This window comes from Trachypithecus francoisi, unplaced genomic scaffold (assembly GCF_009764315.1).
Source record: "Trachypithecus francoisi isolate TF-2019V2 unplaced genomic scaffold, Tfra_2.0 Lachesis_group9, whole genome shotgun sequence".
Taxonomy (NCBI): domain Eukaryota; kingdom Metazoa; phylum Chordata; class Mammalia; order Primates; family Cercopithecidae; genus Trachypithecus; species Trachypithecus francoisi.
The window spans coordinates 59,278,458-59,422,636 of record NW_022681474.1 but is presented as its reverse complement, the minus strand read 5'-3'; the positions used below and the strand labels follow the sequence as shown (position 1 = coordinate 59,422,636).

The window sequence follows — 144,179 nt, the reverse complement described above, 5'->3', positions numbered from 1 at the left end:
ATTTTTGGGATGCTATCCAGGGCTTCACTGCCTACAGTGGGGGCCCTATTGGGTCCTGCAATGCCCATGGCTGTGACAGGTTGTCAGCAATATAGGTACTACACTGCTGGTGGGGGCGGGGGGGTGGTTTGAGGTTGCTATCAGGGTGTCACTGCCTGCCAGGGGTGGGGGGATGTTAGAGGCGCTGTCTGGGGGCTGCACTGCTGGAAGCAGGAGACAGAGGTGGCAGCAACAGCGGTGGTCTCTAAGGAAGAGGACGTTCTCCTCTTCCTGGACTGTGTATTCTAGAGGGTGACCTCTTCTGCTCGTTCTGGAGCACTATGGATGAACAGCATTTCTGCAGGAATCCTGAGTAGGGCAGGGCTCCCATACCCACCATGGTTCCCAGGCCCGCACTCACTTGTTGTGTTCCAGAAACCATCTGGGATCCCCTGACCCTGGCACAGAGTAGCAGGCCCCCCTAGGGGTTGGGGGAGAGACAGGGCCCTGTGGTTTCAGGCGTCAGGAACAGGAACCAGCACTTGGGTGTGGGGGTTGATGGGTCTGAGTTTCTGATACTCCTGTTCCCCAAGGTGTTAAGCCCCTGTGGGCCCAGGTGTTCCTGTCTAGCTGGACCTGGCCAGGACCCGGTTTCAATGAAGACAATCACACCCACCCCAGGCCCCAGTTCCTGGCCAACTTGGGCCAAAAGGAGAGGCTGGACTTCAGAGGGTGGGTGTGACTGCCTTGGTTGAAACCAGCCCCTGCCACCCAGTGGCCAGCATGACAAAGTGAAGCTCTAATGCTGCCACTCCCTACATCCTGTTCTAGGCTTTTCTGGCTTTGCCCACCCAGCTGCTCCATACCTGGCTAGAGGAGGAAGCACCAGATGCATGCTGGAGGCTGGAGCCTGCAGATGGTGTGGCTCTGTGGCTCACCTCACTGTGTTTGGTGGCCGTGATGGAGACTGCAACTCGACTGGAGCGGTAGGAGGGGGCCAGGGTGGCCAGGTGGTAGGAGCCTTGTAGGGTGGGCCGGTGCATTGAGGGTGACAGCAGCAGTTGTATTGGCATCAGCACTAGTGGTGGCAGCAACAGCAAGTCTGGGGCCTGGGAAGGGGGACTAGGAGCACTGTGGAGCCTGGCCCAGCCTGGAATGAGGAGGAAGTTGCAGGTGCTGTACTGTGGGCCTTGTGTGGCAGCGGTGAAGTTGCAGTCAGGCCAGGAAGAGTCCTCCCTCTTCTCCTGCAGAATCTGGAGTGTCCCTTCCTCCTGCTGGTGCCTGAGCCAGGTGAGAGTAGCAGCATTGTCTCATTCTTAACAAAATTCAGTGGGTGACTATTTGTGTATTTTCTACTTGTTTTGGTTGTTATAGTCCTGGATTTTTTCAAATTTCATTTACTGGGGAGGAGAAAATATCATAATAGGCCTTTGTTTTTTGAGACAGAGTCTCACTCTGTCACCCACGCTGGAGAGCAGTGGCATAATCTCAGCTCACTGCACTCTCTCCCTCCCAGGTTTAAGCTATTCTGCTATCTCAGCCTCCTGAGTAGCTGGGATTACAGGCACCTGCCACCACACCTCGCTAATTTTTGTATTTTTAGTAGAGATGTTGCTCCATGTTGGCCAGGCTGGTCTTGAACTTCTGACCTCAGGTTATCCACCCACCTCAGCCTCCCGAAATGCTGGATTACAAGCGTGAGCCACCACACCCAGCCACTTGAATAGACCTCCTAATTTCCTCACCTGTTTTTTCCTTTCTTCCAGTCTCTTTTTCCTTCTCATTATCGTCATCTTCTTGTTCCTCTTCATTTTCTTATGCTGCTGCTTCTGTTTCGTTTCTATTCTTGTTTCTCCTTCTCCTCTTGTTTTCTTTATCCCGATCCATGACCTTAACAAAACAACAAATCAAAATTGAGTTAAAAATCAACTACCTGTGTGCTGTATTTTTAAAATAATTGGCCCATTACTATGTTTTAGAGATGAGACAAAAATAGTAGCATAGTTATTTAGTTATTTGAATAGCTATGCTTTCATGATCCTGTTAATGTGTTGTAAGTAGTTATTCAAGGAAACAAAAACAGGAACCATCAAATCAAATATTGGTAGCAAACAGCCATTTCGTTTCTTTCACATAGTAGTCTGGAGATATCCAAGAGTCTTGGAAGTATTAAGTTCCAATTTTTGAAATCATTAAGTGAACCATAATCCCTTCATTTTATTTTTCTGCCACCATTTTCAAGAGTATTGTCATCTGCATAGCGAACCTGGTTCATCACCACATCTTTGCAACAGGAAAAGCAAGGGGAGGATCATGTGTATAATGTTTTAAGGCCAAGATTCACAACCAAAAACAAGGCTTTATTGCCTGCAAGAAGTATGGGATTATGTAAAAAGACCAAATCTACGTCTGATTGGGGTGCCTGAAAGTGAGGGGGAAAATGGAACCAAGTTGGAAAACACTCTTCAGGATATCATCCAGGAGAACTTCCCCAACCTAGTAGGGCAGGCCAACATTCAAATTCAGGAAATACAGAGAACGCCACAAAGATACTCCTCCAGAAGAGCAACTCCAAGACACATAATTGCCAGATTCACCAAAGTTGAAATGAAGGAAAAAATCTTAAGGGCAGCCAGAGAGAAAGGTCGGGTTACCCACAAAGGGAAGCCCATCAGAATAACAGCAGACCTCTCGGCAGAAACTCTACAAGCCAGAAGAGAGTGGGGGCCAATATTCAACGTTCTTAAAGAAAAGAATTTTCAACCCAGAATTTCATATCCAGCCAAACTAAGCTTCATCAGTGAAGGAGAAATAAAATCCTTTACAGATAAGCAAATGCTTAGAGATTTTGTCACCACCAGGCCTGCTTTACAAGAGACCCTGAAGGAAGCCCTAAACATGGAAAGGAACAAGCGGTACCAGCCATTGCAAAAACATGCCAAAATGTAAAGACCATCGAGGCTAGGAAGAAACTGCATCAACTAACGAGCAAAATAACCAGTTAATATCATAATGACAGGATCAAGTTCACACATAACAATATTAACCTTAAATGTCAATGGACTAAATGCTCCAATTAAAAGACACAGACTGGCAAACTGGATCAAGAGTCAAGACCCATCAGTCTGCTGTATTCAGGAGACCCATCTCACATGCAGAGACATACATAGGCTCAAAATAAAGGGATGGAGGAAGATCTACCAAGCAAATGGAGAACAAAAAAAAGCAGGGGTTGCAATCCTAGTCTCTGATAAAACAGACTTTAAACCATCAAAGATCAAAAGAGACAAAGAAGGCCATTACATCATGGTAAAGGGATCAATTCAACAGGAAGAGCTAACTCTCCTAAATATATATGCACCCAATACAGGAGCACCCAGATTCATAAAGCAAGTCCTTAGAGACCTACAAAGAGACTTAGACTCCCATACAATAATAATGGGAGACTTCAACACTCCACTGTCAACATTAGACAGATCAACGAGACAGAAAGTGAACAAGGATATCCAGGAATTGAACTCATCTCTGCACCAAGCGGACCTAATAGACATCTATAGAACTCTCCACCCCAAATCAACAGAATATACATTCTTCTCAGCACCACATCGCACTTATTCCAAAATTGACCACATAATTGGAAGTAAAGCACTCCTCAGCAAATGTACAAGAACAGAAATTATAACAAACTGTCTCTCAGACCACAGTGCAATCAAACTAGAACTCAGGACTAAGAAACTCAATCCAAACCGCTCAACTACATGGAAACTGAACAACCTGCTCCTGAATGACTACTGGGTACATAACGAAATGAAAGCAGAAATAAAGATGTTCTTTGAAACCAATGAGAACAAAGATACAACATACCAGAATCTCTGGGACACATTTAAAGCAGTGTGTAGAGGGAAATTTATAGCACTAAATGCCCACAAGAGAAAGCAGGAGAGATCTAAAATTGACACTCTAACATCACAATTAAAAGAACTAGAGAGGCAAGAGCAAACACATTCAAAAGCTAGCAGAAGGCAAGAAATAACTAAGATCAGAGCAGAACTGAAGGAGATAGAGTCACAAAAAACCCTCCAAAAAATCAATGAATCCAGGAGTTGGTTTTTTGAAAAGATCAACAAAATTGACAGACCGCTAGCTAGACTAATAAAGAAGAAAAGAGAGAGGAATCAAATAGACGCAATAAAAATGATAAAGGGGATATCACCACCGACCCCACAGAAATACAAACTGCCATCAGAGAATACTATAACACCTCTACGCAAATCAACTAGAAAATCTAGAAGAAATGGATAATTTCCTGGACACTTACACTCTCCCAAGACTAAACCAGGAAGAAGTTGAATCCCTGAATAGACCAATAGCAGGCTCTGAAATTGAGGCAACAATTAATAGCCTACCCACCAAAAAAAGTCCAGGACCAGATGGATTCACAGCTGAATTCTACCAGAGGTACAAGGTGGAGATGGTACCATTCCTTCTGAAACTATTTCAATCAATAGAAAAAGAGGGAATCCTCCCTAACTCTTTTTATGAGGCCAACATCATCCTGATACCAAAGCCTGGCAGAGACACAACAAAAAGAGAGAATTTTAGACCAATATCCTGATGAACATCGATGCAAAAATCCTCAATAAAATACTGGCAAACCGGATTCAGCAGCACATCAAAAAGCTTATCCACCATGATCAAGTGGGCTTCATCCCTGGGATGCAAGGCTGGTTCAACATTCGCAAATCAATAAACGTAATCCAGCATATAAACAGAACCAAAGACAAGAACCACATGATTATCTCAATAGATGCAGAAAAGGCTTTTGACAAAATTCAACAGCCCTTTATGCTAAAAACGCTCAATAAATTTGGTATTGATGGAACGTACCTCAAAATAATAAGAGCTATTTATGACAAACCCACAGCTAATATCATACTGAATGGGCAAAAACTGGAAAAATTCCCTTTGAAAACTGGCACAAGACAGGGATGCCCTCTCTCACCACTCCTATTCAACATAGTGTTGGAAGTTCTGGCTAGGGCAATCAGGCAAGAGAAAGAAATCAAGGGTATCCAGTTAGGAAAAGAAGAAGTCAAATTGTCCCTGTTTGCAGATGACATGATTGTATATTTAGAAAACCCCATTGTCTCAGCCCAAAATCTGCTTAAGCTGATAAGCAACTTCAGCAAAGTCTCAGGATACAATTAATGTGCAAAAATCACAAGCATTCTTATACACCAGTAACAGACAAGCAGAGAGCCAAATCAGGAATCAACTTCCATTCACAATTGCTTCAAAGAGAATCAAATACCTAGGAATCCAGCTTACAAGGGATGTAAAGGACCTCTTCAAGGAGAACTACAACCACTGCTCAGTGAAATCAAAGAGGACACAAACAAATGGAAGAACATACCATGCTCATGGATAGGAAGAATCAATATCGTGAAAATGGCCATACTGCCCAAGGTGATTTATAGATTCAATGCCATCCCCATCAAGCTACCAATGACTTTCTTCACAGAATTGGAAAAAACGGCTTTAAAGTTCACATGGAACCAAAAAAGAGCCCGCATTGCCAAGACAATCCTAAGTCAAAAGGACAAAGCTGGAGGCGTCACGCTACCTGACTTCAAACTATACTACAAGGCTACAGTAACCAAAACAGCATGGTACTGGTACCACAACAGAGATATAGACCAATGGAACAGAACAGAGTCCTCAGAAATAATACCACACATCTACAGCCATCTGATCTTTGACAAACCTGAGAGAAACAAGAAATGGGGAAAGGATTCCCTATTTAATAAATGGTGCTGGGAAAATTGGCTAGCCATAAGTAGAAAGCTGAAACTGGATCCTTTCCTTACCCCTTATACGAAAATTAATTCAAGATGGATTAGAGACTTAAATGTTAGACCTAATACCATAAAAACCCTAGAAGAAAATCTAGGTAGTACCATTCAGGACATAGGCATGGGCAAGGACTTCATGTCTAAAACACCAAAAGCAACGGCAGCAAAAGCAAAAATTGACACATGGGATCTAATTAAACTAAAGAGCTTTTGCACAGCCAAAGAAACTACCATCAGAGTGAACAGGCAACCTACAGAATGGGAAAAAATTTTTGCAACCTACTCATCTGACAAAGGGCTAATATCCAGAATCTACCAAGAACTCAAACAAATATACAAGAAAAAAGCAAACAACCCCATCAAAAAGTGGGGAAAGGATATGAACAGACATTTCTCAAAAGAAGACATCCATACAGCCAACAGACACATGAAAAAATGCTCATCATCACTGGCCATCAGAGAAATGCAAATCAAAACCACAATGAGATACCATCTCACACCAGTTAGAATGGCAATCATTAAGAAGTCAGGAAACAACAGGTGTTGAAGAGGATGTGGAGAAATAGGAACACTTTTACACTGTTGGTGGGATTGTAAACTAGTTCAACCATTATGGAAAACAGTATGGCGATTCCTCAAGGATCTAGAACTAGATGTACCATATGACCCAGCCATCCCACTACTGGGTATATACCCAAAGGATTATAAATTACTCTACTACAAAGACACATGCACACGTTTGTTTATTGCGGCACTATTCACAATAGCAAAGACTTGGAATCAACCCAAATGTCCATCTGTGACAGACTGGATTAAGAAAATGTGGCACATATACACCATGGAATACTATGCAGCCATCAAAAAGGATGAGTTTGCGTCCTTTGTAGGGACATGGATGCAGCTGGAAACCATCATTCTTAGCAAACTATCACAAGAAGAGAAAACCAAACACCGCATGTTCTCACTCATAGGTGGGAACTGAACAATGAGATCACTTGGACTCGGGAAGGGGAACATCACACACTGGGGCCTATCATGGGGAGGGGGGAGGAGGGAGGGATTGCATTGGGGAGTTATACATGATATAAACGTCATGCACATGTACCTAGAACTTAAAGTATAATAAAAAAAAAAAAAAAAAAAAAAAAAAAACAAGGCTTTATTAACTTTTGCCTTTAAGAGCCTGCAGTATTGAGCCCTCTTTTATTCCTAGTATTACTACCTTTGGTATGAACATTTTTTTAGTGATTACTCTAGAAGTTTATGCATTTTATTGACTAAAGAAACAAATAATCTGTATTGTATCACTTTTCAAGCCTACAGAAATGTATAAGGCCTATAATTTGGACACTTTTTAGTTATTTTTAAGGTTATGAGCATGAAAGATACTGTTGATATATGCAAGAATATGTATAAATACCACTAGATAGCTTATATTGAAGAAATAATATCTAAACTTTTGTCTAGAGTTGATTGGGTGCTGTTTCTTAGGTGTGTTTCTCAATACATTGTCTCAATATTTTAAAGGATATAGAAATTTGAATATTGTTTGACCTCATATAGTACTTTATTTATAGGTTGTTTAATATTTCTAAAGACTAATAACATCACAGCCCCCTTTAAGATTCAGCAATATTAATAAAATTTGAAGTATATAGAGTTATAATCCAACAATCCCAGAGGAAAATTGTTATATAGCTGTAGAGCAGGAAATGAAATCCAGGTTCCAAGCTCTAAGGGGGTCATGAGCTACCATACAAGTATATCAGTGATGGGCATAGAGTTGGCAGAATTACAGGATTTTTAAAAGAGGGAGCTATGGAGCCTAACTCTATGTGAATTTTAAACTGCATTGGTGCCTCAGTTTATCCATCTTTACAATGGAGATAGTACTAAGTTTTTCTTTTTCTTCTCAGTTGTTTGAATTATTTCCCTAGTCTGTCTTGTTGCCACTCTTGATGCCCACATGAGAGGACTTGAGGTAATTTCTAACAGCCTGGGACAGGTTAGGAGAAATCAAAGGTGTCACAAACCCCATTTTAGGAGAAACCTATTTTCCTCATGGAACCCCAAGAACTGTAAGCAGACAGGTCCCTCTCAAAATCTAAGACTCTTGTGTTACCTGGCCTTTTTGATTTGGGTGAGCATCAGAAATTAGTAGGGAAGAGAGATACAAAGAAAATTATGGATATGGACATGTGTTTATGGTAAGAAAAGTTATGAAGAAAATAAACTTTGTATGAGAGAGGATCTTGTGTGGCAAATTCTTTTCCTAAAGTAGAATGACTAGCAAAAAGGGGAATATAGGACAAGTCAGAAAGTGCAAGCATGTCATAGTTGGTCTTTGAAAGGTGTGATGGGAAAGAAAAACTTAAACAACTGCTAGATGTTCTCCTGTCTAGAAGTGTTGTGTGTGTGGTGTTTGTATAAAGGAGCACTAATTAATTGGTTTAAAAGGAAATGAAAGCTCTTAAATACTATGTAAAAGCAGTAGAAACTCTAATGCCTTTTATTTCACATGACTTTAGTAACCTTTGGGAAATGAAGACAATTTCAAAATCATTGGTAAAATAAAAAAGGCTTCAAAATTTAGAAGTTTGGTCTAAATTAAGTCAGGTTAAATTTGCTTAGTGCTTTAATGTCATAAACTGCTTTGACTTTGGAAGATTGTTCAATTTACCTGGTTTAGAGCCATTTGATTTCCAGGTAAGGCTTGGGGACAGGTGGAGTTAGCCATGTGTCCTGGCTATGCCAGAAAGAGTCAGACTTTATCCGCAGTCTGTCTTGTATCCTAGACTCTGCACCTGGTACGTAATTAAACCTGCTTACACGGAAAAGAAAAACTTGTGTTTTTTATTTTTAAAAGGCATGGGAATATGTTTTTTATAAAGCCAAATTTTGTCTGATTTAGAAAGTTTAAGAATTATTTTAGTTGAAAGAAAACAAAATTTAAGCAAGCTATAAAAGGTTTATGAAAGTTAACTTTGTAAAGAATTCTGTGTGTGAGCAAGTTGACTAAAACTAAAAGGACGGTGATATTAGATACAATAAATGCAGGTACCCTTCCACTTTATCTTCTATTTCTTCAGTTATAAATATTTACATCTAAAATTTCTAAAAACTCCTTCACTATCATATTAAAACATAACTGTGTTCTCCCTGCATTGCATGCTTTTTTCATAGTACCCTGAAATTTCATTAGTAGATTCAGATTCAGAAGATGGTGGAGAAGCACCTTATGAAAGTGTTCATAAGTACATTTACTTTAAAGTAAGGTAAGGGTTTTCTGTACATGGGTGGTCATCACAGCTTCATTTGCTGCAGCAAAACACTGGTAAAAACATCAATGTTTATCAATGAGGAATTGTTCAGATAAATGATGATTTGTGCCTTTCAAGGTTCGGCTATTAAAAAGCACTCTCTTTTCATCACTTGCCTTACATTTGGTTCTGGGCCTGGAGTCCTTCAGAGGTTACTCAGAACGGTGGACTCCTGTCTGCTGTGACTAATCCAGACAGTGGCTTCCTATTTCATCCTTTATTATTTTCCAAAACTTTGTGAAGATAATTTCTTGATGACCCATACTCTTGGTTTACTTTGCAGTTAACAATTTCATTCCCTCACTAGATTATCTGTTTGAAGCTGAGGGTTGTATGTATTCATACACTGGAGGAAGCAGAGGCAAGCAGCTACAACCAAATGAGTTATCTTGCACTAAATGTTCATTATAAGAATGTCAATACATTCATATATGATAAATCTATCAGTAATGTTTACTTGCATGATTCTTTGTTAAAACTTCACTCACTGGTGATACTGTGCTGGTTGGATCATACGTGCAATTCCTTTTTTTATTATTATTATACTTTAAGTTCTAGGGTACATGTGCACAGCATGTAGGTTTGTTACATATGTATACATGTGCCATGTTGGTGTGCTGCACCCATCAACCCGTCAGCACCCATCAACTCGCCATTTACATCAGGTATAACTCCCAATGCCATCCCTTCCCCCTCGCCCTTCCCACAATAGGCCTCGGTGTGTGATGTTCCCCTTCCCATATCCAAGTGATCTCATTGTTCAATTCCCACCTATGAGTGAGAACATGCGGTGTTTGGTTTTCTATTCTTGCAATGGTTTGCTGAGAATGATGGTTTCCAGCTGCATCCATGTCCCTACAAAGGACACGAACTCATACTTTTTTTAAATTTTTGTTACTATACTTTAAGTTCTAGGGTACATGTGCACAACATGCAGGTTTGTTATATATGTATACATGTGCCTTGTTGGTGTGCTGCACCCATCAACTCGTCAGCACCCATCATCTCGTCATTTACATCAGGTATAACTCCCAATGCCATCCCTCCCCTCTTTTGGTGTTTTAGACACGAAGTCCTTGCCCATGCGTATGTCCTGAATGGTATTACCTAGGTTTCCTTCTAGGGTTTTTATGGTTTTAGGTCTAACATTTCAGTCTCTAATCCATCTTGAATTAATTTTCGTATAAGGAGTAAGGAAAGGATCCAGTTTCAGCTTTCAACAGCCAATTTTCCCAGCACCATTTGTTAAATAGGGAATCATTTCCCCATTTCTTGTTTTTGTCAGGTTTGTCAAAGATCAGATGGCTGTAGATGTGTGGTATTATTTCTGAGGACTCTGTTCTGTTCCATTGGTCTATATCTCTGTTTTGGTACCAGTACCATGCTGTTTCAGTTACTGTAGCCTTGTGGTATAGTTTGAAGTCAGGTAGCGTGATGCCTCCAGCTTTGTTCTTTTGACTTAGGACTGTCATGGCAAAGCGGGCTCTTTTTTGGTTCCATATGAACTTTAAAGCAGTTTTTTCCAATTCTGTGAAGATACTCATTGGTAGCTTGATGGGGATGGCACTGAATCTATAAATAACCTTGGGCACTATGACCATTTTCACAATATTGATTCTTCCTACCCATGAGCATGGCATGTTCTTTCATTTGTTTGTGTCCTCTTTTATTTCACTGAGCAGTGGTTTGTAGTTCTCCTTGAAGAGGTCCTTTACATCCCTTGTAAGTTGGATTCCTAGGTATTTTATTCTCTTTGAAGCTATTGTGAATGGCACTTCATTCATGATTTGGCTCTCTGTTTGTCTGTTGCTGGTGTATAAGAATGCTTGTGATTTTTGCACATTGATTTTCTATCCTGAGACTTTTCTGAAGTTTCTTATCAGCTTAAGGAGATTTTGGGCTGAGACCATGGGGTTTTCTAAATATACAATCATGTCATCTGCAAACAGGGACAATTTGACTTCTTCTTTTCCTAACTGAATACCCTTGATTTCTTTCTCTTGCCTGATTGCCCTAGCTAGAACTTCCAACACTATGTTGAATAGGAGTGGTGAGAGAGGGCATCCCTGTCTTGTGCCAGTTTTCAAAGGGAATGCTTCCAGTTTTTGCCCATTGAGTATGATATTAGCTGTGGGTTTGTCATAAATAGCTCTTATTATTTTGAGATACATTCCATCAATACCGAATTTATTGAGAGTTTTTTTCATGAAGGTCTGTTGAATTTTGTCAAAGGCCTTTTCTGCATCTATTGAGACAATCATGTGGTTTGTGTCTTTGGTTCTGTTTATATGCTGGATTACATTTATTGATTTGCATATATTGAACCAGCCTTGCATCCCAGGAATGAAGCCCACTTGATCATGGTGGATAAGCTTTTTGATGTACTGCTGGATTTGGTTTGCCAGTATTTTATTGAGGATTTTTGCATTGATGTTCATCAGGGATATTGGTCTAAAGTTCTTTTTTGTTGTGTCTCTGCCAGGCTTTGTTATCAGGATAATGTTGGCCTCATAAAATGAGTTAGGGGGGATTCCTTCTTTTTCTCTTGATTGGAATAGTTTCAGAAGGAATGGTACCAGCTCCCCTTGTACCTCAGGTAGAATTCGGCTGTGAATTCCTCTGGTCCTGGACTGTTTTTGGTTGGTAGGCTATTAATTATTGCCTCAATTTCAGAGCTATTGGTCTATTCAGGCATTCAACTTCTTCCTGGTTTAGTCTTGGAAGAGTGTAAGTGTCCAGGAAATCATCCATTTCTCCTAGGTTTTCTAGTTTATTTGTGTAGAGGTGTTTATAGTATTCTCTGATGGTAGTTTGTATTTCTGTGGGGTCAGTGGTGATATCCCCTTTATCATTTTTTATTGTGTCTATTTGATTCTTCTCTCTTTTCTTCTTTATTAGTCTTGCTAGCGGTCTATCAATTTTGTTGATCTTTTCAGAAAACCAACTCCTGGATTCACTGAATTTTTGGAGGGTTTCTTGTATCTCTATCTCCTTCAGTTCTGCTCTGATCTTAGTTATTTCTTGCCTTCTGCTAGCTTTTGAATGTGTTTGCTCTTGCTTCTCTAGTTCTTTTAATTGTGATGTTAGAGTGTCAATTTTAGATCTGTCCTGCTTTCTCTTGTGGGCATTTAGTGCTATAAATTTCCCTCTACACACTGCTTTAAATGTGTCCCAGAGATTCTGGTATGTTGTATCTTTGTTCTCATTGGTTTCAAAGAACATCTTTATTTCTGCCTTCATTTCGTTATGTACCCAGTAGTCATTCATGAGCAGGTTGTTCAGTTTCCGTGTAGTTGAACGGTTTTGATTGAGTTTCTTAGTCCTGAGTTCTAGTTTGATTGCACTGTGGTCTGAGAGACAGTTTGTTATAATTTCTGTTCTTCTACATTTGCTGAGGAGTGCTTTACTTCCAACTATGTGGTCAATTTTGGAACAAGTACGATGTGGTGCTGAGAAGAATGTATATTCTGTTGATTTGGGGTGGAGAGTTCTGTAGATATCTATTAGGTCCACTTGGTGTAGAGTTGAGTTCAATTCCTGGATATCCTTGTTAACTTTCTGTCTCGTTGATCTGTCTAATGTTGACAGTGGGGTGTTGAAGTCTCCCTTTATTATTGTATGGGAGTCTAAGTCTCTTTGTAAGTCTCTAAGGACTTGCTTTATGAATCTGGGTGCTCCTGTTTTGGGTGCATATATATTAAGGATAGTTAGCTCTTCCTGTTGAATTGATCCCTTTATCATTATGTAATGGCCTTCTTTGTCTCTTTTGATCTTTGTTGGTTTAAAGTCTCTTTTATCAGAGACCAGGATTGCAACCCCTGCTTTTTTTGTTTTCCATTTGCTTGGTAGATCTTCCTCCCTCCCTTTATTTTGAGCCTATGTGTGTCTCTGCATCTGAGATGGGACCCCTGAATACAGCAAACTGATGGGTCATGACTCTTTATCCAATTTGCCAGTCTGCATCTTTTAATTGGACCATTTAGTCCATTTACATTTCAGGTTAATATTGTTATGTGTGAATATGATCCTGTCATTATGATATTAGCTGGTTATTGTGTTCGTTAGTTAATGCAGTTTCTTCCTAGCATCGATGGTCTTTACCTTTTCGCATGCTTTTGCAATGGCTGGTACCGGTTGTCCCTTTCCATGTTTAGTGCTTCCTTCAGGGTCTCTTGTAGGGCAGGCCTGGTGGTGACAAAATCTCTAAGCACTTGCTTATCTGTAAAGGATTTTATTTCTCCTTCACTTATGAAATTTAATTTGGCTGGATATGAAATTCTGAGTTGAAAATTCTTTTCTTTTATTTATTTATTTATTTATTTTATTATTATAATTTAAGTTCTAGGGTACATGTGCATAATGTGCAGGTTTGTTACATATGTATACTTGTGCCATGTTGGTGTGCTGCACCCATCAACTCATCAGAAAATTCTTTTCTTTAAGAATGTTGAATATTGGCCCCCACTCTCTTCTGGCTTGGAGAGTTTCTACCAAGAGATCTTCTGTTAGTCTGATGGGCTTCCCTTTGTGGGTGACCCGACCTTTCTCTCTGGTTGCCCTTAACATTTTTTCCTCCATTTCAACTTTGGTGAATCTCACAATTATGTGTCTTGGAGTTGCTCTTCTCAAGGAGTATCTTTGTGGCATCGTCTGTGTTTCCTGAATTTGAATGTGGGCCTACCTTCTAGGTTGGGGAAGTTTTCCTGGATGATATCCTGCAGAGTGTTTTCCAACTTGGTTCCATTTTCCCGTCACTTTCAGACACACCAGTCAGACGTAGATTTGGTCTTTTCACATAATCCCATATTTCTTGGAGGCTTTGTTCATTTCTTTTTCCTCTTTTTTCTCTAGACTTCTCTTCTTGCTTCATTTCATTCATTTGACCTTCAATCATTGATACTCTTTCTTCCAGTTGATTGAGTTGGTTACTGAAGCTTGTGCATTTGTCACGTAATTCTTGTGTCATGGTTTTTATCTCTGTCAGTTCGTTTATGGACTTCTTGGCATTGATTATTCTGGTTATCCATTCTTCCATTCTTTTTTCATGATTTTTAGTTTCCTTGCACTGGGTACGTAGTTCCTCCTTTTGCTCTGAGAAGTTTGATCGACCGAAGCCTTCTTCTCTCAACTCGTCAATATCATTCTCCATCCAGCTGTGATCCATTGCTGGCGATGAGCTGCATTCCTTTGGGGGGGTGATGCGCTCTGATTTTTTGAATTTCCAGTTTTTCTGCCCTGCTTTTTCCCCAACTTTGTGGATTTATCTGCCTTTGATCTTTGGTGATGGTGACATACTGATGGGGTTTTGGTGTGGGTGTCCCTTCTGTTTGTTAGTTTTCCTTGTAACAGTCAGGACCCTCAGCTGCAGGTCTGTTGGAGTTTGCTTGAGGTCCACTCCAGACCCTGTTTGCCTGGGTATCAGCAGCGGAGGCTGCAGAAGAAAGAATATTGCTGATCAGCGAGTGCTGCTGTCTGATTCTTGCTCTGGAAGCTTCGTCTCAGGGGTGTACCCCACCGTGTGAGGTGTGAGGTGTCAGTCTGCACCTAGTGGAGGATGTCTCCCAGTTAGGTTACTCAAGAGTCAGGAACCTACTTGAGCAGGCAGTTTGTCCGTTCTCAGATCTCAACCTCCATGCTGGGAGACCCACTGCTCTCTTCAAAGCTGTCAGACAGGGTCATTTACATCTGCAGAGGTTTCTGCTGCTTTTTGTTTAACTATGCCCTGTCCCCTGAGGTGGAGTCTACAGAGGCAGGCAGGCCTCCTTGAGCTGTGGTGGGCTCCACCCAGTTCGAGCTTCCTGGCAGCTTTGTTTACCTACTCAAGCCTCAGCAATGGCAGGCGCCCCTCCCCCAGCATCACTGCTGCCTTGCAACTAGATCTCAGAGTGCTGTGCTAGCAATTAGGGAGGCTCCGTGGGCGTTGGACCCTCCCAGCCAGGTGTGGGATATAATCTCCTGGTGTGCCATTTGCTAAGACCCTTGGTAAAGCACAGTATTAGGGTGGGAGTTACCCAATTTTCCAGGTGTTTTGTGTCTCAGTTTCCCTTGGCTAGGAAAAGGGATTCTCTTTCCCCTTGTGCTTCCCAGGTGAGGAGATGCCTCGCCCTGCTTCAGCTCTCACTGATGGGGCTGCACCAGCTGACCAGCACCGATTGTCTGGCACTCCCCAATGAGATGAACCTGGTACCTTAGTTGAAAATGCAGAAATCACCCATCTTCTATGTTGCTCGTGCTGGGAGCTGGAGGCTGGAGCTGTTCCTATTTGGCCATCTTGCTCAGGATCTACGTGTGATTCTTATGCATTGGAACTGCATTCAAACCACCAGTGCCTACCTACTCAATTTTTGTTGCCTTTTGATTAAAAACACTTGTGAATGTTTCCCCTGCATGCAAATATGGGAACTGCAGTTTCATTCTTAGTAGAAACTCTTTGGCTTTGAAATGCCATAATAAGATACACAACTATCAATGGGCAACAATTCACTGTTAGGAATTTACATTGGTAATTTTAATATCCTTTATTATCCAGACTTTGTGCATAGAAAATGAAATTATTTAATTTCTTTTCTAGAGGAATTATGCAATATTGCTATTATCAAACCTGACAGTGTGATTAGTAGAAAAGGTCTAGAAATTAAAAAGAAAAGTAGGTAATATTTTCCAACTATGGTTAAATTAATTGCAAAATAACAACCTCTTAATTGTCAATTTGGAGACAAAGTTATCATTTAGAGTGAAATAGAACATAATGCGTTGCTGGTACTAGTTACTGCTAAAGCCTTTGAGCACTTTATATGCTTACAAAGGCTTGGGCTATTCATGTGTCCTTCTGTAAATAATCCTACTCTACCAGCATCCCAGTGAATTTCAAAAATTATAATTCTTACCTTAAATTGTAACAAATGTTTTTCTTATTTAATTATATGTAAATCAATCTTGTTATAAACTCACATTAGCTTGCCTCATTCCCTGTATGTTTGTTACAAAATGTATGCACCTTTTCAATATATGATAGCTTAAGGATGCATTTAATAGTTTGTTTTAGAACCAAAATAAATCTTTTATTTTATATACAGTAAAATTACATTCAAATTCAGAGGTCAGAAAACTTCTCCTGTAAAGGGTGAAATAGTAACTATTTTCAGGTTTGCTCAGCATGTGGTCTCTGACAACTGAACTCTGAAGTCATACCAAGACAGCAGCAATAAACAATGTGTCAATGAATGAGTGGAACTATACTCCAATAAACTTCATTTACAACAAAGCAAGTGGTGGGCCAGATTTTGACTGGAGGCTGTAGTTTGCTGACTCCTGAAAAATTACTTTGTCTTGAAGCAACAAAGTTGAATTGAAGTTTGAAAGAATGTTGAAGTGGTACCATTCATCTGGAGTAATACTCAGCAGAGGTTCATCCTCTCACACCAGGGAAATCAGGGATGTGGACACACAGGAAGTGAGTTTGAGTGAAGGATTAATAGGCAAAAGAAAGAAAAGAGTATAGTTCTCTCTCCTCCAGAGAGACAGGGGCTTCCGGTTTCATGGTGAAATGCGCAGGGTTTTGTGGAAGAGCTCAAGGAGGCGGTGTCTGATTTACACACGGCCAGAGAGATTGGTTGGACCAGGTGTGATGTTCACAGAGCACGCAGAGAAGCTGGTCATCCCACCCCAATCTTGTATTATGCAGATGGGGTCTTCACCTGACTGGCACCATATTGTTCGTTCCTTACTGTACATGTGGTTGACAAAGAAAAGGGAAGATGGAGCCACTGTTTTGAACATGTATTGATCGTGCTGAACATGCCTGGCTCCCAGGAGGCCTTTTCCTATTGGCACAGCTGCTAGCATTCGCCTGTGCAAGCTTATCTATGTCTGCAGCTCGATTTTATAGGATGCTGTTTGTTAGAAAATAAATGATTTCAGGGCTGCTTTTTATTAAAAGGAAAATCTTACTGAGGACTTCCTTACCCTCACTATCTGCCTAATTTCTTTTGTCTTTTCTTTTCTTTTCTTTCTTTCTTTTTTTTTTTTTTTTTTTTTTGAGACGGAGTCTCGCTCTGTCGCCCAGGCTGGAGTGCAGTGGCTGGATCTCAGCTCACTGCAAGCTCCGCCTCCTGGTTTACGCCATTCTCCTGCCTCAGCCTCCCGAGCAGCTGGGACTACAGGCACCCGCCACCTCGCCCGGCTAGTTTTTTGTATTTTTTAGTAGAGACGGGGTTTCACCGTGTTAGCCAGGATGGTCTCGATCTCCTGACCTCGTGATCCGCCCGCCTCGGCCTCCCAAAGTGCTGGGATTACAGGCTTGAGCCACCGCGCCCGGCCTTTTTTTTTTTTTTTTGAGATGGAGTCTCACTCTGTCAACCATAATGGAGTGCAGTGGCATGATCTTGGCTCACTGCAACCTCCGCCTCCCAGGTTCAAGCAAGTCCCTGCCTCAGTCTCCTGAGTAGCTGGGACTATAGGCACATACCACCACGCCTGGCTAATTTTTTTTTTTTTTTTGTATTTTAGTAGAGATGGGGTTTCACCATGTTGCCCAGGTTGGTTGCGAACTTCTGAGCTCAGGCAATCCACCCACCTCGGCCTCCCAAAGTGTTGGGATTACAGGCGTGAGCCACTGCACCCAGCCAAGAGATGTTCTTCTGTTTGTGGATTTATTAGGGTTGACTCATTGTGGCCAACAAGGTTTATCAGGGATAGGGATCAGTGCTTCAGTGGCACTGGTAAAAAGAAGCTCATAAAATGGCTTTCAGGTTTAGCTAGTTCTCAGCTGGGCATGGTGGCTCACACCTGTAATTCCAGCACTTTGGGAAGCCAAGGCAGGTGGATCACTTGAGGTCAGGGGTTCAAGACCAACCTGGCCAACATGGCAAAACTCTGACTCTACTAAAAATACAAAAATTAGGCTGGGCGAGGCCGAGGCAGGTGGATCACAAGGTCAAGAGTTCAAGACCAGCCTGGCCAGCATGGTGAAACCCCATCCCTACTAAAAATACAAAAATTAGCCAGGCATGGTGGCTCGCATCTGTAGTCCCAGCTACTCAGGAGACTGAAGCAGGAGAATTGCTTGGACCCAGGAGGCAGAGGTTGCAGTGAGCTGAGATCACGCCACTGCACTCCAGCCTGGGCAACAGAGTGAGACTCCATCTCAAAAAAAAATTAAAAAATAGCCAGGCATGGTGGAACGTGCCTGTAATCCCAGGTACTTGGGAGGCAGAGGCAGGAGAATCACTTGAACCTGAGACATGGAGGTTGCAGTGAGCTGAAATCACACCACTGCACTCTGGCCTGTGTAACAGAGTGAGACTCAGTCTCAAAAACAATAAAAATTTAAAAATAAGGATTATCTTGTTCTCATGTCATTGTGACTGTGGCGAACCACACTGTCCCCAGCACAGTGATATTGTTTAATTATGTGACACAGTCTCTAAAACGAGGTGTTGTTAAAGAGACCTTGTAAAATTGTCTTGTATACAACTCCCCAAATATTAGGAATATAGTTCCATTGGACGCATGTGCAGTAAATATTTATTCGAAAATGGAAAAATCTAGCTAATTGGATATACACAAGTTATTAAAATAATTCAAACTTTAATTTCTTTTTGAGTATTGCATTTTCTTGTTTATTCTTTGGCAATTAAACACAATCTGAAGCTCAGTTGATTCTCATTATTTGGGATTTAAATCACCAGTGTTTCAGGTAAATCATATTAGGGCTAACTGGGACTCTGAGAAGGGCTCATTTTCTCTGTGGAAATCATTACTTAAGAGGTGCTTGGCTGCTTCGGCCAGCTCGGGCTACCATGACAGAATACCAAAGACTGAGTGACTTCAACAACTTGGATTTCTCACAGTTCTGGAGGCTGAGGTCCAAGGTCAAGGCACTGGCCGATTAGGTTCCTGATGAAGACCCTTTCCTGGTTTAGAGAGGGCACCTTCTCAGTGTGTCTTCACATGGCAGAGGGAGAGGGACAGAGGGGGTGGGAGGAGAGAGAGTGTCAGGGGGAGAGGGAGTGTGTCAGAGGGAGAGAGAGAAGAGAGAGAGATAGGGGTGTGTGAGGGAAGAGAGAGAGTGTTGGGGGAGAGTGAGGGGGAGGGAGAGAGAGGGACAGAGAAAATGGGAGAGTGGCAAGGGGAGAGAGTAAGAGAGAGAGTGAGGGAAGCAGGAGAGAGAGGGACAGAGAGAGGATGACTGAGGGCTCTACCCCCTTCCTCTTCCTTTTAGAGCACTGATCCCACCATGGGGCCCCAGCTTATGAGGTTAGCCTCATCTAACCCTCATTTTCTCCCCAAGGCCCCACCTCTAAATATCATCACATTGGGGTTCAGACTTTGACATGAATTTTGGGGGGATGCAAGCATTTAATCCACGTCAAAGGCAACACTGAAGGATCATATGACAGCTGAATTGGGTCTCCCAGGAAATCCTACTTTGAAACCCTAACCCCTGGAACCTCAGATTATGACTGTATTTGGAGATACGGTCTTTAAAAAGATAATTAGTGTAAAATGAGGTAATCTGGCTGGTCCCTAATCCATAGGACTGATGTGCTGATATGAAGAGGAGATTCGGACACAGACACACACGGATGATCCTGTGAGGATACAGGGAGAAGATGCCATCTGCAAGCCACGGGGATAGGCCTCAGAAGGAACCAGCCCTTCTCACACCATGATCTCAGACTTGCAGCCTCCAGGACTGTGAGAAAGACATTTCTGCGGTTTAAACTCCATGTCTGTGGTGCTTTGTGATGGCAGCCCTCACGTACAGCTATACCAGGCTGGAGAAGCATGGCTCAGCCTTGAAGAAGTAGCAGAGAGACCACAGAGGTGAAGGCAGATGTGGGGTGGGCATCAAGCCAGTTCCCTCAGCTTTTCTGTACCCCCTTAGGTCCTGCCGAACCTGGAGGCCTCTCTCAGCCTGATGGGAAATTGGCTGGGTTTAGTTCTAATAGAAACCGGAGCAACTTTCTCACAAACATGCAGGCAGCAAACAGAATATACAGTCACCTGCATCAATGTCATTGGGCAAAGTGAAGCACAAACTCCTGCATGCGGGCCTAGCCTGCCCAGTGCGGCTGCAGTGTCCCCACTGCAGCCAGGGCAGGTCAGGCCTGTGTGTGTATTTGGGCCGGGACTGGAGTGGGGATTAAGGTTGCAGTGGTCAGCAGGTGGGCAGGGAGGTGAGGGCAGTTTGCAGGGACCAGCAGGTAAGGCAGACAGAGAACTGCAGACAAAGAGAAGTAAATGGGGCTGCAAATCGCAGTGCACAGAGGCATCTGTGGGGCTTGTTTTTGGAAGGCTGAGGATAAATGAGTCATGCGTGTGGTCTCAACTATGCTTCAGGACACTCACTGAGTCAAAGATGCTCACTCTGACCCAGGTGGCTAGCTGCTTCTGGCTGCCTTAGAACCTTATAAGATCCCACTGGTGGCCGGGCGCGGTGGCTCAAGCCTGTAATCCCAGCACTTTGGGAGGCTGAGACAGGCGGATCACGAGGTCAGAAGATCGAGACCATCCTGGCTAACACGGTGAAACCCCGTCTCTACTAAAAAATACAAAAAAAAAAAAAAAAAAAAAACTAGCCGGGCAAGGTGGGCGCCTGTAGTCCCAGCTACTTGGGAGGCTGAGGCAGGAGAATGGCATGAACCCAGGGGGCGGAGCTTGCAGTGAGCCGAGATCGCGCCACTGCACTCCAGCTCGGGCGACAGAGCAAGACTCCGTCTCAAAAAAAAAAAAAAGAAAAAAAAAAGATCCCACTGGAAATTCTCTGGGCCTAGTGGCAAGTGGTCCCCAGTTGTCAGGACTCACAGCTGCAGGCTCATTCCCTAGGCTCAAGGCTACCATCCTGCTAATGAGGCACTGATTAATTGGAGTCTTGTCCCATCTGATCATAAACTGATGTTTTCAAGTCTAAAAACAAAATAAAAGCCAGGCATGGTGGCTCACGCTGTAATCCCAGCACTTTGGGAGGCCAAGGCGGATGAATCATGTGAGGTCAGGAGTTCAAGACCAGCTTGGCCAACATGGTGAAACCCTCATCTCTACTAAAAGTAGAAAAATTAGCCAAGCATGGTGACAGGCACCTCTAATCCCAGCTACTCAAGTGGCTGAGGCAGGAGAATCACTTGAACCCAAGAGGCGGAGGTTGCAGTGAGCCGAGATCGCACCACTGCACTCCAGCCTGAGCAACAAGAGCGAGAATCCATCTCTCTCTATATATAAATAAATAAATAAATAAATAAAAACAAGTACTTACTGTGTGCCGGGTGGCTTGCTTGGGGTTGAAAGCGTAGACATGAATAAGACATCCTTAATCAACCAGAAGAGCTGATTCTTTCGGAGGGAAGGGGTCCCAGGTAGCTGGTTGTGCAGGGGATCCTTGTAGCTTGCCAAGGCATAAAGCCCACTTTCCAGGAAGCCAAACGCACTGGGTAGTGCCCGGCCCCATCTGTCCATTGACCCTGTGCTTTACAGGGGGTCTGACTGAGGGAGGGCTCTTTTATTTGGCACTTAGCACTGCCTGTGAACTTGCCAGCTTCCTGCCTGTTTACCCTCACTGGATTGAATGTTCCTTAAAGTTTAAGGTAAAAGACTTTATGTTAAATAAGACAGAGGTCTTGTTCACTTCTTCTAGTGCATTGCGTGGAATAGCATATTTGTTAAAAAATGAAAGAGAGATTTCACGAACTTCATTAACTAAAAATCACACAACATACACATTTAAAAAGGAATTTTCCTCAAAGGCTTATGGGCTGCAAGGTGGCCATCCCAACAGGCTGGGAAGCGTAGCCCACCCCAGAGCCTTTGAGGCAGAACTGTGAGGGAGGGGAGTGTGGCACGGGGATCCATGCTGAATGGATTCAAGCATACGTATTCAACAAGTTACAGGAGGAACTACGAATATTCAGGAAGGGGGTCCTAGAACATGCATGATGGACAAACATACATGTTACATATAAACCAAGTTCACCTTGGGGTGGAAACCTAACATTTAAATGTATTATGGTTGGGCTATATACATCAAAAGGTCTTCTCAGGACAACCAAGCACTCAAGGGCACAGCCTCTGTAAAGCGGCTGGAGCCAGTCCACAGTTGGCGGTCTTTTTATCAAGAGAAAGTCACTCAGTCTCTTGTCTAATCAAAGCTGTAGTCATGGCAGGTGGAATGGGGTTCAGTTAGGCGGCGTCTGATGGTTGGTGAGCTGTAACTGCTACAACACTGTTTATCTCGAGGCCAGGACTTGTTTAGCTGCCAGAGAAATAGAAAAATCTTGTGAGAGTTAGAACACAGTTTACTCCATGCACATTCTAGGGTGCATGTCTTAACCCTTGCCTGGCACAGCATTAGGTCCTGTGTGTAATTTTGGTATCTTATTGCCACAGAGTCTCCTCCATCAGTCTTGTTGTCTTTGTTCTGACATTACTGCTGCTCAGTTGTGTCTAAACCACAAAAGGGTGAGGTATAATGAGGCCTGTCCCACCTTCCATCCCATCATGGCTGGGAAGTCAGTTTTAAGGTTTCTCTGGGGTACCCTCATCCAAGAGGGGATCTGTCCGGTCAGTTGAGGGGTGTAGAATTTTATTTTTTTAGTTTGCACCTCTCGGTGGTGAAATCTGCAGAGGGAGCACCTGTCAGGCACTGGGGCCGGGGGTCCTGGGTTGGACTTGCAGGAGTTCACAGTGATACTGAGTGAGGATGCACCGTTCTGGGATGGAATCCTGGCATTGTGAGCCGTGCCACATGGAATGTGTTTGCATCAAGAAGCGTCATTTAGGGATTTTCTTTCTACTATGAGCTGCAGTCCCTTCACTTCATCAGTGGGACTTTCCTTCCAAGAGCCTGGGGAGAGCAACTGCTACCTCGGAGCAAGGTGGGGGAGGGGGGACAGCAGCTGCAGACTCAGGGTCAAAAGGCAGGCGGCCCCCGTCAGGATTTGCGTGGCAGGCAAATACCTGGACCCCCCATGGCCACGCAGACAACACTGGAATCACTCGGGGTGAAGATCAGGTCCACAGGACACAGCTCAGTCTGAGTTCTCTACTCCATTTCCCCAGCACATCTTGGAAGTCAGAGTTGTGCCGGGACCCCAGGGACTGGGGGAGGCAAAGCCAGTGGGGGCAGGGAGGGCAGAGGCCATGAGGAAGACACAGCATCCCAGAAACATTCAAATAAACAACCAGAAAATCAGAGCAACACCGAGTGAGAAGAGGATCCAAGGGCAGGTGGGCTGTTGTGTATGCCAGCCTGATCTATGGCACGGTTTGCAACAAGGAGGCTCGCACCAGTGAGTGACCCTAGAGGATGTGCAGACCTCCCACACTTAACTAACGGACACAGGGCAGGTGTGGTTTTGAACCACAGGAAGACATTTTACATTTCATTTATTTGCTCATTCTTCCAATAATTATTTTCATGATAACCTTTTGTTCCTGGGAATTTTCCCTGCTTCTGTCAAGAATGATATGTTTGAAGATTTTTATGCTTCAGAATGTTTATTTATTTATTTCTGAGACAGGATCTCACTCTATTGCCCAGGCGGGCATGCAGTGGCATAATCTCGGTTCACTGCAGCCTCCACCTCCTGTGCTCAGTGCCTCAGCCTCCCAAGTAGCTGGGATTACAGGGGTGCACCACCACGCCAGGCTAATTTTTGTATTTTTAGAGACTGGGTTCCACTATGTTGGCCAGGCTGGTCTCAAACTAGACTCAAGTGATCCTCGCACCTCCGCCTCTCAAAGTGCTGGGATTATAGGTGTGAGCCACTGTGCCTGTCCTAGAATATGCTTTTTTTCTTTAATAATTTTTTTTTTGTTGTTTGTTTGTTTGTTTGACATGGAGTCTCACTCTGTCACCCAGGCTGGAGTTCAGTGGCGCAATCTCAACTCATTGTAACCTCGTCCCCGGGGTTCCAGTGATTCTCCTGCCTCAACGTCCAGAGTAGCAGGGATTACAGGCACCCATCACCATACTCTGCTAGTTTTGTATTTTTAGTAGAGGTGGAGTTTTACCATGTTGGCCAGGTTCGTCTCAAACTCCTGACTTCAGGTGATCCGCCCATGTTGTATTTCCAAAGTGCTGGGTTTACAGGCTTGAGCCACCATGCCCAGCCATATAAATTTTTAAAATATATTAATTCAAAAATATTTTTATTTTAGATTCAGGAGGTCCATGTGCAGATTTGTTTCAAGGGTGTATTTTGTGATGCTGGGGTTTGGGTTTCTATTGATCCTGTCCTCATACGCTGAGCACAGTACCTGATAGGAAGTCGTTCAAGCCTGGCCCCTCCATCCCTCCTCTCTTTTGGAGTCCCCAGTGTCTACTGTTGCCATATTTATGTCCTGTATACTCAATGTTTAGCTCCCACATATAAATGAGAACATGTGATATTTGGTTTTCCATTTCTGTGTTAATTCATTCCATAAACATTTACTGAGGACATGGAATGGGGGGGGCTATGCCATGTGCTGAGCTCTGAAAATGCAGACATAAATAAGTTAGTTTCTGCCCTGCAGTAGTTTTCATTCCAGCAGGAGAGTGAGAGGGAGTGGCTGTGTAAAAAGTGATAATCACTAAGAAGCTGTAACTGTTGCAGTATTAGCATATGTGTCAAGTGCTGTGAAGGCCCAGAGAAGGTTGTGATTAATGCAGAGAAAAGAGCTGAAAGCCGAATCTCCTGTAGAAAGCGCATGTGCTTATGAACTTCCTGGTTGTAGCAATGGCTGATATTCACACAGGCATGGCAGTACCTACGTGCTGTTTCATAGAAAGCCACATCTACACTGTCCTGCATAAAAAGTCAGGAGTGGCCTTTTATTGGACAGCAGCAGAGCAAGCTTCTCAAGTACCCTGAATATATCCCTCATGTAATTCGTATTTAACGTAGTACAAAAGCTCTCAACCCATATATGAATAAAGTGTCTGATATATAAGCACAGATGAACCTACACATTGCTTTTGAAAATATTTGCCATGAAGTCTACAATGCAATAATGCTCTGCTCTTCAAAAGATTCCAACTGAATAGCCCATGTGACAACCTTGATCCTTGCAAATAATTACGTGACATCCAAATGGATCCAGAAGGAGGCAAGAGTCCTGGCGTGGCACATTGCAAAGCATGACTGAAGACACACAGTGGCCAACCTCTCAGTGTCCCAAAGACTCTGTCTGTTTTTCAGGAGTTTTTTTCCCTTGAATTCCTGTCACCTAGGTAGATGCCATTTCTCAGGATGGCTATGAAAAAGCTTGCAAAGTACAAAGATACACGCGCTAAATATCTGCTAGATTCCTTCCTTTCTAAAAATTGTTCATTGTTCTGTGTCCCAAGTTAGGTCCGATAATGACAATGTTTCTTTTTCATAATAATAATAGAGTATCTGGAAACCTCTGAACACAGTAAAAACCCTGAAAAGATACAACTGCAGGATTGATAACAGGAGTCAGGCATGATTAGCAGAGCAGTCATCAAAGAAGATAAACAGAGGAAAGAACGCTGTCCTCATAGGGCAGGCCAGTCCGACTTACAGAACCTCCAGAAAGGCAGGGATTATCTGTCTTATTGTCTCTCTGCTAATAAAAGGGTTTTTGTGTTGTTGTTCTTTTGGACAATAAGAAGACTATTTAGAATCCAAATGCAGCAAATTATAAAATAATATCCTCAGGAGATGCTGAGATAATATATTTACCGAGTTTTATTAAAAACATATCACTAAGTGAGACTGTAGTCTTAAAAACACACAAAGGCCTAATCTCTATCAGGATGCAGGCATGTAAACTATTCTAGAATAGTATTTATAATCATGCTTTCTTAGGTTGGGAGAACTGTTTTCAAAACTCCTGCTAGTTAATGACCTAATTTTCCCCCAGAAGCTTTTTGGCTCTCAGACTGAGACTATCTTAACGTTATACGCAGAGGCCTGAAAACCCTATGACCATGGACATTTGGCTGCAGAAAGCCAAAACCAAAGGAGGCATAGATTTGTTCCCTGGGACACAAACATGTTCCAAAGTCAAATCGATGTTGTGAACAATATAACATGTATGACAGCAACCACAGTCAATATTTCAATAATTGTGCATTGCTCACAGATGTAATTATTAACAGAAGGTGGTTCTAACACCCCCAAGACAATATTGGGAGTGAAGATAGACACATAAGTAGCAACCAGCTTATTGAAATGTTAGTCCACACAAATGCCTTAGAAAAAAATTTCCAAAAGTTTTTGTAGGAGGTTAAATTTTATTTACTCAAATTGTTCCAGTGCAGAAATCTTTAGAATCATTCAAGCTTCAGTAGCTTTTAAACTTCCTAACATTAGCTGCAAATTTTTATTGCACATGTATATATCCACATTGATTTTTTTCTGAGAAGAGGGTCAAATAGGTTTAATCACATTATTTATTGTCAGAAACCAGTGCTCTAAGGACCCACTGGGGTGTGTAGCTAACAATAGAAAAGGGATTCTGGTGGGAATTTCAGACAGTGAGAGAAAAACAAACTTCCTAAGTAGATTGCAGCTCACCCCAGGCGAACCACAGCAAGGACAACGGGGACAGCAGTGGCAGCAGCAAGTGATGTTTTACTTGCTGGTTGTTGGAGTCCTGGGAAGGTGCTAGTGGTGTTTGCTAGAAGAACTTCACTGCCTTGGAAATCTTGCTGCTTGTTGGAGAGGCACTGAAGGTGGTCCATACACACAGAGCACTGCCACAGGAGCAAAGGCTCCATGGGACAGGGTAAACATGTTCTCCAGGGGGACCCCTTCTATAGCAATTCTATCACAGGGAAATCCAGTCATTCCTCCCTAGGACAGATGTTGACCGACTCTTTACTGCTTTCAACTCGGGGGTCATGTTCTGTTAAAAGTATTATGAAAACAACAGAGAAAATATTAGAACTTCTTTGAGAGAAAAAAGGAATGTACAACCCAAGGATGAATGAAGAGAGTGAGAGAGGCTCACTGAAGAAGAAAAAAAGATTATGGAAGAAGTATTTCATAAATCCCCAATAGATCATAAATGTACATCTGTGTGACTACCATATGTGTCAGAGATGAAATAGAAGCTGGTTCTTTGAATCCTTTCTTGCACATGGGATTATGCAATTTACATACCATTTTGATTCTAACATTTTGGCCACATCTTACTGTGGAATTGGATATAACACCCAGTTAAAGTAGTTTGTTTTCTGCTGTGATGCTAAGGGGGCCTGGGGATATCATGGCAACCAAAGGGTAGTCAAGTCCAGAACAGATGCCCCTGAGCTATGATGGGGTTACATCCTGATAAACCCATTGCAGATTGAAAATATGGTAAATTGAAGGCTGGCCTTGGTCACTCATGCCTGCAATCCCAGCACCTTGGGAGGCTGAGGCAGGCTGATCACCTGAGGTCAGGAGTTTGAGACCAGCCCAGCCAACATGGTGAAACCCTGTCTCTACTAAAATACAAAAATTAGCTGGGCATGAAGGCCCGTAATCCCAGCTACTCGGGAGGCTGAGGCAGGAGAATCACTTGAACCAGGAGGCGGGGGTTGCAGAGAGTCAAGATTGCACCATTGTACTCCAACCTGGGCAACAGAGTGAGACTCTGTTTCAAAAAGAAAGACAAAGAAAAAGAAAATATGGTAAGTTGAAAATGCACTTAATACACCTAATCTATGGAACTTCATAGGTTAGCCTAACTTGCCTTAGACATGCTCAGAACACTTAAATTAGCATACAATTGGGTACAGTCATGTAACACAGAGCCTATTTTATAATAACGTGTTAAACATCTCATTTATTGATGTAGTTGTTAGTTGAACCAGCGTAAGTCAGGAACTGTCTGTATTGATTATATTTTGTTTCTCCTAACTTTCTGAAATCTTAAACATTGTCATAAGAATCTGTTGTGGAGTAACCTTGCATTATTTTACACAAACACACTTAAAGAACATCTGTACTTTTAGCTTATAGCTGTAATAATGAACTTTACCATTTTTCTATAGCATAGAAAGGTATTTCCCCACCTCGCTTTTAAATCTAAAATTTCCTCCTTCACCAAATTTACACTCTGATCAATTCAGAGACTTCTTTCGAGTGTTTTTCCATCATTTATCTTTCCAGTTGATGGGTCCTAACCCTGTCCCTGTCCCTGGGAAGTCCATACCTCCCCTTGGTCAGTTCACCCGGGCCTTGGCCCCTGCCGGTGCACTCTGCCTGCCCTGAGACAGATCATGTAGGGGCACCTGGTCTTCTGCCAGAGTGGGAGCCTGTTTTGTGTTGTTATCACTTGCTGCCTCTTGAGTAAGGCCTGATGTCCATCACTTTGTTGACTTGTTTTGCCATTGAACTTCAGTTTGCCATACAATGCTACTCTAAGTCAGCCTGTTAGAGAAAACACTGTCAAGGTCTGCAGTCAAGGATAGGCATAACTTCTGAAGCCTGTTTTTCTCCCTATTATGATTTTGCCCAAGCCTTGCTCTTACCCTGAGGTCCTTGCCTTTGGGAGCAGCATCAGTATAGTGAAGTCTGTAACAAATGCATTGCCATGGTTCATAAACCGACCTCAGGTTCCCTCCGAGTGTGTCTGTGCATGCCCAGCATTTTCACTGTAAAGTAGATCCTTGCTGAATCAATTTCCATCTGTCATTGTTCTTATTGCCCCACTTAACAGGATTGAATTCCCAGGTTGAGACTGGGTTTCTGTATTCTAACAAAACTGCTCACATAATCCTGTGTGGCCAGGGAGGTCAGTAACACATATGGTAAAACTGTGCGCGAAGCCACTGCAATGTGCCCATCTGGTTACTGAATATAAGACCAAATCTGAAAGCTTTCTGAAGGTCCCGAAGTTACTCTTTCTTTTCTTTTCTTTTCTATTTCTCTTAAGACAGGGCCTCACTCTGTCACCCAGGCTGGAGTGTAATGACACAATCATCCTCACTGCAGCCTTCAATTCCCAACCTCAATTGATCCTCCTGCTTCAGCTTCCTGAGTAGCTGGGACCACAGACACACACCACCATATCCAGCTAATTTTTTATTTTATTTTATTATATTATATTATATATATTATATTATATATATTATATTTTATAGAGATGAGGTCTTGCTATGTGGCTGAGGCAGGTCTCAAACTTCTGGGCTCAAGGAATCCTCCCACCTCAGCCTCCCAAAATGCTGGGATTACAGGTGTGAGCCACCATGCCTGGCCTGAACTTACTCTTTTAGAAATAACATTGCTGCTTACACTGCCCTGTTATGGGTCTTCTTTTCTTCTTGTGAGAGGGCCTGACTAGTGAGCCAAGACTTGGTGCTTGGGCCCTGTTCCTGCAGGTACGCTGCTTGCTCTCTCAGGACATCAGCCTCTGACAGGTGCCCTGGGTCCCACCGAGGTCTCATGACTCAGTATCATCTGAGGGCATGACTTTCCTAGTCGTGCCTCACCCGCAGCACCCCCACATCCTCTGTGTATGGTGAGCATGTGGACAACACCCTTTTGCATGATTCTGCTGGGGCTGAGCAACAGCTGGCAGGCTTGGCCCTGAAGACTCTGGGGCCAGTGCAGAGGTGGAGACGATCACCTCTCATCTTCTGAAGCTACGGCCCCAATTCTGGCAAGCTGGCCAGAGCCAGAGCGGCAGCCTTGGACAACCATACACATGAAGCTGACACCAGCCTGTTCTCTCCGCGCCCCTCTTGTATTTAGGCCCCGCCCCTCTTGTATTTAGGGTGTTCCCACAGAGAGAGTGAATCATTCCTTTCAAAAGGAGCTACCATTTAGTAAAGATAATGCAGCATAGTCTTTCTGTGACATTCAAGGTGGTTTTTTTTGTGGCAGTGTCCTCGATTTTTCAAGATTGGGAGCAGGAACAGTGAAGAACAAGGAATTCAGTGTGGATGGCTGTGTCCCCTCACCCCTGGTTACATGCTGAACTGTGTCCCCATGATTCATAAGTTAAAGCCTTAACACCAATGGGACTGTATTTGGAGACAGGATCTTTAAAGAGGTCATTAAGGGTAAATAGGTCCTAAAGAGTGGGGCCCTAATTCTCACAGGACTGGAGTATTTAGAAGAGGAAGAGATTCTCTGTCTCCTCTCTTCATCTCTGTCTCTCTCCATCTTTGTGTCTCTCTTTCTGTCTCTCTGTCTTTCTGTTTCTCTCCCTGTCTCTATCTTCATCTCTGTCTAGCTGTCTTTGTCTATTTTTGTCCCTGTCTCTCTCTTTCTCTATCTGTCTCCATCTCTGTTTCTGTCTCTCTGTCTCTGTCTCCATCTTTGTCTCTGTCTCTCTCCATCTCTGTCTCTGTTTCCATCTCTCTCTCTCTCTGCCATGTGAGCACACATTGAAGTTGTCACCTGCAAGCCAGGAAGAAACCATTACCAGAGGACACTTTGATTTGAACTTCCAACCTCTAGTGCTGTCAGAAAATAAATCTCTGTTGTTCAAGCCACCCAGCCTGTGGCATTTCATCGTGGCAGCCTCCTATTCCTACAGCTCAAAATCCAGCAAATCATTGCAGCGTGTGGGGTGACCTCGGCAGGCTTATTAATCATTTAGTCTGTTTCCCAGGCAGCCGTCTTTATGGTCATCCTCCAGACCCCACTGCCTTTGGCCCCCAAGCCATGCCCACAAATACTTCTCAATTTTTACTCAGATTCTGCTCTGTGTAGATGGCAGCAGCCATCCTGAGACATCCATCTATGGAAGTGCATGACTTTGTTTCAGGTGCAATATTGACAATAATACTGTTCCCTAGTAGGTGCACCATAAGCTGATCCCATACCAAGCCCTTTGTGTGAATATCAGGTATTTTCACAAGGGATTTCTTTGCACCACCTAGAGAAAAGCCTCATTCAACAGACCTTCCACATTTGTATGTGAAGTCCTACCTCTACTGGGCTTTTGCTGTTCTTCAAATCACATATACACCAGGATCATATGCTTGGGTGCCTAGGACTTCTCATTTTATTTTCTCATAAATGGGACTGAGAAAGCACCAGAAACTAGAGGACCAGTCAGCGGCATGCTGTGTTCTCAGTGAAGCTATTGAAAAACCTTAGTCATAGTTCTAGAAATAAATGTATTCATGAAAAATTAAGAAAATATAGTTTTCCCCTTCTAGATTACCATCATTATAAACAGACATACCAATTGCCTTATGATATAAAAGTCAGAAGTAGAAGTACATAAAGTAGAAAAAATCCAATTGCTGCATTCTAGAAATTCTTATGCATATTTTTAAAAGATAATCAAACACAATCACCAGGAAAAACCTTTGATCTAAGATATGCCACTTTATTTTTGGTCTCCAAAGTATACTATTTTCCTCCGATTATGTTAAAGAAGATTACCTTTAAAAACATTAGATGGAGATAATTTTGGGTCCTATTAACTTGTATTTCAAGCTTGCCTCAAGCACTAATGAGAAAAAAAATCTTGCTTTTCTCACGAAGAGGAATACACAACCCCAGCTTCAAAACTACACTCAGTGTTTGCATTTTATTAAAGCACACTTTGGACATCTGTGCCACTGACCTACAGGTATATTGATCTAAAGGCGTATTAGTATGGTGTATGAGATTAAGTTTGAGAATATTGCTTTATCAATCAAATGAAAGCATCTGTGACATTTAAATGCTTACCTGTGGGATGGTGCCACCAATGACTACTGCCTCTTCACTCCAAGTATTTGCAGAACTGCTTACACAAGCCCCCCAGATTGCCTGCTGTTGTATATTTGAAGACATTCTTATTTATGGTCTTGTTATGCAGGTGTAACCGTGAGTTCAAACCAGTGACATTGTTTGGGACAGTAGGTGACAGAGCTAAGAGCCGGAGTTGGGACAGATCTGTGCTCAGATCAACTGATTATTATTCGTGGGAATTTAAGCAATCATTTTCCAATTTTAAATCTGTTCCCCCATTTGTAAAAAGTTATCCCATATAAGTATTGTGAGCATTAAACAAAAGAATGTATGTTAAACATTCAGCTCAGAGCAAGGCACACAGCAAATGCTTAATAAATAATAGCCATTATTATCATTTGAGATTTTTCTGAAATCATGTGGAAAATATCTTACCAACTTAGAAACACAATTTAAATGCCTTAGCAGGCAATCAGCCCTGAGAAGGAAGATTGACTCTAGGGAATGATCTCTTGTCCGTCAGGATAAAGCATTCTCAGTCAGGTGTCCAGCATACCTAGTCAGGTATGCAGTATACCTGGTCAGGTGTCTACCATACCAAGTTAGGTGTCTACTGTACCTGGTCAGGTGTCCAGCATACCCAGTCAGGTGTGTGGTATACCTGGTTAGGTGTCTAGCATACAGAGTTAGGTGTCTACCACACCTGGTCAGATGTCCAGCATACCTGGTCCAGTTCCTTTAGGAGACATTTCCATTTTTGAAGGAAATTTTCAGGCTGATCCACATAGTTTCCTTTTAGGAGTGGCATACGATCTATTAATTCAATAGCAGTTATTTTCCTTTAATCTGTTTTCTTGTTCCTCAACATTTTACATTTCTAATAGTTGCATTTACACATTTTTGCTCATTTGAAAACAGAAATGCTTAGCACATTTATTAATAGGCATATTGTCCACAGGAAAATTTATTCTCGCTAAATACTGCTTTCCAATTTGTAGATGGTATAGAGTCTCCTTAGGGTTTTGCTTGACACTTGAGTTTTCAGTTTTTTCACCAAGATATCTAATGATAATTATATCGATATCTTGAATTCTCCTATTAACTTACAGGGGCAGTAAACTTATTGGAACTATCCTTAATAATTTATTGAGCACCTACCAAATGCCAGACACTCCACCAAATCTAGGTACACTAAAATAAAACCTTAAAACTAAAAAACCTCAAATTCCTGTCTGAAAGAAATATTCAATTAATGTTAACTAAAATAAAATATTTGAATTATCTGTGTTTTCACATATTGCGTTACCCTGGGAAGGGCAAGTACTTCGGGGGTATTCTTCCCTTGCTACTTCTCTTCAATGGTATTTCCTTCTCCATCTTCTATCAAAAATGAACCAAGAGGCTGTTTGAAGCCAGAATTTTGGTCACACGCACAGGGAAACCAATTGGTAAGTAGTTCCTGGATGAGTTCTCAGAAGCACCCAGAGTCCTGCGCCATGGTCGCTGCTGGGGATCCAAGAACAGGGTTGACTTCTGTCGCAGGGAGACCCAGCTACTACAGATGTGCTGCCATTTAGAAGGGAACCAGCAGGGTTGCCACCCCACAAACTTCACAAAAGCTCATCTGAGCCTTGCAAAGGGGCAGGATCAGGATGGCAAACTCAGCCCACAGTCCTGCAGTGAACCATGAAAATGCTGGAGACCATGTGTGTGCAGGCTGGCTCTTCAATTTGACTTCTATTAAAAGAAAAACATTAGAAAAATTAAACACTTTAACTGAGCAAAGAATGATTTGCAAATCAGGCAGCCCCTAGAACCTGAAGGGGTTCTGAGAGACTCTGGGGCTGCCCCATGGTCGGATAATATTTAGGGACAGAAAAAAGAAAGTAAGGGACAGAAAACCGAAGTGAGGCACAGAAACAGCCGGACTGGTCACAACTCCACCTCTGCCTTCTTTGAACATGGATTGAGCAGTCAGCCACCTGTGATTGGCCGAAGCTCTTATTGGTACAACCACAATTGCAGGTGACAGCCTGTTACACATCCTTTTAGGTTACAGTTCACTGTGCATGGAGAAACTTTTGGCCAACTTAAAACTACATAAGGTGGCAGCTTTAGGCGGAACTTAATGCTTGATAGCAGAGAGCAACTCACAGTGATCCAGGAAGGCCACTAGAGGACACTGCTGAACACTCCACCAGCCAGGGCCTTTCCATCAGCACAGCTAAGAGCCTTCTGCTCAAGCTGAAGACCAAGGAAGCAGCTCCCAGTGAGCCCACTGCCTTGGCGTGACTTCTTGAACATGCAAAACTGACAGTGCATTGTCTTCCATAGGATATCTGGTCCCCGGGTGTGCAGGCCACCACTGCATGAACACTCATCAATCAGAGGAGACACATGCTGGGGCAGAGCACAGGGGTCCCCAGATGGCCTGGGAGTTAATCTTTTAATTTCTGAGTTTGGGGTGGTGGGGGTCCAGGGGGAGAAGTGTGCTTGTTTGGGCAAGTGGGGTTAGTATAGGGACCCTGGGGCAACTGCTATTTACTAACCAGTAAGAAAGTCTTTTTTTTTTTTTTTTTTTTGGTCCTGAGACAGAGTCTCGCTCTGTTGCCAAGGCTGGAGTGCAATAGCACGATCTTGGCTCACTGCAACATCTGCCTTCAGGGTTCAAGCGATTCTCATGCCTCAGTCCCTGCCCCCCACCCCCGTCCCCCCACCTCGCCCCCGGGAACTGGAACTACAGGCGTGTGCCACCACACCCGGGTAATTTTTGTATTTTTAGTAGAGACAGGGTTTCACCACATTGGCCAGGCTGGTCTCGAACTCCTGACCTCAAGTGATCTGCCCACCTCAGCCTCCCAAAGTCCTGGGATTACAGGCATGAACCGCTGTGCCTGGCCATGTCTTTCCGCATTCTAGAAAGCAGGAAATGGGCTCCATCCGAATGGCTGATATTGCTCTGTCTGTCCAACTCCAGGCCCTGGCCCGCCAACTTTCCCAGTCTCCACTTCCTATGTAGCGACTTGAAGCAGCTTGTAGTTTCCAGCACACATCACATCATTCCACTCCTGCTTCTCTCTTTGGGTGTCCCGCCTTCTGTGCAGTTCGCCCCCTTCCTCCTCATGTGACCTTGGGGCCTCTGCTGAGACATACCATTCTTCATGGGGTCTTTGCTCACTGGTCTGGGCTGGGCCATGCCGATGATGCTGCCTTCTTCACCCAAGTGGACATGCACACCTCTGTTGCTGTTCCCAGGGTGTGACACAGCAGCTGGTCGAGCTCCACCTTCCTCCTAGGTGGTCTCTATCCTCTGGGATTCTATATATATGCAGGGGTCTTATTCTCTAGACCCCAAATGAGGACATTTGTCTGAAATATTGGCATTATTCCAAAACATGGAGGTCAGTCTAGACTCAGGAGCTACTGTTGTGTAGCAGACCTCTAAATATCCTTTATGGTCCTCACGACTTTGAAGTCATAGTAGTTACCAGACCCAGCACTAAATATTTTTATTTTAATGCTCAGAGAAGCACATAGACTATTCCTAAATAAGTTTTTAAAAATATTCTATATACTTTGTATATTTTTGAAATATTTGACAACTGGTTTTTAATAATAGTAATAGTTTATTAGATATTTTCCTTATTTATTTTCATATTTATTTTATCTAATGTAGGTGTTTTGTTAGGTATTTTAATAGTTTAAAAATATTATTCTAAGAAAGGGTCTTTAGGTTTCAAGTGGCTATCAAAGAGACCCATGGCATAAAAAAATTAAGAATGTTTTTAGAGGATTTGAGGAAAGATAAACTGTGAAGGCTGTCATCAAAAGTGTAAGGTGAAGGCTCCAATTTGAGTAGAACCAGGGCGCTATGCCTGGTACACAGTGGTGCTCAAGCAAAGTTTATTGAATGATGAGTGACTGCATGGATGCTAGTTGGGTTCCTTTTGGGCTCCTAATGCCTGAGCGCTTTAGCTGCTCCTATAAAGTGCACTAGTGGGTCACTAGCCCTAAGACCTTTGCTTCTAAGCACAGCCACCGTCTGAAGACAGTGCTGCCTGCATCTCTTGTGTTTTGCTCATCTCCTGGGCAGAGATATCTCATGTCTCCTGCAAGTCTTTGTTGAGGACTTGTCTGAACAAAGTCTTTTTTTTTTCCAGGATGTTTGTGCAGCAAACAGCCTTAGAAGGTGGAGGTAGTGTGTCCCCAGGAGCAAAGGGCAGCCATGCTTCCTGCCAGTGTAAAAGATCCAGGTTATCTAAGCTCAGGGTCGCTGCTTCTATCCTGTAGCACAACCCACTGCACATCCACATCACCTGGTCTTTTCCATCACCATGTGGGGCTTGACAAACTGGCATCACAAAATTCAGATACTCTGACTATGACAGCTTCAGCAATAACATTGTTGTTCTCTGATACAGGTGTCTCATGTCTTCTGCCAGCTTTTGTGAAACTGGCAGGCTCAGGAGTTACCTTGCAGAAGAGTAAAATCGCAGACCCTTTGCAGGTCTTGACAGCTCACAGGGGAAACCTGGATCTGAGTCCATGTTGGGTGCCCCTTCCTCCAGAACTGCAGTTGTCATTCTGGAAAGTCCAGAAGGCACCAGAACAGTTACACTGCTGTGCCCTCTAGTGCCCACTGCAGGTTATGTATCAAGGGGAGAACTTGTAGGAACTCAGCTCTCAAGCTAAGAAGAAAGCTAACTATGCAGTCTTCTTTTAGCTTTGTCCCATAACAGTGTGGCAGGTACTCCGTGTTACCTGCCATTAGTCATTCTTTTCCCCTAAGCTTTGGGTGAAATTTATAGCTGCTCTCCTGAGAAGCTGTAATATAGCGGTCACTAGATGTGTGCTTTTTTTCTTCCTTTTTCCTTGGCAGGATCCATTCATGCTAGGTGCCAGGAATAATTCCAAGTACTGAGATGTACCCACAGACCCAGTTCCTGCTCTGTAGGGCTGGGTCTGGGTCTGCACTTAGCCAGAGACTCTGTGAAGGCCAAGATGAAAGAAAGATGATTTCTGTGGAGATCTCATCCAGTGCTGTGTCTCAGTACTGATAGAAATGAGTCAGTTTTGCATGCCACATGTTTCCGTCCTTATTTAGATGTGGGGCTGCGACCCCCACAGATAGGATTTGGGAGGAAAGGGTCTAGGCAAACCAAATACGAAGGTGGCCCAGAGCAGCACAAGAAGAGCCCAAGTGCTGTCACCATGCAGATCTTTGTAGTATTCACAGCCTCATGTGTTTTGGGTAAATCTGACTCTGACGGGTGGGAGAGGGTCAGGCTCCCCTCTATGTGGCCGCAAACTCCTCCACTGTTGATGCCCTGCCTATTCTATTTTAAAAGACAGTGTCTCACTCTGTCACCCAGACTGGAGTGCAGTCGCATGATCATAGCTCATTGTAGCCTCCCACTACTGGGCTCAAGCAATCCTCCTGCTTTAGCCTCCTGAGTAGCTGGAACTACAGATGTACACAACTACACCTGGCTTTTTTTTTTTTTTAAGAGACAGGGTCTCAGTATGTTATCTAGGTTGGCCTTGAATTTCTGGCTTCAAGCAATCCTCCCACCTCAACCTCTCAAAGGTTTAGGATTACAGGCATGACCCACTGCACTTGGCCACATCTAGTGAATTTTTTATTTTAGGTAATTTATGTTTTAGTTCTATAATTTCTATTTGGTTTTTCTGTAATTTATATTTCTTTGCTGGGACTTCCCATTTGCTCCTTCATTATGAGCATATGTGATATACGACACTATGAGTATATGTTCTTGAGCACAGTTTTTTGTGGGTTTTGGGTTTTTGTTTGTTTGTTTGTTTTTGAGACAGAGTCTCATTCTGTTGCCCAGGCTGGAGTGCCGTGGTGCAATCTCGGCTCACTGCAACCTCCGCCTCCCAGATTCAAGCAATTTTCCTGCCCCAGCCTCTTGAGTAGCTGGGATTACAGGCGCATGACACCACGGTCTGGCTAATTTTTGTATTTTTAGTAGAGAGGGGATTTCACCATGTTGGTCAGGCTGGTCTCAAATTCCTGACCTCATGAACCACCCACCTCAGCCTCCCAAAGTGCTGGGATTGCAGGCGTGAGCCACCACACCCAGCCGAGCACAGTTTTAAAAGCCACCTTAGGCTAGGCGTGGTGGCTCACGCCTATAATCCCAGCACTTTGGGAGGCCAAGGCAGGTGGATCACCTGAGGTCGGGAGTTTGAGACCAGCCTAACCAACACAGAGAAACCCCGTCTCTACTAAAAATACAAAATCAGCCAAGTGTTGTGGCGCATGCCTGTAATCCTAGCTACTCGGGAAGCTGAGGCAGGAGAATCCCTTGAACCCAGGAGGCAGAGGTTGTGGTGAGCTGAGATTGTGCCATTGCACTCCAGCCTGGGGGAAAAGAGTGAAACTCCAAGAAAAAAAAAAAAAAAACACTTTTCTGGCCAGTTGCAGTGGCTCACGCCTGTAATCCCAGCAATTTAGGAAGCCAAGGCGGGTGGATCACCTGAGGTCAGGAGTTCGAGATCAGCCTGGCCAACATGGAGAAAACCTGTCTCTATTAAAAATAAAAAATTAGCCAGGTGTGGTGGCACACACCTGTAATTCTAGCTACTCAGGAGGCTGAGGCAGGAGAATCACTTGAACCCGGGAGGCAGAAGTTGCAGTGAGCCGAGATCGTGCCATTGTACTCCAGCCCAGGCAACAAGAGTGAAACTCCGTCTCAGAAAACAAACAAACAAAAAAATCACTTTTCCATGAAAATCTTGGTCATCTCAGAACTGGTCCCCATTGATTGTCTTTTCTTCTGATGTGGTTCATGTGTTTCTGTTTCTTCATATGCACAGTGATTCTGGACATTGTGTATGATAGATGGTAGAGACTCTGGGTTCTATTTTGTTCCTCTAAATGTTACTGATACTATCTCTTTCAGTAGTTAGTTTACTTGTCTGGATTCAAACTCCAAACTCTTTCTACCAGCTTGGGGAAAGCAGCCGAAATCTCTTCAGCCTAAGATGGCTTGGTTGTAATTTGCAGTTCAGGTGCCAGCTAGATATACTAGCTGATTTTATGTGCAGAAATGGAACTCCACCCTCTGTGAATCTTTTTTCTTGGATTTCCTCCTTCACTTTTTAGTTGCTTGAAACAATTTTGAACTTTCAAGGAAACAATTTTGAACTTTCAGGAAAGTAGTAAGTACAGCACAAAAAATCTCAAGAATATACTTCACCAAATTTAAGTTTCACCAATTGTTCTAATAAAGCCCTTTATAGGAAATGAATCCATCCAGGGTTGTGTGGCTTACCCGGTTGTCTGATTTGGAGCAGTTCCTCCAGATCAGACAATCAGAGCAGTTACTCAATTTGGAGCAGTTCCTCAGTTTCCTGCACTTTGATTACCTTGATATTTTTGAGAATAACTCAGTCACTTTGTGGAATATACTTCAGTTTTCCTCTGCCTGATGTTTTCTCAGAAGTAGACCCAGATTATCCTGTGGCTGAATTGTCACTGAAATGATGCTAAGTTGCCACTGCGTCCTCTCAGGAGGCACCATGAGGCTGATTTAACCCATTACTGATGGTATTAACTTTGATCACTTGATCAAAACAGTCTTTGCTATGTTTTCCACTCTGTTTTTTCACCCTTTAGTTACTAAGAATGTTGCAGAGTGATACCCTGAGACTATATCAAATACCATTCCTCATTCCAATTTCTTCCACTAATTTTGGTATCCACTCGTGTTTCTTGCCTGAAGTAATCATTGCTGTAATGACAACCAAATGGTAATTTTTTAGTACTATTATTCCTTCTGCATTTATCAGATAGGAAGAGCATTCTCTTCTCTCCATTCATTTGTATTAGTGTAGACTTATGGATTTCTATTTTACTCAATGTTCTACAATCTATTACTATCATTATTCTTGCACTGTCCCAGATTCTGCCAATAGGGGTCCCTTTAGGTTTCTTTAAACTGTGTACTTTCAACAATCTCATTATGCTGTGAGCACTTCTCTACTTTCTAACACAAAAAATATTTCAGGCTAATCTTACAATTTCCTTGTCCCAGTCCTGCAATCAGTTATTTCTTCAAGGACACCAGGTTCTTTTAGTAAAGAATGGCATTTGGGAACCAAAATGTAGAAACAAGCTATGCTTATTACTACTAGTTTATTAGTGCTACCATGCCCTCTCAGTGGACAGAGCTGGGATGTGTGAATACAAGCACCCACATATGCACTTTTATATATTTCTTATTTTAATGAAAATCATATACTCACAATAACACTTATTCCAATCCAATACCACAGTACTTATTCTGTTTTCTCCCCATATCTTTAAACTATATTATCATTCTGCTCAAAGAAACAGGTGCTGTCTCTATTGCCTCAGACAATAAAAACATTTCACAAATAATTTATTAACACTTGAAGTACAAATATATAATCAGATTAGTATCATCTTTTGAGATATTTCTACTAGATTCATTCTTGATATTTTTGTTTACCTGTTTTTAATGTTTTTGATGTAGCTTAACTATAAAATCTCAGATAGTTCTGGGTGTAAAAGCTATCCTTCCCACAGTACATGCATTGTCCTTACTTATCCCAATGCAGAAACACACCTGACATCTTACTCTTTATCTCTCAGTTCAGAGCAAAAGGGCTCTGAATGAGCTACAGAGAGAATACTGTGCTAAAGCAGACCACTAGGCAAGGAAGGATCAGATGGACTCCCTTGGACCTCTCTTGGAAGCCACTTATGCAGGTTTCTCACAGCCACCAAGGTTAACATAATAGCAATTACTGGGTCCACACCCTTGATCATGGAATTCCAAATGCAGCCCTGATCCTCAACTCCAGCTCTCAAACTTGGTTCTCAGAGCAGATTCGAAAAGCAGTAAAACATTCCTTTGGTTGCTAGACCCATGTAAAAAAGTATAATAAATTCAAAAAGAAAAGCAGTAAAATGGCATTTGGGGGGCAGTCTAAGCCATCTGAGAGTTTTCTGAGGGTCTCATTTGTGCTGTGGTTCTTGGTTTGTTGACTCTTCTGAGAGTATGATGGAAACTACCAACACACTCCCAGAAATATGCAGTTCACATATAAAAAAGTTCATGAAACTATACATTGGGTGCTAGGTCAGGAAGTATGCTGAGCTACACCTGCTTATGAAACCCCTGCATGTGTTCCAGATGGCAGAAGGTGTGGAGGCAGGGGTAGGGGCTGCATTCCAGAGCCGTGAAGAATTAGGAGATAAATTATCACCCAGCCACTCAAAAGCCCTTAATCCATTCATCTCTGTTAGTCACACAGACAACTATGGTCAGACAGATGGCTTAGTGAAAGCTGTCAGCTAACCAACAAGACAAAGCCTTATTAATAAAGATTAATAGGCAGGTAGGCAGTGGTTAGAATGTTGCTCAGTCGGACAAGCAAATAACAAGTTGAGGTTAGAGTCCAAAGGCTCAATACTGTCTCCACATTCAGAGTGGGAAAATCTGCTCTGAATAGAATCATACATAACTCCAAATTGTGGAATCCTGAAGACATTTTTAAGCAGACAGAAAGAAAACCTGGAGATGCATCGGTGTCCAGATGAAGCTTCCATTTGCTGGAAACGAAGAGATACCTGCTGTGGAAGAACCACTAGGCAGGGAGGAGGCAAAATCAGGGCTCAGGGAGCTGACCCCAAGGCAGTTGGTAATGTTGAGGTTGTTCTGAGGAGCTGTCCAGAAGAGGGAAAAACAGGTGCAACCTGAGTCCCAATTCCTGGACTCCGGCCTGATCTTGGAAAGCAAGGAAAAGTTTTTACACCTCAGGGTAATGAAAATCCAATCAGAACACAAAACTTTTGTATGGGGTGGGGGAAACTAACAAATGGAGTAAATAAAACCTTTAACAAAAATATAAGAGAAGAATAAGTTCAAGAAATAGAAAATGCTGAAGAAAAAAATACTTTTTGTTTTGTTTTGTTTTGTTTTTGAAAGAGGGTCTTGCTCTGTTGCCCAGGCTGGAGGGCAGTGATGCAATGCACAGCTCACCGTACCCTCGACTTCCCTGAGCTCAGGCAATCCTCCCACCTCAGCCTACTGTGTAGCCAGGTCTACAGGCACATGCCACCAGGCCCAGATAAATTTTGTAGAGACAGGCTTTCGCTATGTTGCCCAAGCTGGTCTCAAACTCCTGGGTTCAATCTATCTACGCACCTTGGCCTCCCAAAGTGCTGGGATTATAGGCATGAGTCACTGTGCCTGGCCTAAAGTGCTATTCTTTATTAAAAGTATTAGGCTGGGCGCGGTGGCTCATGCTTGTAATCCCAGCACTTTGTGGGGCTGAGGCGGGTGGATCACGAGGTGAGGAGCTGGAGACCAGCCTGGTCAACATGGTGAAACCCCGTCTCTACTAAAAGTACAAAAATTAGCCTGGTGTGGTGGTGCATGCCTGTAATCCCAGCTACTGAGGGGGCTGAGGCAGGAGAATTGCTTGAACCCGAGAGGCAGAGTTTGCAGTGAGCCAGGATCACGCCATTGCACTCCAGCTCTGGATGACAGAGCAAGACTCTGTCTTGGGGGGAAAAAAAAGTATTATAAAGACATACTAAAACATTACATTTTGTATGAGCACAAAGAAGTCAGTGAAACAAATGTCAGAAACATAAAGGATATTAGTATTTGTTGGCTTAATAATGAAAGTACAAGAACATGATGGCATGATGGTGCAGGCCTTTAGGCTATGTAGAAGAAAGGAGTCAGTGCTTCCTGGACTATGCAACATCCCAACTCCAGCTGCCTTTCAAATGTCCACATGGTAACTTTTTCATGTAGACACATTTTCTCAACAGGGTTACTGGCAGTTCCAAGGTCACCAACACACAGAATGTGATGATATCCTACTACAAAAACCCACGGGCTCTTATTGGGTTAGATGCCCTTCCTGGAATAAATGTTGAGCCAGAAGGATGTGAAATCTCTGGAATATCTGCCAGTCCTTAGGTCATGAAGGCAGGTTGGTAACTATAAGAACAGAGGGATGGGGTGCTGAGAAATACTTCTCATATATGGCCATTTAGCATGAAGATGGTATTTCAAATTAGTGGGAAAGGTGTGAACTGATCACATGGTGTAGAGAAAACTGGCTATTCATTTGGGAAAACAAAGTTAAATCCTTACCTCATAGCAACAACATAGGGACAGATCAATGAATAATTAACTTAGTAAACATATTTTAAATGTAAGATATACATGAGATAATGATAATTTCCAAGTGATTTTCTTGTGCTGATGCAATGAAAGTGCAATGAAGCAGAGTTTCATTGTTTCTTACAATGGAATAGTGAATAACTTTACTTCAAAGAATCAGGCTTGCTACATAGAGATTTCTAGGACTGAAACACAGTTACCTATGAATTAATTGTTCCTAAGAGCATATTCTCCCCAGAGACTGCTGTTAATATTTTGAATTAATAATTCTTTGAAAAGGTATGCCTGAGTTGGTTAAACCACCTTCAGCTCTAAGAAATAGAAAATCCCAACTAAACCAGTATATTGATTAAAAAAAACTATTATCTCATATAAAGCTTCAGGGTTGGCTAATTTACCTGCTGGAGACATCATCAATCCAACTGCTTCCCAGTTTTGTGTTCTGCTATTGTCAGATCTTACCTCAAGACCAAAAGATAGAATCACATGTCCAGACATAAGAACATCTAGCAAAATCAAAGGGCTGTCTTATGAAATCTGTTAATCATTATGAAATCATGTTGTCTCAAATCTCATTCAGCATTCTCAGTATTTCACTGGCCAGGAAACATTTTTCAAAATTAGGGTGAACTAATAATTCTAGGTGGACAATGAAACAAAATCAAGGTTCTGCCAGCATGGAATAAGTGGGGGTAACTGTTGAGTAGCAAATCAAAAACCTGCAAAAGTTCCTACAAATCTGTTGCAAGGAATAATGCTCCTCATAATAGAGCTAACACTTGGAAAGTTCTACACATTGGTCAAGTACTTTACTAACTTAACTAATCCTTACTAGAACCCCATGAGGGAGGTAACATTAGTATCATAATTTATCAGAAGAGGAAACTAAACCTATGTTCAAGGATTTGCCCCAGATCACACACCTAATATGTAACAGACCTGGGATTTGACCCCAGGAAGTCTAGTTCCAAGGTCTATGTTCTTAACCACTGTATCAGGGGTAAGCAAACTTTGGCCCAGAGGCCAAATCTGGCCGAGAATCTTTTTTCAATGAACCATGAGCTAAGATTGTGGGATGGGGGGGTTTAAAAAAGTGACAGAAATCAGTATGTGGCCTGGAAGGTTAAAGTATTTATAGTATTTTATAAAAACTTTTGGCTAACTCCTGTACCATACCAGGTTGCCAGTACTAGGAAGTAATGGCAAATAACAACACAGGTATGCTACATACGAATAGTTCCTGGGTTACATACAAGTGAAGCTTGGCACACTCAAGGCTTCCCATGTAGACATTTCAAGATATTGAAATATGGGCGGTTTTCTTACTAAGCATTTTATGGGATAGTACAATGAGCATTACCGTTCTCAGCTGTTTCCTTAAACTAATTCAGGCTGTGCTAAATGTAAAAATTATGCACTTGATCACTGCATTTTTCATGTAAATAATTGTTCTTTTTTTTTTTTTTTTAAAGTGTGGCTAACAAAAACACTGTTAGGCTTCTTTATTGAAAAGGCACCTCAATAACAATGGTCATTTACATTAATATATGCCAGGAAATGGTAGAGGAAAATGCTTGTAGTAGGTTACTTGCCGCAGACCTATTGGACTGAACGAAGTGGGGTGAACGCAGGAATAAAAGACAAGAGACAAAAGAGTATATTTGGAAAAAGGGGTCAGGGGCACTGTGCCTCCAGTGAACAAGGACCCTGAGCTTTACACAGTCCTCTATATTTATTAGGCAAAAGAGATAGCGAGAAAGGGGGAATGATTGTTGGGTAATTTTCAGTCGGCCATTTGGTTCACAGGAGACTTGCAAGACTGCATCCTTTGAACAATAGGCACTAATTTTCTCAATAGATAACTTCAAGGAGCCGGCGCCAGGGAGTGATGTCCCTCAGCAAACCTTCTGGTGGTGGGGCAGCATGAGTTTGCCCACATCCTGCATTCACGAGAAACAGTTCACTGTTTGATCATATAGCCTCCAGCGGAATGCTGAATTAGTCACGTCCCACAGGCCTTCGGCTACCTGCAATACTTAAAATGTATCAAATATTATTTCACATAAAAGACTGTATTAATATATAAAAAGAACACAATGATTTACAAGAATTAAGTCATCATGGTTATTAAAGTGAGGATTTTAATGTTTGATTCTATTGGGTTCCAATGAAAAAAAGTAGAAGACAGAAAAGATATGTAGGAACTAATTATTTGCCATGTTGACTGTTGAGATCAGAAAAAGTTAATATAGGATGGTTACTATATTCTCTATTTTATGTCATATTTTGTGGGAGAAAGAAAAAACAGTAAAAATACCCAGCTAATTTTCTAATTCACACATAAGACACACAGATAAAAATATATTATATGCATGAATCCACACTAGATTGTGTTGTGGATATTAAAACACCTACGACACTTTTTGAGCTTTTTTTTTTTTTTTTTTTTTTTTTGGAGAAAATCTTGCTCTGTCACCCAGACTGGAGTGTAGTGACACAATCTCGGCTCACTGCAACCTCTGCCTCTTGGTTTCAAGAGATTCTTCTGCCTCAGCCTCCCAAGTAGCTGGGACTAGAGGCACCCGCCACCATGCCCAGCTAATTTTTGTATTTTTAGTAGAAACGGGGTTTTTCCATGTCAGCCAGGCTGGTCTCAAACTCCTGACCTCAGGTGATCTGCCCACCTTGGCCTCCCAAAGTGCTGGCACTCGAGGCTTCCCATGTAGACATTTCAAGATATTGAAATATGGGCGGTTTTCTTACTAAGCATTTTATGGGATAGTACAATGAGCATTACCATTCTCAGCTGTTTACCACTACACCTGGTCAAGTTGGAGCTTTAATGATATAAATTCCTCAAGCTGTTTAGGGAATGGAATTATGTGGCAATTTGGGGATTATTCCTTTAAACAAGTGGTCGCCAAAGTATTTGATGACTCACCCTGCCAGGAAAAAAGTTTCAGCATCCACATATTTGTAGCAATAGATAGGTATGTATGAATATAGATGTATACCGAGGAGGTCCACGCTTTGCATGATTCTGATATGCAGGAATTTCAGTTATGACAATTCAGTTAAGTAACACCAGTGTCCCAACAACATAGGCCAGATTCCATTTAGCATGGTATATTACCTGTAACTGCATAAAGTACAAACTTCACTCCTAGCTCTTAAGTCCACAGATCACCACATTAATAATAGATGCACACCAAGATCAATGACTAATCCTGTCATTCTTTCAAAGTCAGCCAGTGGCTAACCACTCACATCTGTCACTCAGTTCATACACAAATCACAAAGCATGTAATTGTATAGGGCCTCCTTATCTCCCAGCAACAAATCCCTAAGACATTTTGCAAAAATGATTAAAAGGTAAAGGAGGCTGGCTGCAGTGGCTCATGCCTGTAATCTCAGTACTTTGGGAGGTGAAGGCAGGCAGGTCTTTACTTCAGGAGTTCGAGACCAGCCTAACCAACATGGTGAAACCCCATCTCTACTAAAAATACAAAAATTAGCTAGGCGTGGTGGCATGTGCCTGTAATCTCAGCTACTCAGGAAGTTGAGGCAGGAGAATCACTTGAACCTGGAAGGCGGAGGTTGCAGTGAGCCAAGTTCATGCCACTGCACTCCACCCTGGGTGACAGATTGAGACTGCATCTCAAAACCAAAGGAAAAGGAAATTGGCCAAAACAAAAATGAGAGAGCAGTAAAGAAATGAAAAGTGATTACAGCAGAAGTGAAATTCAAACTGGACATATCAATACAGGTGTAGAAGAAACAGCTGACCATGGGAATGCTGACCCCACTGCCATTTAAGACATTCTAGGCAGCTGGATTGAGTGACAGGGAACCTGGTACTAAATAAATACTAGTTTGTACTATTTTTTCAGTTCCACATATACTTACAACCAATAATAAAAGTGTTTTTTAATGTTTTGACAAACATTTTTTTTCTTGGTATTTTTAGTAGAGACAGGGTTTTGCCATGTTGGCCAGGCTGGTCTCAAACTCCTGGCCTCAAAGTGATCCACCTGCCTCAGCCTCCCAAAGTGCTAGGATTACAGACATGAGCCACCCTGCCTGGCCTTGACAAACATTTCTAAAGGTCATAGAACAACTGAAATTCTTCCCATCAGTTAAGATTTCTAGGTTGGGCCGGGCGCGGTGGCTCAAGCCTGTAATCCCAGCACTTTGGGAGGCCGAGACGGGCGGATCACGAGGTCAGGAGATCGAGACCATCCTGGCTAACACGGTGAAACCCCGTCTCTACTAAAAAATACAAAAAAAACTCGCCGGGCGAGGTGGCGGGCGCCTGTGGTCCCAGCTGCTCGGGAGGCTGAGGCAGGAGAACGGCGTAAACCCGGGAGGCGGAGCTTGCAGTGAGCTGAGATCCCGTCACTACACTCCAGCCTGGGCAACAGAGCGGGACTCCATCTCAAAAAAAAAAAAAAAAAAAAGATTTCTAGGTTGGGTGTGGTAGCTAACAACCTATAATTCCAGCACTTTGGGAGGCCAAGGCAGGCAGATGGCTTGAGCCCAGGAGTTTAAGACCAGCCTAGGCAATATGGGGAGATCCCATCTCTCCAAAAACTAAAAACTAAAAAAAAAAAAAAAAAAACGCACAAAAATTTGCCAGGCATGGTGGCATGCACCTGTAGTCCCCGCTACGTGGGTGGCTGAGATGCAAGGATCTCTTAAGCCTGGGAGGTCAAGGCTGCTGCAGTGAGCCATGATCATGCCACTGCACTCCAGCTTGGGCAACAGAGTGAGACTGTCCCAAGAAAAAAAAAAAAAAGGATTTCTAGCCTGGTTTCTGCTTTTACAGTCATTTTTAGAGCTCCACACTACTACGCAAAGTGAGAACCAACTATATGCACTGTGTGTCCGTGTCTGTGTGTGTTACATATATAATATATATTGGGGGGGGAGTGCCAAGATGGCTGAATAGGAACAGCTCCAGCCTCCAGCTCCCAGCATGAGTGACACAGAAGACGGGTGATTTCTGCATTTCCAAGTGAGATAGCAGGTTCATCTCACTGGGGCGTGTCAGTCAGTCAGTGCAGGACAGTGGGTGCAGCCCAATGAGCAAGAGCCAAAGCAGGGCAAGGCATCACCCCACCCAGGAAGTGCAAGGGGGAATGGAATTCCTTTTCCTAGCCAAGGGAAACCATGACACACAACACCTGGAAAATCGGGTCACTCCCACCTTAATACTGCGCTTTTCCAAGGGTCCTAGCAAATGCAACACCAGGAGATTATATCCTGCGACTGGCTGGGAGGGTTCCACGCCCACAGAGCCTCCCTCACTGCTAGTACAGCAGTCTGAGATCTAACTGCAAGGCAGCAGCAAGGCTGGGGGAGGGGCGCCCACCATTGCTGAGGCTTAAGTAAGTAAACAAAGCAGCCAGAAGCTCGAACTGGGTGGAGCCCACGGCAGCTCAAGGAGGTCTGCCTACCTCTGTAGACTCCACCTACGGGGAAAGGGCATAGCTAAAGAAAAACAGCAGAAACCTCTGCAGATGTAAATGTCCCTGTCTGACAGCTTTGAAGAGAGTAGTGATTCTCCTAGCACGGAGGTTGAGATCTGAGAATGGACAGACTGCCTCCTCAAGTGGTCCCTGACCCCCGAGTAGCCTAACTGGGAGAGCCTAACTGAGAGTAGCCTAACTGGAGTGAACCTCAAGCAAACTCCAACAGACCTACAGCTGAAGGTCCTGACTGTTAGAAGGAAAACTAACAAAAAAAAAAGGACATCCACACCAAAACCCCATCTGTACGTCACCATCATCAAAGACGAAAGGTAGATAAAACCACAAAGATGGGGGAAAAGTGTGCAGAAAAGCTCAAAATTCAAAAAATCAGAGTGCCTCTCCCCCTCCAAAGGAATGCAGTTCCTCACCAGCAATGGAACAAAGCTAGACGGAGAATGACTTTGACAAATTGAGAGAAGAAGACTTCAGTGGATCAAACTTCTCAGAGCTAAAGGGGGAACTACAAACCCAGCGCAAAGAAACTAAAAAACTTGAAGAAAGATTTGACGAATGGATGACTGAATAACCAATGCAGAGAAGCCCATAAACGACCTGATAAAGATGAAAACTATGACATGAGAACTACATGACAAATACACAAGTTTCAGTAACTGACTCGATCATCTGGAAGAAACAGTATCAGTGATTAAAGACAAAAAGAATGAAATGAAGTGAGAAGAGAAGTTTAGAGAAAAAAGAGTAAAAAGAAATGAACAAAGCCTCCAAGAAATATGGGATTATGTGAAAAGACCAAATCTATGTCTGATTGGTATAACTGAAAGTGATGGGGAGAATGGAACCAAGTTGGAAATCACTCTGCAGGATATTATCCAGGAGAACTTCCCCAGCCTAGAAAGGCAGGCCAACATTCAAATTCAGGAAATACAGAGAATGCCACAAAGATATTCCTCAAGAAGAGCAACTCCAAGACACATAATTGTGAGATTCACCAAAGTTGAAATGAAGGAGAAAATGTTAAGTGCAGCCAGAGAGAAAGGTCGGGTTACCCACAAAGGGAAACCCATCAGACTAACAGCAGATCTCTCGGCAGAAACTCTCCAAGCCAGAAGAGAGTGGGCGCCGATATTCAACATTCTTAAAGAAAAGAATTTTCAACCCAGAATTTCATATCCAGCCAAACTAAGTTTCATAAGTGAAGGAGAAATAAAATCCTTTACAGACAAGAAAATGCTTAGAGATTTTGTCACCACGAGGCCTGCCCTACAAGAAGTCCTGAAGGAAGCACTAAACATGGAAAGGAACAACCGGTACCAGCCATTGCAAAAACATGCCAAAATGTAAAGAACATCAATGCCAGGAAGAAACTGCATCAACTAATGAGCAAAATAACCAGCTAACATCATAATGACAGGATCAAGTTCACACATAACAATATTAACCTTAAATGTAAATGGACTAAATGGTCCAATTAAAAGCCACAGACTGGCAAATTGGATAAAGAGTCAAGACCCATCAGTTTGCTGTATTCAGCAGACCCATTTCATGTGCAGAGACACACATAGGCTCAAAATAAAGGGATGGAAGAAGATCTACCAAGCAAATGGAAAACAAAAAAAGGGACGGGTTGCAATCCTAGTCTTGCATAAAACAGACTTTAAACCAACAAAGATCAAAAGAGACAAAGAAGGACATTACATAAAGACAAAGGGATCGATTCAACAAGAAGAGCTAACTCTCCTAAATATATATGTGCCCAATACAGGAGCACCCAGATTCATAAAGCAAGTCCTTAGCGACTTCCAAAGAGACTTAGACTCCCACACAATATTAATGGGAGACTTTAACACCCCACTGTCAACATTCGACAGATCAACGAGACAGAAAGTTAACAAGGATATCCAGGAATTGAACTCAACTCTACACCAAGCAGACCTAATAGACATCTACAGAACTCTCCACCCCAAAACAACAGAATATACATTCTTCTCAGCACCACATAGCACTTATTCCAAAATTGACCACATAGTTGGAAGTAAAGCACGCCTTAGCAAATGTACAAAAACAGAAATTATAACAAACTGTCTCTCAGACCACAGTGCAATCAAACTAGAACTCAGGACTAAGAAACTCAATCAAAACCATTCAACTACATGGAAACTAAACAACCTGTTCCTGAATGAATACGGGTACATAACTAAATGAAGGCAGAAATAAAGATGTTCTTTGAAACCAATTAGAAGAAAGATATAACATACCAGAATCTCTGGAACACATTTAAAGCAGTGTGTAGGGGGAAATTTAAAGCACTAAATGCCCACAAGAGAAAGCTGGAAAGAACTAAAATTGACACCCTAACATCACAATTAAAAGAACTAGAGAAGCAAGAGCAAACACATTCAAAAGCTAGCAGAAGGCAAGAAATAACTAAGATCACAGCAGAACTGAAGGAGATAGAGACATAAAAAATCCTTCTAAAAATCAGTGAATCCAGGAGCTGGTTTTTTTGAAAAGATCAACAAAATTGATAGACAGCTAGCTAGACTAATAAAGAAGAAAAAGAAGAAGAATCAAATAGACACAATAAAAAATGATAAAGGGGTATCACCATCGACCCCCAGAAATACAAACTAGCATCAGAGAATACTATAAACAACTCCACGCAAATAAACTAGAAAACTTAGAAGAAATGGATAAATTCCTGGATGCATATACTCTCCCAAGACTAAACCAGGAAGAAGTTGAATCACTGAATACACCAATAGTAGGTTCTGAAATTGAGGCAATAATTAATAGCCTACCAGCCAAAAAAAGTCCAAGACCAGATGGATTCACAGCTGAATTCTACCAGAGGTATAAGGAGGAGCTGGTACCATTCCTTCTGAAACTATTCCAATCAATAGAAAAAGAGGGAATCCTCCCTAACTCATTTTATGAGGTCAACATCATCATGGTACTGAAGCCTGGCAAAGACACACAAAAAAAGAGAATTTTAGACCAATATCCCTGATGAACATTGATGCAAAAATCCTCAATAAAATACCTGCAAATCAAATCCAGCAGCACATCAAAAAGCTTATCCACCATGGGATGCAAGGCTGGTTCAATATATGCAAATCAATAAATGTAATCCAGCATATAAATAGAACCAAAGACAAAAGCCACATGATTATCTCAATAGATGCAGAAAAGGCCTTTGACAAAATTCAACAGCCCTCCATGAAAAAAACTCTCAATAAATTCGGTATTGATGGAATGTATCTCAAAATAATAAGAGCTATTTATGACCAACCCACAGACAACATCATACTGAATGGGCAAAAACTGGCACAAGACAGGGATGCCCTCTCTCGCCACTCCTATTCAACACAGTGTTGGAAGTTCTGGCCAGGGCAATCAAGCAACAGAAAGAAATAAAGGGTATTCAATTAGGAAAAGAAGAAGTCAAATTGTCCCTGTTTGCAGATGACATGATTGTACATTTAGAAAACCCCATCGTCTCAGCCCAAAATTTCCTTAAGCTGATAAGAAACTTCAGAAAAGTCTCAGGATAGAAAATCAATGTGCAAAAATCACAAGCATTCTTATACACCAGCAACAGACAAACAGAGAGCCAAATCATGAATGAACTTCCATTCACAATTATTGGGGACCGTGCCGGGGGTGGTGGAGAATGAACAGACACAAGAGACAAAGACAAACAGAGAACATGGCGACCACGCCTAGAGCCTCCACCTCACTTTATTTATACTCCATAAATCCCACGTTAGCAAAAATAATACAATGCAAAACAAACTTTCTGCACCCAGATATAACCTTCTGCTTAGTTCCTTGTCTCTAAGTTGTTTCTTATTTTGTCTGCCTTCTTGGCGCCTACTAGAGTTCATTAAAAGTTCAACTAGAGATACTGTCCTTGACTATTGGAGTTCATTGAAAGTGCAACTAGCTAGAGATACTGTCCTTGAGCCTTATCTATTCTTAGCATATTATTTTCAATGGCCCCTGCACACAATTGCTTCAAAGAGAATAAAATACTTTGGAATCCAACTTACAAAGGATGTAAAGGACCTCTTCAAGGAGAACTACAAACCACTGCTCAGTGAAATAAAAGAGGACACAAACAAATGGAAGAACATGCCATGCTCATGGATAGGAAGAATCAATATTGTGAAAATGGCCATACTGCCCAAGGTTATTTATAGATTCAGTGCCATCCCCATCAAGCTACCAATGACTTTCTTCACAGAATTGGAAAAAACTGCTTTAAAGTTCGTATGGAACCAAAAAAGAGCCCGCCTTGCCAAGACAATCCTAAGTCAAAAGAACAAAGCTGGAGGCATCACGCTACCTGACTTCAAACTATACCACAAGGCTACAGTAACAAAACAGCATGGTACTGGTACCAAAACAGAGATACAGACCAATGGAACAGAACAGAGCCCTCAGAAATAATACCACACATCTACAACCATCTGATTTTTGACAAACCTGACAAAAACAAGAAATGGGGAAAGGATTCCCTATTTAATAAATGGTGCTGGGAAAATTGGCTAGTCATAAGTAGAAAGCTGAAACTGGATCCCTTCCTTACTTGTTATACAGAAATTAGACTTAAATGTTAGACCTAAAACCATAAAAACCCTGGAAGAAAACCTAGGTAATACCATTCAGGACATAGGCATGGGCAAGGACTTCATGTTTAAAACATCAACAGCAATGGCAACAAAAGCCAAAATTGACAAATGGGATCTAATTAAACTGAAGAGCTTCTGCACAGAAAAAGAAACTCCCATCAGAGTGAATAGGCAACCTACAGAATGGGAGAAAATTTTTGCAATCTACTCATCTGACAAAGGGCTAATATCCAGAACCTACAAAGAACTCAATCAAGTTTACAACAAAAAAACGAACAACCCCATCAAAAAGTGGGCAAAGGATATGAACAGACATTTCTCAAAAGAAGACATTTATGCAGCCAACAGACACATGAAAAAATGCTCATCATCACTTGAATCAAAGAAATGCAAATCAAAACCACAATGAGATACCATCTCACACCAGTTAGAATGGCAATCATTAAAAAGTCAGGAATCAACAGATGCTGGAGATGATGTGGAGAAATAGGAACACTTTTACACTGTTGGTGGGAGTGTAAACTAGTTCAACCATTCTGGAAGACAGTGTGGCGATTCCTCAAGAGTCTAGAACTAGAAATACCATTTGACCCAGCCATCCCATTACTGGGTATATACCCGAAGGGTTATAAATCATGCTGCTATAAAGACACATGCATATGCATGTTTATTGCAGCACTATTCACAATAGCAAAGACTTGGAACCAACCTAAATGTCCATTAGTGACAGACTGGATTAAGAAAATGTGGCACATATACACCATGGAATACTATGCAGCTATAAAAAAGGATGAGTTCATGTCCTTTGTAGGGACATGGATGCAGCTGGAAACCATCATTCTCAGCAAACTATCACAAGAACAGAAAACCAAACACCACATGTTCTCACTCATAGGTGGGAATTGAACAATGAGATCACTTGGACACAGGAAGAGGAACATCACACACCTGGGCCTGTTGTGGGGTAGGGGGAGGGGGGAGGGATAGCATTAGGAGAAATACCTAATGTAAATGATGAGTTAATGGGTGCAGCACACCAACATGGCACATGTACACATATGTAACAAACCTGCATGTTATGCACATGTGCCCTAGAACATAAAAGTATAATTTAAAAAATATATATGTGTGTGTGTATATATATATACATATATATATGTATATTGCTACCAGACACCACGGAACTCCAAGTGGGCAATGTGCTGATGGACTAGCTGAGAAAACAACTGAAGGACTATCAGACCCCTTTAGGAAGTTGCCACTGTATAAGCACAGCGGCGGCTGAAAGATAAAGCAGATAAAAAGAATGTATTATGTAAATATGGGTAAATACTTGGGGCTCTGATTATGGCCAAGTCAACCAGAGAGAAAAAGATTTTGCTTTAAGGCAAGTCTTCGATGAGACAGATCACAGTGGTCTAACGCCACAGTATGAGAAATCTGCACTTTAGACATGGAGAATCCCTTAAGTCACCTATATGCTCCCCGTTGATAACCTGAGAGGGAATCTATCCCTGTTCATCTTTCCAATGATTTCATTTACAGATCCTTGAAGTCAGCTCTTTCACTCAGGGAAGTAAACAGATGAAGTAACAGCATTCCACATTTCTGACTAAATTCACAATAGCCACCTACATTAATCAAACCAAATCTTCACTTATAAATGTAAATGGAAAATGAAGAAGTTTCACTAGAAATTTGAGAACCAGTAACACAAACTACGTATGTACCAAGATGAACTGAAGACGTGACTATCAAAAAAAAAAAATGTAGGAGGCCGAGGTGGGTGGATCATTTGAGGTCAGGAGTTTGAGACCAGCCTGGCCAACGTGGTGAAACCCCACCTGTACTAAAATACAAAAATTAGCTGGATGTGGTGGCACAGACCTGTAATCCCAGCTACTCAGGAGGCTGAGGCAGGAGAATCACTTGAACCAGGAGGCAGAGGTTGCAGTGAGCCAGAATCATACCACAGCACTCCAGCCTGGGCAACAGAGCAAGACTCCGTCTAAAAAATAAATAATAATAATAATAATAATAATAATAAACTGTATCAAGAATCAGAAGAGACTGTTTTTGGAGACATTGGAGATTATTAGTATGCTCAATTATACTCAAGAGAATGTTACTTCACTTCACAGCTATTAGGGTGACTATTAAAAAACAGAAAGTGTTGGTGAAGCTACAGAGAATTTGGAACATTTTTCACTGTTGGAGAGACGTAAAACAATGTAGCTGCTATGGAAAACAGTATGGCATTTCCTCAAAATGTTAAAAATAGAATCACTATTTGTATACATTCATTTTCTGGGGATGCCATAACAAAGTACCACAGACTAGGTGGCTTAAACAACAGGAATTTATTTGTCATGCTCCTAGTGTCAACAGGGTTGGTTTCTTCTTAGGCCCCTCTCCTTGGCTTGCAGGTGGTCACCCTCTTTCTGTCTCTTCACAAGGTCATCCTCTCTACATACATTCCCCTGGTGCATGTCCTCATCTCTTTCTTATGAAGACACCAGTTAGACTGGATCACGGCTCACGCTAATGGTCTCATTTTAACCTAATTACCTCTGTAAAGGCCCTATCTCCAATACAGTCACATTCTGAGGCATTGGGGGTTTAGGGCTTCAGAGAAGGAATTATGCCACAATACTGCAGCATTCACTTCTGCCTAGCTCCCAGGCTGCTGGTCTGCTCTACAAATTTTACATTCAACCAGCCCCCATAATCACATAAATCAATTTCTTAAAATGAATACACACACACACACACACACACACATACAAAACAGGCACATGCACCTATATTCTATCAGTTGTTTCCCTGGAGAATAGTGATTGACACAGGGCTTAAGGCATGTTATTTTTCTTCATCTTAAAGTTTTTCCTCCATTCCATTTCCCTCCCTCTCTCCTGACAGCCACCAGAAGAAATGGGGAATAGTCTCCTCTAGATCTGTCAGCAGGAGCATGGCCCTGATGGCACTTTGATTTCAGACTGCTCCAGAACTGGGAGAGAATAAATTTCTGTTAACAGAACAAAAAGATTGTGGCTATTTGTTACCGCAGTCACAGGAAATTAATACACCAACATATTGCAAAAATTCTATAGAAAATTAACAGTTTGCTTTGCTCAGTGAGAGCACATCTAACCACTGAGAGCTATCACTTTAAAGGCACCAAATTCATGTTTCATGTTTCAGCTCTTGAGGGGTTACCTTATCCTTTGATATAGTTAAAAATCTAGAGAGTATGTAATCAGTCAAGAAAAAGAGGGTAAGAGTTATAAAACACCTGGGGATATGCTAGGCTATAAAACTCCAGGAAGACAAGAACATGAAGCAGACAGAAGAAATCCACAACCTGAATCAATTGAGCTGTCCTTTGACTTTCTGCCCTTCTGTGCCACTAAAGAACAATCAGCGTGGCAATCACAGGCAGCATGCATTTCAGGCTTGTTAACTAAGGGTGTCAACTACCTCACTTTCATGAAGAGAGTTAAAGACATTTTCTTAGACTTCAGGCCAGGAAGTGTTTGTGTTCCATGAAGAATTACTTTTGTTTATCCTTTTTTTTTTTCTGAGACAGAGTCTCATTCTGTCATGCAGACTGGAATGCAGTGGCACAATGTCAGTTCACTGCAACCTCTGCCTCCAGGGTTCAAGCGATTCTCCTACCTCAGCCTCCCAAGTAGCTGGGATTACAGGAACACGCCACCACGCCTGGCTAATTTTTGTATTTTAATAGAGACCAGGTCTCATCATGTGGCCAAGCTGGTCTCAAACTCTTGACCTCAAATGATCCATCCACCTTGGCTTCCCAAAGTGCTGGGATTATAGGCATGAGACACCACACCTGGCCTCTTTTGTTTATTCTTATGGTCAAAACAAAGCATTGTCCCTTTGCACAGAGTATCAGAGATAAGTCTGCATGTCACTAGTAATAATTACAGTTATACAACACAATGTATAATATATACACACTAAAATAAAACTATTATGATTATCTTGATGTCTTTACAATAAATATGTTGACTTTTCCCTATATTAGATCTGTTAACTATAAATTCCTTGATAATTTTCATCATGGTAATCTTTTATCATTTTATGCAATGGAAACATAAGAAATGAATAAACAACTCACCTGGCATTTGTTTTTTCTCTGTTGCTCTTGGGAAAGTGCAGGGGGAGCTGAATGTACAGTTACGGGAGAAAAATACAGGGGTGGTCACGCGAGATCTGGCCTGCTATTGACCTTTGAGGCTTCCTAAAAACTGCTGCCCACTAACTGGTTAAACACTCCTCTATGGGAAAAAGTTTCTTTGTCCCTTGAGGAGACAGCAAGAGCTATGCTGAGTGAGAATTCATATGTGTAAATCTGATAAGATCTCACAGAAGTTGGCTATGCAACTTTTCACTGGGTTCGCTTCCTAACAGTCAATTTCATTTTTCTTTCAGAACTAATCCAGGACTAATTCAACAAATAATATTATATCAGAAGACAAATTGTTACCTGCCATGTTCACTCCCATAGGTGAAATACTCAGGATATTTTTTTACTTACATTCCTACTGAGTTACTAACCCTTAAAGAAATCATGCTGCAGAAGATGATGGAAGTGCTTTGGAGAAAGATCTGTTTTAAGATTGTTTGCTTCTAATTCAGTTGCAGCAGAAACTGGCAGGTGACTTATCTGTTATAAGATGGACGGGTGTTTTCTATTCCTGCTCTGCCATTTACAAAGTGAATGAGTCTGGACAGGTTACTTATACATCCAAGAGTCACGGTTTCTCAGCTTTGTAATGATGCAGACACAGACACCCCTATTCTCTACCTCTATAGGATCAGGGTAGATAAGGCAACACCACATCCCTAGGGAGCCCATATCACAATGGACATGGTATGAGAGCAGCTCAGAACCTGGACAAAGACCATGGAGATTGAACGTGGGACATGTTGGTTAAAGACTAGAGATAGAACTCCTCCAGCTACGCCCAGTGATCTCTCCCTGCAGACCATGCCCACACCAACCCTCCAAGATTAATATTTCCACCAGCATACCCCTTGCCACCACTCAGTCTGGTCACCTATCTTTTCTGAAACATGGTCCAAACCTTTCACCATAGAGGAGAGACCTTCCGGATGTGATGACATTTACAGAGTATCACTCATTCTAAGCAGGAGGAAGAATTACTTCAGGCTGTGCAAACCATCAGGCTCTGCCCTTTCTGGCAGTTTCCTGCCTTTGCTCTGAAGTTGGACTGACAACGTTCAGGTTAGAGAAGCGATCTTCAAGGTGGGATTCCTGTTCCTAGGCCCCTTCTTCTTACTTCACAAAAACTGCTTTCTTCCAAGGAGCTGAAACCTGAGCTTAAAGGACAAAACCATTTTATTCAGAAGCTTCACTCAGGGTTCCAAATCTCAGAGAACTTCCTTGTCTAAACTCTGAAGGCACTGACTATGCTGAAGGTTGGACAGTGCAGGAGTCCAAGCAACACAGTCATGCAGCCTGACCCAAGGGCTTCGAGATGCTGAGAAACCCCAGAATACATGACTACAAGGTGAGACTCAGCCGCCCCCCACCCACTTTAGTATGATTTCAGGAATACAAGACGGTTTTAGGTAGGGTGGTCTACCCTGGACGTGTGACCTTGACCATTTCACCTGAACCCTCAGAACCTCAGTTTTCTTGTTTGTCAAGACGGAAAACAGTCACATAAAGATTGTTGTAAGGACTAAATGAAAGAGCTATTGAGAAGAACAAACTATTTTCCAAATATCTTATCAGCTGAGGTTAACTACTAAACTCTGCCAATTTTTTACATATGCCAAAAATGTGAAACTCAGAACCACTCCACGTGGCACATATCGGTGGGATGTGCTATACAAAATGGTCTTACTCTGACTGAGAGCTCTAAACTGGAGGTAGGAAGTCATTCTAAGGGCTGCCTGCACATCCTACAAAACTGCAGGAAAAAAAAAAAATGGAACTTGCCTTGAACCTTTGAAGTGGGCCAAACTGCAACGACCACAAAATTCTGGAAAACAGCTGAATTTCACCAGCGTTGCAACTCCTGAACAGTAACAACCAATGAACTATGGACTCAGGTACTAAGCCACCCGCTTCCACTAAGGGATAATTCTTTCAGAACTTGCGTAAACACCCGTAGCTTCCTTTCTGATTTTCCCCCTGTTCCCCTACCTCTCTTTGGAATACAATTTGGATTCCAGCCCAATGCGTCTCCCGAATTGTAATTCCTAATACCCCAATAAACGCCTTGCTTTACTGCATTGCAGCCTGGTCTTCGACTCTTTTTGGTAGACATATTAACAGCATCCCTCTACAGGTGAGGACTCCTCATCCCACGCAGGTCCATCCTCTGGCCGTAGGGACCAATTCACACCCAGCTCAGCTTGGAAGCAAAGCTGGCGCCCTTCCAGGGCCAAGGCGCACACCCCGCGCGGAGCCTGGACGCGCGCGCACGTGCTCACCCTCTGACTCATAGGGACGCCTCGCCCCCGCTCCCACTGCCCCCGAGCCGCGCGGGACCCTGAACCTAGCCCACATCTCCTCAGCTCGCCTGCCTGTCCCACTCGGGCTGAACCCACTCCCGGAGCGGTGCATAGACCTGAAGGTTCCGGGGCGTCTCTGTAAGGAACAGAAGCGCAGGGAAGCACTGCAAGAGATTGCAAAACGCGCAGAGCACAGTTGTTGGGGACCATTAGGGACACGTGAACTGCGGGGATATGATGGGTAATTCGACCCTTGTAATGTACTGGGTTTAATAGTGTGCTTTCAAAATTCTTGTCTACCCAGAAGCCTAGAATGTGCTTTTATTTCAAAAAGGGTCCTGGAATATAGGACTACCATGTCCTGTGTGATATTATATCTAGATGTCTATGGTCTTTACCTGGGTGACTCAGGTCTGATCAGCCGGACCCAACATCTGTTGATGCCACCGATATTCATTGTGAAGAGTCTTTTCCATGGGAGCCCACGTGAGTGACAGAGTTAAGGATACTAGACTGTCTGCTATCATAATGTACCACCTGACAGGGTTTAGGACTTGTTCCTGTGTCCAGGTCTTGGACCACTTCCCATCTTATTGACTGTTGTCCATAAGGCAGTGAAAATGTAGCAAGATATATTTGAAGGTGTGCCATCCAGGACAAGCCCCATGGCCCACAACTCAGCCCATTGGTTGGAGTTTTCTTTTTTGTGTAAAGTTTGCAACAGTTTTTTCTGCAGTTGCACAGCCATAATGCCTCAGTACACCCCTCAGCCTTTAATTCAGCTAATCTGTTAGCCCAGTCTGGGCCTCCTCGGGGACTTCAGTGTACCAGCACCCAACAGACTCCAACCTCCGGGCTACCTGCACTTGGGAAAGTAACTGGCTACCTTTTTATGTATGTGAAAGGTGTGATTGATGCTTAGGTGACTCTAGTTTGTACATTGACCAGGCACTGACATTTGTAGCTCTAAAGGCTTATTAGGACTAATTAGCATGAGTGGGAGAGCAGTCTGTACAGCTTGTTGAACAGTGAAGCACTCCTGTCTCTACCAACTCTTTAATAAGGTTTTTAATCTTCCCCTGCATTTATTGACTGACAGTACATGACTGGGCTAGGGAAGGCTGCCTGTGCACTTGTCCCAGGATCCATTGTAATTGTGTGATTTCTACACTGGGAACATGCCTTACAATTCGGAGAAGTATTACACATAATGAAAACATCAACTTTTATAATAAATTTAGCATTATCAGTTACAGACACTTGAGTATATGAATGTACATTAAATATTACCTGGCTCAGTTTCAAAGGCTGGAACAGCAAAACCCACCTGAAGAATTTAATGAAGTCAATCTACCAGGAGTATGTGCAGCCAATCACCATTCCACCAGCTGTGGTCTTGCCTCTAGTACTATGTCCCACACCATTGTATTTTGGAAAAAGATGATTTGTTTTTTGAGTTTCACAGGTTTGTAGACAGAGAGGAATTTTACCCCAGGATGGACCATGACTGATTAAGATGATTTACAAGATTGAATTTAGGAGTTTTTGAATTTATTATATTTAGATAAGATGTTAGAGTTAATGCTGTAATGGGTTAAGATTTGGGGGCATATTGGGAAGAGGTGAATATATTTTGCACATAGGAAGGATATGAATTTTGGCGGGGATTGGGGGGCAGAGGGCAGGTTGTTGAGGTTGTTGTGAGTCGAACTGTGTCCTCCCAAAAAGACATGTTCAAGTCCTAACACATGGTACATGTGAATGTAACTTTATTTGGAAATAGGGTATTTTCAGATGTAATCAAGTTAAAATCAGGTCACAGTGGATTAAGTAGGCCCTTTTCTAATGACTGGTGTCCTTATAAGGTGAGGGAACTGTAGACACAGAGATACATTGGGAGGACACCATTTGATATGGAGGCAGAGACTGGAATGATGTGCATACAAGTCAAGGAATGCTAAGGATTGCCAGCAACAACCAGAAGCTAGGAAGAGGCAAGGGAGGATTCTCCCCAGCAGGCTTCAGAAACAACATGGCCCTACAACATTTTGGAGGCTTACACTCTAGCCTCCAGAACTGTGAGAGAATAAATTTCTATTGTTTAAGCCACCCAATTTTAGGTACTTTGTCATGGCAGCCCCCAGGAAACTAATACAAATGGCAAAGGGACTCCAGGGCACATAGCTTGGGGCACCAAATGTGGAAGGCCCTAGCAAATAGACCATACAGATGCTCAACCCTCTTCTTGAGGATACTACCAGCATTGACTGTGCTAGAAACCTTTTTTGGGTATGGCACAACAATTCTTATCTGCATGGCAGATGCAGACTATAGCACTCAAGAACTCCTGAGTGGACAATGTCACATGCTTAAATTTCTAAACATATCTAGTCAAAGAATGGTGCCACTTTACAGCCAAGAATACCTAGCAATAGACAATCTCTGGAGTATTCACTGGTCATATCATGCCCCATCTTATTCCCGGGAAGCAGTTACCATTAAGAGAGAAACTGTACTGTTAAAGGAGAGCATAAAAAGCTGAATCCTTCTCATATCATATATACAAATTATCTCAAAATGGATATGTAACCTAAATATAGGAGATAAAATCGTAATACTTTTAGAAGAAAATAATAGGGGTGAATCTTCATGACTCTGGATATGGCAATGTGGTCTTATATAGGGCACCAAAAGTGCAACCAGCCAAAGCAAAAAATAAATAAGATTTTGTCAAAGTTAAACACTTTTGTGCATCAAATGATGTTATCAAGAAAGTGAAAAGAGAAGTGACAATTCACTTTCTGAAATATCTAGCTTACACAATAAAAAACAGGTCAAGATTGGATGGGTTGACATTTAGGTGGTGTAATGGAAAAATAATAACAATCTCTCACCCAGTTTTCATCCTTGAACCAGTTCTGAGATCCAGAGTTTACAGATGGAAGGAAAGAAGAATATTTTTGAGGGCCTCCCAAAGCCATAGCAATTATATACAATAGCTAGTCCCTTAACATTTCCCCCAAAGAGACTTCCTTTTTTTTTAAGACACAGTTTTCCTCTTGTTGCCCAGGCTGGAGTGTAATGGCACGATCTTGGCTCACGCAATCTCTGCCTCCTGGGTTCAAGCAGTTCTCCTGCCTCAGCCTCCTGAGTAGCTGGGATTACAGGCATGCACCACCATGCCCAGCTAATTTTGTATTTTTAGGAAAGACGGGGTTTCTCCACGTTGGTCAGGCTGGTCTTGAACTCTCTACCTCAGGTGATCTGTCTGCCTCGGCCTCCCAAATTGCTGGGATTACAGGCATGAACCACTGTGCCCAGCCTCCCAAAGAGGTGTCTATGCATTTACCAGAGCAACAGTACACTGGCAAAAAAGGAATATTAGATCTTTGGAATGTTTATATTCAGAGTATAATCTGACTGAAACCAGGAAACCCAAAATGCCACTATTATGTATGTTATGAATGTACAAAGGCTAGATGTTAGAGTCCTCATCCAAGTCCATCTTAAAGTACAGAGTGTACAGATATATCCTGCTGTCTTTTACTCCGCCCTTGAGTGAATTATTGGAATGGATAAACTTATCAGGTGGCAGAGCTTTCACACTGCCTCTTGGACTTGTGGAGTAAGAGCCATTAATTGTAGTTAAGGCCAGTGGTGCCAATTAAGATTTCCCTCTCCCTGGCTAAACTGGTAAATCAGAAGCAATATCAATCCCAGAATGGTCATAATCATAGCTGTTGTGCTAATTGTGCTTTTACTAGAAAAAATAGTAATCTCTGGAGCTTAATATGCAGCTATTAAACTGCAAAAGGATCCTTTTTAACTTCCCTGAAGACTCAAATGCAGTTCACTTTGTTCTACACTAGATAGCAGCATATATTGTCTTGTCCTAGTCTTGTTAATTCTCCTGCCCTCTGTCACAGTGTAGTACACAGTGAGTTCCACAAAACACCACCCTGTCCACTACATGGATGGCACATCAATGGAACCTGGTGAGGAAAAAGTGGCAAGTACTCTGCATACCTTGGTAAGATAAGTGTTTACTAGAGGCTGAGAAACAAACAAATAAACAAACAAACACATCTATATCAGCATTTTGGTGTCTGGTACAAGGTTGGACACTCCCCCCAGTGTTAAGATCAAGTTATTACACAACTTGCGTCTCCTACTGCTAAAAAAAGGAAAGGTATCTGGAAGGTCTGTTTGCACATGGGGGAAACACCTACTACACTTGGGAATATTGTTTTGTCCCACTTACTGGGTGCCTTGGAGGAAGGCCAGTTTTGAATGGGGCCCACAGCAGGAAAGGGTTTCATAGCAGGTTCCACCTGTTGTCCTTCATCCAATGGCACTAAAGTTCTCAGTGGTATAACATAACACTGTGTGGGGTTCTGACAAGCCAAAACAGCCCAGTAACAGCACAGTCCTCTAGGATTCTGGAGCAAAACCATGCCATCTGCAGCAAAGAACCTCTCGTTGTTTCGAAAGCAGCTCCTGTGTACTACTTGATCCTAGTACAAACTGAGCAGCTGACTTAGTGTAATCTATTGACTATGTGACTACAGCTGCCCATGGTGTGGGGTTACTGTCAGACTCACACCAAGTCATAAAACAGGCAGGGAAACAACAGTTTATTGTACAACAAAAATGGTACATTGGGAATTGGGCCTGAACAGGTCTCAGCAACTTAAGTAATTGATACAAATAGGTGACCCATGGCACTTACCTCTGTCATATGACTACCGCTACTTCAATTCATGTCGAGAGTTCAATAAAGACCTTTCTCTCTCAGTCAAGAATGAATACTCCACGGAGTATTCACTGTGACAGAGTATAAGAGGAGAATCCTGGGCCTGGTTCTCTCACATTGGTGTCTTCCATGTCCACGAAAATTCCACTCAGGAATGTCACTGAAAGATTGTGGTGATGGGGAAATCCTCACAATGAACATGGCTTCAAATCACACACTTGTTTATTATTATCTGTGGCAAGAAAAGTGAGCCAAGGTAATACCCAGATTCTTGAAGATTGGCAAACAGACTGATTGGTTGGAACAGGATTGGAAGACTGGAGCCAAGGAGGTCTTGTAAAGAAGAAGTGGGTTGGATATCTGGTAGTGCACACAAATTGTGCAGATCTTTGAGTCTTTTGTTAATGTCCGTCAAAGATCAGCTACCACAGAAGAGGCAGTGGACAGAATCATTTATCCAGTGGCTGTCAGCCTAGGTCCCATGAGTGTTCACACAAGCCCAAGAATGGAGTAGCCATGACAGCAGGAAATGGGCACTAGATCTGGGACTGAAAACATGGGTTTTATCTCACTAAGGCTGATCAAGCTCCTGCTAAATATCTGACTTTTCAGAAGTAGAGACCAATGCAGAGCACTCAATATATTAGCATTTTTTGCAGAGATCAATCAGATTCTTTTGGCAGGATGATTTCACTGGAATACTTCTACTCTGGAAAAACAGTGAATTATTCTATTTGGGATTCGAATATATTCTGATTATAGGTTGTTTTTACGCCCACAGTGCCTCTGTGTTTCATGTCATTCCCAAATCATGTGGGAGAGGGTTAACATCCAGGCTGACAGAAGGGAAATAATGTGGAATAACCTGTAGAGTAGGCAACCAATAATATCAGCTCCAATAGCCTACTATTTAGTTCCAAGGCAACCCAGTAAAAATTAGAAAAACGAGAAAAAAAGTGCTATATGCATTATATGACTATATAATGCAAATAATTTAAAATGTAGACATAATCTCGAGGTTGCATAGTTTTAATGTTACGTATGTTTATACATGAACCATTCCATTGAAAAAATAAGAGCATGAAATATCAGTTTAGTTTTTTAAACAGTACTACCTTTTGTTTTATGGATTTCAAAGTATAATATAGTTTACAGCTGCTTCCTTTCTCAAAATTCATTTTGTAGGGTTAATCATTGTATTCTACCTTTGTGAATTTATGAAAATTTTTATTTACATGGACTGAATAAAGAGACATTCCATGTTTATGAATTAAATAAGGCTGAATATTGTGATGATGCACAAAAGATTTAATTTTGTCGATGTCCAAATTATTCATTTTTTTTCCTTTGGTAGCTCATGCTTTAGGTGTCATGTCTAAGAAACCAAAACAATCTTGAAAGAGAACAAATCTGTAAAACTTATACTACTTGATTTTAAAGTATGCCATAAGCCGGGTGCGTTGGCTCATGCCTATAATCCCAGCACTTTGGGAGGCTGAGCCAGGCGGATCACAAGATCAGGAGATCCAGAACTTCCTGGTTAACATGATGAAACCCTGTCTCTACTAAAAATACAAAAAATTAGGCGGGCGTGGTGGCACGGGCCTGTAATCCCAGCTACTCAGGAGGCTGAGGCAAGAGAATTGCCTGAACCTGGGAGGTGGAGGTTGCAGTGGGCTGAGACCACACCGCTGCACTCTAGCCTGGGTGACAGAGCAAGACTCCATCTCAAAAAATAAAAATAAATTAATTAAATAAATAATAAATAAAGTATACTATAAAGTTACCATAATCAAGACAGTGTGGCACTGGCATAAGTACAAGCACATAGATAATGGAAATCAATTGAGTCCAGGAATAAACTTTTACTGCCCAGGATGTTATGTGTCAGTGGTCAACTGATCTTTTTGCCTGTTCTGCTTTTGTATGTATGCTCTTTGGTTTTTGGTTTTTTTATTTTTATTTTTTTGGTCAACTGATTTTTGACAAAAGTGCCAAGATACTTCCAGAGGAAATTAAATTTGTCATTAAAACAAATTGTATGTCCACAAATCATGCTGGGACAATTGTATATTCCCATGCCAAAAAAAAATTAATAACTTAGACCTTTACCTCACACAATATATGAAAATTAAAGCAAAATGAATCAAAGACTCAGATATAAGGGCTAAAAGTATAAAACTTATAGAAGAAAAATCTTTGTGACCATTGGTTAGGTAAAGAGTTCTTAGACAAGACAAAGCACAATTCATACAAAAAAAATTGTAAACTAGATTTCACTAGAAGTGATAGCTATTGTGATTCAAAAGATAACACTGAGACAATGAAAAGATAAGCTATATATTAGTAGAAAACATTTGCAAGTAATATTTCTGATAAGTCTTATAACTTGAATATATAAAGACATAATTTGGCCAGGCACGGTGGCTCAAGTCTGTAATCCCAGCACATTGGGAGACCAAGGCGGGCAGATCACCTGAGGTTAGGAGTTCGAGACCAGCCTGGCCAACATGGTGAAACCCCATCTCTACTACTAATAAAAAAATTAGCCGGGTGTAGTGCTGGGCGCCTGTAGTCCCAGCTACTCAGGAGGCTGAGGTGGGAGAATTGCTTGAACCCGGGAGGTGGAGGTTGCAGTGAGCCAAGATATCATGCCACTGTACCCCAGCCTGAGTGACAGAGTGAGACTCTGTCTCAAAAAAAAAAAAGACTTACAACTTAATAAGACAAATAATCCAATTCTAAAAACATGCAAAAGACTTGAATGAGACATTTATCAAAGAAAATATATATATAAATGTAAGGGCCAGACGCGGTGGCTCACACCTGTAATCCCAGCACTTTGGGAGGCTGAAGGAGGTGGATTGCTTGAGGTCAGGAGTTCAAGACTAGCCTGGTCAACATAGTGAAACCCCATCTCCACTAAAAATACAAAAATTACCCAGGCGTGGTGACCTGTGCCTGTACTCCTAGCTGCTTAGGAGACTGAGGCAGGAGAATCACTTGAACCCGGAAGGTGGAGGTTGCAGTGAGCCATGAAGGCACCACTGCACACCAGCCTAGGTGATGGAACGAGACTCCGTCTCAAAAAATAAAGAAAATACACACATGCAAACAAAGCAAACATCATTAGTCACTAGAGAACTACAAATTAAACATACAATGAGATACCACTACATGATTACTAGAATGGTTATTATAAAAACAGACAATAACAAATGACGTTGTGGATATGGAGAAACTGGAACCCCTACAACGTGGATGAACCTAAAACAATCATTTTGTTAAAAGGAGTTAGACATAAAAGACTAAATATATGAATGTCTAGAAAGACTTTTTTTTTTTTTTTTGCGACAGGGTCCCACTTTGTCTCCCAGGCTGGAGTGCAGTGGCACAATCTTGGCTCACTGCAACCTCTGCTTCCTGGGTTCAAGCGATTCTCCCACCTCAGCCTCCTGAGCAGCTGGGACTACAGGCACGTGCCTCCACCTCCGGCTAAAGTTTACATTTTTTGTTAGAGACAGGGTTTCACCATGTTGGCCAGGCTGAAAGATAATTTTATAGAGACAGGGCAGATCAGTGATTGGCTGGGGGTTACAGTGGGAATTGACTGCATATTGCTGTGAAGGAATGTTTTTGGGTGATATAAATGTAAAATTGGATTGTGGTGATGTTTGCACAACTGTTAAAATTTAATAAATATCACTGAATTATACACACAGTGGATGAATGTTAAATTACATAAATTATATCTCAAAAAAAAAAAACTGCTAAAAAGCCAGTGGAGACTGCTTTGAGGAAAAATGTCCTCTACAGATTAATTTTTCAGACTCCATAAACTTATTGTTAGGTGGAGAGGGCAAACATTTCAGGAAGAGCTCAAAAGGTGTCTGCTGAATATCAGTGCCAACTAAAATGGTGTTTTATGGTAATCTAGAAAGATAAGCTATTTTCTGAAGTGTCTTTTTTGATAACCCCTTGTCAGTGCTTTCAAGGGACAGGGCAATGAAGATCATTTTCTCTCAGGCAGGGAGCAAACATAATTACAGAACAACAGATAATTTATTAGCTTACTCATCCAAAAATGTACCCAAGTACACAGAGCTTATGGCATTGAGCCTCTCTCTGGTACCTTTATTGTAAAAATGTTTCTTCTCAGAAAATATGAACTCTATAACATCAGCTGTGTTGAGTGAGGAGCCTAGAGGAACAAAATACCAGCCTGTATTCATCTCTTTACAGGTGACTAACACAGATAGGGGAAGGAGTTATATATTTCTCGATAAACAAGTATTTGCTCTGGACTAAAGCAAGGGAAAAATTCCTCCAGCTTAGTTTACTAAGAACACCTGAAGTGTTAGGACACTACTTCCACTCTAGTAGGAAGTGGATGAATGAACCACAAGCTTTATCTTTTCTTTCAATTGTACTTAAAACCTGCCTGGGGCCAAGCACAGTGGCTCACGCCTGTAATCCCAGCACTTTGGGAGGCTAAGGCGGGCAGATCACGAGGTCAGGAGATCAAGACCATCCTGGCTAACATGGGGAAATCCCATCTCTACTAAAAATATAAAATAAATAAATTAAGCCACCCGTGGTGGCGGGCGCCTGTAGTCCAAGCTACTCGGGAGGCTGAGGCAGAAGAATGGCGTGAACCCAGGAGGCGGAGCTTGCAGTGAGCCAAGATCACGCCACTGCACTCAGCCTGGGCGACAGAGCGAGACTCCATCTAAATTAATTAATTAGTTAATTAATTAAATTAAAAACCCACCTGGATGAATAGAAGAAAAGTTTGGAAAGCAGATGTATAGTGAGGTGTATTTGGGAATGACTAGTTTTCTCCCCTTCGGAGAGCTCTTAAAAAATGTATACTAGGGCTGGGAATGGTGGCGCATGCCTGTAATCCAGCATTTTGGGAGGCTGAAGCTGGAAAATCACTTCAGCCTGGGAGTTCAAGACCAGTCTGGGCAACATAGGGAGACCCTGTCTCTACAAAATAAAAAGTTAGGCCGGGCACAGTGGCTCACACCTGTAATCCCAGCACTTTGGAAGGCGGAGGTAGGCGGATTACAAGGTCAAGAGATCAACATGGTGAAACCCCATCTCTACTAAAAATACCAAAATTAGCTGGGCATAGTGGCACATGCCTGTAGTCCCAGCTACTCGGAGGCTGAGGCAGAATTGCTTGAACCTGGGAGGCGGTGGTTGCAGTGAGCCAAGATGGCATCACTGCACTCCAGCCTAGCGACAGAGCGAGGTTCCGTCTCTAAATAAATAAATAAAATTAAAAAAAAAAAAAAAGTTAGCCAAGTGTGAGTGTGCACTCCTGTAGTCCCAGCTACACGGGAGGCTTAGACTGGAACATTGCTTGAGCCCAGAAGGTCAAGGCTGCAATGAGCCATGACTGAACAACTGCACTCCATCCTGGACAAAAGAGTGAGACCTCACTATCTAAAAACAAAAATGTGTACTGGAAGCATACTTTAGCTCTGACAGTCAGGTTCCCACGTTGAGGCTGAAAAATGGTCTATGTTTTTGTTTTTCTTATATTTTCTTATTTCCTTTTTTTTTTTTTTTTTTTTTTTTTTTTTTTTTTTTGAGATGGAGTCTCACTCTGTCTCCCAGGCTGGAGTGCAGTGGCACGATCTCCACTCACTACAAGGTCTGCCTCCCGGATTCACAACATTTTCCTGCCTCAGCCTCCCGAGTAGCTGGGACTACAGGTACCCATTACCACGCCCGGCTAATTTTTTGTATTTTTAGTAGAGACAGGGTTTCACCGTGTTAGCCAGGATGGTCTCGATCTCCTGACCTCGTGATCTGCCTGTCTCAGCCTCCCAAATTGCTGGGATTACAGGCATGAGCCACCATGCCCAGCCTTTGTTATTTATTTCTACAGTATGTTAGTGGCCATTTATTATGCTAGATGTGAATACACTGATACAAAAATGTGAGTAAAACCTTGGCAGTTTTAGCACACTATTAGTTTCAGGTATATTTGTTTTCAAGTATACTCTTTTGTATGGGGCTTCTTCTGTTTTTCATATACCAATTGAAGAGGTGGAGATTAGCTTCTGGCTTATCTGATGAACTTGAAATAGCCACCCCACAATAGGGAGGTGGGAGACAGATGGATTTCAATGGGATGTCATCATTATGAAAAGCATATAACGTTCTCAAAATAATTAAAAGCAGTAACAAAAGACAAGAAGAAAGCCATTTGAATGAAAATTAACCTTATAAATGTAATAAACATTCTAATTCCTTTAAAAACAAAAGGTTGGGAACATGTTGAAAAAACCCAGCAGCCAACCTAGGTCTTCAGATGTTTGACCAGCCAGAAGACAGTTTTTCATTTTCTAATCAACAGCTTCCATATTAAAGTGCAATATAATAAGTGATAAAAACTGGAATGAAAAATTAACATTAACTACAGATTAAAGATTTTAAGAATCATGCCTTTTAAAGATTAATATAAATAGAAAACCTTAAAAAATGTACAATTTTAAAATAAGTGTGTGAAAACATACAATAAATGTGTATCCAAAATTGTACCAGAGTTATTAGAAAACCAGAAAAACTATAAACCAACTGAGAAATCAAATTAGTAATCAAAATCTATCTTTAAAGGTACAGAAAACACAAAAGGTATAATGGACATCAAAACTTAAAAAAAATTTCTCCTGGCAAGTAAGGTGTAGGAAGAAACTTACATAACAGGATAGTGAACTCCAAGCCTACAGAAAGTATTCCAGTGTTGGCCGGGCACAGTGGCTCATGCCTGCAATCCCAGCACTTTGGGAGGCTGAGGCAGGCAGATCACGAGGTCAAGAGATCGAGACCATCCTGGCCAACATGGTGAAACTCCATCTGTACTAAAAATATGAAATTTAGCTGAGCGTGATTGCGCATGCCTGTAGTCCTAGCTACTCGGGAGGCTGAAGCAGAATTGCTTGAACATGGGAGGCAGAGGTTACAGTAGGTTGAGATCGCGCCACTGCACTCCAACCTGGTGACAGAGCAAGACTTCGTCAAAAATAAAAAAGTATTCTAGTGTTTGCTAACACTTCCTGAGTTATCTCTGAAAATCAGGTGCAAGGTAAGGATGCCAGCTGTCACTCAGTAAGACCAGTAAGAAGGGTGAGACAGGACAAGACGAACCTAATGGAGAATTAATTAAGGACGAATGGAAGAAAAAATACACAGACATAGTAATACAAGTAATGATAACTGTGGCATTATAATTCACTGGAGAAGAACGCTAATAACTAGGGTTCGCTGCAACTGGTATTATGTGGAAAAAAGTAAAATTAGATTTGTCTTCATATTATCTACAATAATGAGTTCCCGATTGAGTCAAGACTTAAATATTTTTCTAGTATTAAAAAATACTAGAAGTAGTCCAGGTGTGGTGGCTCATGCTTGTTTTCCCAGCACTTTGGGAGGCTGAGGTAGGAGGATTGCTTGAGCCCAAGAGTTCAAGACACACCTGAGCAGCATAATGAGACCCTGTCTCTGTTGAAAATAAAAATAAAAAAAGAAAAGAAAGAAAAAAGAAAACACTAGAAATAGTATGTTAATTTAAAAATTTTAAAAACTTTTATTTTAGGTTCATGGGTACATGTACGGGTTTGTTATATAAGTAAGTCGAATGTCATGAATTTTGGCTTACAGATTATTTTGTCACCCAGGTAATAAGCATAGTACTCCACAGGTAGTTTTTCAACATTCACCCTCCTCCTATCCTCTACTCTCAAATAGTCCCCAGTGTCTCTTGTTCCTTTCTTTGTGTTCATGTGTACTCAATATCTAGCTCCCACTTACAAGTGAGAATATATAGTATTTGGTTTTCTGTTCCTGTGTTAGTTCACTCAGGATAATGGCCTCCAGCTCCACCTTTTGTTGCTGCAAAAGACATGATCTCATTCTTTGTTATGGCTACATAGTATTCCATGGTGTATATGTACAATATATTCTTTATCCAGTCTACTATTGATTGGTATGTAGGCTGATTCCATGTCTTTGCTATTGTGAATAGTGCTGCAATGAACGTATGTGTGCATGCGTCTTTACGGCAGAATGACTTATATTCCTTTGGGTATATACTCACTAATGAGGTTGCTAGATAGAATGGTAGTTCTGTTTTAAGTTCTTTGAGAAATCACTAAACTGATTTCCACAGTGGCTGAACTAATTTACATTCCCACCAGCAGTGTATAAACATTAAACAACGTTTTTTCTTTTTTCTTTTTTTTTTTTTCTTTGAGATGGAGCCTCGCTCTGTCACCCAGGCTGGAGTGCAGTGGCATGATCTTGGCTCACTGCAACCTCCGCCTTCCAGGTTCAAGTGATTCTCCTGCCTTAGCCTCCCAAGTAGCTGGGATTACAGGCATCCGCCACTACACCCAGGTAATTTTTGTATTTTTAGTAGACACGGGGTTTCGCCATATTGGCCAGGCTGATCTCGAACTCCCAACCTCAGGTGATCTGCCCGCCTCAGCCTCCCAAAGTGCTGGGATTACAGACGTGAGCCACTGCGCCCGGCCTAAACAACATTTTTAAAAAATATATCATTATATTGGCTGGGCATGGTGGCTCACACCTGTAATCCCAGCACCTTGGGAGGCTGAGGCAGGCAGATAATGAGGTCAGGAGATCAAGACCATCTGGCTAACATGGTGAAACTCCATCTCTACTAAAAATACAAAAAATTAGCTGGACGTGGTGGCACACGCCTGTAGACCCAGCTACTCAGGAGGCTGAGGTACGAGAATCCCTTGAACCCAGGAGGTGGAGGTTGCAGTGAGCTGAGATTGTGTCACTGCACTCCAGCCTGGGTGACAGAGCAAGACTCCGTCTCAAAAAAAAAAAAAAAAAATCATTATATTGAATTAAATAAGAACTTTAAAATAAGATTTTAAAAACTCAAATACAAAAAAATCAACAGATCAGCCTAGATAAAAACATTCTCATAAAGCCAAAGGCACTGCATAAGTAAAACACAAGAGAAAAACTTGGAGAATTGGTGACAAATACCCAAAGAATTATTCTCCAAAATATATGGAAGAGCCTTAAAAATAATATAGAAAAATGATTCAAAATTAGTAATCTGTTCACAAAAAAACATAAATATAGGATATATAAGCTCATTAGTAATCTGAAAAATGCATATTAAAATGACAGGGTTTTCACAGAAGTTAGATTGGCAAGAAGTCTAAAGTCCGACAACACCAAGTGTCAGCAAGGAAGCAGAGTGAGTGGCAGTCTCATGTGTAGTACCACAGATGAAGGGAAGGAATTGTTCAAGCAGAGCTATGTTCAAGGGCATGCAGGCCATTCAGCCTTCTTCTGGATACTCTGAATCTTATCTCTGGATGAAGCAAGACCACTGAAAAACTGTCCACTTGAACCCCAATGTTTTAATCTCCTGAAAGACTTTTCTTTGAATTCTCTTTTGCTGTCAGAAAGATCAGAGGCAAATCTGCAGCTCAACTTGGATAATCGGGGACATTACAGGACCTGCATGTATCGAAAACTGACTTTGCTCAGTTACTGACCTGCTACTTTATAGTTTCCCTGATGTTGAGTTTTATTGATTTCTATTTTTTCTGTTTTAATTTCTGTCCCCTTATAAATCTCACAAAGTCCATTGTAAAACAAAGTGAGAATAAACAACTCCCCTGAGGTCCGTTCATTTCTTGTTACTCATGGAGAATGGAAGAGAATTATAAAGGTAAAGCTGGGGAAGAAGGAAAGAGAATGAGATCCTGTGCAGCCTGGCTGCCATGCAGCACACAGACTCACCTGCCTACAAAACTTGCATGCAACGCCCCTGGGGGCAATGTCCCTCTAACCCTAAGAACAGGAGAGACCCTGTGGAGGAACACCCACATGTCTATGCTGACTCTGACAGGTCACCAAAAGTTTAGACATGCAATTCTTCATTAGATCAGTGTAAATATTTCCTACTGATTCATAAAAAATGCATGTTCCCCTCCCATTGGCTAAAAGAAAAATTTAAAACAGACAGTCAATTAAGCAAATTACAATACAGAAAAAAAGACTGAGCCGTCATTAATGGAAAAAATGCCCTGGCTGTACTGTTTCTCAGCCTTCTTAATGATAGTACTTGTCCCTTCAGTTAGAAAATCCTCCTCAACATTTCCAGAAAACAATGGGGGTGCTTTAATTGTTTATTTTAACTCAGTTGCAGTTTCTCAAAAGGATCTTTTAATTTTAAAAATTTGATGTGGCTTAATTGTTTAAGACTGGATGGCACTTACACTTTTTTGTTTTTTGTTTTGAGACAGAGTCTGGCTCTGTTGCCTGGGCTGGACCACAGTGGCACGATTCACAGCTCACTGCAGCCTTGAACTCCTGGGCTGAAGCTCAAGTGATCCCCCAGTCACAGCCTCTTAAGTAGGAGGACTACAGGTATGCACCACCACAGCCAGATAATTTTTTTTCTAGAGACCAGGTCTCACTATGTTGCCCAGACTGGTCTTGAATTCCTGGGCTCAAGCAGTCCTCCCACGTCGGCCTCCCACAGGCATGAGCCACTGAGCCCAGCCCTAATGAGTTATTTTCTGAGTATGCCACTAACAAATGACATGATTAAATAAGTTATATCTTCTAGGCCCATTTTTTCACCTTTATCCAACACCGTCACTTGATTTTTGTAACATCAGAATAGGAACAATGATGCATCTCTACAGGCTTCAAAGACAATGAGTAGACAGGAAGGGAGCAGGCTGATGGAGGAGCACAGGGACGAGTTCCCCATCTAGGCGATGCCTTCCCCAGACTGTGTTCTCACAGTCCTCACAGTGGGCAGTGACATGTCCTTTCCTGTGCTGCCTGCCCCTTGCTCACGCTGGCAGCTAATCTCCTCCTGAAAGCCCATCCACTGGACAGTCTGCCATGGTTTCTGCATGTGCTGACATCATCAAGTGTTACTTAACTGTACAGGAGCACCAAGAATGTCTTTGGTGAACAGGCAGTTCCGGACATGTTCTTTCCTGGCCTTTTCCACTCTGCTCTCAGGCTCTGCTGAAAGGTCTCAGATCAGAAGTGTGACCTTCCACGTGGGTTCTTAGGAACTACTCCTTATTACCTCAAAAGCTACTTTGTTCCAAGGATGCTGGGACAAGGGGACAAAGTAAATTCAGTTGGAATCTTCAACCCGACCTTCAGATAACATACTTTCCCTGAGAATCAAGGCCTGGGCCATCTACAAATTCAAACAGAGTCCCCCAAGGACAAATGCTGGACAAGGCTTACCTGGCTTAGAAACTTCAATCATACTGCCTGACCCTGGAGCTCAGAAGAAACATCAAGAATCCTGGAAACACACAGGGCCAAGTTTCCTGTGAAGGCACATCAGTGCTCAATGCTGTGAATAACGATGCTGGGTTTTAAACACGGTGGATAATTAAAAAGAACAAGGAGACATGGAGAACAGAGTTCAAAAACTAGGTTCCTGCAGCTGCTGGTTATATGATCTTGGGTAAGTCAGTTCACCTCTCTAAACTTGTTTCCTTTTCCTTTTTCTTTTCTTTTCTTTTTTTTTTTTTTTTTTTTGAGACAGGGTCTCTCTCTCTGTCTCTGTTCACCCAGGCTGGAGCGATCCTCCCGCCTCAGCCTCCCACCCGTTTGCATTACTTGAAGCCCACGCACGCCTCCTGCGACAGAGACGCCAATGCCCCTGGACCCTCTCCCAACCCTCTGGGGCTCACCCGCCCCTCCCTGCTCCCCAGTGGTGTGGCCCAGCCCCTGAGGGGAGTCAATTTACCAACAAGTGGTGGGAGTGCGTGCCCAGAAAAGGAGCCCCCCTCTGTGCCAATACCAGAAAAAAAGTACATTTCCCATAAGCCTGTACACTCGCTCCTGCTCCCTGGGAAATGTCAGCGTTTCCAATTTATTTTAAAGGTTTCTGTTACACAGTGCCCTTCTAAACACCGCCAAGTTATGGATGCGAATGTGACTACTGACATAACAAGTCAAATGCATAGTTTTGTATTGGATATGGTTTAAGCAAATCAACTGTAAAAGGCATTTTAGGAACAAATAGGGTAATTTTTATTAAAATTGAACTATTTATAATATTAAGAAATTATTGTTATATTTACTGGCTGCGATACTAATATGCATTGTGGTGCTGTAAAAATGTGCTTAACTTTTAGTGATGCAATACTTAAGAATTTCAAATGTTTTGTGCAAAAAGTAACAACAAATATAGCAAAATATAGTGTTTAATCTAGGCAATGAAAATATGCCACGACTGGGCGCAGTGGCTCATGCCTCTAATTTCAACACTTTGGGAGGCCAAGGCGGGCAGATCACTTGAGCTCAGGAGTTCCAGACAAATGCGGGCAACATAACAAGACCTCCTCTCTACAAAAAATACAAAAACAGCCGATCATGATGGTGTCCTCCTGTAATCCCAGCTACTGGAGGTGGGGCAGGCGGGGACGGGCACTGAGGTGGGAGAATTGTTTGAACCCAGGAGGTGGAGGTTGCAGTGAGCCAGGATGGCACCACTGCATTCAAGCCTGGGCGACAGAGGGACACTCTGTTTCATAAAAAAAGAAAAAAGAAAAAGAAAAGAAAATGTGTTCCGTGAAGTAATAGGCATACTCTTTCTACTTTATGTTTGAAGATTTTCCTCAGAAAAAAATCCAAATGAATCCTACATACACCAGGTAGGTCCATAGAATACCCATATGTTTTAAGACTAGTTTTCCCCATAAGAATATACCTTAGAAATGACACATCCTTAACATATACCTACAACCACGGTAGCATATTTATTCTTTAATATTGTTATTTAATTTGGGCATTAATTTGGATATTTCAGAGTGCAATCTACTACATTAACTGTACCTGAGGGTGGTGGTTTGAATATCTATCTTGTTATAACATCAAACTTCAGTTCATAAATTGAGAATTTTCAGGAATACTTTTTCAGCCTTGTAACTAGCATTACTAATTAATTGCTGAGTAGAAAACATAATTATATATTATTGAAATGATTATTTGAATTATAATAGTGAATCTTATTTATTTATTTATTTTTTATTTATTTGAGACAAGGTCTCACTCTGTCACCCAGACTGGAGTGCAGTGTTGCGATCTCGGCTCACTGCAACCTCTGCCTCCCCGACTCAAGTGATCCTCCCACCTCAGCCTCCCGAGTAGTTAGGACTACAGGCACCTGCCACCACACCCGGCTAATTATTTTTTAATTATTTGTAGAGACAAGGTCTTGCCATGTTAGCTAGGCTGGTCTTGAACTCCTGGGCTAGAGTGATCCACTCACCCTGCCTGGGTTGCCCAAAGTGCTGGGATTACAGGAATAAGCCACTGCATCCAGCCTGATATTAATAATGTGAATCTTAATATCAAGGATGGGTTATCAAATAAAGTTTCCAAGTTAATAAAATGAGAGTATAGGTCATTCATAAGCATAAAGTAATGGCGGTCATTCTTCTTTAATAGCTAAATAATTGTATAATGATAATAAACATTATTTATACCTTATTTTGTATATCAGCTTATAAATTCTGATTCATTACAATTTTATTTTAATTTGGAAGTGTAGGGTCCAGCCCCACAGGGTCGCTGGGTTTTTCTCCCCGTGTGTGGAGAGAAGAGATTGTAGAAATAAAGACACAAGACAAAGAGATAGAAGAAAAGACAGCTGGGCCCAGGGGACCACTACCACCAAAACACGGAGACCAGTAGTGGCCCCTAATGTCAGGCTGCGCTGATATTTATTGGATACAAGACAAAGGGGCAGGGTAAGGAGTGAGAGCCAACTCCAATGATAAGTAAAGTCATGTGGGTCACGTGTCCACTGGACAGGGGTCCCTTCCCTGCCTGGCAGCCGAGGCAGAGAGAAAGAGAGGAGAGAGAGCGAACTTACGCTATTATTTCTGCATATCAGAGACGTTTAGTACTTTCACTGATTTGCTACTGTTATCTAAAAGGCAGAGCCAGGTGTACAGGATGGAACATGAAGGCGGACTAGGAGCGTGACCACCGAAACACAGCATCACAGGGAGACGGTTAGGCCTCCGGATAACTGCGGGTGGGCCTGACTGATGTCAGGCCCTCCAGAAGAGGTGGAGGAGTAGAGTCTTCTGTGAACTCCTCTGGGGAAAGGGAGACTCCCTTTCCTGGTCTGCTAAGTCGCGGGTGTTTTTCCTTGAGACTGACGCTACCGCTAGAACATGGTCCGCTTGGCAACGGGCTTCTTCCCAGACGCTGGCATTACCGCTAGACCAAGGAGCCCTCTGGTGGTCCTGCCCGGGCATAACAGAAGGCTCACATTCTTGTTTTCTGGTCACTTCTCACTATGTCCCCTCAGCTCCTATCTCTGTATGGCCTGGTTTTTCCTAAGTTATAATTGTAGAGCAAGGATTATTATAATATTGGAATAAAGAGTAACTGCTACAAACTAATGATTAATGATATTCATACATAATCATATCTATTATCTATATCTAGTATAACTATTCTTACTTTATATATTTTATTATACTGGAACAGCTCATGCCCTCAATCTCTTGCCTCGGCATCTGGGTGGCTTGCTGTCCACAAGAAGGAATCATATTATGTCATTCTGTGTTCCACTCCTAAAAAAAGATACAGTTACTAAGTTGTATTAGGCCAATGCTCCCACTTCAACACCTGGAAAAAACACTAGCCAAATAATAACAGTTGTATTTTTTGTATTTTCAAAGACATCGGAGAGTGGTAGAAGTAATGAGGATAACAAAAATTCAATTCTAGAGAGGAGGAGCCCTGCCTGGGCACCCTGAGGATTTCTAGCTTTTTCTTCACTAGGTCATTTACCATTTCTCCACACGGGCTGAACCTAGGCAATTGTACACTATTGAGTTGCCAATGTAATTCAATGGGAAAATAAGATCTGTACAATAAATGATGCTGGTACAATTGAATATCTGAATGCTAGTACTAAGGAAAAGAAACTGGGGATAGCCAATTAGTTTCAGATAGAGCAGACTCTAAAGCAGGTTATCAGATATATGATACATGCTCAACCAATCAGAAGCAGCCAACTAACTTACAATAACTAGGGACTTTCTAATGGAATAGACCAAATAAGGCAACTGTACAACTGTAACCCATCAAATATTTTCTTTATTTCCACATTCACTCTGTAAAAACCTGTCCCTTATGCTTCTTTTGGTTTGGTGTTTCTTGATTTACAAATTGCTGTTTGCTCAAATAAACTCTCTAAAATTTTTCATCATGTCTCAGTTTTTCTTGTAAGAGGAGTATATAAGGGATCATTGGGTCAATATGCATGATGGAGCCATTCTCTGGGATAGGGAAATTGTATACAAATATTCTCACTTAATAATACTCCTTTTTATATTTCTGCATCATTGTAAAAAAAGTGTTGGGTGGTTACCTACACAATGTTAAGAATATTCACCAATAGCATATTATATAGAGAGATACACACACACATGCTTATGTGTGTATACATACACATGGTACAGTATTCAGATTTTTGCATTTGCAGGACAAATATGAATACACGCAGTACAAACATGTACATATGAACATTTGTGTACAAGCATTTGAGTATCTGTTTTCATTTCTCTTGGGTATATTTCTAGGAGTAGAATTGTTGAGCAAGATGGTAAAACTATGTTTAACACTTTCAATCTGAACAATATTGCATTGTATGAACATACTACAATTTGTTTATCCATTCATCCATCAATGGACACATGGGTTGCTTTCACTTTTTGGCTTTTGTGAATAATGCTGCCATAAACATGGGTGTGAAAATATCTTTCAGATTCTGCCTTCAATTATTTTGGGTATATACTCAGAAGTGGAATTGCTGGATCATATAGTAATTCTATTTCTAATTTTTTGAGCAACTGCCACAATAGCTGCACCATTTTCCATAGCAGCTGTACCATTTTACATTCCTATCAACAATGCACAAGAGTTCCAACTTCTCCACATCCTCAACTACACCTGATATTTTTAATTCCTATCTCCTTTCTTTCTCCGTCCCTTCCACCTTTTGATAGCAGTCATTCCATTGAGGATGAGGTGGTATCTCATTTTGGTTTTAATTTGCATTTCCTTAATAACTAGTGATGTTGAGTGTCTTTTCATATGCTTACGGGCCATCTGAATATCTTTTTTTTTTAATGTCTACTCAAGTCCTTGGCCCATTTTTTAATCAATTTGTTCATTTTGTTGTTGTTAAGTTTTAGGAGTTATCTATATATTCTGAATATTAATCTCTTATCAAATATGTGTTTTGAAAAATTTTTCCCATTCTGTGTGTTGCCTTTTCATTGTCGATAGTGTCCTTTAAAAAAACGTAAAGGTGTTACAAATTTTGATAAGGTAAAATTTGTCTATATTTTATTTTGTGGCTTATGCTTTTGGTGTCATATCCAATAAATCATTGCCAAATCCAGTGTCATCAAGCTTTCCCCCTGTGTTTTTTTCTGGGAGCTTTACAATCTTAACTCTTACATGTAGGCCTTTAATCCATGTTGAGTTACTTTGAGAATATGGTGTTAGGTAAGAATCCAACTTCATTCTTTTGCATGTCAATACCCAGTTTTCCCAGCGTTTTTTTTTTTTTTTTTTTTTTTTGAGATACAGTCTCACTCTGTCACCCAGGCTGGAATGCAGTGGCCCAGTCTCTGCTCACTGCAAACTCCGCCTCCAAGGTTCAAGTGATTCTCCTGTCTCAGCCTCCTGAGTAGCTGGAATTACAGGTATGTGCCACCACGCTCACCAGCATCATTTTTTTAAGACTGTCCTTGCCATTGAATGGTCTTGGTACCCTTGTCTAAAACCATTTACTCATACTTTTGAGGGCCTCTTGGCTTTCTATTCTTTTTCATTGTTCTATACATCTGTCTTTATAGCAGCACCACACTATTACACTATTATGATTTATAGCTTTCTAACAACTCTTAAAATCAGGAGGTGTGAGAGCAGGAGGTACAAGACCTCCAATGTTGTTCTTTATTAAAATTATTTTGACTATCGGGGGTCCCTTTGGATTCCATATAGGTTTTTGGATATATTTTTCTACTACTGCAAAAACACCTTTGGTATTTTGATAGAGATCGCATTGAACCTGTAGATTGCTTTGGGTAGTACTATATAATATCTTAACAATATTAAGTCTTCCTATCAATGTACATGAATGGATTTACACATCTCCATTTATTCTTTAATACATTTCAGCAACATTTTGTAGTTTTCAGTGTACAAGTCTTTTGCCACCTTGATTTATCTTTTTTGATGCTATAGTACCTAAAATTGTTTCCTGAATTTCCTTTTAGGATTTTCCATTGTTAGTATATGCAAACACAAATGATTTGTGTGTGTTGATTTTGTATTCTGCTCCTTTGCTGAGTCTATTTATTCTAACCATTTTTAGTGGATGGACTCTTTCGGGCTTTCTACATATAAAATCATATAAGAACACACAAAAAATTTACTTCTTTCCAATCTGTATGCCTTTTGTTTTTTATTGCCTATTTGCTCTGGCTAGAACTTCCATATTATGCTGAAGATAAACTTTCAGTCTTTTACCCCTGAGTATGACATTAGCTGTGTATTTTTAATACATGGTTTTTATTACATTAACGTAGTTTCCTTCTATTTCTGTGTTGATTTATCACATGTGCATTGCTTATCATGAAAGAATGTTGAAATATGTCAATGGTTTCTCTCTTCATCAATTGACATTATGTTTTTCCCTCCATTCTATTAATGTGATATATTACATTAGTTGGCTTTCCTATGTTGAGCCATCCTTGTATTACAGAAATAAACAGAAAAAATCTTGCTTGGTCATGGTATATAATCTTTTTTTCTTTTTTTTTCTTTGTTTTTTTCTGACACAGAATCTCGCTCTGTCGCCCAGGCTGGAGTGGAGTGCAATGATGTGATCTCAGCTTACTGCAACCTCTACTGCCTGGGTTCAAGCAATTCCCCTGCCTCAGCCTCCTGAGAAGCTGGGATTACAAGCACACCCCACCACACCTGGCTAATTTTTTGTATTTTTATTAGAGATGGAGTTTCACCATGTTGGCCAGGCTGGTCTCAAACTCCCGGCCTCAAGTGATCCACTTGCCTTGGCCTCCCAAAATGCTGAGATTACAAGCAGAAGCCACCATGCCCAGCTGGTACATATTTTTAATATAGTGCTGAGTTCAGTTTGGTAGTATTTGTTGAAGACTGTTGTTCATAAGGGATATTACTGTTCATAAGTGTTAGTGTTCATAAGGGATATTACTGTGCAGTTTTATTTTCATATAGTATCTGTGTATGGCTATGATATCAAAGTAACACCAACCTCATAGAACAAACTTGGAAATGTTCCCTTCATTTTAATTTTTTGGAAGAGTCTAAAAAAGACTGATGTTAGTTGGTCTTTAAATGTTTGGTAGAATTCACCAAGGAAGGCATCAGGTCTGGGGCATTTCTTTGTCAAAAGTTTTTTGATTACTGATTCAGTCTCCTTATTAATTATGTACTTACATAATTTTCTATTTCTTCATGAGTCAGTATTGACTTATGTCAATGATATTGTGTTCCTAGACATTGAGCCATTTAATCCATGTTATCCAATTTGTTGTAGTAAGTTGTTCTTAGTACTTTCTTATATTTTATTTCTGTAGAATCAGTATTTATATCCCTGTCTTCATTTCTGATTTTAGTAATTTAAGTCATTTTCTTAGTCTAGTTAGCTAAGGGTTTGTCAATTTGGTTGATCTTTTCAAACAATCAATTCTTGGTTTAATTGATTTTCTCTATTGTTTTTCTATTCTTTAATGTTTTTTGTCTCTGCCCTTATTTCCTTCCTTCTGAAACCGTTGAGCTTAGGTTTTTTTGTTTGTTTGTTTTTGAGATGGAGTCTAGTTCTGTCACCGAGACTGGAATGCAGTGGCATGATCATGGCTCACTGCAGCCTCCACCTCACAGGTTCAACTGATTCTCCCACCTCAGGCTCCTAAGTAGCTGAGATTATAGGCACCCGCCACCATGCCTGGCTAATTTTTGTATTTTTAGTAGAGACAGGGGTCTCACCATGTTGGCCAGGCTGGTCTTGAACTCCTGACTTCAGGTGATTCACCCGCCTCAGCCTCCCAAAGTGCTGGGATTACAGGCATGAGCCACCGCTCCCAGCCTTTAGTTAGCTCTTTATCTGGGTCCTTAAGATGTAATGTTAGATAACTGATTTGAGATTTTTCTTCTTTTTAAATGCAAGCACCTATAGCTATAAATATCCCCTTTAGCACAACTTTTGCTGCATCACGTAAGTTTCTGTATGTTTTGTTTCTGTTTTCAGTCATCTCTGAGTATTTTTCAATTTCCCTTGTGATTTTTTTTCTTTTACTTATGGGTTGTTTAAAGGTATATTATTTAAATTATTTCCACAAATTTATAAATGTTCCAGTTTTCCTTTTATTATTTTCTAACTTCATACTGTTGTGGTCATAGAATATACTTTGTATAATATCTATATTTTAAAATCTATTGAGACTTAATTTGTGACCTAACATATGGTTTACCCTGGAGAATAACTAATGTGCATTTGAGAAGAATAGGTATTCTGTAGTAGTTGTTGTTGGATATAATGTTGTGTATTACTTGATCCTAAAAGGGAATATTGAAGCCAATTTTTAAATGCAGACCAGGTCTGGATAATCCCAGAGCAGACAAAGCCAGTTAGGCCCTAAAAATAACCTTAACCTTGATTGAACTGCAAACATAATTTAATTTAGATGTCTGTTAAATCAAGTTGGCTTATTGTGTTTTTAAGTCCTGTGTTTCCACCTTCTGTCTCACTGTTCTATCCATTATTGGAATGACAAATGATGTTTCCAACTATTACAGTAGAACTGTCTATTTTTCCCTTTAGTTCTGTCAATTTTCACTTCATTTATTTTGATGTTATCTTATTAAGTGCATAAATGTTCATTATTGCTGTATCTTCTTGCTGTATTGAACTTTTACTAACATACAATATCCTTCTTTATCTCTTGTGACCTTTTTGATTTAAGGCCTCCTTTGTCATGGGTTAACATACAGTTGACCCATGAACAACATGGGTTTAAACTGCATGGGTCTATTATATATGGAGTTTTTCCAACATATTGGAAAAGTTTTTGGAGATTTGTGACAATTTGAAAAAAACTTGCAGATAAACCATGTGGCCTAGAAACAGTGAAAAAATTAAGCAAAAGAGGCATGAAATAAATGTATAAAATATATGAAGATACTAGTCTATTTTATCATTTACTATCCAGAAATATACAAATTTCCTATAAAAAGTTAAAATTTAATAAAACATGCACAAATAAAGACTGTACATGGTACCATTAGCAGTCAAGAGAAATGTTAACAGACGTGAAGAGGTAGAATTAAATCATAACTGCATAAAATTACCTGTAGTATATAGTATACTACTATAATAATTTCACAGCCAAGTCCTGTTGCTATTGTGGTGAGCTGAAGTATCCACTTAAAATATAATGTAAAGCTAATCATCTCTGTGTGAGCAGTTCATTTCTCCAGTAAACTGCATATGACAGTAAAAGTAATCTCTTACAGTTTTCACATATTTTTCATCATTTTTAGTGCATTTCCATAAATACTGAATAATACTATTGGACCCACTAGTGATGCTGGAAGTGCTCCCAAGATGCAGAGAAAAGTCATGATATTACAAGAAAAAGATGGATTGCTTAGTATGTACTGTAGATTGAGGTCTGCAGCTGTGGTTACCCACTATTTCAAGATAATTGAATTCAGTGTAAGAACCACTGTAGAAAAAGAAAATTTATGAAGCTGTCACTGCAGCTGTGCCACAGGTGCAAAAACTTTGCATTTTTAGCAAAATACCTTGTAATCTCATATTGAAAATGCAGTTTTTATGTGGCTTCAGGATTGCCATAAGGCATACCTATAGACTCTAATCCAATTTGAGAAATAGTGAAGTTATATGACAACTTGGAGCAAAAACAAACAAACAAACAAACAAAAACATGAAGGATTTAAAGCTGGAGAATTTAAAGCCAGCAAAGAATGGCTTGATAGTTTTAGAAAGATGTTTGGCGTTAGAAATTTCTAGGCAGGGCGCAGTGGCTCGTGCCTGTAATCCCAGCACTTTGGGAGGCAGAAGTGGACAGATTGTTTGAGCCCAAGAGTTCAAGACCAATCTGGGCAACATGGCAAAACCCTGTCTCTACAAAAAAAAAAAAAAACGCAGGTGTGGTGGCATGACCCTGTAGTCCTAGCTGCTTGGGAAGCTGAGGTGGGAGGATTGTTTGAGCCAGGGAGGTCAAGGCTGCAAGTAAGCTGTGATCATGCCACTGGACTCCAGCCTGGGTGACAGTGAGACCTTGTCCCCAAAAATGTAAACAATAAAAAATAAAAATGTCACAATAACAGAAGAATCTGCTTCTGCTGACCAAGAGGCAGCAGACAAGGTCCCAGATGCCATTAAGAAAATCACTGAGGGTTCGGCGCAGTGGCTCACATTTGTAATCCCAGCACTTTGGAGGCAGAAGTGGACAGATTGTTTGAGCCCAAGAGTTCAAGACCAATCTGGGCAACATGGCAAAACCCTGTCTCTACAAAAAAAAAAAAAAACGCAGGTGTGGTGGCATGACCCTGTAGTCCTAGCTGCTTGGGAAGCTGAGGTGGGAGGATTGTTTGAGCCAGGGAGGTCAAGGCTGCAAGTAAGCTGTGATCATGCCACTGGACTCCAGCCTGGGTGACAGTGAGACCTTGTCCCCAAAAATGTAAACAATAAAAAATAAAAATGTCACAATAACAGAAGAATCTGCTTCTGCTGACCAAGAGGCAGCAGACAAGGTCCCAGATGCCATTAAGAAAATCACTGAGGGTTCGGCGCAGTGGCTCACATTTGTAATCCCAGCACTTTGGGAAGTCAAGGCAAGCAGATTCCTTGAACCCAGGAGTTCAAGACCAGCTTGGGCAACATGGCAAAACTCCCTCTCTACAAAAAATACAAAAATCAGCCAGGCATGGTGGCACATGCCTCTAGTCCCAGCTACTCGATGGGCTGGGGTGAGAGGATCAATTGACCCCAGGAGGTCAAGTCTGCAGTAAGCCATGACCACTCCACTGCACTCCAGCCTGGGTGACAGAGCAAAACCCTGTCTCAAAAAAAGGAAGAAAGAAAATCATTGAGGAGGAAAGATATCTCCTTGAACAGGTCTTTAATGTAGACAAAAGTGTCTTTGGGGAAAAAAAAAAAAAAAAGTGCCACAAGGGACATTTGTTATACTAAGGAAGAGAAATGAACACCAAGATTAAAGGCAGGAAGGGAAAGGCTAACTCTACTTTGGTGCAAATGCAGCTGGCTTTATGATTAGGTCTGCCCTTTTCTATAAAACTGCTAACACCCAGCCTTGAAGAGAAAAGATAAACATCAGCTTCTAGTCTTTTGGTTGCACAATACAAAGGCCTGCACAGTGAGAACCATTTTTCCGGATTGGTTTCATCCATGCTTTGTCCCTGAAGTCAGGATATACCTTTCTAGTAAGGGACTGCCTTCTGAAGCTCCTTTGACATTGAGCATGCCCCTAGCCACCCAGAACCCCATCAGTTCAACACCGAAGACATCAAAGTGGTCTATGTGCCCCCAGTGTCTCTAATTCAGCCTCTAGATGAGGAGGGCATAAGGAACTTTAAGGCCCATTACAATGGTACTCCAAGGAAAGGGTGGTTAATGCTATGGAAGAGAACCTTGAGAGAACATCATGAAAGACTGGAAACATGACACCACTGGCACTGAAGATGGCATGACTGTCAAAGAAAAAGCCATAGAAGCCATTGACCCCAAAACAATAAATTCCTTCTGGAGAAAACTATATCCGATGTTGTACATGACTTCACAGAATTTATGACAGAGCCAATCAAGGAAATCATAGAAGAGATCCTGGATATGGTGAAAAAGAAAGAAAGAAAGAAAAAAAAAAAGATGGTGGAAGCAGGAGAGTAAAGATTTCAATATATGGATCTTGGAGAAATTCAAGATCTAATAGACATCACACCAGAGGAATTAACAGAAGATGACTTGATAGAGACGAGCACTTCCAAAGCCTGACCATGAGGCATAAGACATAGAAGACGTACAAGTAACAATGTCATAAAACAAACTGCTATTAGATAATCTGGCAGAAGGTTTCCAATTATTCAAGACTGCTTTTAACTTCTTTTATGACATAGACCCTTTTGTAATACAGGTGCTGAAATTAAAGAAAACAATAGGAATGTTACTGTATAGATACCTTTTTAGAAAAGAAAAAAACGTCAGAGAGAAATTATGATGTAGTTCTGGAAAGTTATACCAGGTATGCTTGCCTCTCCTGCCTCCCTTCCATCTTCACCACTTCTTCTGCCTCTGCCACCCCTGAGACAGCAACACTGACTCCTCCTCTCCCTCCTCCTCATAGGCCTATTCAATGTGAAGATAATGAGGATGAGGACCTTAATGATGATCCACTTGCACTTAATAAATAAACATATTTTTATCTTCCTTACGATTTTCTTAATATCTTCTTTAGCTTACTTTATTGTAAGAATACAGTATATAATACATATATATAATACATGTTAATTAGCCATTTATGTTATTGGTAAGTCTTCTGGTCAATAGTAGGCCACTAGCAGTTACATTTTGGGGGAGGCCAAAGTTATGTGCATGTGCATGTGTTTGTGTATTTCTGTGTTGGGGGTCAGTGCCCCTAACCCACCACCAATTGTTCAAGAAGCAACTGTACTCACTCCTGCTCTTTTTACAACTTGCATGGGATATCTTTTCTCATTCTTTCACTTTTAACTCATTAGTGTCTTTGGACACAGATCAGAACCTGTGTCTCTTGTAGACAGTACTGTTCAATCACATTTGGTTTTATTTAATCCATTCTGCCAATCTCTCTTTTGATTGAAGCATGTAAGCCATTTACTTTAAAGTAATTACCAAAAATGAAGGATCTACATCTATCATTGTGCTTTTGTTTTCTATGTCTTACAGCATTTTTTCCCCTCATTTCCTGAATTACAGTTATTTTCTTTTTAGTAGATTTTTGGTACTAAATATTTTAATTCCCTTCTCATTTCTTTTTGTGTGTATTCTTTATAGCTGTTTTCTTTGTTACATTTAACATCCTAAAGTCATAACACTATAAATTAAATTTATACTAGCTTAACCTCAATAACATAAAAAAAAAAAAACTTGGCTCCTACATAGCGCTGTCCCCACCACTTTTTAAATTACTGATGTCACAAAATGACTTTGTTATACATTGTGTCCAGAGACACAAAACCTTTTTATGCATTAGTCTCTCAAATCATGTAAAAATCAAAAAGTGGAATTACCAACCAAAGTTACAGTAATACATCTTTGTATTACAACTGCCTGTGCATTTCCCTTTATCAGATATCTTCATTTCTTTTATGGCATTAGTTTCTGTCTAGTGCCCTTTCAGTTCAACCTGAAGGACTCTTTTTAGCTTTCTTGCAGGGCAGGTCTACTGCTATCAAACTCCATCAGCTTTTGTTTATCCAGGAATGTCTTAATTTCAGCCTCACTTTTGACGGAAAACTTTACCAAATACAGAATTGTTTGCTGACAGATTTTTTTTTTCCCTTCAGCATTTTGAACATTTCAACCCACTGCCTTCTGGTCTCCAAGATCTGATAAGAAATCTGCTAATAACTTTATTGAGGATAGAGTGTATGTATGTATGTTATGTATATGCTGCTTCTTTCTTGCTGCTCTAAAACTTTGTCTTTGGCCTTTGACAGTTTGATTATAATGTGCCTCAGTGTGGGCCTCTTTAATTTTATATTACTTGAAGTTTATTGTGTTTCTTCTAGGTTTATATTCATATATTTCATCAAATTTTATAATGTTTCACCAATTATTTCTCCAAATTATCTCTACGCTTTCTCTATCTGGCACTCCGAACAATGCATATATTCATCCACTTGATGGTGTCCCATACGTCTCTTAGGCTTTGTTCATTTTTTTTTTTTTCAGACTTTTTTTTTGAGACAGAGTCTCGGTCTGTTCCCCAGGCTGGAGTATAGTGGCGTGATCTTGGCTCACTACAACCTCCGCCTCCTGAGTTCAAGTGATTCTCCTGCCTCAGCCTCCCAAAGAGCTGGGATTACAGACACACGCCACCACGCATGGCTAATTTTTGTATTTTTAGTAGAGACAGAGTTTCACCATGTTGGCCAGGCTAGTCTCAAACTCCTAACCTCAGGTGATCTGCCTGCCTCAGCTTCCCAAAGTGCTGGGATTATAGTCATAAGCCACCACGCCCAGCTTCGGCCTTTTTGTTTCTGTTCCTTAAATTTGATTTCAATGACCCTATCTTCAAATTCACTCATTCTTCTGCTTGCTCAAATATGCTTTTAAATCCCTCTAGCAAATTTGTTGTACTTTTCAGCTCCAGAATTTGTTTTCTCTATATTTATTGATGTTTCCATTTTGTTTATAGTTTTCTTGACTGTCCACATCATCTTTTAGCTCTTTAAACATCTTTAAGACAGTGTTTTTAATTTGTCTGGTAAACCCACAGTCTGGTCTTTTTCAGGGGCAGTTTCTTTTCTTTTTTGCTTTCAATTAGTCATACTTTGTTTCTTTATTCACCTTGTGATTTTTTTGTTGTTGTTGAAAACTGGACATTTGAAATTTATGATGTGGTATCTCTGGAGATCAGATTCTGCTAGGCTTTTTGTTCTCATTCATTTAGTTTAAAAAAATAGTTACAGGGTGTCTGCATACTAAAGATTAGCCTGAGATGTAAACTTAAGCTCTTCTGAGTTCGTTTCTAAGCCTGGACCTTGTCATGGGCATGCATGGCAACTGTCTAAATTCTTCCATATATGTGGTTGCCAAAGGTCTCAGTCCTTACATTTCTGGTTCCCAAAATGGAAAAAAAAAAGAGAGAGAGAGAGAGAGAAATGAAGGGGAAAAGCACCAAGTCTTTAAATCCCCAGGAATTCACTTCATCTAAAACATGGGCACTAGAAAGAACCATTTCACTTTCTCCACCCTAGGCTCTGGGCGTGGCTCAGACATTTTGCCAAGGAGGTGGGGATGAGGGGCAGGGGAAAAGCAATTCATTAAATCAAAAGAGCATCTCTCCAGTGAATAAGTGCAAGGGCTTGCAACAGTGGCACTGAGTTGCAATAGCTGCTCACCTCTGTGTTTATACCTCCATGTCTGCACCTCCATGATCAGAAGGAGCAATCAGTGACTAAAGCATGGTTCCCCAATATTTGGAGAACAGGACCTTAATGCCTATCCTGGCTTCTGCAAGCTGCTTCAGGAACACATACAAAGCTGCTGGGGGTGGGTGATGTGTAGCCACTACCATGTTCAAAGCTAAAATTAACCACATGTAACCACAATTTGCTACACAAGCCTTCCTACAGGAACAGCCTTTGAGGTCAGTATTGGAGGTTTGTTCTGACACCACGGGGGCCTATGATTAGTCATCTCTTTCCTTGGTTCACCTCTGGTAAATATGCGGCCTGTGTTTAGCTTGGATCTCTCACTGAAGCTGTCAGCTTCTTATTTTCCATCAAAATCTTGTTTTTGAGTGCCCTTAGATTTGACCTTTCCTGTACACTCATTCAAATAACATCAGTTCATTAGCAGAGCTTTTGACCTCTTGATTTTACGAATTGTTTTCCCCACTCGGTGAAATCTCTGAGCCATGCCCCAGAGGCTACGGTGGAGAGAGTGGAATGATTATTTCTAGCATCCATGTTTTAGGAGAAGGGTGCTGGGTAGAGAGGGTAGGAAGGTGATGGTCTTGGAACCTTGGAACCTCCACCCTACTGAGTCAAAGTAAGGGTAACTGGACCCCTGTATTCTCAGGACACCATGCCTGAGATAGAGCCTGTGTCAAGTGAATGGGGTCTGGGTGGAAGGGAGTCCTGGAATTCTCCTCAGCTGTACTGACCTGCAATTTAGCCTCTTAAACAACTTATAGGAGATGTATGAGAAACACTAGCAGTCTGCCCCTCCCATGTAGATGCCACTGCCCTAAAATGGGAGCTGGGAGGCAAGGGAGCTGTTTTCTTGGCTGCACCCACCTAGAGTTTGTCATATTGACCTGGGAGGAAGACGGGAGGGCACTGGTTGTGGTTCAAATACTACAGATTCTCACTGTTCCTAATGACTTTTAGATTTTCTTGAATAAGTAGTGCTTAGTTGCTGTATTCCCTAAGAACCACTTTCAAAGACCTATATGATTTTCTTTTCTTTTCTTTTTTTGCATGGATGAACCTTTATTTTTTTAAAAAAATAGCACTTCAAATAAATTAAAAGGGACCACCATCAAGTGTTCAAATTGTGAAGAAACAGTTGAAAACCTAGACAGACTCCAAGTTGCAGTCTTCTAACCTCATTCTTTGTCCAATGGCAAAAACTCACACATCTCAGTACTCCCACTCATTTTTTCCCTACTGAGACGAGGGAAGCAATTGCAAACAGGAGACCAGACGGAGGAGAAAGCTGCATCTGATTGGAATGAACATTGCCACGTACTTGCTAATATGGGTTTCACTTTACAACCAAATGTATTCTTTCAAAAATAAAAAAAGGCGTGAGGGAATCTGTATGTTTTTAAAAATTGCAATTATTTAGGGATAAAACACTAACTCTAGTGCCTTTAACAGGCAACAGCATTTTTTTTCCTCCAAAGTCAAACACCATCTGCAGCTAAGCCTTTGTGCTACAAGCTTTTCAGAAGATGTTATCTAAACTTTATTAAAAGAAAAGAACTAGACTAGCCTAGTGTGTATTTTTTTTTTTTTTTTGAGACAGAGTCTCGCTCTGTTGCCCAGGCTGGAGTGCAGTGGCGTGATCTCGGCTCGCTGCAAGCTCTGCCTCTTGGGTTCACGCCATTCTCCTGCCTCAGCCTCCTGAGTAGCTGGGACTATAGGCGCCCACCACCACGCCTGGCTAATTTTTTTGTATTTTTAGTACAGACGGGGTTTCACCGTGTTAGCCAGGATGGTCTCGATCTCCTGACCTTGTGACCCGCTTGCCTCAGCCTCCCAAAGTGCTGGGATTACAGGCATGAGCCACCGCACCCAGTCATCTAGTCTGTATTTTCAAGTCCACATTCTTCATCTGAAGCACTGTATCAGGGACCCCCCTGAGTCTGCATGTTTTCAAGTTCACAGTACACGGAACCAGTTTTTCTTTTTAATTTTTTCCTCAGTCAGAGTAGCCACACACACAGTGGCCACTGACACCAGAACCTTGGGCAGGGCCTTTTCCTACCAGGCCTGGCCGGAGCTGCCCATGGTGTCTTCTTAAAGAGAATTCATGCTGTCATGCTCAATGGATGGGAAAAAAGCAAGAAAATAAGCACCTGGTTCAGGTTTCCTCAGATCCATTCAACATAGCAGGTTTGCTATGTTCCAAACCTGCTGCTAAATGCCATTTGTCCACTTTGTGTGTGTTGAACAGTTTGTGACCTTGGAGTCGGTCTCAATTCAAAGAACTGCTATTGGACGCCCCAAAGGTTGATGCAATAGCAGCTCCAGTGGGGCTACTCACAGAGACCAATTTTCAGATACGATGCAGCAAGTAGGGGGTCACAGGCCAGTTGCTGGGCATCAATGTGGTCCTCTTTTCGGTAGGCCAAGCATTGTGGAATAAACGCCTTTGCTTCAAGTGTTACTACTCGTTTTGGTGGGAACTCCACTTCAGCAGCTTTACAAATAGTATTCTCTTGTAGGATGTCTTGCTGAGACTGGTTATGGCCAAAAGGCTTCCCTCCAGAAAAACCCTGATAGAAGATCACACCCACCAACCACACATCACCTTTGAGATCTTTGGTGGTTCTTTCTCAACCACAAAACACTCTGGTGGTAAATGGCAATAAGTACCAGCACCTTGTGATGTTAGCTCCATGCCACCCACTGAATTGTAGCTATCACCCATGATCTTCAAAAGACCAAGCTCTGTAATTTTTCTCTCTCCACATGCTGTACCATTTACTAAAAGAATATTCCCTGGTTTGAGGTCACAGTGTATGATGGGAAGTTTTCTTTTATTTAAGTACTTTAAAGCATTCACAATCTGCATGATAATGGACTGGGCCTCTTTCTCTGACATTAATTTGTGCTGTTTCAGATAGAAGTTCAGATCATTCCCCTCACAGTATTCTAACACTGTACAAAACGAATCAGTATCCAGAGAAAAGTAATCATACAGCTTAATTATTCTGGGATGATCCAGTTCTTTATGAATCCGGTATTCCCTACATGCATGCTTGTGGTAATTCTTCTTTTTCTCCTCTCCAGTTTTTATTTAACTGGTGAATTTTTACAGCTATGTATCTTGGCTCTGTCAGTTCAAATGCCTTGTAAACTTCACTGAAACCTTCTCTACCCAAAAGATGTAACAACAAATATCTGTCATTTAGTGTTGGGTGATATTTAAATTGTGAGTTATTTTCATTATGTATCCTTTTTAGTTCCCTGATATATAGATTTCTAACCCTTTCTAGCGTTTCCAGCTCTGCTTGGATCTCTGCTTCCTCCTTTTTAAGATGACCTAACCTGAGTTTGAAGATTTCTTCTTGTTCATGGTATTTTGCTAATGTTAAGGTTTCATTTTCAGCTCCACTAGTCCTGCTTTTCCGCTGTTTCTGCTCACTGGTTGCAGGAGGGTCCTGACTCATTGCAAGAGGTTTCTGCTTTGCTAACATTTTCCATTGTCTATCTCTTCCCTCTGTGAATTTATCCTTTCCTGTTGCTTGATAAGATTCTGAAAAGCATAACCATCTGTCCACTGTTCAGTAAAAGAGGTCCCTTGTCAGACAGTAGAAAAGTGGTCCAACCTCAAGCGGTCTTGCATGCTCTTATCTCTACATTCCATCTTCTCTTTTTGACTTTTCTATAAGGACTTTCTTGCTCATTGTCACACATCTATTTAATCTTCCTTGTATCTCTGTAGCATCTTTTGCTGTTCATCAATCTGCTGTGTCAAATCACAGTTGGCTCTTAATAAATCATCTATTCTTCCCTCCTTCTTAAGTCAGAATTCTTACTGTTTTCTAGTGCAGATATTTTTTCTATTGTGAGGTCGGACTGGGTCTGTCTGTGCCAGATGGAGATCTGTTTTTGGGAGCTGCAGGAATGCTCTGTGTTGCCAGATCCCATAGATGAGGGACTGTTTTGCTGAGCTGAAACAGAAGTGAAGCAGAGGCCAGCTCCCCTTTGTGCCAGCTGCTCTGTGTCAAGTCGAGGTTTTGTTATCATTGCTGACATGAGACTGTTGGCAGAGCAGACTGCTCCTTCATCGCCTCCTTTGCAGCGCTGCCATCTAAACCACAGAGGGGCTGTTCTACTAATTGCAGTAAGGGATTGGATAAGGAATGTTGCGGTGAGAATTGTGCAACTGGTGGAACACTGCTGTCAGGGCGGTTACTGGCCCGCTTCCCCCAGCAAACTCAAAGTTATCACTAATTTTATGTACCCTAGCAGTGCCTTTCCCTTGGCTAGTTTCATATGGTTCAGCTTTTCTTTTCAGCTTTCACTGGTCATTCTGCTTTTTCTCGGGAGTCTCTACTTCTTTATCACTCAAGGATCCCACACTGCACAAGCTCTGGTTGGAAGACTCACTATTAAATGGTCCCTTTCGTTATATCTGATGTACTCTCCTTCATTTCGTCTTTTGTTTCGTTTATAGCCCTATCTTATCCATATGGACAGACGCCCCCCATGCGCCTGTTTATAGGTTCTCCACGAGGGTCGCGTTCCATCCCCAAAGCTATGAACATCTGCTTTTCTGGGATAGGAATCTTGGTGATGTGAAACCTCCCTGACTGAACGTCCATTCATAGGCTATCTGCAGGGGGAAGCACATCAAGTGCTGTTGGCTCATTCTGACAGTCCAACTTGGCATTGTCTTTACACAATCCTGCATGCAATTTTGAATTTACAATAATAAGAAGCATTTCATCTTTTATTCCGTAGCAATAGTTTCAGGGGGTCTCCCTACACATGATGTTTCAAGAAAGTTTACAAATTTGTGCTGGGCTGCATTCAAAGCCATCCTGGGCAACATGAAGCCCATGGGCCACAGGTTAGACAAGCTTGATCAGGATGTTTCATGTGCTAAAAAATATCTAGAATTAAATAAATGTGTGGTCTATGTGAAGGTAACTATAAAACTTGGTCAAGATGTTTACATGTTCTAAAAAACATATAGAATTAAATGTGCAGGCTATGTAAAGGAAACTATAAGTTTATTGAATGACATCTTAAAAAATGCAAATAGTGGCCGGGCGCAGTGGCTCACACCTATAATCCCAGCACTTTGGGAGGCCGAGGTAGGCTAATCACAAAGTCAAGGGATCAAGACCATCTTGGCCAACATAGTAAAGCCCGGTCTCTACTAAAAATACAAAAATTAGCTGGGCATGGTGGCGCGTGCCTGTAGTCCCAGCTACTCAGGAGGCTGAGGCAGAAGAATCACTTGAACCCGAGGCGGAGGTTGCAGTGATCCAAGATCACGCCACTGCACTCCAGCCTGGTGACAGAGCGAGACTGTCTCAAAAACACAAAAAACAAAAAAACAAAACAAAAAGTAAGTAACAGGAACTAATCATTTTTTGAACAAAAAAAGTTAGGCATATTATGTCACAACATTCCAAACAAATTCTCAACAACGTTCTGTATTTTCAAATCTTTTGTACTGCTGCTAGAACAAATGTAAATTTTATGTGAAATAATGAGGGGGGTCGAGAATTTTGTGAAGATACAGACTAAAGCTTAACTAGAGATGTCTTTTTTTTTTTTGGTTGTTTTTTGAGACAGTCTCGCTCTGTCGCCCAGGTTGGAGTGCAGTGGCATGATCTCAGCTCACTGCAACCTCCATCTCCTGGGTTCAAGCGATTCTTGTGTCTTAGCCTCCCGAGTAGCTAAGACTACAGGCACGTGCCACCACACCTGGCTAATTTTTGTATTTTTAGTAGAGGTTTCATCATGTTGGCCAGGTTGGTTTCGAACTCCTGACCTCAGGTGATCCACCCACCTCGGCCCCCCAAATTGCTAGGATTACAGGCGTGAGCCACTGCACTGGGGCAAAGATGCATCTTTAATGGCTAGAATAAACTAAGTATTTTAGAGTCTGAAAAAAAAAAATATGTAGGCCGGGCGCGGTGGCTCAAGCCTGTAATCCCAGCACTTTGGGAGGCCGAGACGGGCGGATCACGAGGTCAGGAGATCGAGACCATCCTGGCGAACACTGTGAAACCCCGTCTCTACTAAAAAATACAAAAAACTAGCCGGGCGAGGTGGCGGGCGTCTGTAGTCCCAGCTACTCGGGAGGCTGAGGCAGGAGAATGGCGTGAACCCGGGAGGCGGAGCTTGCAGTGAGCTGAGATCCGGCCACTGCACTCCAGCCCCCGGCGACAGAGCAAGACTCCGTCTCAAAAAATAAATAAATAAATAAATAAATAAATAAATAAATAAATATGTAAAGGCCTAAGATCATGTAAGAATTCAGTATGTGATAATGGTGGCTATGTCAGTTTTCCAGAAAAATGTAACCAATAAGAAGATGTACATATAGAAAGAGCTTTATGATAAGGAATTGGCTCACCTGATTATGGAGGCTAGCAAGTCCCAAGATCTGCAGGTTGAGTTAGCAAACTCAAGGCCCAGGAGGACTGAGAGTATTATTCCAATCTGAAGGCTCAAGACCCAGGAAAAGCTAATGTTTCAATTGAGTCTAAAGGCAAGAAAAAGCTGATGTCCAGTTTGAAGGTCACTGGTGGGAATTCTCACTCAGGGGTGTTGGCACTTTTGTTCTATTCAGGCCTTCAATCAATTGGATGAGTCCCACCCACGCTCATCTGCTTCACTTAGTCTACTGATTTAAATGTTAATATCATCCAATACTCCCTCACAGATATACCCAGAAGAATGTTAACTGGGCACTCCATGACCCAGTCAAGTTGACATATAAAATTAACCATCACAATGACATTTCAAAGCAGAGAGAAATAGGCCTATTTAATAAATGGTGTTGGGGTAAGTGGTTCTCTCTGTAGATCACATGGTACGTGTAAATGTTTACCTCACAAAATAAATATACTTCACACCGAATATAAAATTTAAACTACCAAAGCGTTTAAAAATTATAATGAGCATTTCTAATCTTAATGTTAAGATTGCGTACCAATTGCAGAAGGAAAAAATTACTTAAAAGTTTTGTTTTGTTTGAGATGAAGTCTCACTCTGTTGCCCAGGCTGAAGTGCAGTGGCACGATCTTGGCTCACTGCAAGTTCCACCTCCCAGGTTCACACCATTCTCCTGCCTCAGCCTCCCGAGTAGCTAGGACCATAGGCACCCACCACCACGTTCAGCTAATTTTTTTTTTTTTTTTTTTTTTAAGTCGAGACAGGGTTTCACCGTGATACCAGGATGGTCTTGATCTCCTGACCTCGTGATCTGCCTGCCTTGGCCTCCCAAAATGTTGGGATTACAGGCGTAAGCCACTGCACCCAGCCAAAATTACTTAAAAGCTTGAAGTAATTTGAAAACTTAAAAAATAGATATATTCCCATAGACAAAATTTAAAGTATACCTCCCAGAAATGAGAAAGACTATCCTGTTGATATGTTATTCATAAGGTGAAAAAAACAAGTTTCCATTGTTCCTGTAAAAAGACAAACTATGTACTTAGATTGGTGAGAGTACATAAGCCAAGAAAATATCTTAATAATCTTCCATGACTAGCTATTACAAAATGATGAGCACCTCAGTTAAAGTGAGCCTACTGATATAGGCCAACATTAAGAAAGTGAGGGGTAATCAATATTTTTAAATTTCGATGTCTGTAGAAAATTTAGAAATTAAAATGTTTAAGAACTATTTTATCATATTATATTAGTAAGGTTGGAATTTTTTAACAACAACAAAAAAGAACAGCACCCACTGTAGCAATGGTGGGCCCCCATTTCCGAACTTTTTCTTTTGTTTTTGAGACAGGGACTTACTCTGTCACCTAGGCTAGAGTGCAATGACACAATCACAGCTCACTGCAGCCTAAACTTCCCAGGCTTAGGTGATTCTCCCACCGCAGCCTCCCAAGTAACTCAGATTATAGAGTGTGCACCACCATGCCCGGCTAATTTTTGTATTTTCTGTAGAGAAAGGGTTTCACCATATTGCCCAGGCTGGTGTTGAACTCCTAGGCTCAAGCATTCTTCCCACCTTGGCCTCCCAAAGTGCTGGGATTACAGGCATTAGTCACCCCACCCAGCTGTCACATTTCCAAACTTTGAATGGGAATGAAATCCATACAGACTTCCTGGAGTCAGTTTCATTAGAACCCCTATTACCCAGAGAGTAGACTCTGAGAAATTAATTTGAAGACGACTTGGTGGTTGTGCAACTGGGAGAAAAAAAAGGGAGAGAGAGAAAAGACTTGGACAAGCGTAGAAAGGTATATGCTCAAAGGTATACCTCCATAATGTTCATTTGTAAGAGTAAAAATAAGGGAAACTAACTAAAAGTGAGCCATTGGTAGGGTGTAGATAAAATATTATAGATAAATGATTGTTGAGAAATTTTAAGTTGTTAAAAATGGTGAGGTAAGGGTAGGAAAACTAACATGGAAAACTGTTATGTACTGTAAATGAGTTCACCATATACATTATACTTCCATTGTGTGTGTGTGTGTGTATCCTAAAAGGACACTGAAATATAAGAAGTCAAAATAAACCAAAAGCCCCTGACAAAACTAACACACATAACAGAAAGTACTATTTTCCCCACTAATTTTCTCATATAAATAAGTGGAAAAACGTATTTTCAGAGAGTGTAACCCTATGACTTTTGTGATAAAGTCATGTCAGTGATTTTAATGTCTATTTTCTGAGTATTATTTCCTCATCATGACCTACTAAACTAACTCCATGTTGTTTCATGGTTAAAGTTCTTCACAGCCTTTGATAGCATCTGACTGCTCTTCTAAAGTTATTGATGTTCAGGTATGTTTTTCATCACTACCACTAACATTACCAGTTTGAAAACTTAGGCAACATTTCTATAGGAACTTTAAAATATATTTAACTGTAATAACGTAACAATAATATGTGTACAAATCACCAAATCATCTGAGAAACCTAAAAACCATACATAATAGTAGTATCAATTCATCTAAGGTTAATTTCCTGTGGCTGAGCTGATACTATTTCTCTTTAGAAGCAATTAAAAATACAACTTACAACTCTCCAGTCATGTATGTATTCTAGCATTTGATTAATAGTCTGACCATATTTCTTGATTTTTAATACTCAAATGTCCATAAAACTCCAGTATGTTATAAATTCTCTACAGGCACATATTTATTAGTTACAGTGCATGGAAAAAGGCCCAGACAGAACTAAAAACCAAGTTACTTTAGGGAAGTGAACCAATATATGAGTGAGGTGGGTTGAAGAGAACTCATCTGTCAAATTCCAAAAAATATTTATTCTCCCAATATCGGCAACTGGTGCGGACATCAGCACAGGGGAATCTAGGCCTGAGAAAGTTAAGGAAGTCCCACTATGTCATGGGCACCAGTCAGGGCTGCCAAGTTTCTCCAAGTTCGTTTTCTGTTTTAAGGGATGTTATCAGAGATCCACAAGAATAGGATAAGCCTTTACAAGGGGTCTGAGTTGAAGAAATTCTGAACTCCTGTCTTCTTTTCTGAGGTCCTGAGCTTCCTTTAGGGGATCGGTAAAGGGAGAATTTTTGGCTGTTACTGAAAGCAAGCTTACGGTTAAGGCCCACTTTTGTAGAGAGGATAACTACCCCCATTCTGTAGATAAAGAAACCAATAACAGACAGCATTGGCCATACCAAAGTATGGACTCCAAACATGGCATAGCTTCATATTAGTCATCAGTTCTCACCTCCCAAAGTATCTGAGACCTTGCTCTTCATAACTGCTGTCTAAGAGAAGACATTGGTTTTTTGTTGTCTGAAAGAGAAGTCTGGGAATGCAAGATCTGAGAAGAGAGGTAGGTTGGGAAAAGGGAGTTGGAGTTCCTCAAAGGGAGGAGGTTGAGCGTGCAGTGTCCTGTCACTGGGTGACAGATGAAGACTCAGTGGAAAAACAGGAAGGAGAATAGGTAAGTCTTCCTCAGAAAAGGAGAGATATGATGAAAGGATCCAGGGCAGTCACAGCCACAGTCTCTGGTTGCCAGCAGCAAACAGGGGTAGGGGTTGAAGGCATCAAGGATACCCATGGGCTGAACCCTACCAGAAGCAATAGTTCCACATTTCCCTGCTAAATACAGGTAGGGTGTGAAGTGACAGGACCCACTAGACCAGAGGAAGGCAATTTCAAGACAGAAAGTAAGCCCAATTCCAAAAACAGGCTCTTAGGAGTTTATCAGAAAACTATTTCCAGGCACTGGGAGTGATTAGTCATTTCAGAAATCACAGATCTATGACCCAGCAATTCTCATCCTGGTTTAAACATGAGTGCACTGGGGGATAAACTGTTGATTGTGAGATCAGTTTAGTATATGGGAAAAAGTATTTCTTTTAATAGAATGCAGTATAAGAGAAAATATCAACAAAGTACATTACAGGTAATTAGGGTAAGGATCTCATAAAACAGAATCTTAAGTTGTTGGTTTACATGCATGTGTTAGATACACACATGTGAACACACTATTCTTCAAGATACTATCCACATCACTCCTCCCTCAATGTAGCCTGCTCAGTGAGGTCTTTTCCTCTCCATCCTATCTAAAATCAAACCTTGTATCTGACAACTTTTCCTATTTTGATTTTTCTTTATGGTGCTTATCATAGCCATCTTCTTTTCTTTTTTCATTTTTGTGTTGCAGACTGACTTTCAGTAGATTACAGAGCAAATGTACTTTCTCAATATGACTGCTGGAAGCAATAAGGATACAAACTCTCTGGTCTACAGTGACCTCCCAATAAAAATATTCTAGGATGGCTTGTCACTGGTCTCTTTTGTAACAAACTACCATTTCTGGATCAATACAAATGTGGAGGACATGAAGACATAGTAATCTGTGGAGCCAGGACTGGGGTAAATGCCACACCGTGATCACTATGACAGGTTCTATTACTAGAAGAATGCAGAAAAGTTGTACTGAGCAGTCAAAGGAATAGTCATAACACATATTTAAGTACATAATAAAAATGTATCAAATTAACACAAGAAAGGGTGAATTAATCAAATAGTGCAGGGACAACTGGCTATTTATTTGGAAGGATACAGAGCTGCTTACCTTACACCACATACAATAAGAAACACCACAGGGACATATGAATAATGTAATTTAATATAATGTCTGCTTCACACATGTTGAAGGAGGGATATACCTGCGTGGTTCCAAAGGGAGTTTACTTATGCCAATAGGAAAGGAGAACAAACAGAAACACTTAACTTGCAACTAGTAGAGTAACTTTATTTCTAACACTGAGCCTTCTACGTAGGAATTTACAGAAATGAAAAACACTGTGCTGCTTATTCTCCATTTCTCTTCCCAGATTCTCTCTCCACCCTTCTCTGTGCCCACCTGGGCTCTCCCGCAGATGTATCTGGTTGGTTTCTCCAAAGAGAGGCACCAGCAATTTGGCACCACAGTTCTGGTAGTAATGATGTCTCTTACAAGGTGGCCCCTCCTCCATGACAGCAGTTCTTACTGGGCTCTGGTAACACTGTTTCCATCCTTGCCCTTCAAGGCTCAGAATGGCAATGGCTTCCTGCTGATACAAGTCTCTGGGTGTTTCAGTGCCCCTTGTTTCTGGCCCACACCACTGTAATCAGTCTGCCATTAAAATCTTTTTAGTTGGAGAATTCTGTTTTCCGCCAGAAAGAACCATGGCTGATACAAATAACCATCCATATATTAACTTGTCAAAAGAAATAATTCTTCCCCCAATTACCATATAGAACATTAACACTTAGAAAAATATTCCTCTGTGCCAGCTAGAATGCCTTCAGCTCTTAAGTATCAGATAGCCCTAAGACCAAATAAAAAACAGTTATTGAGAGTTATACAAAGTCCCAGTGGAGAGCAGGTACAGAGAGCAGAGTAGCTCGGCAACATCACCTCTGAACTGGCTTTTTCTACCTTGTGCACTGTTATCGTCAGCCTACTGCCCTTCAGATACAAACGATAAGCCAATAGCATGTACAGACATGAAAAAGCCCAGCAGAAGAGACAGAGTCTCTTCTCATGTCATGACAATGTTGTATCAAGGAGATCTTTCCCAGAAGGACTACACAATAATTCCCAAACATCTCACTGCTCCCAAGTTCACCCCAACAAAATCATTAAAATGGAACTTCCATGATTAGCTTTGACTAATCTGGACTTACCACCTAAGTCATCTGGGAGAAGAATGCACAAAAATACAAAATTTAGCTCAGCAAGGATGAAGTAGGGAATGGCCATCACGTGGGCAGTGTCTGTTAGAACTGCTGACCACTGTGTTCCAAGGGGGGGCAAAGGAAACAACACGACAAGGGAAGCAGAGACACTCTAAAATACTAATACACAGAACTAGTATCACATAGACCATGCCTAAACAGATACATAATGAAATACCAAGGGTATGAAAAGGGCCTTTGATTACATACCGCCACTTTTTATTTGAGGAGTGCAGTATTACTGTTTGTTAACCTTTGCATAATTTATGTAAAAACCATTCTTATTAACAGCATTTACATTACAGAATGACCCAGAGGTAGCTGAAAAACCTCAGAAAACTACTGTTTAACTTCTTTACTGAAGTGATAGTTCAATAATGGCCATATTCATGCATATATGCCAGGAAACAGAGGAAAGGTACATGATATAGTTCTTTGTGAAATAATATTTCACTAAAAACACATACTGGCCAAACTACAAAGGGACTCTGGTAGTATTTAGAGTAGGACAGATTCAGAGGTAGTTAAAAACCTCACGAAAATATTTTTGGCTTCTTTTTTGAAGATGCGGTTCAGCTGTAAATGGCCATAGCCATTTATTTACGTCAGGAAACAGAAGGGGTACGCAGTTTGTATTGCCAAATACGTTCTCATATATACACAGTGATGTGCTGTAAATATTTGACAGCAGGTTATCTGAGAAAATTAAAACCCTGATTTATAGTTTGTCAATTTCCATGGTGTAAACACTCCCACTAATTCCAAGCTACCAACAAGACAGCACTGCATGTGGAGTTGGGAAGAGACAGATGTGCAGTGCACACTATATACAGTATTTTCATCACACAGATTAAATAAGTAAAACAACAAGGGTAATAGTGAAATGTAGCAAAATAATTAGGAAGTGATGAGTGCTGAGTATTTATTACCTTTGTTTTTAATTTAACTGTAAGTTTACATATTTTAAATAATTACTTTTTAATAACTGGCTCACAAAATTCCTTAAAATTTAACAATCAGCAGAACTTTTAAGTCAGTATGAGGTTATACTAGCACATCACTACATTTAAGTATATGTGTAGAAATATATTTACATATACATACAAACATATGTACATACACATATATATCAACCTATAAAGACACCAATGGTATTTAGTGTGGAAAATATTAACACATACCATAGTAGTTACTCAATTAAGGGTACATACTTTCTCGTCACAATCATGTTGAATTCCAATATACAAATCAAGCATACTCAAATTTGTTATATTAGCATACTCACATAAGGTCTACAAACATCAGGGACTCTTCACATGTATGTTTAATGCTGCTGTCATTCAACTTTTACAAGCTTCAGATCCCACTGTGAATATGGGTATAAATGAATATTGTCCATTATATTTGCAATAAAATTTTGGTATCATGCCTGGAATACAACACTAAACAACATAAATTCTAGATAAATATTTTCACCATATTACTTAGGTGAACAGAATTCCCCTCAGTACAAATTTTCTAATGAAAGGTTTTAATTTTTCTTGAAAGCTTTTACATATTCAAACAAGAAGTCATTTTCTACAAATGTCTGACATTCTTTGGCTTTCTCTAATCTCCTTTTTTGAAACTGTATAACCAATTTCACAGGTGTACGAAGGCTTCTAACATTCAGGATGTTGAAAGAGCTTTCACCCTCGTGTGAATTCTCTGATGTTTGGTGAGCACTGACCTCTGACTAAAGGTCTTCCCACATGCATTACACTCATACGGCTTCTCCCCTGTGTGAGTCCTCTGATGTTTAGTGAGAGCTGATTTTTCACAGAAGGTTTTCCCACATTCGTTACACTTATAGGGCTTCTCCCCAGTATGAGTTCTTTGATGTACAATTAGGTTTGACTTCACACAGAAGGATTTTCCACATTCATTACATATAAAGGGTTTTTCCCCTGTGTGTGTTCTCTGATGGACAGTGAGGGCTGATCTGTGGCAGAAGGATTTCCCACACGCATTACATTCATAGGGTTTCTCCCCTGTGTGTGTTCTCTGATGTTCAGTGAGGTTTGACTTCACGCAGAATGTTTTTCCACATTGCTTACATTCATATGGTTTTTCTCCTGTATGTGTTCGCTGATGGTTGGTCAGGTGTGGTTTCTGGCAAAAAGCTTTCCCACATTCAGTACATTCATAGGGCTTCTCCCCTGTGTGTGTTCTCTGATGTTGAGTGAGGTTTGACTTCTCCCAGAAGGTTTTCCCACATTCACCACATTCAAAGGTTTTTTCTCCTGTGTGAGCTCTCCGAAGCTGGGTAAGATGTGACTTCTTGCTGAAATTACTCCCATTTTCATTGTAATCATAAGACTTTCCCCCCATGTGTACTATCTGATGTTTTAAGAGAGTTGACTTTTCCCAGGTTTTGTCACTCACTTTATATTCATGGAGAATCTTTCTTGTGTAAGCTCCCTGATGGATAATGAAAGCTGAATTGTCACAGAAGATTTCCCCATATTCATTATATTCATAAGGATTGTCCTTTGTAAGAGCTCTCTGATGTCCGAACCTTAAATTCATGCAGAAGGACTTCCCACAAATACTGCATCCATATGGCTCCATTTCCAAATGAGTTCTTTGAGATATATCGAGCTTTAAACTTTCAATGAAGGTTCTTCCACATTCATTATATTTACAGACTGTCTCTCCCATCTGAGATCTCTTATTTGTAAAAAATGATGCCTCATCATGGAAGCCTTGTCCATTTTTATTATACTCAAAAGGTTGGCCAAAACTTGGCTGACTGAGATCCTGGTGATAATTAATGGCATTCCTTTTTTGATCATATTTATAAGACTTCTCTCCAATAGGGATTTTCTCATGCCTAATATCAAGGAGCAATCTCTCACATACATTAAACTCATCAGGCTTCTTTCTGGAACAGTTCTTTTTACTAATAATTAAGCCCGAAATATTTTTCAAACTCATTTCACATGAGTCACATATTTTATAGGAATAATTTCTTAAAGAAACAGGGTCTGTGCCCAAATTGAAAGTTTTGCCTCCTTTGTCTCCATTTTCTACACTTACTGTTTTGTTGTTGAATAGAAGCTCCCAAAAATGGTCATCTTCATTTTCCTGGTTGCTCTCTAATATGTCATCAACTTTCCATTTCCTTTCTAGAAATGAGAAAAATAACCACATCTTATGAACCTTAGTACATTTCTGATGGAACTGGACTTTTACACAAATGCCCTATCATACAGTCAATTCTTTTGTTTTAAATTCAGTTTCCTGGTGTGAACTGAGTTCAAGTGTACATTTTCTTTACCCACCAAGGTTTAGGTGGAAAACATAAACATGCTTCAGTGGAAACAGGGAGAGGAAGTTGGCAATGACATTTAACACTTTATAAATATAACCTTCAAAACTGAAAGAAAAGATGAAATAAAATTCACAGCACAGAGAACCAGAGTGGCTGACTCAGAAATAGAAAAACTCGGAGAAAATGGGGTGAACCCAACAGAGACAATGAACACTGAATAAAGAGATGGTAAAGATTAGCACACAAGAGGTTTCAGAGGATGAATTAGGTTTGGTGGAGACAAAATAGAGCTTGGTCCTAATCCACTCACACACAGTTTACTGGGGAAGAATTCCCACCAGAGTATACGCTTCTTTCTTTGAATCAGCAAGAAAATTAACATTCTGAACACATCAACTTCCTTGGGTTCAAAAGAATAGTCCTATATAGCCCAAGATCCGGTGTTTTCTTTAAGTTTTATTGAGAAGAAATAATTTTTTTTAACGCTGTAGGAAAAGCATACTAGGGAAGGTGAAATAAACTCAAGACATGATAAATAGGAGATAGAGATATTCTGAGAGCTGTTCTTTCAAAGAGCAGGAAACGCACAGAGAATGAGTTCAAGGGAGTTTTTTAAAAAAGGAAATAGAGTGAGTGGTAGTGAGAAACGTAAGAACTAAGTTCGGCAGAGGTAAAGCATGGTTTACATACTCAACATCATGCAAATCTATTACAAATATTTCTATGCAGTCTGGCTAGAGATTAGACTCTCAGAAATTGCTCATCCCCAACAACATACCTTCCACTCAACTAGAAACATTCTATCCTTATCTCTCCTTAGATCCTGGATATCCTTCAGTGAACTGCTACTTTAACTTAAAAACAAAAACTAATAATAATAAAATAATGATAGCAAAAATCTCTATAACACCTCTACCATTTTAAGGCTCCACTTGATCCATCCTTTAGAAGTTACTGTCTATATAATTCATTGTAACATAAAATAAATCCCTTGCTCAATGCTATTGCCTCTATTGTGACCAGAGTCCAGATTTTGGCAGGTATTACTATAGTCTTGTTTCCTCTGCCCCCAATGAGTAAACTGTACATTATTCTTATAAAGCAACATGCACTGAATTATTTTCAACCTGTACCTGATCAGCTATAATACACGAGGACAAAATATGGGAATGTGTATTTAGAAAGAGTACCATAGAATACTTTCAAAATGTATGAAAATGAATGATCTCTCCTAAATCTGGCTACACAGATAATCAACAAAGTAATTATCAACATATCCAAATCAGTGAGAGAGGCCCTTCTCCTTTGGAGAACAAAAATCTCAATACAGAAAGAAACCCTAAGCAACCCTAAGCCATATGAACAGGTCTGAGTTTTTGGCATACAGCCACTAGTGAGTTAATGTCATAAAATCTGGGCTATTTAAGTTTCAGCAAAAAATTAAGTTCTAACTTAAAACAAGTTAAATAATAACAAGCCATTACTATTCAATGTCTAAACACTTTACAAACACAGTATGAATTACCTGAAAAAAGGCAAGGCAAACAAGAATGGAAGTTTTTCAATAAATGAGAAAACATTTGCAAATAAAATTTAAGATATAGAATAGGATGGGATTTGACATAAATTTTAGGGAGCAGAAACAAACAAATTTAAGACAGGTAGCAAACGACTACACTATCATAGTCATTGAAAGGGAAATTTACTGAGCAGCTCCCTTGCTGTGATCTATTGAAAGTCAGCCCTTGATACAAGTGTTTAAAATTTAAAAAAGAAAATAAAGAGAAATTTAATTTATTAATAAGCAGCAACTTTAGGTTAGTTTGTTAAGCTAAAGGAAGATAAATTGAATAATTTAGGCCAAAAAAAAGAGAAAAGAACCAACTAGGAATTAGAAATTAGACAACTAATAATTAGACTGAGTCAGGAATGAGAGAATACAGACATAGTTTTGCTTTTGAGTTATATCAATGAAAAGTGAGAATATAAAGGTATGTAGAAGATAGTTTTAAATGAAAAATAACAATAGGAACAAAGCGACCGGTAGGAGATATTAACAGGTTTATTAGCACAGCGATGCCATGGTTGCCATTCAAGACAGCAGTAACGTGGAAGAATGTACCTTATTTGACTACAGGAAACCAGGCTCTCTGGTTTTTGTGTAGCTCAGATTGTTATTCTTCAATATCCTCTACAGGATGAATTTAATACTTACTAAAAGCATTACTGTCCCAGGACTACTCTCACCTACATACAATCACACTCTAGAAAAGGGGTTGGCATATAACTACAAGGCAATGGCCCTTGAGCTAAGAATTTTTTTTAAGTTTTTAAAGGGAAAAAGCTGGATGAGACAGTAGAGAAAAGGGAAGAGGAAAAGAGAGGAGAGAGAAAGAGCAAGAGGAGAAAGAGAAGGAATAAGGAAAAGAAAGAAGATGAGGAGGAGCAGCGGTAACCACGACCATATGTGGCCTGCCAAGCCTCAAACATTTACTATCTGGTCATTTACAAAAAAGTCTGTTGACTTCTGGTCTTGAAGATCTCATTCTGCCTCATTCCTTTAACATCATATAAAGTTGATGCCTTTCAAATGGATACTTCTAGTTCTGGCCTCAACCATGTACTTACACATATCCAATCTCCTAGTCAAAAACAGGCTTGATTCTAACAGTTACCTCCAACTTCTAGTGTTCAAAATTAAATCCGTGATAACTCCCTTATATGTCTCCTCTCTAATTTTTCTCTGTCTCAGTAGATGATAACCTAATTTATCTAGCTGCTTGAGACAAATTATCGGGGTCACACTTGATTCCCCTTTCTCTCATATACAATCTGACAGCAAATGCTCTTGGCTCCATCTTCAAGATATTTGTACAAACCTACCACTTCTCAGTACCTCTGGCACCTCCAACACAGTCTCAGCCACTATCCTCTCTCCTCTGAAGCACATATGGTACCCTATCCCTACTCATGCCGCCCACAACCACCCACCACAGTATATACACTGCACAGATGTCAGAGAGATCCTTTTAAATTGTAAATCAAATCTGACAACTTAAGCTGATTTACATTTACTCAAAACAAACAGTTTCTCATAGCACCAAAAGTAAAATTAATGTATCTACCATAGCACATGTTACTTCTCATGACATTATCTCCCACCAGTCTCCACCATGCCCACTAGCTTCCAACCACAGTGGTTTCCCTGACAGTGTTCAAACATTCTAAGAACACACCTGTCTAAGAGGTTTGGTATATTATGTTCTCTCTGCCTGGACTACTCTGAATCCACATAACTCACACTTTCATATTATTAAAGCCTCATCTCTAATGTGGGAACTTCTCAAAAAGGTCTTCTCTAACCTACTTGCCAAACAGACTATACCGTCATTCTTCATCCTCCTTTCCCGTGTGAATTCTCTTCACAGCACTGACCATGACCCAACTGTGTGTGTGTACCTATATACACACACATATGCACATGGGTGTGTACATATATACACACACACACAGACATGTGCACACACATGTATTTTTTTGTCCTTTATTGTAATACACACTAGGATACCAGGGACATTATTCTGTTAATTACCTAAAACATAACAGACATAGTAAGTGCTCATCATATGTTCTTAAATGAAAATATGGAAGGATTGCAAGAATACCTGTCAGCTAACAAAAGGTGTTCAAGACAACAGAAGGAAGGTAAACAATTTTAAAAGATAAAGACAAACTAACCAAGAAAACATATCTAAAATGCAGCCAACTGGTTTGGATTATAGGATTATAGGTATAAGTAAAATACTTCAAAATGTCAAAAAAAAATAAAAAGAAAGTTTTTTTTTTTTTTTTTTTTTTTTTTTTTGAGACAGTCTCACTCTGTCACCAGGCTGGAGTACAGTGGCGCAATCTCAGCTCACTGCAACCTCCACCCCCTGGGTTCACATGATTCTCCTGTCTCAGCCTCCCGAGTGGCTGGGACTACAGAAGCGTACCACCACATCCAGTTAATTTTTCGTATTTTTAGTAGAGACGGGGTTTCACCATGTTGGCCAGAATGATCTCGATCTCTTGACCTCGTGATCCGCCCGCCTCAGCCTCCCAAAGTGCTGGGATTACAGACGTGAGCCACCGCACCCAGCCAAGAAAAGCATTTATGAGTGAGAATAACATATGGAGGAGTGATTAAGGTAACAGGGATGTGGGCCAATTGTTTTTGATCATTTCCAAAGGTCTGGAGCTAAAAATAGACATTTCTAAAAAATATTTCAAAGGTGACAAATTCTAAACCAATTACCTAAGTTCTAATTTCCTCTGGCTTTCATCTGCCTTGAAATCACTAACTCACCTGGGTGGCACTGGCTTGGGAATCCTTTCTCTAATATCCAGGGCTCTTCTCCTTGCTCGATCTTAAAGATCACTTCCGGTTTAGTAATGCAATACCCTGTTAAGATAAAATAACACAGGACTGGGGCTAAATAGCTTTGTTTCAGGGGCTCTGAACACATGATGGGGAAGAAAGGCACAGCTTCACCAGCTACCCAAAGAAGGTGCACAAATGAATCAATCCCTGAGGAGGGAAGAGCACCTTTATGGTGGCCAAATGAGATCAGTCATCTCAGAGACTTCAATCTCAAGCTTTAATTTAGAAAACTACAGGGCATTCACGTTTCAACAACTAGTAAATGCATGCTATTGATAGTCATGTGAGGAAAAAAACTCCTTACCTACTGAGACAAGATTGCTATAATTTTCCAGGATCACATCTCTGTATAGTACCTTCTGAGCAGGGTCCAGCAGATACCACTCTTCCTGAGTGAAGTCCACACATACATCCTTGAATGACACTTGTTCCTGTAATAGTATACTCTTTTTACATGAAATGGTCAGAACTAGATGATATAGAAAAGATTTAAGAGAACTAATATCTTAAGAGTTTACTAAAAAATGACAGATAGTTTACCTCCCTCTGTGCTATACTATATAGAAAACAAAATATCTTGTATAAATTGAGTTTCTATTAAGGGTCTGGAATTGTGCTAGCTGCTGCAAATCCTACTGGTGAAAACAGACAAACATGGTCCCTGTTCCCAGAGTGCTTATGACCTGATAAGGAGATACACAGAATAACATTTACTAAGTTGCACATTGCAGGAACTAGCAGTGTGTACCAAGGAGATTGAAGTTACAGAGGAAATATTCGTTGTTTCATATTACCTTTTACATTATCAAGTTAACTGTCATCAAGGAAGCAAAACTTTGTTATTAAAATAATAGGACTGAAATGAATATGACCAAGCTCAGCACATATTGATTCAAGTGACTGCCCTGCAGTCTACATGCCCATCAGAGAAAAGGACGAATCCTCTCCGCTCAACAAGATCATCTTCTGGGGCTTCCACCAATGTTTCCAATGTTTCTGTTTTTAAACACAATATTTGGCATCTAGTAAAAAACTTCATGGTATGTGAAGAGATAGGGACAATGAAAAAAAGACAAAAGCAAACTCACAGGTGACTGAGCTAGTAGAATTAACAAACAAGAACTTCAAAATGAATTATAATTAATATGTTCAACAAAACAGAAGAAAATATCAACAAAATAAATGAGAAAATGGGAGAAGTTCAACACATACACGGTATGTGTGTTATACAGAAAAAGGTTAATACAGCAAGCCTGAGACTAATACCCTTTGAAAGGTCTGCTATAAAAGATCACCATTGATGGGCATTTGGGAGCTTGGATTTCAGAAAGGTTCTGACCTTAACCTTCTCTGATAGGAACAGCTCACTGAGCCTGAGCTGTTTGTGTAAGTAATATGGTTTATACACGACATGTGCATTGCTTCTGGGAGTCTAGAATTTTGGTACATGATAGGCAGACAGTACCTATGTGACCAGCCTCTAATAAAAATTCTGGGCACCAAATGTCTAGTGAGTCTCCTTGGTACACATTTTACGTGCATTGTCACATGTCATTGCTAGAGGAGTTAAGCGTGTTCTGTGAGACCCCATTGGGAGAAAACTCCAGGAATTTCGCTGATTTTGCTTTGTATCCTTTCACTACAATAAATCATAGCCATAAGTATGACTATGGATCTACAAGAAACAATACATCAGTAACAACAGGCACACCTAGCACCCCAATTTTGGTTTCTAATGCCATGCTCCAAAATATGCTGAGTCATCCTAGGGCATCATTAACAACCTGGGTGTGCTCTCAGACAGACACCTCTTACACACGTATACACACAAACACGTGCACACACACACACACACATACATAAAATGGACATTCTAGAGCTGAAAAGCACAATATCTGAAATTAAGAGCTCATTGCATGGGTTCAAAATCATATTAAAGAAGACATAATCTGAAATATACATTTAACAAAAGACTATCAAAATACATAAGGCAAAAACTGATAGAAGTAAAAGGAAAACTTGGAAATATACACCACAATTGGAGGCTTAACACCCCTGTAAGTACTGATGGATCAACAGGCAGAAAATCAGTAAGTACATAAATGCCCCAAAATAGCACTATCAACCAACTTGATCTAAGTGACATTTATAGAATACTTCATCCCAAACAATAAAATACACATTCTATCATTCTGTTCATGTTCAACATAGAACGTACTTTGGGCCATAAAACATACCTTAACAAACTTAACACAATAGCTATTATACAAAAAACATGTTCTCAGACTACAATGGAATTAAATAAAACCAGTAAGCAAGAGACGGTTGAAAAATCCTCCAAATACCTGAAAGCTAAACAACATACAACCTATAGATCAAAGGGGAAGTCTCAAAAGAAATTTTTTAGTGTTTTAAATGAAAATACTCCTTATCAAAATTTATGGGATGCAGAGACAGTAGTTCACAGAGAGAAATTTATAGCATCAAATTCATGTTTAGCTCTGCAAAAGATGCTTCTACAAAAATGAAAAAATAGACCACAGACTGAGAAAAACTATTTGCAAACACTTATCTAAAAAAGTGTTAGAACCAAAATATGCAAAAGAACCCTCAAAACTCAATAATAAGAATACAAATTATGCAACTTGAAAAACAGGCAAAAGATCTGAATAGACACGTCACCAAAGACAGACCAATAGCAAATACACATACAAACAAATGCTCACCATCATGTGTCATTACAGAAACAAAAATGAGATACCATAACATTTATTAAAATGGTTAAATCCAAAACAATGACAATATCAATTTCAGGTTCAGATGCAGAATAACAGGAATTTTGATTCACAATTGGTGGGAATGCAAAATGATATAGCACCTGTGGAAGACAGTTTGGCAATTTCTTACAAAGCTAAACAATCTAAATTCGTCGGGTACAGTGGCACACACCAGTAATCCCAGCTACTCAGGAGGCTGAGGAAGAAGAATCGCCCAAACCGGAAGGCAGAGGTTGCAGTGAGCTGAGATCATGCCACTGTACTCCAGCCTGGACAACAGAGTGGGACTCCATCTCCAAAAAAAAAAAAAAGAAAGAAAGAAAACCAGTGCTCCTTTGAAAACCAGCTGCTTCTGGGCTGGGGCAGACCATGTATATAATGAACCTGAAATCACTTCTGGTACCAGAAAATGAGAAAGTACTCAAACGAAAACACGATAATGGGCTATGTCAAAGGGACACAGGAACCATTTGAAAACACAGCCTCATGGCCAAGCTGAAGCAGTTGGAGCAACAAAATGAACAAGGTAGTGTTGGATTATAACCAAAGTATAAGATAACTAGCAATGAGTTCATACTAATATAAATAAATGATTAAATAAACACAAGAGAACAGACAAATCTCCTGCACAGAATTCCTAATAATTTATATGGATATTCTGCCATCAAGGAGGTGTAGCGTAACTCTCCAGTTCATTCCAAAGAGTACAGTTGAAAACAGAGGACAAAGGAGTAATTTTACAGTGGAGAAACATGACCACACTACCTCCACCAGGTAATCAACAGTGATACATCAACAGTGATACATCATGCTCATAGCATTTTCCTTTGATATGACATGACTGAATGACACTACCTCTGTGGTCTTCCTCTAAGAAACCCTAACCTCAGTCTAATCATGAGGAAGACAGGAGACAAATATCAACTGAGGGACATTCTACAAAACAACTGACTTGAACCCCTCAAAATTGTCAAGGTTATCAAAAACAAGGAAAGTCTGAGAAACTGTCACAGCCAAGAAGAGTCTAAGGAGACATGATGACTAAGTAGAATGTAGGCATCCTGGAACAGAAAAATTACATTAGGGAAAAATTAAGAAAATCCCAATAAAGTGGTCATTACTTAATAATATATCAATATTGTTTCATTAATTGTGACAAATGTACTACATTAATATGTTAATGATAGGGAAAACTGTGTTTATGGGATGTATATGGAAATTGTACTGTCTTCACAACTTTTCCATAAATCTAAAACTCTTCTAAAGCCAAAAGTTTATATAATAAGAAAAACACATGTAAGAGTACAAGATTAATGAAGTGGAATTATGTCAGCATAATGGAGAAGTAGGCGTCACCAAGCTCAGGTCCCTCAGAGACATCAAAAAACAAGCAGAAACTATCAGAATAAACTTCGTCAGAATTCTGAACAGGTTAAAGACTGATCGCAACCAAACAGATGCCAAATCAGAAAGAAAAAAAAAAAGGCAACTTCAAAATGGTAGGAAAGCTTTGTGGCACTTCTACTTGCCTTTAACCCAACCCTCCTTGGCTTGGTGACAGCCTTGAGACAGCAGCCCACGTTCCAAGTGTGGGTCCCTGGTCCTTGATTCTAGAGGGACCAGAGCAGACTTTACTTACAAGGAATTGTTTATCTGTTCCAACTACGTGGGAAATACCTGAAGGACTGATGCAATATGCTTGTCTCTGTTTCACCTAACTCAGAACTCATTTAGGATAGAAAAAAATAATCCTTGCTGGAAAACACTGTAAGGAGAACAAAATATCTGCAGTCGTCTGCAGCAGAGGATTATGGTTGAGACATATAGTATACCACTTAAGGCCTGAGAAGAAAACCTGGAGAAGGTATCTTTGGGAAATTTGGGCTTTCAAAAACCCCCACATATACTGAGAAATTTAGAAATCCGGACACATACCCAAGGCAGAATGTATACCGACAAGCCTTAAGAAGACCATAAACTTTCACCTCTAGCTATTCTCAAGGTTCAGTGCAATCAGGACATGAAAGCTAAAGCAAGGTTGTAAACAGCCTGGCTAAATGTTAAAGAGTACCCCACCGCAGAGTCAATGTGCAAAGACTGGGAGAACTGTTTATTTGTTGTCTTTAGCACCAGGGATTCAAAGAAATCTCTGTAAAAAAAACATTAGCTGAATGCAAGCTAAGGAACAGAGACTTCAGTGACACACATAGAACAAGGAAATCAGACTATAAAAATAGCATGGTGGCTGAGCACAGTGGCTCATGCCTGTAATTCCAGCACTTTGGGAGGTCAAGAGGTCGAGACCATCCTGGCCAACATGGTGAAACCCCATCTCTACTAAAAAAAAAAATACAAAAATTAGCTGGGCGTGGTGGCGCATGCCTGTAGTCCCAACTACACGGGAGGCTGATGTAGAATTGCTTGAACCCGGGAGGCAGAGGTTGCAGTGAGCCGAGATTGCAACGCTGTACTCCAGCCTGGCGACTGAGGGAGACTGTCTCAAAAAAAAAAAAAAAAAAAGAATAGCATAGTAAGGTACCTGAACAAATAGACAATTGCAGCCTTCAAAAATGAAAAACAGCAAACCTTAGGGAAGGGTAAAAATCTGATTTCCAAAGTTACCATATTAAAATATTCAAATGTCCAATTTCCAACAAAAAAGTAGAAGGTATTCAAATACACAAGAATATAGAGCCTACTCAAGAAAACCAAATTCCTTCCTCAAGAAAGCCCAGATATTGGACTTAGTAAACAAAGATTTTAAATAAATTATCTTAAGTGTCATCAAAAATTACAAATAAATAAAAGAAATGAGGACAACAATGTCTGAACTGAGTTGGAACCTTTAAAAAGAAACCAAGTAGAAAATCTAAAGCTGAAAAGCAAAATGACTGAAATTTTAAAATCCACTAGAGGTTTTAACAACCCATTTGAGCCGACAGCTGAAAGAATCATGAATTGGAGGATATAAAAATTGAAGTAATCTGGTATGAGGGGCAGAACAGAAAAAAAAAATAAAGAAATGTGAATAGAGCCTAAGGGACCTGTGGGACAACTTTGAGTGGACTATCTATCATACAATTACAAGAGTCCTAGAAGGAAAAAAGAGACAGAAATGGGAAGAAAGGTTACTCAAAGAAGTAAGGGATAAAAACTCCCCAAACTCTATGAATAACACAAATTTTACATCCACAAAGCTCAAAAAACTCCAAGTAAGAAAAATTCAAAGAGATCCACTGAGGCACATTATTATCAAACTATCAAAAGCCAAATAACCACCACAGAGGTCAGATACCACAGAGACCAGAAGGCAGTGGGATGGCATCTTTAAAGTGTTAAAGAGGGGAAAAAACAAAAATGAAAATCCTGCCAGCCAGGAATTTGTAAACCTGGCAAATCGATCCTTCAAAAATGAAAGATAAATTAAAATATTCCAGATAAAAGCCAAGAGAACTCATTATCATAAACCATGCCCTAAAGAAAATACTAAATGGAAGGTTGAAATGAAAAGATCTTCATAACTCAAAGCTGTATGAAGAAACAAAGAGCTCCAGTAAAAAATTATGTAAGTCTCTACTAAAAAATACAAAAAACTAGCCGGGCGACATGGCGGGCGCCTGTAGTCCCAGCTGCTTGGGAGGCTGAGGCAGGAGAATGGCGTAAACCCAGGAGGCGGAGCTTGCAGTGAGCTGAGACCCGGCCACTGCACTCCAGCCTGGGCGGCAGAGCGAGACTCCGTCTCAAAAAAAAAAAAAAAAAAAAAAATTATGTAAGTACAAAAGCCAGCATTTTGTATTTTATAACTCCAACTCGTAGTTTGTAACTCCAATCTTTATTTCCTAAAGAAGGGTACCACAAATGTATACACAGTAACTATAAATCTATGTTATTCAGCGCACAATGTATAAAGATGTAATCTGTAGCAACAACAACAGTGGGAGAAGGCAGCTGTATAGGAGCAGAGTTTTGTATGATACTGAGACAAAGCTGGTATTTAAACTAGATTGTCATAAATGTGGAATGTTCACTGTTAATCTCCTGGTAAACACTAACAAAATATCTTTAAAAATACACAAAAGGAAATGGGAAGTAAATCAAAATATGCTACAAAAAATCAGCTAAACAGAGCAGTGAAAGAAATGAACAAAAAATTAGAAAGAAAGAAAAATACAGCAACTGGCAGAAGTCAGTCCTTCCTTGTTAGAAACGACTTTAACTCTCTTCTTTCCTTCCTTTCCTTTTCTTTCCCCTTCCTTTCCCTTTCCCCTTCCCTTCCCTTCCCTTTCCCCTTCCCTTCCCTTCCTTCCCCTTCCCTCCCATCCCCTTCCCTTCCTCCTTCCCTTTCCACTCCCCTTCCTTCTTCCCTTCTCCTTTCCTTTCCCCTTTCTTCTTCCCTTCCCCTTTCATTTCCCCATCCTTCTTCCTTCCCCTCCCCTTTCCCCTTCCCTTCCTCCTTCCCTTTCCACTCCCCTTCCTTCTTCCCTTCTCCTTTCCTTTCCCCTTTCCTTCCTTCTTCCCTCTTTCTCTTTCTTTCTTGTTTTTTGGGAGATGGGGTCTCACTCTGTGGCTCAGACTGGAGTTCAATGCCTCCATCTAGGCTCACTGCAACCTTGGCCTCCTGGGGATTAGCTCAAGCGATTCTTCCACCTGAACTTCCTGAGGAGCTGGGACTCCAGGTGCATGCCACCACACTGGGCTAATTTTTGTATTTTTTGTAGAGACAAGGTTTCACCATGTCAGGCTGGTCTTTAACTCCTGGACTCAAGCAATTCACCTGCCTTAGCCTTCCAAAGTGCTGAGATTACGGGCAAGAGCCACCATACCCAGCCAACTTTAATTCTAAATAGGTTAAATTCTTCCAACAAAAAGGCAGAGATTGGCAGAATGGATTTAAAAAAAAAAAAAAAACTCATGAAAAAACTTAAGTCACATTCACAGAGTTCAGTGGATCTTAAATAAGAATAAATAAAAGCTAAAACAAAACCAAAACAGAACTTTAAAAGCAGCCATATAAAAACCCAAAACATTATGAAAAGACAACTTTAAAGTGAAAGGAAAAAACACAAACTCACTCAAAGGTAGAATTCTATATATAGCAAAAATAAAAGTTTAAGATTACTCTGTTTATTATTTCCAAATATCTTTGGGATTTTTAGTAGAGACTGGGTTTCACCACATACAGAGTAAACACAAACAGAGTAATAACAACCAACAGATATGCATTATAAGAAACATCAAAGGGAGTTTTCATGAAAAGGAAAAATGATCCAAAACAGAACTATGAAAAGACAGGAAAGAGTGAAAAGCCTAGAAATGAAGGGGGATAAATGGAGTCAACATGTTTCAGAGTTACGGGTTAAGGTAGTACAATGAATAGTTTGTATTTCATTATATGTCAAAAATTCTCGCTTTAACTTCTAGGATAACCACAGAAGACTACCACAACACACCCAACAGAAGAGCAAAAATAAAAAATGAAATACCAAGTCTCAGGATGAATGTGTGGAGTAAGAACACGCATGCACTGCTGCTGGCAAAGTAAACTGGTACAAATCTTGGGCAGCTGGCGAAATCAACGTATAACCTTCGTGTACTGATGTATGATTTTGCCTGTAACTTCTGCTTTCCTGTAATGTACCATCACCTTTAAAAACCCTTGCTTATAAGCCAGGGATCACAGGTCTTAGGTGTTAACCACCTAATTCTCCTTGCCCGATGCCCTGCAATAAATGCCTCCATTTCTCTTGCTGCAAATCCCAGTGTCCGTTTTAGCTTTTTATGTGTGCTTGGTGAGAGGACCCAAGTTTGGTTTGATAACAGAAAGAGGAATTATAGAATTCAAGTATCACCATTTTTCAATCTTTAATGAATTACTAAACTTAGACAATAATCAATGACTTTCAAACATTACAAAAAGACAATGGAGCCAGGTGCAGTGGCTCATTCCTGTAATCCCAGCACTCTGGGAGGCCAAAATGGGAGTATTGCCTGGGCCAAGGAGTTCGAGACCAGCCTGGTCAACAGGACCTGGTAGCAGGACCCTGTCTCTACAAAAAAAATTTGTTTTTAATTGGACAGGTATAGTAGCATGAACCTGTAGCTCCAACTACTCAGTAGGCTGAGGCAAGAGGATCACTTGAGCCCAGGAATTCAAGGCTGGAGTGAGCCATAACTGAGCCAATGCACTCCAGCCTAGGGGACAGAGCAAGATCCTGACTCAAGAAAACAAACAACAACAAACAAAAGGACAATGAGATGTTATGTGGCCCTGATGTAAGTACACAACACAATCTATGATAAATTCTTACCAAAACCTAAGCATCAGTCAGGATTAAGTTCAACTACTTAGAGAAAAATACAGGGATCACAGAAACACGTTAAACATAACCACAGTGATACAACAAGGAAAATCTTCAACAAATACACTGCAGTAAATAAAGATATAGAGAAGAAACATATGACTCACAAAACCTTCAAGATAAAAGACGTTTCAACCATATTTGAATCCTTACTTAACAAATGTAAAAAAATGCAAAAACTGGAAAACACTGATTACACATTAAGAAATTTTCAAATTTTGTTGTGGTAACTGTATTGTGGTGTTTTGTTGTTGTTGTTGTTGTTGTTTGAGACAGGGTCCCACTCTGTGGCCCAAGCTGGAGTGCAATGGCACAATCTCAACTCACTGCAACCTCTACTTCCTGGGATCAACTGATCCTCCCACCTCAGCCTCCTGAGTAGCTGGGTGCGAGCCACCATGCCCCCAGCTAACTTTTTATTTTTATTTACTTTATTTACTTTATTTATTTATTTATTTATTTATTGAGACAGAGTCTCCCTCTGTCACCCAGGCTGGAGTATGGTGGCTCAATCTTGGCTCACTGCAACCTCCACCTCCCTGGTTGAAGCAATTCTCCTGTCTCAGTCTCCTGAGTAGCTGAGACTACAGGTGCACACCACTATGCCCAGCTTATTTTTGTATTTTTAGTAGAGACTGGGTTTCACCATATTGGCCAGGCTGGTCTCGAATTTCTGACCTCAGGTGATCCACCCGCCTCAGCCTCCCAAAGTGCCGGGATTACAGACGTGAACCAACGTGCCTGGCCTTCATTTTTATTTTTGTAGAGATGGGGTTTCACCATGTTGCCCCAACTGGTCTTGAACTCCTAAGCTCAAGAGATCCACCCACCTTGGCCTCCCAAACCATTGGGATTACAGGTTTGGGCCACCACACCTGGCCAGTATTTTTTTTAAGTTTCTTGAACCAATTTTTTCCTCCATGTTGTTATACTTTATCAATTTGAATTTAAAAAGTTAGGTTCACTTACTCTATTTGTACTTAATTTTAGAATTTGCTTTTTCCATCTTTTTAAATGTTTTTGAACATGTGAAGCATTTAACATGATTCAAAAGTCAAAGCTATATATAATGATACAGCATCCAACAAAAGAGTCTTGATGCAGTAACATGCGGGCACTGAAGGCACTTAGAGTTTGGTTTCTAAATAATAGTTCACTGTAAAAGGAAGCACCACTCCAGGGAAAAACAACAGATTCCATGCCTGGGGCTGGGAGATACAAGGGAAGTTTGTGTATCTCTGTTCTAACAGACAACAATAAAGGCTCAAAGACTAACAAGGATATAGAGGAACCACTTCGAAGGAGTTCCACTAACTACATGGGGACAATATGAACATCAAAAATAATAACAATAAATGAGACTAAAAAAAAAAATCCATGAATCTGAAGTGATACCAAAAAAAAAAGGTATGTGTGTGAGGAGTGGGGGTAGGCAGGAGCTCTTTTTTACAGAAGAAAGGGAGCTAGGCCAGGCGCAGTGGCTCATGCCTATAATCCTAGTACTTTGGGAGGCCAAGGTGGGCAGACTGCTTGAGCCCAGTAGTTCAAGACCACCCTGAGTAACATAGTGAGACCCCACCTGTACCAAAAAAAAAAAAAAAAAATTAGCCAGATGTGGCAGCACACACCTATAGTCCCATCTACTCAGGAGGCTGAAGTGGAAGGACTGCTGGAGCCCAGGAGCTCAAGGCTGCAATGAGCCATTATTGTGCCACTGCACTTCAGCTTGGGCGACACAGAGAGACCCGGTCTCAAAAAGAAAAAACAAAAACAAAAAAAAAGCCAGCTAATGTAGGAGTAGAAAATGTGAAAAATCATAATTCTGCAACCACCAGTAGAACAGGTGATTCGGACAAGTATCAACAGACATTAAAAACACTGGATGAATGAAAGGTTGTTAGGAATACTACCTTTGAAATGAAAACACAGTACATCACCTTTGTAGCAATCCAGACACTAATTTTTAACATGAAACAACTATGAAGATGTAATCAGAGGAATTCAAATAGTCAACACTCTTTTAAAATGTCAATTTCAGGCCAGGTGTGGTGGCTCACGCCTGTAATCCCAGCACTTTGGGAAGCCAAGGAGGTTGGATCACCTAAGGTCAGTAGTTCAAGACCAGCCTGACCAATATGGTGAAACACCGTCTCTACTAAAAATACAAAAATTAGCCAGGCATGGTGGCGGGTGCTCAGGAAGCTAAGATAGGAGAATTGCTTGAAGCCGGGAGGTGGAGGCTACAGTGAGCTGAGATCGTGCCACTGCACTCCAGCCTGGGCAACAGAGCAAGACTCCGTCTCAAATAATTAATAAATAAATAAATAAGATGTCAATTTCAGGCTGCGCATGATGGCTCATGCCTGTAATCCCAGCACTTTGGGAGGTCGAGGCAGGCAGATCACTTGAGGCCAGGATTTCAAGACCAGTCTGGCCAACATGGCAAAACCCTGCCTCTACTACAAGTACAAATATTAGTGGGGCATAATGGCACATGCCTGTAATTCCAGCTACTTGGGAGGCTGAGGCATAAGAACTGCTTGAAACTGGGGGGTGGAGTTTGCAGTGAGCCAAGATGGCACCACTGCACTCCAGCCTGGGTGACAGAGCAAGATTCTATCTCAAAAAACAAACAAAAAAAAAGAAAAAATAGTCCATTTCAAGAAAGACAAAAGAGGCAGCATCTGCTCTAGATTACAGAAAATTAAAGGGCATGAGAACTGGACATAATGTGATATCACTCACTAGATGCTGACTTGGAAAAAAATATAAAGTGTATTTTTTTTAACATCTGGAGATACATCATTTTGTAGCGTACATTAAGATTATCATCTCCATACATGGAAAACATTCTTTTTCATAGGAGAAACATGCTGTAGTGTCATGGATGCCTACACAACTTTTTTTCAAATGATTCTGCAAAGAAACGTGGAACAGATAAGAAAACAAATGTGGTAATTAGTTAACAATTGGTTAACAGAGATGAAAAGTAGACACGTTTTCACTGTATTATACTTTCAACTTTTCTGCAGGTTTTAGATTGTTTTAAGTAAAAAAATGGGGGAGATATTTTTAAATGATTACTGTACACTTGGTTGGATATGGTAGCTCGTGGCTGTAATCTCAGCACTTTGGGAGGCCGAGGCGGAACGATTGCTTAAGCCCAGGAGTTCAATATCAGTCTAGGCAACACAGCAAGACCTCATCTCTACAAATAAAAAAGAAAAACAAAAATTAGGCATGGTGATGTGTGCACCTGTAATCCCAGCTACTAGGAAAGCTAAGGCAGGAGAATCGCTTGAGACTGGGAGGTCAAGAGGTTGAGGCTGCAGTGAGCCATGATCACAACACTGCACTCCAGCCTGGGCAACATAGCGAGACCCTGTCTCAAAAACAAAAACAAGATTACTATATACACGTGCAAATTTTGTGGATATGGTTCCTAACCACAACCTCCTCCACTAATATCCTAGTTATTTCTTTTTAAATAACTAGGATATTAGTTAAATAACTAATTAGTTTAAATAACTAATTAGTTTAAATAATATTAGTTAACTAGGATATTTTAAAACACTATCTCATTTTGGGAAACTTTAAAGTACAAGGGATTTAGGTAACAGTGTGGATTACTGCTCATCTTCTTAGCATGATTAATTGTATTGTGGTTAGATAAGTAAATGTCCTTATGGTGAAGAAATTTATACCAAGTTATTTAGGGATAAAGTGTTATAATGTGGGTAACTTATTTTCAAATATATTTCAGAATAAAATGTATATACAGAGGAGAAATAAAGCAAAAAAGGCAAAAATGTTACCTGCTGAATCTAGGTAAAAATTACATAAGTGTTTATTTTGTTTGAAAATTTTCATATTAAAAGTTAAGAAAAAGGCCTCAGCTTTCAGAGATACTTATTGATATGTTTACCAAAAAAAAATTATCTTGAATTTGAGTCAAAATAATCTCAGCAGGAATGGGTGAAAGTAAAAGTGAGACAGCTCTGAGCTGATAACTGAGGAAGCTCAGAATGGCTAGGTACATGGAGGTTAATATACTATTTTATCACTTTTGTGTAAGTTTGCAATTTTCCAAAATAAAAAGCTAAAAGAAGAATGGATACTTTTAGTCTGAAATACATATTTATCTATCCTAACTCCAAAAATATCAATGAAGAAACATAGAAGAGGCAGAGCGCAGTGGCTCACACCTGTAACCCCAGCACTTTGGGGGGCTGAGGTGGGTGAATCACCTGAGGTCAGGAGTTTGAGACCAGCCTAACCAACATGGCAAAACTCATCTCTACTAAAATACAAAAAAAAATTAGCTGCGCATAGTGGCATACACCTGCAGTCCCAGCTACTCGGGAGGCTGAGGCAAGAGAATCGCTTGAACCCAGGAGGCGGAAGTGGCAGTGAGTTGACATCACGCCACTGCACTACATCCAGCCTGGGCAACAGAACAAGACTCCCCTCAAAAGAAAAAAAAAAAAAAAAGAATACAGCCAGGCACAGTGGCTCATGCCTATAAACTGAGCACTTTGGGAAGCTGAGATGGACAGATCGCCTGAGCTCAGGAGTTCAAGACCAGCCTGGACATGGGGAAACCCCATCTCTACTAAAAACACAAAAATTAGCCATTCATGGTGGCCGGCGCCTGTAATCCCAGCTACTCGGGAGGCTGAGGCAGGAGAATCACTTGAACTCAGGAGGCAGAGGTTGCAGTGAGCCGAGATCACACCACTGCACTCCAGCCTGGGCGACAGAGCCAGACAGACTCTGTCTCAAAAAAAAAAAAGAATACTCCCGGGAAGGGAGTATTCCCCCCTCAGCAGAAGAAACATTTTGAGTAATTTCTGAAAGATACAGAATGGTAAGACCAAACAGAAGTCAGAGGCAGGAAGTCCATTTCAAGCACAGCCATAAGCTTGGAGATGTTCTGGGTTCTGGCAGGAAACCTGCTGGATTTCTTACCTATTATGTTTCCTTACCAATTCACCTACAATCCTTGAATTGGCCTTTCCATTATGGGAGACAATAATAGAGGACACATTTCTCAACAGTTGAGTGAATTCACATTAGCTACCTGTGCTGATCAAACTAGTTCTTCACTTTTAAATATGAATGGAAAATAAAGATTTACTAGATATTTGAGGAAAAGCAACAGCATAAAGCACACTCACCAGGATGACTAGAAATGAATGCTAAGAAACCAAATCAATATAAGAAATAGAAATGAAAAATTAGTTCTAATATCTTCAAACAGATTTTTAAAATGATTCCTTCCATAAACCAAGAACACACTGCCATGGTAAGAAGCCTTCAGGGAGAAAGAAAGAGCAGTAAGATATTAAAAACAGGCCAGACATGGTGGCTCACACCTATAATCCCAGCACTTTGAGAGACTAAGGAAGATGACCTGAGCACAGGAATTTGAGGCTGCAGTGAGCTATGACTACTGACTACTACACCACTGTATTCCAGCCTGGGTAAAAGAGTGAGATCCTGTCTCTAAAGAAAAAATAAGAAAGAAAGAAACTAAACAACACAGTGAAATTGTAAAATTTTCACAAATGGTGAAAACTTTTTTAAAATTTCAAAGAACGGGCAGGGCACAGTGGCTCACACCTTGTAATCCCAGCATTTTGGGAGGTCAAGGCGGGCAGATCACCTGAAGTCAGGAGTTCAAGGCCAGCCTGGCTAACAAGGTGAAACTCCATCTCTACTAAGAATACAAAAAAAATTAGATGGGCATGGTGAAGGGCACCTGTAGTCCCAGCTACTCGGGAGGCTGAGGCAGGAGAATGGCGCGAACCCGGGAGGCAGAGCTTGCAGTGAACTGAGATCACGCCACTGCACTCCAGCCTGGGCAACAGAACAAGACTCTGTCTCAAAAAAAAAAAAAAAAAAAATTTCAAAGAACCTTTAAAGATGTTTTAGAAATAGAATGAACATGGAAAATAGTACAAAAGAGAAATAAAAATAAATATAAAGAAGTTCAGGGGGCTGGACGCAGTGGTTCACGCCTGTAATCCCAATACTTTGGAAGGCCAAGGGATGTGGATCACAAGGTCAGGAGTTCAAGACCAGCCTGGCCAAGATGGTGAAACCCCATCTCTACTAAAAATAAAAAAATTACTCAGGTGCAGTGGCAGATGCCTGTAATCCCAGCTACTCGGGAGGCTTAGGCAGGAGAATTGCTTGAACCCGGCAGGCAGAGGTTGCAATGAGCTGAGATCACACCACTGCACTCCAGCCTGGGCAACAGAGTGAGAGACTCTGTCTAAAAAAATGGCTAACAAGCGCACTTCAGGCTTGTTTTCCTCTACCCCAAATGCCCAGCTAAGGCAGCCTAAAGTTCCTTGTATACTAAACATCCATTGCATTACAAGTGAGCAATTTAAACTATAGCAACTCTCTTTGAATAGCATTTGCAATTCAACAAGATTTAGTAAGACAGAACGTCATAAATAGCTGCTAAATGAATGAATTGATTAAGAACTGATTAAGAAAGATACCAAAAAAATGCTAACTTCAGGTAAAGGAAAGATATTTGCTGAAAAAACGGCAGAGTCAGTTAAAAAAAATCTTACCCTTAAAATCAGTATCTTGATGAAATTCCTATCAAAATCCCAACAAGGATTTTTATAAGCACAGTCAAGCTTATTCTAAAACTTATAAAAAAGGCACAGGTGCTAAGAAGAGCTAAAGCAACTATGAAGAAGAATAAAGTAAAAGGAATCACTGTGTTCAATATTAAACCTTACTGTATGGTCAGTCATCAAGATAACATGGTATTAGCAGAGACATAGACACATACACTAACAGAACACAGAAGATAACCTAGAAATAGGTCCACAAAAATATACTTAAGTGATTTCTGACAAAGGTACAAAAGCAATTCAGTAGAATTTTCACAAATGTGTTGAAAAAAAAGTTTTAACAATTGGTACTGCTCCACAGGCAAAAACAGCTTCAATCTAAACCGCATACCTTATACAAAAATTAACTCTAAATAGATGAAGTACTTAAATATAACACATAAAACTAAATAATTTTTAGAAAAACAAATAAGAGAAAATCTTTGCCTAGGGCTAGGCAAGAGTTCTTAAGACTTGATAACAAAAGCATCATCTCTAACAAAATATTGATAAACTGGACCTTATCAAGGTGAAAAACTTTTGCTCTGTGAAACACCCTGAAAAGATGAAAAGATAAGCTATCGACAAGGAGAAAATATTTGCAAACCACATATCTGACAAAGGATTACTATCTAGAAAATTTTAAAAACTATTAAAACTCAATACATTAAAAAAAAAATCCAATTTGAAAATAGTAATGTGGGAGACCAGAAATATGCCACCCCAAAATATGAAGAATTGTTGAGCTGAAGACAATAAGCAGACACAAGAAAGCTCTCTGTCCTCTATTTGCCTAAAAGCAGGACATGGATTTACAAAGACAAAAGGTATCCTTGCCTCCCCGTCTATCAAGGAGAACAAAGGTTAGCAACTGAAGACAACTTGAGAACTGATGGTCTTAGAGACGGTACCAGGGAATCTACATTAACTAGCTTCGCAAACTAGCCTGTATCGGCCATTTATTTGCTTTCCCCCACATTGCCATCCCTAGAAATTCCAAGCCCCTTTCCTTTGTCTTAAAACTTCTCTAAAACTTTCCCGTTCTTTGATGAAGATGCTATATAAGCTGAAATTCAAAGCCACCTCTTTGTGAAACACTCATTCTCTGGGTGTCCCCCATGTATATATGAAATATATTTGTTAATAAACTTGTTTTTCTCTTCTTAATCTGTCTCTTGTTACAGGGGTTCATTCCAACTAAGAACCTATGGGGGGGAAGGTTCAAGAAAAAAAATTACCATTCTTCCACTACAGTTCTAAGACACAAAGGACTATTTCAACAAAGAGAATATACAGGCAGAAAATACGCCCATGAAAATATTTTCATGCAAATAAATAACACAAAAAAAATCACTATATACCCATCAGAATGACCAAAAAAAAAAAAAAAACACCAGTGCTAACACCAAGTGATGGCAAGGAAGACAGAGAAAAACTGGATCATGTGTACAGCAGCTAGTGGAAATATAAAATGGCATGTTCACAGCAGTTTTATTTTTCACAGCCCAAAATTGGAAATTAACCCACATGTCCTTCAACAGGTGAATGGTAAAACTGTGATATAACCAGCCGGGCATGGTGGCTCACGTCTGTAATCCCAGCACTTTGGGAGGCTGAGGGGGGTGGATTAACTGAGGTCAGGAGTTTGAGACCAGCCTGACCAACATGGAGAAACCCCATCTCTACTAAAAATACAAAATGAGCCAGGCATGCACTCCCAGCTACTCAGGAGGCTGAGGCAGGAGAATCACTTGAACACGGGAGGCAGAAGTTGCAGTGAGCCGAGATCATGCCATTGCACTCCAGCCTGGGTAATAAAAGTGAAACTCCACCTCAAAAAAAAAAAAAAAAAAAAAAACAACCATGGTATATCCATACCATGGACTACTACTTAATAACAAAAAGGAATGAACTGTTGACACATATACAACCTGGATGAATCACCAGGGAATTGTACTGAGTGAAAAAAGCTAACCCCAAGAGGTTAATGTTATATGATTCCTTTTCTGTAGCATTCTTGAAAGGACAGAAACAGATTAGTAGGTTGCTGGTGTTTAGGGAGGAGGCTGTAAGGGTTGGCTGGAGTTGGGGAATGACAGAGCCAGGATGGAGGTAGGTGTGGCTATAAAAAGCGCAACAGGAGAGATCATCCAGGTAATTCAGCTACTCTGTAGTTTGACTGTGGTGGTAGATAAACGATTCTAATTTGCCATTGCACTCCAGCCTGGGTGACAGAGTAAGACCCTATGGCGCGCACGCGCATGTGCGCTCTCTCTATATATATGTATATATATTTGTATTTATATTTGCAATATGTATATTTCACATAGGAACAGCATACACATTGTTATTTAATTTAGAGAACTGAAAAATCTAATAGGTGTAACTGCAGTACCAAAAGGAAAGTAGAGAATATTTGATGAAAAAAAGGCTGAGAATTTTTATTTATTTTTTATTATTATTATTTTTTTAGATGGAGTCTTGCTCTGTTGCCAGGCTGGAGTGCAGTGGCGCGATCTCGGCTCACTGCAGCCTCCGCCTCCCGGGTTCAAGCGATTCTCCTGCCTCAGCCTCCCAAGTAGCTGGGACTACAGGTGTGCGCCACCACACCCAGCTAACCTTTGTACTTTATAGTAGAGACGGGGTTTCACCCTCGATCTCCTGACCTCATGATCTGCCCGCCTCGGCCTCCTAAAGTGCCTGGATTACAGGTGTGAGCCACCACACCCGGCCAAGGCTGAGAATTTTTAAACTGACAAGGATATCATACCTTAGAATCAACTCCCGCCAAAATACTACAGGATAAAGATAGAGAAAATCAAACCAAGTTATATTAAGTAACAAGTGCTGAAAACCAAAACAAAAGAGAAAATCTCATAACCAACCAGAGGGAAAAAGATCAATTGCCTTCAAGGGGGAGGATGATTTAAGACAAAAACAACAACAATCCAGAAGTCATCGGAACGGTATCTTTAAAGTGCTAAAAAGAAAAGGGGAAAAAAAAGCTCTCACTCCAGAATTCTGTCTTTATTGAAAATATCCTTCAAAATGAAGAAATATAGACATCTTTAAACAAAAAAAAAAAAAAGAGAGAGAGAATTTGTCACCAAAAGATCTGCACAAGAAACAATAAAACTTCTTTGGGGTAAAGGCAAATAACTGTAGATGAAGCATGATACTGCAAAAGGGAAGAAAGAGCACAGGAAAGGGCAATTATTTCAGTAAATAGAAAGCCTACCCCACTCTCTAAAGTCGTAATACTAAAGATACCTTGTGGGGTTTAGAACACAAGGAGAAGAAAGCATCAAAACAACAGTATGCATGTGGGGATGGAGCAAATGGAATGATAGTGTGGTAATTTAATTAAGTTCTTACATACAAGTAAACTCCAAATGGATTAAAAATTTAAACATAAAATGCATAAAAATATTAGAATACATGGGCAGATTCTTTATAATCATGACATGGGAAGGACTTTCTAACTATGTCTCCAAATGCTGTCAGTCCAAAACCATAAGGAAAAGATTAATAAACTAGACAACAAAAATAACAAAAATAACCAAATATTTCTGCATAGAGAAAAACACCATGAACAATTATCAAAAGACAAATGATATACCAAAAAATAATGGCTTGCAACTCATATAATACATAGGAGTAAAAGACATTGGAGGGAAAAAAGACCAGAAAACCTAAGAGAAAAATAGGCAAAATATATTAACCATTAAGTTCACAGAAAAATAAATATAAGACACCCTTAGACACAGGAAAAGGTATTCAACCTCTCTCAGTGAAGAAAATTGCAGATGCAAACTATATGAAATACCACTTTTTATCTATCAGTTGTCCCCAATCCAAAAGTTGAAGCACATATTCTATGGGAGGAGCTGTGAAGAAATAAGCATTCCCATGCATTGCCAATGGGAAAACAAAATAATACTAACTCTAGGACAGGCATGCTCACTAAGTTGATTAAGTTCTGGGAATTCATCTGATATATAAACATATACACACAAAATTATAAATGTACAAGGTTATTCATTACAACATGGTTTGTCACAGCAAACGGCTGGAAGTAGTTAACTATTGACTTGAATTAGTATGCAATTGTGACAGAGAGAAAATGCCATTCACGTTCTGTCATAGAAACGTCTGCATACTGTTAAGCGAAAAAGGAATAATGGAAAATAGTGTATACGTCAAGCATCAGAATCAGCTTAAGCTAGAGGTTTATCAGAACTTCAGAATCAAGGGCCCCATCCATAGTTCATAGCTACTAAATCAGAACCTGCATATTAAAAAGATTCCAGGGATGCACAATCATATTTAAGTTTGATATGCCCTAGAGATAACAGATGCCTTTTTAAGTAAACCAAAGAAGCAAATAAGAATATACATACATATTTTATTTAAACTGGATAAAGAAACACTGGCAAAGTAAACCAAAAACTAGAAAAAAAATAGACATCTTTGGTAGAGTGACCATGTATTCCAGTATGTCTGGGATTGTCCTAATATATGCCAGTTGTCTCTGCATAAGTATTTATAAAACCTCTTTCACTCTCAGTGAAAATGTATCAATCAGTTTGAATGATAAATAAATGTCACCCTACCTGAAGAAACTGCATGAACAGAGGGAGTGTGAATATGTATGTACATCTTTTTGTTATCACTTACTTTTTAAAAAGTAAAAGTAATGTATTATTATGTTAATGTATTATTAATTCAAAAGCACTTTATTAAGGAAAAAAAAAATAAAACCAGTCAGGAAAAACAGACCAAGAAGAACCTAAGTAGGCTAAGGATGGAAACACAAGGAAAAGCGATGCCTGGAGCAAAAAGAAAAGATCCCTTCATGACGACTAGGGAGGGAATCAAAGTTAGGAAAGGACAGTTCAGAGGGTGGCATTATACACACCAACAGAGGAGACTCTCCAAACAAAGACCATGGTTAACAATATACGCAGCAGACCAGGGAAGTAATGCAAAAGCAAAAACATCCACTGGCCTTGATTATGATTTCGTAGCCTTTGCCAGAACTGATTCAGGTGAGTTTAGGTGAGGGAACAAAGTTGCATTCATCAGATTGAAACATAAATGAAAAACACAGAAACAAGTCGGAACTGTCAGTGATTCAACCTAGAAATAAGAACAAGCTGACACAAAGAGTTAGGGGAAACTGTTCTGAGGACTTGCAGTCCCTCCATTCCTCCACATCGTCAAGGTTTTATTCCTGGATCAAGCAGGACCATCAAACCTCAGTGTCTGGTCTCCTGAAAAGCATATGCACTGAGTTCTGCTCTGTAACTGTTCTTTGTTTCTACCAAGAAACACTTCTAGACAACTTACTGCATTTATTTCAGAATTGTTATTAGAACAATCACAGATAACATTACAATAACTTGGATAATTCTGCAAAATTAAAAATCCTGCATCTAATTTGCCAAATGCACTATTTTGGATTTGCTACTTCAGTTTTATTTCCCTTAATGTCAATTTTTGCCTATTTCTGTTTTTCCATTTTCAAAACATAAATCCTTATAAACTTCAGAAATCCATTTTAAAACAAACTGGGAATAAATAAACAAGAATCTCACCTGGGATTTGTTCATTTTCTGCTCTTAGTGGAGGAGGGAGAGCTGAAGGATTAGAAAGGAAGAATGTCAGGAGAGCCTTGGCCAGCCTTGCAGTTCGGAGATTCACCTGCCTATACAGCTCCACACACAAGATACTTACGTGTCCATGTGTGGCTCCGATATATGCTGAGCTCAGACATGACACTTTTCACTGAATGAATGTAAATATTTCTTACTGATTTATTACCAATTTAGGTTCTGTGACACAGAAAAATTAAAAACATGAAAAGATGAGTTTAACAAGTAACAATAATCTAAAGGAAGAAACACTATGGGTTTGTCAAAATTCCTTGTAGGGAAAAAAAAATATTCAGGCCATATTGTTTATCTATTTACCTGTTAACACCATTAACGCCCTGAGGTCAGATAATGCAAAAAACCTCTAAAAAAAGGGATGCGGTGTTTAATCAAGTTTAAAAATGTTCTAACAAATGTTGCTAACAATTCCTCAAAAAGATCTTTTAATGAGAAACTGTCACATAGAGCAACAAAATAGGAAGCAATGGCTCGGGAAACTGCAGACTTGACTTCTAATCTCAGTCTGCCTCTAACGAATGACAAGATCTGAACTAGTCACCTTTTCAAACTCAGTTTTGTTTTTCCATCTTTCAAATAACATCAAAACAGATAACCCAAGTAGGACCTGCCTGCACTACCATCCGGCGGAGTATCAGGCCAGGAGAGGAGGAAGCTCGGCAGCTCATCTGGATGTGCCGGGTGTTCGCGGAGGGGTGATGACAGCATTTCCTTCGCTGTGGCCGTGAGCCTTTCACCCGTCCCTACCCTCAGACTCTCCAGAGGTGACACTCCTGTTAGCCTGCGCGCCCACCCCTCAACTCCAGCTCACCTCTCTCTTCTTAAACTTGTCCCAGACCTTGCACCGGCACACAGACTCCGACGGCTTCAGGATACGGTGCCATGATTACACATAATACATAAACGAACGCGCAACGTGTAAATAATTACTTGGGATACGAGGGCGGTCAGAGCCAGAAGGGGCCCTGGTGGGCAGCTAGGCCAGCCCCTTTGCTCCTGCACTCCACCCGCAGAGAGGCCCTGGGGCCGGTGCAGGCGCTGTCTCCCCCGGACTCTCCCAGGAAACGCACACCCAGTAAATACAGCACCTAAACAACGAAAGTGCTCAAAACAACCCAAGACGGCAAGTATTCCAGATATCCGCAATTTACAGAGAGGAAAACCGAGTCTCCCGTGGGTAATTGTCTCTAACTCATTTGTCGCGGACCCGGCGCAGTCGTTCTCCCTCGCAGCCCCGCCCCCTCCCCGCGGGCCCAGCGCACAAAAAGCACACTCGCACACATCAAACGCCATGCGCATGCGCACGGCAAACGTCACACGCTACGCACGCGCGCTGTTCCCCCTCCGCCCCCCCGGAGCCAGTTCCGTCCCCTTCGGGCTAGCGCGCACTATCCATTCGCTGCAACAAGACTCAGCTGAGCGCCAGGCGCAGGGACTTGACGCATAAGGACCCCCGCGAGCCCCGAAACTCTCGTTCCCACGGCAGACCTCATCCCCTTATGATAGAGACGCCCTCGCCCCACAGTCCCTTCAACGCCGCAGGCGCTAGGGGTCCCTCCCCACCTTCGAGCTCTAGCCGCTGCCCGCCCGCCTTTGGGGCAGCGCGGGGACCCCCTGGCCCTCCCCCAGTACTCCGGGGCTCACCCTCCGCTCCTCGCCGCGTGAACCTGGAGGCGACGGGTTTCCCACAGCGGACTGGAGGCCGGGGAAGGACACGCCGGGAGGGGAAGGCGGGGATGCACATGCGCAGAGGGAGCGGCCGAGCGCCCGAGTTAGGCTGGTGGCTGCGGGGCATGGAAGCGGCGCTACCTCCTAGAAGCGAAGCCCCAGGAGGGTGTTGGTCTGCTCTGGCCGCACCCCTCAGTTGTAAAATGAGGCTAATGATAGTGCCTAGCTTGTAGGAGTTTTATGAGAATTGGAGGCGCTTACGTTGTAAAAGCACTTAAACCGGTGTCTTGACACATACATTGTTCAGTATATTTCTCAAGATTCCCCATTTTATATCATGCTGGTCATCATAAACGAGGCTCTCCTACAAAACAGCCTTGTTTAGTGGGTTGAGAGATTACTGTCTCAGTTACCCACTCCTGCTTGGAACCAGGATCCTGTCAGTACCCCCAGAGGTTGTGGATCAAACCAATATGCCTTTTAGACACAAGCCAGGAGAAGGAAAGGTGTGCTTGAATTCATTCACGAACATGCATGTTAACGTTTAACTGAAAGACTAGAAGAGAATAACGTCTGTGACCAGTATGGTTATTCTCTGGAATAAGGAAAAATAGAAGCTAGCAATTCAAGACCCAAACATAAAATTGTTTATATGTTAAAAAAAAAAAAAAAAAAAAGCTGTTTGAGTAACGTATTTGAAGAAAAAGCACGCTCTTATTTTACCCAAAACTACGCATACATTCTTTTATGTGCATATCTGGCATTTTCAGCACACTATGAGCATATGGGTATGTTACAACTTTTCATTTAAAAAATCAACTCCTTGGTCATTGTCCATTTTTTTTAAACTTTTCATTTGCTCATAATTTCAGATTTACAGAAGAGTTGCAAAGATAGTTCCCATATGCCTTTCACCCAGATTCTACTAGTGTTAGTATTTTACATGACTATGGTATATTTATCAAGCTAAGAAAATACCATGGGTATAAACTGCCGAGTTTATTCAGACTTAAGCAGTTCTTCCACTAATGCCCTTTTTCTGTTCCAGCATCCAATCAAGGATATTGTAACCGGGGGTCCTTGCTCCCAGAGCTCCCAAGATGGTGCTTGGCCACTTCCAAGATGGTGGCAAACCTCGTGTTCTCTGACCTGGGTTTCTTTGCCTCACAGATTCCAAGGAATGAAATCTTAGGCTATGCAGTGAGTGTTATAGCTCTATTAGAAGCCGAGGGTCATGGAAGAGAACTGTGAAACCCAGTGACTAGTGTTCAGCTCGATTAGGACAAACCAGGGACTTAGCTGTGCAGGAACAATGGCAAACCTTTAGCCCGACTAGAGCAGCAGTGGGCGCCTCGCTGGATCAGGAGCACAGCAGATGACCTGCCTTTAGCCCAACTCGGGAGCGGCAGTGGGCGCTTCACTGGATCAGGAGCACAGCGGACACCCTGCTGGATCCAGAGGGATGGAAGAAAGGGATGGGTCTGCAAAGGTGGCAAACAGCAGTGGTGGATGAAGCTCAGCTGGAGCCATAACAAACACGAACCAGAAGAGAGTGCAGTTGCAATATTTAATAGGGTGAAAACACAGCTCCCATACAAAAGGAGGGGACCCAAAGAGGGTAGCCCTTGTGGGCTGGAATGCCTGGATTTATATCTGGCTCATTGTCCCTCCTGCTGTTCTCTCAGGCAATAGATGATTGACTATTTCTTTACCTCCTGTTTTTGCCTAATTAGCATTTTAGTGAGCTCTCTTTACTAGCTGATTGGTCAGGTGTGAGCTAAGTTGCAAGCCCCATGTTTAAAGGTGGATGTGGTCACCTTCCCAGCTAGGCTTAGGGATTCTTGGCCTAGGAAATCCAGCTAGTCCTGTCTCTCAATATCACAGTACATTTACTTGTCATGTCTTAGCCTTGGCCAATTTATAATAGTTTCTTGCTCTTACCTTGTCTTTCATGACCTTGATGTGGAGATGAAAGCATGCTCTCTTAACTTCAGTCCTCTTACCTTGGCTTCCCAAAGTGCTGGGATTACAGGAATGAGCCACCACACCCAGCCTATAGTTTAACTTTAAAACAAGAATGATAATGATCCGTTCCTGAAACTAACTCCCTCCTTGGTTGGGGACAAAAACCACCTTTGTAAAACTAGTGGAAGTCCACAAGTTTAGAATTATGATAGGGACCTGAATTCTGTAAGATATAGGCATAAACCTAACCAGTTATTGCTTTATAACCTGCCTTTTTGCAACTGCTTATTACTCCAGAGTCACATAGCCAGTGGTCACAAGATTTATAACATCTCCAATTGTCCCTATAGATAATGTCACTATTGTAAAACTTAAAACTAGTATTTGAAATATTTTTCAGACTTTACATTCTAATGGACCAACTGGTGCCACTGGGACCAGTAACCCACAGCAAAAAATGGACTCAGCTGATCCTGTGACCCTCTTCAGGAACTGATTCAGCCCAAGAAGACAGTTAACACCCCTATGATTTCATCCCTGACCCACCCAATCAGCATTCCCCATTCTCTAGCCTCCTGGTGGGCAGAAGGCTAGAGAGGTTCAAAGTTTTTCATCCTTGAAAAACTGTAGCCTCCAAATTCTCAGGAAGGTAGATTTGAGAATTGTCTCTTATCCTACTTCCTTGGCCACCCTGCAATTATTAAATTCTTTTTGTGCTGCAATCTTATCGTTCTCAGTTTATTGGCTTCTTTCTAGGCAGCAGCCAAGAATAACCCAGTTAAGTGGTAACATTCTCCTGATTAGATTGAGGTTGTGAGTTTTTAGGAAGCACCCCACAAACAGTATGTGGCTTTCCCATAGTGTGATATCAGATGGCATGATATCAACATGACTTTTTACTGGTTAATTGACCATGATTACATGTATTAAATTAATTTAAATTTGTACTGAGGCTGCCTCCCTACCTTTAGGGCCGATGTAAGGAACCGCAACCTACCTTGGTATGTAAACAAACAAAACCTAACTTGTTATACTTTTATAACAAATAGCTGAGTCAGCCAGTTACAGAAGCTAAGCTTAAGCCAGTTACAGGCTGCCAACTAATCAGACCGTTTCCAAATAAGGCCAAAGTTGAGCTGTAACCAGTCAAGCTGTTTCTGTAGAGCACTTCTGTTTTCTATCTATAAATATTCCCTGCCCACTTTATAGAGTTCTCTGAACCTCTTCTAGTTCTGAGTATTGTCTGATTCAAGAATCTTTGCTGAAATGAACTCGGCTAAACTTAATTTTCTAAAATTTGTCTTTTAACACTTGGTTAAGGTGGTGTCGGATAGGATTCTCCCTATTTTTCCGTTTCCAGTCTATATGTGTAAGTGGGTCTGTATGTCCAGCCCACGCTCAGTTGGAAAGGAAATAAGCTCCATTTTAAATTTGTGGTTATATTTTTAAATTACCACACTGATTAGTAAATTCAGGGAGAGATTCTTTGAGACTATGCAAATACCCTATTTCTGCTTTTCCACTGATTTTAGTTATCATTGGTGGATCTTGGCTGCAACCATTATTACTGTGGTATACCAAATGGTGATTTCCTGTGTGAACTATGAAAACTTGAGACAGGTCTCAGTTATTTTAGAAAGTTTGTTTTGCGGCTGGGTGCTGTAGCTCATGCCTGTAATCCCAGCACTTTGGGAAGCCGAGGCAGATGGATCATGAGGTCAGCAGTTAAAGACCAGCCTGACACTCTGTCTCAAAAAAAAAAGAAAGTTTGTTTTGCCAAGGTTGAGGACGCAGGCCTGTGACACAGCCTCAGAAGGTCCTGACATGTGCCCAAGATGGTCAGAGCACAGCTTGCTTTTATACATTTTAGGGAAACATGGGACATCAATCAATGTATGTAAAATGAACATTGGTTCAGTCCAAAAAGGCGGCAAAAGCAGGACAACTGGAAGCAGGGAGGGTGCTTCCAGGTCAAAGGTAGGTGAAAGACAAATGGTTGCATTCTTGTTGTTGTTGTTGTTGTTGTTGTTGTTCAGATGGAGTCTTACTCTTATCACCCAGGCTAGAGTGCAGTGGCATAATCTCGGCCCACTGCAAACCTCTGTCTTCCAGGTTCAAGCTGTTCTCCTGCCTCAGCCTCCTGAGTAGCTGGGATTACAGGCACTTGCCACCATGCCCGGCTAATTTTTGTACTTTTAGTAGAGACGGGGTTTCACCATGTTGGCCAGGCTGGTCTCAAACTCCTGACCTCAGGTGATCCGCCCGCCTCAGCCTTCCAAAGTGCTGGGATTACAGGTGTGAGCCACTGTACCCAACCTTCTTTCTCTTTTTTCCTCTACACAGTATCTTCTCACAGAGCAAGAAGTTTCAATTTTAATAAAGTCTAATTTATCATTTTTTTCTTTTATAAATTGTGATGTTTGTGTAAAATTTAAAAACTCTTTGCCTAATCAAGGCCACAAAGACTTTCTCCTACTTATACATCTGTAAGTTGTAGAATTTTAAGTGTATTTAAGCCTATAATCCATTTTGAGATTTTTTTATGACATTGAAATATAAGTCAATATTCTTGTTTGCTTGTTTCTTTGCATATGTATTTTTCTCTTCTTTTCTTTTCTTTTTTTTTCTTTTCCCCGAGACAGAGTTTCATTCTTGTCACCCAGGCTGGAGTGCAGTGGCATGATCTTGGCTCACTGCCACCTCTGCCTCCCGGGTTTAAGCGATTCTCCTGCCTCAGCCTCTGGAGTAGCTGGAATTACAGGCGCACACCACCACACCCAGCTAAGTTTTGTATTTTTAGTAGAGACGGGGTTTCACCATGTTGGCCAGGCTCATCTTGAACCCCTGACCTCGTGATCCACCTGCCTTGGCCTCCCAAAGTGCTGGGATTACAGGCACGAGCCACTGCACCCAGCCTGCATATGTATGCTTAAATGTTCCAGTACCATTTGTTAAAAAGACGATCCTTTCTCTACTGAATTGTCTTTGCACCTGTGTCAAAAATCAAATGACCACATTTGTGTGGGTTTATTCCTGTGCTTTCTGTTCATTCCACTGATCTATGTGCTATGGTTTGGATGTATTCTCCAAAGTTCATGTGTTGGAACCTTTATCTCCAATGCAACAGTATTGAGAGGTGGGACATATAAAAGGTAATTAGAGGCAGAGCCCTCATGACTGGATTAAGACCCTTAACTTGGTAGTAGGTTCCTTTTAAAAAGATGAGTTCAGCCTCATTTCCTGTCTCACCATATGCTTATTCTGCCATGTTGTGACACAGCAAGAAGACCCTCACAAGATGTGGCCCCTTGATCTTGGACTTCCCAGTATCCGGAACCATGAGCCACATAAACTGCTGTTCATTATAAATTACCCAGTGATGTAGTTTGGATATTTGTCCCCACCCAAATCTCACATTGAAATATAATCCCCATTGTTGGAGGTGGGTCCTGGTGGGATGTGTTGAGGTCATGGGGGCGGACCTCTCATGGCTTGGTGCTGTTCTTGCAATAATGGGTGAATTCTCATGAGATCCGGCTATGTAAGAATGTGTGGTACCTCTCCCTCAACTCTCTCTCTTTTGCTCCTGCTTTCACCATGTGACATGCCTATTCCCACTTCACCTTTTCCAATGATTATAAGTTTCCTGAGGTTTCCTTAGAAGCAGATGCAGGTCCTATGCTTCCTGTAAAGCCTGCAGAACCATGAGCCAATTAAATCTCTTTTCTTATAAATTATCTAGTCTCTGGTATTTGTTTATTGCAATGTAAGAACAGTCCAATACACCAAGTCTGTGGTATTAGGTTAGAGAAGTATGAAATGGACTAAGACAGAATAGTAGTGCTAGAGAGTCAGTTGTTGCTATAACAAATACCAGTAAATGTGGAAGCAACTTTGGAAGTGGGTAATGGGTAGACGACAGAAGAATTGGGAGAGAGGTTAGAAGAGTCTATATTGCTATGAAACGAACATTAAGGGTAATTCTTGTGAGGGCACAGAATACAAGAATAGCTACAGGGAAAGTCTGAGTCTTCCTAGAAATTACTTAAATGGTCATGACCAGAATGCTGTTAGAAATATGGATGGCTGTAATCCCAGCACTTTGGGAGGCCGAGGAGGGCAGATCACGAGGTCAGGAGATTGAGACCATCCTGGGTAACACGGTGAAACCCCGTCTCTACTAAAAAATACAAAAAATTAGCCAGGCACTGTGGCGGGCGCCTGTAGTCCCAGCTACTTGGGAGGCTGAGGCAGGAGAATGGCGTGAACCTGGGAGGCGGAGCTTGCAGTGAGCAGTAATTGCGCCACTGCACTCCAGCCTGGGCCACAGAGCCAGACTCCGTCTCAAAAAAAAAACAAAACAAAAGAAAAGCAATATGGATGGTAAAGGCCTTTATGATGAGGTATCAGAGAGTAATGAAGAATAACTTATTAGAAACTGGAGCAAAGGCTATCCTGTTACAAAGTGGCAAAGATTTTGACTGAATTGTGTTTGTGTTTAAGGTCTTTATGAAAGGCAGAATTTTAAAGTAATGAACTAGGACATCTGGTGGAAGAAATTTCTTTTTTTTTCTAGAGACGGAGTTTTGCTCTTGTTGTCCAGGCTGGAGTACAGTGGCTCAATATCGGCTCACTGCAACCTCCACCTCCCGTGTTCAAGTGATTCTCCTCCCTCAGCTTCCCGAGTAGCTGGGAGTACAGGCAACCGCCACCCATGCCTGGCTAATTTTTTGTATTTTTAGTAGAAACAGGGTTTCACCATGTTGGCCAGGCTGGCCAAGCTGGTCTCAAACTCCTGAACTTAAAATTTCGAAGCAAAATCTCAAAGGAGCTTCATGGATACTTTTTTTTTTTTTTTTTTTTGACATGGAGTCTTGTTCTGTCCTCAGGCTGGAGTGCAGTGGTGTGATATCAGTTCACTGCAACCTCCGCCTCTTGGGTTCAAGCGATTCTCCTGCCTCAGCCTACCAAGTAGCCGAGATTACAGGTGTGAACCACCATGTCTGGCTAATTTTTGTATTTTTAGTAGAGACGGTGTTTTACTATGTTGGTCAGGCTGGCCTTGAACTCCTGACTTCAGGTGATCTGCCCACCTTGGCCTCCCAAAGTGCTGGGATTACAGGCATGAGCCACCACACCCAGCCTAAGCTGCATGGCTACTTTGTTGTTTTTTCTTTTTGAGACGGAGTCTCGCTCTGTTGCCCAGGCTGGATTGCAGTGGCGCAATCTCTGCTCACTGCAAGCTCCGCCTCCTGGGTTCAGCCATTCTCCTGCTCCAGCCTCCCGAATAGCTGGGACTACAGGTGCCTGCCGCTATACCTGGCTAATTTTTTTGTATTTTTAGTGCAGATGGGTTTTCGCCGTGTTAGCCAGGATGGTCTTGATCTCCTGACCTCGTGATCCACCCACCTCAGCCTCCCTAACAGCACATAGTAAGAAGCAAGAATTCAGAAATGATTTAGAGACAAATTTTATAATTAAAAAGAAGAAAAAAGCAGAGTAGAAAGGTTTGGAAAATTTGCAGCCTGGCCATGTAAAAAATCCAAAGGCATCTTTAGGAGGGCCAACCAAGGGTGTGGCCAAATTACCGTTTGCTAAGAAGATTGGTACTGATGGAAAGGAGCCAGGTGCTAATCACTAAGACAGGGAGAGAAAGACTGGGAAGGCATTTGAGAAATCTCTGAGACTGTCTCTCTAATCTAGGACCTTTAGGACCAGGTGTCCAGAGAGCACCCACAGCACCTCAGCATTTGCTGCCCTGCACCACATTCCAGTGCACTGGTCCTCAGTCACTCCAGCTACTGTTCAGATGGGCCCAGCAGTAAACCTTGATGGTGTCCACATTTTGCAGATGGCAAGGTGGTTATATAGGTTCTAATTCTTCAGATGGCAAGGTGACTACATAGGTTCACCTCAAGCAGTAAGTACTGTACCAGATGGCAAAAGCAGTAAGCCTTGATGATGTCCACATTCTGCAGATGACGAGGTGGCTATATAGGTTCTAATTCTTCAGACGGCAAGGTGGCTACACAGGTTTAGCTCCCCCCAGGTCCTACTGACACGAGGAGTAGAAAGAAAGTGGAGCACTGACTTGCACTATCTTGTTTGGTCTCACTGATGCCAAGTGGGGATGGAGGCTTAGCTTGGCACTCTAGCCCTTTGTCATTATCTTGGCAAGGGAATCAAAACACTGCCTGCTTCCACCAGGTGAGATTTGGAAGATTAGTTCCTGGATCAGCCCATTAACACTATTCCAGGAGGTCAGCTGGAGCACCTTCTGCTTCTTGATAAGTAGGGATAGAAGATCAGCTCCCTGCTTGGGTTGCCAATATCACCCAGCAGGGGAACTTGGAGCATTGCCTGCTTCTACCAGGAATAGAATGGAGGATTAGTGGGGAAATCAGAGCACCACCACCTGCTTCCACAGGGCAGGGGAGCGGGTGGGTTCTGTTAGGCTACTCTTTTTCTGGTCCTTTGGCTAGAGGAAAAGGCTCTTTAGGACCTTTTTTTTTTTTTTTTTTTTTTCCTCTGTCTTTTGGAGGCTTCTGTAGTGCTCTATGATATTTGGGAGGCAATAAGAAAACCCATGGAATTCATCATATTGCTGAAGATGCAAGGTCCCTGGGCAGACTGCCTTCTTCTTTCTGTCAGTTTGTTTTGTTTTCTTTTTTGAGACAAGGTCTGGCTCTATCACTCAGGCTGCAGTGCAGCGATATGATCTTGGCTCACTGCAACCTCTGCCTCCTGGGCTCAAACCATCCTCCCACCTCAGCCTCCTGAGTAGCTGAGACTACAGGCAGGCACCACCATGCCAGACTTATTTTGTATTTTTTGGTAGAGACTGGGTTCTGCCATGTTTCCCAGGCTGGCCTTGGCCTTGCAAAGTGCTGTGATTACAGATCTGAGCCACTGCACCCAACCTCTACCTTTCAGAGTCTTTCTATGCATGTCTGCTGTGTTATATCTAGGTTTTTTTTTTTTTTTTGAGATAGAGTCTCGCTCTGTCACCCAAGCTGGAGTGCAGTTGCGTGATCTCGGCTTACTGCAACCTCTGCTTTCGGGTTCCAGCGATTCTCCTGCCTCAGCTTCCTGAGCAGCTGGGATTACAGGCATTACAGACGTGTGCCACCATGCCCAGCTACTTTTTGCCCAGCTACTTTTTGTATTTTTAGCAGAGACAGGAGTTTCATCATCTTGGACGGGCTGGTCTTGAACTCCTGACCTCATGATCTACCCGCCTCGGCCTCCCAAAGTGCTAGGATTACAGGCGTGAGCCACTGTGCCTGGCCTTTTTTGTGTTATTAGTAGAGATGGGTTTCACCATATTGGCCAGGGTGGTCTCGAACTCCTGACCTCAGGTAATCCTCCTGCTTCAGCCTCCCAAAGTGCTGGGATTATAGGTGTGAGCCACCACAGCTAGTCTTTTTTTTTTTTTTTTTTTTTTTGAGACAGAGTCTCACTCTGTCACCCAGGCTGGAGTGCAATGGCGTGATCTTGGCTCACTGCAACCTCCACCTCCCAGATTCAAGCAGTTTTCCTGCCTCAGCCTCCCAGGTAGCTGGGATTACAGGCGCATGCCACAACGCCTGGCTAATTTTTGTATTTTTAGTAGAGACAGGGTTTCACCATGTTGGCCAGTCTAGTCTTGAACTCCTGACCTTGTGATCTGCCTGCCTCAGCCTCCCAAAGTGCTAGGATTACAGGTGTGAGCCACCACGCCTGGCCTGCCTTACATATTCTTGTTTGAACTTACAATTCTGATTTTAAAACATGCTGTGGAAACCACCCCCACCTGTGAGTTAGTACATCCACATCCATACTTTTAATGGTGATCTACTTTATCTTCACATTGCTTTCAATTGTTTGTTGTTATGAACTCATTTGCAAGGTATATGTGATGGTTAATTTTATGTGTTAATTTGGTTAGACCACAATGTTCAGATATTTGGTCAACATTACTCTGGATGTTTCTGTGAAGGTGTTTTTGGATAAAATTAACATTTAAATTGGTGAACTTTGAATAGAAAAGATTAACAAAGACTGACCCTCCCCTGAGCAAGAGAGGATTCTGCCAGTGGACTGCATTGTGACTCAGACTGCAACTCTTCCCTGCTGGCCTACGTTGCAGATTTTTGGACCAAGGAAGCCTTCACAATTATGTCAGCCTTTTCTCTAACAACTGACTAATGTATAGAATCACTTGACAATTATGTTATTGGGATTATTTTAACTGTAAGATTGCTAAAGAATATTCTCATGTTGAAGTATGATACAAATAAGCTTCTAGAAAGTTTATACAACTTAATATAATTTGATAGAAGTAAACATTTTCCCCCACATCTACATCAAGCTTGAATATTTCCCAGTATTTAAATTAAGCTTTTCATATAAGTTTTAAAATGTTTTCCAGTCTTAGATGTCATAATGGTATATTATGTGATATTTTAAATATCTGCATTTCTTTCGTTTTTCGCAATATACTTTTGACTGGGAATAT

The 144,179-nt window shown here is 41.1% G+C and overlaps 1 protein-coding gene and 1 pseudogene across 19 annotated transcripts; both read right to left on the bottom strand.

Moving 5' to 3' along the window:
- Positions 1–55,435: 55,435 nt before the first annotated feature.
- Positions 55,436–133,796, bottom strand: ZNF248 (zinc finger protein 248). Of its 19 annotated transcripts, none has more exons than XM_033208295.1 (7): positions 132,861–133,311; positions 132,114–132,211; positions 131,975–132,016; positions 110,911–111,037; positions 110,532–110,627; positions 105,949–106,037; positions 55,436–58,461 (listed from the first exon to the last, which is right to left on the bottom strand). In XM_033208295.1, exons 3-7 carry the CDS (start codon positions 131,987–131,989, stop codon positions 58,423–58,425), a joined length of 366 nt encoding a protein of 121 aa, XP_033064186.1. In that variant the 5' UTR covers positions 131,990–132,016; positions 132,114–132,211; positions 132,861–133,311; the 3' UTR covers positions 55,436–58,422. The 19 variants fall into 19 exon arrangements, 18 of the variants coding, with proteins under 18 accessions (XP_033064186.1, XP_033064187.1, XP_033064189.1 ...); XR_004436393.1 differs by lacking the exons at positions 55,436–58,461; positions 132,114–132,211 and adding exons at positions 73,372–75,497; positions 75,638–75,749; XM_033208298.1 differs by lacking the exons at positions 55,436–58,461; positions 132,861–133,311 and adding exons at positions 101,678–104,236; positions 133,694–133,796.
- On the bottom strand, positions 92,444–95,085 carry LOC117081955 (annotated as a pseudogene).
- Positions 133,797–144,179: the final 10,383 nt, after the last annotated feature.

What these genes read in the sequence shown, in the direction of transcription:
- ZNF248 (XM_033208285.1), bottom strand. Translation starts at nt 132,153, where the DNA reads ATGTCTGAGCTCAGCATATATCGGAGCCACACATGGACAC. An exon ending in TGCTGGACCCTGCTCAGAAG is followed by an intron (nt 110,628 to 110,962) that starts GTACTATACAGA and finishes TTATCTTAACAG; the next exon opens with GGTATTGCATTACTAAACCG. An exon ending in CCCAAGCCAGTGCCACCCAG is followed by an intron (nt 106,038 to 110,531) that starts GTGAGTTAGTGA and finishes TCTCATTTCTAG; the next exon opens with AAAGGAAATGGAAAGTTGAT.